General features: G+C 39.1%; 4 protein-coding genes across 7 annotated transcripts; all 4 read left to right on the forward strand.

The window, feature by feature from the left end:
- Nucleotides 1-25217: 25217 nt before the first annotated feature.
- On the forward strand, nucleotides 25218-41644 carry SH3BGR (SH3 domain binding glutamate rich protein). The gene is made up of 7 exons (XM_032219344.1): nucleotides 25218-25428; nucleotides 32578-32763; nucleotides 33350-33430; nucleotides 35338-35412; nucleotides 36419-36529; nucleotides 40138-40275; nucleotides 41613-41644. The coding sequence occupies exons 1-6, from the start codon at nucleotides 25384-25386 to the stop codon at nucleotides 40234-40236; spliced, it is 597 nt and encodes a 198-aa protein (XP_032075235.1). The 5' UTR covers nucleotides 25218-25383; the 3' UTR covers nucleotides 40237-40275; nucleotides 41613-41644.
- An 8684-nt stretch (nucleotides 41645-50328) lies between these two features.
- B3GALT5 (beta-1,3-galactosyltransferase 5) lies at nucleotides 50329-58292 on the forward strand. Its single transcript, XM_032220374.1, has 2 exons — nucleotides 50329-50425; nucleotides 57460-58292. Exons 1-2 carry the CDS (start codon nucleotides 50329-50331, stop codon nucleotides 58290-58292), a joined length of 930 nt encoding a protein of 309 aa, XP_032076265.1.
- Nucleotides 58293-65809: 7517 nt separating this feature from the next.
- On the forward strand, nucleotides 65810-69230 carry LOC116510724 (beta-1,3-galactosyltransferase 5-like). Its single transcript, XM_032220375.1, has 2 exons — nucleotides 65810-65839; nucleotides 68274-69230. Exons 1-2 carry the CDS (start codon nucleotides 65810-65812, stop codon nucleotides 69228-69230), a joined length of 987 nt encoding a protein of 328 aa, XP_032076266.1.
- A 9265-nt stretch (nucleotides 69231-78495) lies between these two features.
- IGSF5 (immunoglobulin superfamily member 5) lies at nucleotides 78496-100718 on the forward strand. Of its 4 annotated transcripts, none has more exons than XM_032219403.1 (8): nucleotides 78496-78762; nucleotides 83104-83183; nucleotides 84813-85136; nucleotides 89345-89467; nucleotides 90871-90895; nucleotides 94361-94455; nucleotides 97229-97302; nucleotides 99382-100718. In XM_032219403.1, the coding sequence occupies exons 2-8, from the start codon at nucleotides 83126-83128 to the stop codon at nucleotides 99475-99477; spliced, it is 795 nt and encodes a 264-aa protein (XP_032075294.1). In that variant the 5' UTR covers nucleotides 78496-78762; nucleotides 83104-83125; the 3' UTR covers nucleotides 99478-100718. The 4 variants fall into 4 exon arrangements, with proteins under 4 accessions (XP_032075294.1, XP_032075293.1, XP_032075292.1 ...); XM_032219402.1 differs by having other exon boundaries at nucleotides 78496-78759; nucleotides 83102-83183; nucleotides 89342-89467; XM_032219401.1 differs by having other exon boundaries at nucleotides 78497-78762; nucleotides 89342-89467.
- Nucleotides 100719-120391: the final 19673 nt, after the last annotated feature.

Genomic DNA, 120391 nt, shown 5'->3' on the forward strand with positions numbered 1-120391 from the left:
GAATAATTGACTGGACCCAGATGGAGTTGGACAATTTGGACAGAAAAACAAAGAAGCTTATGACAATGAATCCTGCTTTGCACCCTAAAAGTGATGTTGACTGATTATATCTACCAAGAGCAGAGGGTGGTCGAGGACTCCTACAAGTAAATACTGTGGAAGAAGAAAAACACAGCTTGAATGATTACATCCAGAAAAGTGAAGAACCAATGATTAAGGAAGTAAATAAAGGAAGCCTTTTAAAGACAACTAAGTCAAAAGCTGAATATAAGAAAGAAGTAATTGAGAAGTGAGCTGAAAATTGGAAAACAAAGCTATGCATAGCCAATACTTGAAAATATTGAAGGCAAAGCTGACCAAAAGCTAACTTGGAACTGGTTAAGATCAGGAGCACTGAAAAAAGAAACAGAAGGCTTTATTTTGGCAGCTCAAGAACAAGCCTTAGCCACAAACTGCATGAAGGCAAAAATCCAACATGTTACCACCAACAGCAAATGTCACCTCGGTAATGAAAAAGACGAAACAGTCAATCACTTGATCAGTGGGTGTAGCAAAATTTCACAAACTGACTACCTACAATGCCATGACTACGTTGTTAAGATCATTCACTGGAAATTGTGCCAAAAGTTTGGATTTGAGTAAAGCAAAAGCCACTGGGAACATCAGGTTCAGAAGGTTTTAGAGAATGAGAAAGTCAAGATCTTGTGGGACTTCAGAATTCAGACTGACAGGCACTTGGCCTACAACACACCTGATATAACAAAAGTTAAAAAGAAAAAAGTATGATTCATTGACATTGGAATACCTGGAGATGCACAAATTGAAGATAAACAGCAAGAACAAATCACAAAGTACTGGGACTTGCAAATTGAAGTTGAGCGACTGTGGAAAAAGAAATTCTCTGTTGTCCCAATTGTAATTGGAGCCCTTGGAGCAATACCTAAAGGGCTACCTCACTATTTGAAAAATTTAAATTTATCAGACTTGAACATTCTGATTCTACAAAAAGCCACCGTATTTGGAACAGCTTATATCCTCCGACGTTACCTTAACAGTTCCTAGGTCCTAAGTTAGGACTCGAGCTGTTGAGCTACCAACCAGCCTCAAAGGCTGTGAATCTTATCAAAGATTAACCACAAATAATAATAATAATAATAATAATAATAATAATAATAATAATAATAATAGCAACAACAACAACAACAAACTGGTGGGAACATCAGTCTGAAAAAGTCACCGAAAATCAGATGGTCAAGATCTTGTGGGATTTCCGTATACAAACGGACAAAATACTGACGCATAATACACCAGACATCACACTGGTTGAGAAAAATAAGGTCACAATCATAGACATTGCAATACCAGGTGATAGCAGGGTCGCCGAGAAGGAACATGAAAAAATCGCAAAATACCAGGACTTAAAAATTGAAATTCAACGACTATGGCACAAACCAGCAGTGGTAATTCCAGTGGTAATTGGCACACTGGAATCACACTGGAATTACATTTAAAACAGTTAAAAATTGACAAAATCACTATCAGTGAAATGCAAAAAGCCGCACTGCTTGGATCTGCACGCATATTACGAAAATACGTTACGACGTCCTAGGCCCCTGGGTGGGGCCCAACTAGTAACCAATGCCAAATCCGGCGAAGCAACTGGCCGCTGTGATACCATTGTATAATAATAATAATAACAACAACAACAACAACAACAACAACAACAACAAAGTTAGATACAACCAAAGTTTTGATTATTGGGGAGGAAATGTTATGATATAGGATATAGTCAAATAAAGGAGGGATAAGAATAACAACACATATATAGATATGGGTATAACGTAAGGAAACTAGATGTAAACTTTAAACAGTGATTTGGAAAGGAGGATTAGAAAACTTTGTTATTAAATATTATGGATGTTTAGCTAGAACAGGACATAAGGATTTAGTGTTAGTACAGGATTTTAGAAATAGTTATTTAAAGGCCAGTATGTGGTTATGTATTAAATTTTGGTATATTTTATGATGAAGGATGCTTAAACAATTATAGTCAAATGAAAATGGAGATATAATGATGGTGACATGTATAAATATTTGAGTTAAAATACTTAAGTTAATATGAATTATGTTTGTTGACGGTGGAAGAGATGCATGAAAGGTTTTTTTTGTTACCAACTGATACAATTTCTATAGCATGCAAAGAAGGATGCTGTATTTGTTTTAAATTAAAATTTTAAAATTTTTATTAAAAAAAAAAAACTTAGACCCTGAGGGCAGAATAGATGAAGATAATGACATCCACTCCTCAAAACTGCTGATGAAAAAACTGGATTGGTGATAAGACAACAACCCAAACTATCTGTGTGGGTTGTGCCAGGAATCATTCGCAGTCAGCCTGCAAGTTCAAAAATACTGCCTGCCAATGCTGTGGGAAGAAAGGGCATCTGGCCAAAGTTTGTCGGGCCATCCAGCCAACAACCATTCCCTCAGCAAGGGCCCCTTATGTAAAGACCTCCCTTCAAACCAACTAAAAGGGGAGAAGACTGTTTTACGATAAGAAAAGGCAGCTGCTCTGCAGAATCAGTCATCACCTAAGCCAATCTGGGAGTAAAAAAGAAAATTTACCTCATAATTAGGCTGGAGGGAAGCCCCTGCAAAATGGAACTGGATACAGGGTCAGCAATGTCCCTGGTCTCCTGGAGCACCATCAAAAGATTAGTACCTCAGCTAGCTAAGATGAAGCTTAAGCCCTGTCACCTCAAGCTTTGGGACTACCAAGGAAAGGGCATCCTGATCCTTGGTATGGGTACTTCACTCCTGGGAAAGACCTATCCTCTAAGACTGTCTATAATTGCCCCTGAGTGCACCAGTCTCGTAGAGGAGGCTAGAAGACATTTGTCCAGATTTTCAGAAAACCCATGGTCTCTTAGAACCTGAACAATGGTATGAAGGTCCCTTTCCACCTGCCGGCAGGACGATGCCTAAATCAGCAAGTCATCTATATAACACTTGATTCCTATGGGCAATGTACGAAGGTATGCAACCAGTGCTGCCAGAACTTTGGTGAAAGTCCTTGGGGCCGAATGGAAGGGCTGCGTATTGAAAATGTCAGGTGTTGTAATAGAATCTCAGAAACTATCTCTGACTTGGATGTATAGGGTTATGGAGGTAAGCCTCCATCAGGTCCACTGAAATCAAAAGGTCCCTGTGCCGGATTCCCATCAGAATGGACTGAAGTGAATGCATCTTGAACCTTCTGTAAACCAGATATCTATCTAGACCCCTGAGATTGAGAATTACCCTCCACCCCCACACCTCCCTGAGGCCTTTGGGATTATGAAAAGGATTGAATAGAACCCCCGCCCCCTCTGTTCCAGCAGAACCAGTTGAAGGCCAGAATATCCAACAAATGTTGGGTTGTTGATTCCATGAGACCCCTTCTTGTTGGGTCCCTGGAAACGAGACAGTGGGTGAAAATCCTCGGAGGAGGGGAACAAAATTCTAGGAAGAGCCCTGATTTGATGGCCTCCAGTATCCAGGTGTTGGTTGTGATCTCCCCCATCTGTTGGTGAAGAAGCCCAGCTGACCCCCTATGGGAAGAGTCCCCTCCAAGTCACTTCTGACATCTGTAGGGCTTATTGCCTCACCTTGTGACTGTTGCCTGCTTCTGGCTCTGCTCCCAAATCCAGATCTATTGGATTTGTAATTAGAATGGGCAAAAAAAGGGCCACTGCTGTCAGGGAAACCCAGATCCAGCCTCCCCCTGCTGAAAGGAGTATTGTCTGAAGCATGGTGAGGGACAAAAATCCACCCTCCTACCCTGAGAAGGCAGCACCTTTCTCTTGTCCTTGGTGTCAATCAGGAAGGGCGCTAGGGAGTCCCCAAACAGTTCTTCTCCCACAAAAGAAGAGGACGCCAGCTTCCACTTATTCTTGGCATCCATGTGCCAATGGCGCAACCAGAGCATATGATGGGCCATAACAGTGGAAGCCATGGCTGTAGCAGAAAATTTAGCTGCATCTGCGATGAACTCTGCTGCCACCATGATCTTGCAGAGATCCTGATGAGCATGGATATCCTCTGCCGGGATCCGGCTTTTCAGCTGCTGGAGCCAATGCAAAGATGGCCTGGTATAAAAATAAGCAGCAGTAGAGGCCCAAATGGCCCAGGAATCTGCCTGATGAGCTCTGCACAGAGCCATCTCCTCCTTTCTCTCCTCAGCCTTCAAGGTATCCTCAGCACCCGGAGATAGTACCGAAGAGGAAGTAAAAGCAGCCACCGGAGCATCAACCTTAGGTACATTCACTAGAGTTAAAAGGTCAGTCAACCAAATAGAGAGAATTTTCAGAACTACTGGACCGAGATAAAGTAGCTGAAGTAGTCCACTGCCTCTTAATCATATCCAGGAACATGGGAGTCGGAATAACTTCAGCTGCAGCAGTCTTTTCCATAAAAAGGAAGTCATCATCTGCAACCAAACCCTGGTGAGAGTCCTGAACAGCTGATTCTTTCCCCAGGCGTACTGTTGTCCTAGCCTTTGACAGCAGGGATTTAAACGCAGGATTAAACAGGCCCTTAAAGGACGGTTGTTCTCCTTCCCCCTCAGAAAACTAACCGTCCTCTGGAATTTCCCCTTTAGAAAGAGGGATTTGACTCTGAGCAGAGGGCCCAGGAGAAAATGGTTCAAGCCATTGTCCTTGGTAACCTGTGGGATACCCCCCAGGGTACCTGCTGTCCTGCTGCAAATTTCAGCTTGTCTGAGGCCCAGACACTTGGCTCTGTTGGAGCATGGCCATCTCTAATCTAATCGCCTGAGAAATCCACCTCCCGAAACAGGCTGGCATTTCCTGCTCTGTCAAGTCCACAGGACGGGTCCCCGCTGCAGTGGGAATAAAGGTCACCTCCAGTGTCTGTCTGAGTTGAGAATTCCTGTCAGACCCCCTATCAGAATTCAAAGGCCTAACAGAATCTCGGGAACCTATCTCCTCTCCCTGCTCACTAAAAGCCGCAGGTGACCAAGCTCTAGGTGGAGGTTGTGACCCTAAAGTTCCAGAAAGACCAGCATTGTCAGTCACTCTACGTAACAGAGGCTAATCTGATGGCTGAGGCTCAGGCCGCTTATGAGTGTCAGATTCTTTGCTGGCTCTGTTAAATTCTCGATCTAAGGCCTTTTGTCTCTGCTTGGCTGCTTTTTCCTCAGCTCTAGCAGCTCTCCTCAGAGCCCTGGCCTTGGCTTTAATGTTAGCCGCCGCCACTATGCTAGCTGACCTAGGCTTGGTAGGACTGCTGACATTAGGGTTGGACCCCAGAGGTGATGAGCCAGTCTGCCCTAAGCCAGAAACAGTACTGTTTTCAGCCATACTGTTGATAATCAGTTGGCCTAAGAAATTCAAAGATGTTGGAATTCAAAGTAACAGCGGTGCTCTCAATATAAATCAGTGATGTCACAATCACCAGTCAGTCTGAAGCATCGCACAGCTGCCACGCCTATCAAAGAGCACGGGGCAGGCCCAGCTGACAACAACTCCCCATAAGCTGCAATATTAGAGTCTCAAAAAAAGGATGGTACTTCTCTGTGAGATTAGGAGCCTTGATCAAGAGTCCAATGTCTGAGACCTGTACAAAATGGCCACTTCTGTAATAAAATGGCCACCACTGTTAAATGGGGCTCTGAGGAAAGCCTGCGTACCAAGAGCAAAAAAGGTGGGAAAAGTCATTGTAAAAGCACAGGAGAAATGGCAGTTTAGAGCCAATTAGCCGCCAGTGTCCCGAGGCATGTGAAGGAGACTCTGCAGCATGCTCCAATTATTGTCTTTATTAATAAGTCCTCAGCGCCAGCGATTCCCCAATAAAAGGGAACAATTTGAGGTGCAAGACAAATCAACCTCTGCCACTTGAAAGCTACCTAGCAAATGGCCAAAAATCCTCACCGGTTCTAATCTAAAACGCGTTGAGAGGTGACACACAGCAGGAAGTGCCCAATGCTTGCAACCGAGCTCTGAAAGCCTCTAGAAAAAGCCCCGCTGTTACTTGATGAGAATTAGGGCAAGAGCTGTCAATCAGTGTGGAACGGCCAGCGTTAGCCATACTAGGCTCTGAAAACCAATAGTCCTAGAAAAGACTTGCCGCTCCCAATGTAAATGGCAGCAAGAGCTGTCAAAACAGTGAGGAGTGGCCGGAGCATGCAGACAAGGCTCTGAAGCCCGTTTCAGGCACCCAAAGTGCAAAACACTCAGCTCTACCAGCTCCTTTTCTGGACTCCTAGAAGCACTTTCTAAAAACCTTTCCAGGAAGAAAAAAGGGGAAGTTTGAGATTAAATCACACTTATCTGAGCCTGGAGCTTAAGATACACAGTCCTGTGAGCTGAGACTGAATTGAAAGTCTGAGGACCATTACCAGGGAGACGTGTCTTCAGACTTTCAATTCAGTCAACGAGCTAGCAGTCTAAAATAACCCATCCTGGACTCTCCCATCGACACCATGGAGAATGCACCCCTGCTATTCACCTGAAAAGCCCTTGGGCTCCATTGCGAAGGTCCAGGCCTTCAACAAGGGAAACTTAATTTACACAAGAAACTACACAGGCCACCCTCTATGGTTGTTAGAAGATGGTCAAATGTGGTGACACCACATCTACCAATTAAGGGGACATTGGGACACAGGGTTTCTACAACGAGGCCTGGTCTACTATACCACCCCTTAAGTCACCAACCTCTGTTTTATGTATTCCCTGTAAAGGGACAAATGACTGAGACGAGTGATCACTGAAACACGAACTGCTTTAATCAACACAACTATGAGAACAGAACGGAGCCTGCCAGTTTGACAGCTATTTATACAGGTGGCTGTCAAACCGGCAACCAATTAGAACATGACCTTTTCCTGCCATAACCCTCCTTTAATTTCAACCAATGGCAATCATCCTCAACCCTGATTGACCCTGAAGATACACCACAACTCCCTGCCCCAGACTGCACATGCGTAGTCTGAGAGATAGGCCGGTCGTCGCCTGCTTCGTTGAGAACGTCAAAGGGGTTGGCCCGGTGTCTGCGAAGTAAGTGTTGGATTTGCTTCCTGTCCTTCGTGATGACGGACCACAGGACTTTCTGGAAACTCTACCCCTGCCTGGGAATGCTGTTTGCCAGGTGAGTTGGCCATCGAGATGTTGTCGGGCAGAAATGGCAGGCATGTGGGGTTTGGTGGGGCATTCGGCCGGCAGGTGGTGCTAGATGTCTCCAGGAGTTGTCTGTGTTCTGTGTCGGTTGGGGCCTCTGGGGTGTGCAAATCATCACTGTCTCTTGGATCGGAGGCCCAGGGCCGATCAGTGCGTGCTGGCTATTTAGTTGATCTATATGTCGTCTCCACAACCAACCATCGGTGAGTAGGACCCTGTAAGAGTAGGGTCCTGTTACTTAATTATCTCTCCGGGCACCCATTTTTGAGTGCCTGAAAAATTCTGTGCGAAAACCCAGTCCCCTTTAGCAAACCCTCAATTGCACAATCCCCTAATCGGGCTATGGGTATTGTTTGCATAATGAGGGTGTATTCTGTCTGGAGTTGTTCAGGCCATCTGCCCATCAGAAGCTCTGCTGGACTCTTATTATTTAATGGACAGGGGGTTGAGTGTTGTAACAATGAATAGTGTGATATTTTGTCCTGTAACTGCCCATTCCCCATTCTGCCCAGTGCCTGCTTGTTCCACTCTGCCATTACTGGCAGGATGGAATGGGGAAGTGAGGGCTTCACGCAACCCAAGGGAGGCCAAGAATTTTGGAAACTCTCAGCTGTCCATTGCGGACCATTGTCTGAGACCACTACATCAGGTACCCCATGACAGGTGAATAAACACCTAAACACCCTGATTTTCACCTCCGCTGTGGTGGAGCCCATGGGTACGATCTCGACCCTTTTGGGAAACGCATCCACCACTACCAAGATCATTGTTCCCTGAATTGGGCCAGCAAAAGCCACATGAAATTGGGATCATAGAGCTGGGGGCGTTTCCCATTCCCTGGCCTCTGCCATCGGAGGCACCGGCTGAGACAACTGGCAAATGTTGCATTGCTTTACCCATGCTTGGATTGCATCATCCATTTTAGGCCACCATAGGGCACTTCGGGCCAAAGCTTTCATGTGTACAATGCCCAGATGCCCCTCATGCAGCCGCTCTAACTTTTGGGAGCGTAGTGTCTCTGGAATGACAACAGGATTTCCCCAGAGGAGGCAGCTTTTTAGTTCGGAGAGTTCCATTCGCCTTTGGACGAACGGCAGGAACTCCTCCACCATCTGACCCAGAGGCCAGCCTCTATGGACTCACTCCAGGACCCTTAGAATTACCTTGTCTCTGCATGAGTGTGCTTCTATATCAGATGCAGTAATAAGCACTTTCAAATCGTCCAGGGTGAGGACCTGACACGCAGGAGCCTGGTCCTGCACTGGTATGGGTAAGGGGCAACGACTTAGGGCATCAGCGTGCCCTAGGAGTTTTCCAGGCCAATACTCTAACCAGTAAGAGTAGGCAATTAGGATTCGGACCACCATAACATCCGAGGTGATAAAATTAAAGGCGTCTGGCGGTCACCTGCCAGAATGCCCAGAAGGGTTTTATGGTTGGTGACAAGGAGGAAAAGGCGGCCATACAAATAGTCATGGAATCTATTGATTCCCACAACAGTTGCTAGCGCCTCCTTTTTGACCTGGCTGTTATTCCTTTCCATGGTCGATAAGGTGCAGGAGAAATAGGCAATAGGAGCCTCCTGACCATCCAGCAGCCTGTGGGCGAGAACTGCCCCAACACCATAGGGTGAGGCATCACATGTCAGAATCAATGGTAGCCTTTCTACTGTATGAGGACAGCTGCTGATGTCAACAGTGACTTCACGGCGGCAAACGCTTTGGCCTCTGTATGTCCCCAATGCCATTCTGTTGATTTATCCAGAAGCCTGTGGAGAGGCTCCACTACAGAGGCTTTATGCGGCAGGAATACCGCATAAAAGTTAAGCAAGCCTAAAAATGCCTGCAGTTCCTGTTTAGAGGTAGGGGTAGGAGCCTTATGAATAGCCTCCACTTTGGAAGGCGTGGGGTGTAGTCCCTTAGCATCAATTAAAAATCCTAAAAATTTGACTGATGGAACTCCCAATAGGCACTTACTTTCCTTCAGTCGAAGGCCAGCTTCCCTAAATCATGTTCAGACAGCCCGTATCTTGATGACAAAATCCACTGTATCCTTGGCAGCCAGCAGTATGTCATTAAAATACAGAACTACATCATCCAGCCCCTGCAGCAGATGTTCCATTAGTCCCTGAAATAACCCTGGAACCATGCAGACTCCAAACTGGAGTCTGCGACATTTGGAGGCCCCCTTATGGGTAACAATAGTCTGAGCCCTGGCCGTAGACTCATCAACAGGTAGCTGTTGATAAGCCTGGGCCATGTCTAGTTTAGCGAAAATCTGTCCCTGTCCCAATGAATGCAATAAATGTTGCACTACTGGAACAGGGTACAGGTTGGCCTGCAGCGCTTTATTCAAAATGGAACGGTAATCAGCACAGATCCGTATGGACCCATTGGCCTTTGCAGGGATGACAATAGGGGTCTCCCACTGCAAATGATCGACGGGTTCCAGGATACCTTGTCTGATTAATTTATTCAGTTCCGGCTCCACTTTAGCTCTAATAGCAAAAGGCACCCTTCGGGCTTTTAGCCAAATAGGTGTAACTGTGGGGTCTAAATTCAATGTAATAGGGGTGCCCTTATAGTTACCCAATGTCCCCTTGAACACATCAGCAAACTCATCATAAATCATCTGATACAGTCACAGCACATATCCCGGCAATAGTTAGCCCCAACAGTTCAAACCAGTCTATGTCCAAAAGGCTAGCCAGCAGATTGGCAACGACAATAAGTGGTAGGTGGCCCTTGAATTCTTGATGCTCCACCAACACTGACAATGTTCCAAGCACCAGAATTGCCTTTCCTTGGTAATCGCGGAGACGGCAGCTGCAATGCGTTAATGAGTCTTTCGTAACCACAGGCATCAGTTGTTTAAGTGTTGATCAGGAAACGATAGTTTTAGTGGAACTGGGGTCGATTTCCATTTTGCAAGGTGACCGTTCGATCTGTACTGTAAGAATTTTTTTTATTTCTGGGAGTGCTCTACCGCCAAGCGCACATCCCAAACCTCTTGGGATAACTCTTCGTCCACCGCAACGCAATAGGCCGCCTGATTGCCTGGCTGACTTTCTTCCTGAATAAACATCATTAGATTGACCAGAGTTAGGTAGCAGAGCTTGGCACATGCTTGCCAAATGCCCTGTTTTTCCGCATCGGTGGCATGTGGCTGTTTTGAAATGGCAATATGATCGGTTGTGGTTGTCCCCACAACTGAGGCAACCCTTCTGAGGTAACTTGGCGGGTCATCCACTTCCAGTTGCCCTAGTTCTCCGATTGGCAACCTCATTGCCCTCATTAAATAATTCCTCCTCAGGAATTTCTTGTTGGTTAACAGTCATTGATTTGAGCCCTAGGGGGGCGGCTGAGATATATCTCTGTATTTGGTTGGTGAAGTTCTCGGCCATCTCGCTGGCCCTGGCCTCATCAATCGCAATTTGGAGGGTAAGTTCTGATTTAGCCAACAGCCTCCGCTGCAATTTCAAGTCCCGAATACCACACACAAATTTCTTCACTAGCGCGTCATCAAATTCAGGAAACTGGCAGTTTATAGCTTCTCTGTGCAGCAAGACCACATATTGAATTATTGATTCACCCTCCCTCTGAAGGCACTGCCTAAACATGTGTCTTCTCGCAATCCAAGACTGGGTCGGAGCATAGTGATTTTTTAATTTACTCAGGAGCACCTCCCAAGGGACAGTATTCACAGATGCCAGGGTGGATAAGGCTCTGGCTATGCCAAACATTTCTGGCCCACAGGCACTAAGGAAGAATCCTTTCTTCCTTTCAGTCGTTACCTCAGTAAGATAGTTGGCTAGAATGAAGCAATCAAATCTCTCAATGAATGCTTCCCAGGATTCTTTCGCTGCGTTGAAAGGCGTGGAGCTCGGAATGGCTGCCATTATGAGGCTTATAATTAAAGCAGTAGCTCGGGTGGCTGAGGGAATTTAAAATCCCACCTTCATTGCCAGTTTTATGTATTCCCCGTGAAGGGACAAATGACTGAGGCGAGTGATCACTGAAAAATGAACTGCTTTAATCAACACAACTATGAGAACAGAATGGAGCCTGCCGGTTTGACAGGTGGCTGTCAAATCAGCAACCAATTAGAACACGACCTTTTCCTGCCACAACCCTTCCCTAATTTCAACCAATGGCAATCATCCTCAACCCTGATTGACACTGAAGATATAACACTCTGGCCATTTCAGGAGCTACAGCTAGCCATCCACCCACTCTGGCAGCCAGCACAGAACTGCACAGATCAGGGCGGACCCAGCACCACCCTGCCTACCTCCAGGACTATGCATGCACTGTCTAAGTGGGAAGGAGTGCTGTGATCCTGTCATCCCTCTGGTGGAAATGAAGAAATGTTTTGATTGGCTGCCTGTCTGACAGCCTAGTATAAAAGAGCTGTCAGTTGGGAGAAACTCAGCTTAGCTGAGCAGCCACCTGTTAGCTATATCTGTTAGCATTATTAAACTGTTAGCCTTACTCTAATCATCTCGCCTCAGTCTGTCTGCCTCTGTTCTCGGTACTGAACATAACCAGTCTTATGGGACAGTTACTGACAAAAAATGGCCATAAGTATGCATTGACTTGCTTAACAACCACAGTGTTTGCTTAATGATCTTTTTAATCTTAATAATCATTTGCTTTAAAACTGAAGCCTTCACTTAACAAAAAGAAAAGGTTGTAAAAAGACTGTTGACTTACCTAAATGGTCGTTCTCGGTGCGCTGTGTGAGAGTCCAAAGGAATGGGTTAATTTTGGTCTGCTTGCCTAGAGACTGAATTGAAGAAACTTGGCCACGCCTCCCTTTTCACTCAGTAGCTCAGTTTTTTCAATGGAAGGCATGGCTGTTTTGAGATGAAAGCACATAAGATGCCCTCCTAACCTCAAAACCTAACTTGCTGTCAGTGACCCTGGGCTGAGTCATGAATAGGCAGGGTTGGATTCTCATGTAGCGCACCGAGAATGACTGTTCAGGTAAGTCAACGGTCTTTCTCCAGTGTGCTGCTTAGAGAATCCAAAGGAATGGGATATGCCTAAACATACTGACCTAAGGGCGGGTAGTTGACCGGTCCAGGGAGCCAGAGTCCAAATGAAAAGCCTGCAATACCCGATATCCAAAAGAAGCCTTGGCCAAAGCATAAACGTCTAATTTATAATGTTTGATGAAGGGTGACGGAGATGACCATGTCACTGACGTACATATTTCTTTGACTGAAGCTTGAGTGGCCAGGATGTAGTTGTGGCTGCACTGCGCATAGAGTGGGCCGTGAAGTGCCAGGGCAAGCGACAGGCCTGCACTTCACATGCTTTAGCGATACAGGCTTTCTTTCTTTCTTTCTTTCTTTCTTTCTTTCTTTCTTTCTTTCTTTCTTTTTTATAAATTTTATTTTGTTTATACAAACTTCACATCTTTGCAACACATTACATTTTTTACCTATCTGTTGTGTCTGTTTTATCTATACCAATAAATCTTTTTAAACTATGACTTCATATATTTGTGCATTTACATTATTTCATACATTTTTTATTCTATATATAATATTCTATATGTTCTATATATAGCAGTTTTTACTACATTTATATCATTTTGTAAAGTATATAATATATTAAAATTTTTATAACTATGACTTTATATATTTGTGCATTTAAATTATTTCATACATTTTTTTCTCATTCTATATGTAATATTCTATGTGTAACAGTTTTTACTACATTTACGTCATTTTGTATAATATTTATTTGCTATAGTTTATCTCATATTTCATATTTTAATCCTTTTCTGGTTTTGTAGTTGTCTTTCTTTCCCATATTTGCCGTGGTTCTTGCCTTGAAAAGCAAGGATTTGAACAGAGTGGATCTAAAAAGACATCCTGGAGTAGGCACATCTTGGGGGCCACTCTCATCATCAGATAATTTCTGATCCCCCTATTCTTCATCACCCAAAAGTGAGTCCTCTGCTGTGGATAGATGGCAATAGTGAGGGGAGTCCCTCACAGGGCCTGGGGTGGGTCTAGGATTCACTCTCGGAGCCCTGGACCTCCTGTGAATTTTGGAGTCCACTCCCTGTGAGATGGCCGTAGAAATGAAGTCCCTGAATTCCCTAGGGAGGTTCAGGAGTTGTTCATCCCCCCGTGGAGCCCCACAGCTGTGGGTGTAAAAGTTGCCTCAGGCGAAGAACACCTGGCCTCAGGAGTAGAATGCCTGGCTTGGGAGGCCTGCTTAGGCCCGAAACACTTGGCATGGAACCAGGTCCTAGGCCCACATCCTTGGCAAAGAGGCCCTGCACCTTAATTTTATCTGGTGACCAATCCCTGGCCACTCCCAAGGGGGATCCCTGGATGAAAAGGGAAGGCAATCCCTCCAGTTGCAAGGAGGCTTAGAGCCGAGGTGGCGCAGTGGTTAAATGCAGCACTGCAGGCTACTTCAGCTGACTGCAGTTCAGCAGTTCAGCTGTTCAAATCCCACTAGGCTCAAGGTTGACTCAGCCTTCCATCCTTCCGAGGTAGGTAAAATGAAGACCCGGATTGTTGTTGGGGGCAATATGCTGACTCTGTAAACCGCTTAGAGAGGGCTTAAAGCCCTATGAAGCGGTATATAAGTCTAACTATTGCTATAACTATTGCTTTCTTGGCAGAAGCCTGATGCTTGTGTCAGGCATCCTTATCAACATCTGCTGATGAGGAAGCAGCCTTAGATCTGCTGGCCGTGCTCCTAGTGGCAGCCATCCCCACTCTGCTGGAAGGCGAGGCCCACAAGAATGAGCTCCCAGGGGAAACCGCTTCCCCAGAGCCTGAAACAGTGGCACATTCTGCCATATCCCCTTGGAATACTGCCGAGATTACTAAGTGGGGAACACACAGGGCAAACCTGCATGGGACACTGCAATCCTGGCTGCTCAAGAAGCAAAAACTCAGCCATTAATAATAAGGTGCTCAGAAAAGGCACAGAAGTGTTGCTTGCGGCGATAGCACAGTGAGAATGAAACCATGATGCTGATCCCTTAGCAACTCCACTCTCAATGAGACTTGTAGCAATCAAAATGGGCAGCACTGCTCAGCGGCTCAATTGGCACCAAAATAAACAGCTAGCAAAATTTGAAGGTGGCCAACAGGCGGCAGCTGCACGGCGGATCTTGGCACAGTCTGCACCCATGAAATTCAAATGGTGGCGAGGGCACCAAGCGAGGAACGGCAGTGACAAGAAGATGGTGGACCAAGCCTCCGAATGCACCAGGAGGGGACTCGAGAACGGCGCACCAAACTCACGGCCTTTACAGGAAGGCAACAGCGGCCACAGGCTAGCCTAAGCAATCAGGCAGGAGCTCCGATCAAGACACGACCTCCCATGAGGAATTTACCATGGCGGTTCTTGACGGCGGACCGGGAAAACCACCGCACACACTACTCAGTTAACACCAAAAAATAACTATTACAATTTGCACAGTACCTGTGTGCTGCAAGAAAATCCAAAGGAAAAAGTTAAAGGTAACGGAGAGGATTGTGATTGCGTCTCTGTAGGCAGACTGAATTGAAAAAAACTGAGCTACCGAGTGAAAAGGGAGGCGTGGCCAAGTTTCTTCAATTCAGTCTTTAGGCAAGCAGACCAAAATTAACCCATTCTTTTGGATACTCTAAGCAGCCGACTGGAGAATCAAGTTGTTCACGTGGGTGCCTTGATTTACGACTTATGATGGAAATTCTGAGCTCTAATGGAGTCATATTTTGAGGACTGTCTATATTGGATAGCAGCAGCATGATAGCAAGGTGTTAGATAATCCCTTTAGTGGCAATGACAGGGGGATTATTTCATCCTGCATGGGACCAGACAATAATAAACCACTCCTGTATTTTCTTCAAAAATACAGAAGTACACAAAGGGGTGAGATATACACTCTCATTGATTTAATCAATATTTTGAATGTGTATGATGGTTGCGGGACTGGAAAAATGTCTGTGGCTTTAAATTTGAAGAAAGAAACAGCAATAATATGATTTTGAGCTATATGTAAATAGTGAAAAGGGCAGCTAGGTTATATAAAATTGACAAATATATAAATAAATTTGTCTCATTAACACTTTTTGCTTCAAAATACATGATTTAACTCATTTGTAAAATGGTAGCATGGCATGAGGGAATAAAGCAATTTCAATTCCACAACCAGCCTTATATCCCAAATTAAAAGATGGCTATACTTCCATTTGCCACTTTTATGCCCAAGAGAGAGTCGTGGGAGGCGTTTATTCAGCGCTTCAAATGTTTCCTTATCGCCCATGACTTGACAGGGATTAGCACAGATAGGAAGAGGTTATTTTTTGAGTTTATGTGGCCCGGAGAAGTTCTCAATGGCCCAGGCATTGGCAGCCCCTGCCTCTGTGGAGACAGTGCCTTGGGAAGTCTTAGTAGCCAAGCTAAAAGGACACTATGCACCGGCACCATCCCGTTTTGCTAGACGTTTCACATTTTGCCGGTGTGTTCAAAAAGAAAATGAGACTTTCAGCCAATTCACGGTAGCTCTCAGACAAGCCGCGATTTACTGCGAGTTTCCAGATCTCAATGAGGCATTACTGGAGCAACTAATTTATGGCAGCAGGGATTTAAGGCTTCAGCGCCGCCTGCTAGCTAAACCAGAGTTAACTTTAGCCATTGCTTTAGATGAAGCTTGAACGGCTGAACAGGCAGCCCAGTCCGCTGCTGTAATTCAAAAATGTCAAGCCTCCCACATGCCATCCTCAGTAATAGCCATAGTTAATCAGCAGTCTACTGAGGAAGCAGAGGAAAAACAAACAATGGATGAAGTAGCACGTATCAAGTTGACAGCGGATGGCAGATGGAAGCCAGCAACGAATGCTTCTCAGGCAAGCTGCCTGAGTTGTAGAGGGGACCATCTGCGGTCCAATTGCTGGTTTAAGTCAGCTGTCTGCCGGCGTTGTGGGAAGATGGGTCACTTAGCCTATGTCTGCCGTGCCATCCTGCCTGCCACAGATGTTGGTCGTCCTGTGAATAGAGCGGCGCAAAGACGATCAGGCCATGCCAGGGAGACGTGCAACGCCCTCGACCGGGACAGCAAGGAAGAAGGAACTGTCAACACAGCCTCTGAAGAAAAACCCAGCTGTCAGAAGATGTTTACTATTGTTTTAATTGAGGGATCTCCTTGAAAAATGGAGATTGATACGGGGTCAGTGAGATCCATTATTTCCTGGGGCAGTCTTAAAAGAATCCTGCCCAAAATTTCTAGAGCAGAGTTAGTCCCAACCACTGTTCCCTCTAAGGTGCGCGCCTGCACGGCCGTGCACATGGAAAGAAATCCCCGCGCAGCAGTTTCTAACTGCCGTGCAGAGATTTCTACCAAAGCAAACGTGGGGAAGTCCTTTGCAGGCAGCTAGAACTGGCCGCCTGCAAAGGACCTCCCCAGACTTGTTTTGATGAGCCGCCAGTCCTCTTGCTTCTTCTCCTTCACCAGCCAAGCTCCCGCTGGCTTCCCCGCCAATGGCAGTGGCAGTGGCAGTGGTGCCTCTCCTTCCACGCGGAGCACCTGAGCTGGCTCCCGCGTTATCCCTCCCCCTTCCTCTTCTGCCGTGCTTTTGAGGCCGCGGGAGCTAGTAGGAAAGCGGCGGAGGTGGAGGCGGCGGCAGGGATAACCCAGAGCCCAGCTGCCGCCTCCACTTCCGCCGCTTTCCTACTAGCTCCCGCGGCCTCAAAAGCACGGCAGAGGAGGAAGGGGGAGGGATAACGCGGGAGCCAGCTCAGGTGCTCCGCGTGGAGGGAAAGGCACCACTGCCACTGCCATGGGCGGGGAAGCCAGCGGGAGCTTTGCCGGTGAAGGAGAAAAAGCAAGAGGACTGGCGGCTTTGAAATGCAACCCCCTGGTCCCGCCGGCCGCGGATTTGATTCGGCGTAGGTGGGGGCCGAACACATGCTGAGCCGACTTTGCGCAGTGAGGCGGAGTAATTCAACCCCCCCAAAGAACGTGTGTGTGTGTGTGAGAGAGAGAGAGAGAGAGAATTGGATCAAAATTGGTGGCCAAAGGAGTGGAGGGAGGGAGGGAAGGAAGGAAGGGAGGGAGGGAGGAAGGAAGCCCTGCCCCCTGTGAAAAAAACTGAAGATGGAGCAGTGAATGAATAAACCATAAAAACAACAAACAGTTAATGCGTAAGTAAGCTGAGGAGCAAGTTCTCAACTAAGGAAGAAATAAAAGAAATATAAAAAGCTCAATATGCCAAAACACTTATTTTAGTCTTCATTTAATTACTTGTATTGTAGTCTGATGTAACATCTTTTTAAAGTTAACGTTAGTTAGAAAAGATAGGGTACAAAACTTAAATAATAAAAAAATTGTACATTCATTTTGAAAAATAAATGTAATACTTGATTAATTTCATATCTTTATTTAAAATAGTTTTGGCATGGCATATGATTTTATTGACTCAGTTGGAAATCATGTGGATGTTGTATCTGATTCTGAGGTATATATATTCTTAAGTAACATAACATATAGCATATTGTCCAAACTTGCTAGACTATTTAATTGATCTTACTACTTTAAAAGGGGAGAGTTTCATGATAAATTATTTTATTACATTTATGTTGCATTTATATATTATATTTATTACATTTATATTCCACATTATATATTTGTATTGTTATTTTAGTGTATATTGTCAATTTCGATAGAAATTATATTGATATATCAATACTGATTTTAATCATACTAAATAACAATTACTGCTATTATTTATCAGCATTACATATTTACAGTTTTTAATATTGAGTTAGTCATATTTTAGAATAATAGCGTTATCTTTTAATAGGATAATTGGCAAGATCTAATTCACATGTGATGGGTTGCATTCCAAAGGAATGTGAGAGGACAGGTTGCCTGCAAAATGCCAGGACCCAGGACCCTGTTGGTGCCATGTCTCTCTCTAGCCAGTCTAACAATCTAAAAGCTGAGCAGAGAGCCTTTTTTTTCAGGGTGAGCGGAAAAGTATAGTGTTTGAGTGGCACTTTTCATGTCTGGCATTCATCGGGCTGAAACCTCGCTCGACATTGGCGCTTGACGCTTGGAAGGTTGCGCAAATGTCCAGCAGACGCGACAGCAGTTCAAACTGTGGCTCTCTTAGGTGCTCAGGCATGAAACTGTGCCGCTCACACACTATACTTTTCCGCTCACACTGAAAAAAAATTAGAGGGAACATTGGTCCCAACTAGCTGCATTTTAAAAGATTACTTAAAAAGAGCTGTTCCAATTGTAGGTAGTGGTTAATTTCAAGTTGAGCGTGGCAATTTTAAGGGCACACTACCATTAGTAGTTGTTGAGGGTCCGCTTGCTTCATTATTGGGATTAGATTGGTTTGAGGCATTGGGGTTCTCTATTTCAGGAATTCACACTACAGAAATTGCTGCCAGTTTTGAAGACCTGACACGGGAGTTCAAGGACATTTTTAACAATGAATTGGGTAAATATAATGGAACACCAATTTCTTTTAATTTAGAATCAAATGTAGCACCCATTAGGCTTAAAGCTAGGCGAGTTCCTTTTGCACTGCAGGAAAAAGTGGATGCAGAGCTAGATAAATTAATTAAGCAAGGAATATTAGAACCAGTAGATTATGCGAAGTGGGAGACCCCAATCGTAATACCAATTAAATCAGATGGATCCATAAGGATATGTGCTGACTATAAAACAACGATTAATAGAGGATTGCAAGCTCATCCCTACCCAGTACCTGTAGTGCAACACCTGTTGCACTCGTTAGGTCGTGGACGCCTCTTTGCTAAGCTTGACCTAGCTCAAGCTTATCAACAATTACCAGTCGATGATGCAACAGCAGATGCCCAAACGATCATCATGCAATAGGGGAGCATTTCGTTGCCATAGACTCCAATTTGGAGTCTGCGTGGCTCCCGGCATTTTCCAGAGCATCATGGAACGACTACTCCATGGGTTACCTGGAGTGTTACCATATTTTGATGATGTGCTCATCGCAGCATAGAGTAAGGGGGAGCTATTAAATAAACTTAGAACAGTTTTCCTCCGTTTCCGGAAGGCAGGTCTGAAATTGAAAAAAAATAAGTGTCAAATTGGTGTGCAGGTGGTAGATTTCCTCAGGTTTCATATTGATGCCCGAGGTATTCATCCAGCCCCTTCAAAAGTAGAAGCTATTAAGAAAGCTCCAACTCCAAACAATAATACAGAGTTACAAGCTTTCCTGGGGTTATTAAATTTTTATGCCATGTTTTTACCCCATAAGGCTTCTGTAGCGGAACCATTACATTGACAGACACATCAGCGAGTTGGAAATGGGCAGGTGAGGAACAAGCGTTTACAGCTGTCAAATCGCTCCTGACGTCGTCTGCTGTCCTCATTCAATACAATGAAGCACTACCTTTAATATTAGCTGCGGATGCTTCTCCATATGGCATAGGGGCTGTACTCAGCCATAGATGCCCAAATGGCAGTGAGGCTCCAATAGCGTATTTCTCGCGTTCTTTGTCCAAGGCAGAAAGAAATTACAGCCAGTTGGACAAAGAAGCGCTGGCAGCAGTGGCTGGAATCAAAAGGTTCCACCACTATCTATATGGTTATTCTTTTACATTACAAACCAACCATAAACCGTTGCTTGGCATAATTGCAGGAGACAAGCCAACTCCTACAAGTCTGTCACCTTGTATGTCTCGATGGACTGAATTCCTTGCAGCATACAGCTATCAGCTGGAATATAGACCAGGAAAACACATGGGGCATGCTGATGCCTTAAGTAGATGTCCGTTGCCTCAGAAGGCTCAAGACCCAGCTCCAGCTTCAGAAGTGTTTTTAATAGAGGACTTAGAATTACCACTCTCCGCTTCTGCTATAGCAAGCCGTTCTAAAACTGATCCTATTTTATCTCAAATAGTTGAATGGGTCAGTAGGGGTTGGCCTACAGGAGAGCGGTCTGAACAGTTTTTGCCATTTTGGAAGAGACACCTGGAACTGTCAGTAGTAAAGGGTTGCATTTTATGGGGAAACAGAGTAGTAGTTCCACAAAATTTAAGAGTACAAATTTTACACCGCCTACATGAGGGTCATCCCAGCATAGCTAGAATGAAAGCATTAGGCCATAGCTATGTCTCGTGGCCCAACTTGGATGCAGAAATAACAAATTGGATGGCCAATTGCTCTCCTTGTCAATCATCATGCCCTAATCCAGCAGCTGCTCATCCTAGAGTTTGGGAATTACCACAATCTCCGTGGGCAAGAATTCATATAGATTTCGCTGGGCAGGTAAAGGGGCATACCTTTTTAGTTGTGGTAGACGATTTTCAAGGTGGGTAGAAATTGCATCCATGAATACAACTACATCAGAGGCCACTATTAGAGAATTACAGAAACTATTTTCCACTCACGGACTACCGGATACCTTAGTGTCCGATAATGGCCCGCAATTCACATCAGCGGTGTTCCAAGCTTTTTTAGCAGGCTTGGGAATAAGACATGCATTTGTAGCGCCTTATCACCCAGCCAGTAATGGTAGAGCAGAACAGGCAGTCCGTTCAGCTAAAGACGCTTTGCAAAGTTTGGGGTCAGGTCTATGGGAACAGAAAATAAATAAGTATTTATTAGCACAGCATTCAACACCTTGCCCGACAACGGGTAAAAGTCCAGCAGAGTTATTAATGGGACGGCATCTTCACACCGTTAGACAGGTTACACCCACATTATCATGCATATGGGGCTCCAGAGTTGACAGAACACACTCGGAAGTTTAAGTTGGGGGAAAGAGTATATGCTAGAAATTGCATGGGGGATCCTAAATGGGTACCGGGTCGGGTAATTCAAATAACTGGCCCATGTTCTTATAGGGTCCATTTAGAGGGTGGCCGGTAATGGCGACGCCACATAGATCAACTTTGGCGCTGCAATGAACAGATAATTCAGCATGATATTACCCCACCGCAAAATTGTTCATCTTTGCCACCGCAATCAGAAGAAAACAGCCTGCTACCCATCCAGTTTCAACGTGTCTACATTTCCCATATCTTTGTCACATGAGCCATTACCTGTTGAACTATACCAGCCAGCAGGGAAGGGGCCGATAGAGAAGCCTGCGGAGGAGGCGGCAACATCAGCTGAGAGGCAAGAACAAACGTCTGCTTCTGCAGAACAGAATGAAGTACAGCGATCGGAAAGGATATCCCGGAAGCCCGCATACCTCAGGGACTATGTGTGTACCATCCGGGGGGAAGGAGTACTACGTCTGAGGTCTCAAGAAAGATTTGTCAATCAATGGGAAAAAAGGAAGCCGTTGACTCTGGCGCAAGTGCTGGGCGAGCTTCCTATTGGTTAACAGTTTGACAGCTCGCATATAAAAGGCTGTCAGTTAAGTCCGTTACTTTGTTCGTTGTCAGCTACGTTAGTAAAAGGTTAGTGTTACATTGTCTCCAGCGGTTTCTTGAGGAGAATACATTTCACCAGAAGTCATGAAAATAAAAGTTAGACTATGCCTAGGTATGATTGAACTACGATCTAAATAGCACACAGATATGCTAACATCCTGTAGCAAAGGACTTTGAGCTTTTTAAGTAAATACCCATAAAACTCTTCTCCCCTTATCTCTCACATCTAGAGAGAATGATGAGAATAATCGTTTAATCAGCACTGATGACTACTAATAATGAGCTTACAAAATGCAGTATTGCCCTTTTAAAAAAGAAAATAGAGCAAGGATTTTAAATACTTTTTGAGTAGCCAAAAAATTATCACATTTCTTACTTCACAACAAAATATGAAACAAATTCGGTGCTACCTTTTGGAGAAGAACATGAATCGGCTTTCTCTGGATGACTTTTACGAATCCGGTGTGCATAAATATTTCTGATGCCTACTTCTTGGTCTCTTTCCTAAAAAAATGCATTATTAAATTTATATTGATAATATAGTTTATTGTATTAATGTCAGTTTTTACACATTTCATTGTGCAACTCCCTTCAGTATCTCATTTTATTTATCTGTATTTTAAATATTTGCTTATAATTTGGCTAAATATTTCGCTTTCTAAATATTCTGAAGGATACGTATCCTTTTATCCTTTTTTTCTGGAACTGTGAAATTTGTGATCTTTATTTTTACAATTCATAAATGATTAAATAAATTTGACCTTAGAGGTCTTTCCAAAATGTTTTGATACAAAATAGTTGTGACATTAACAAATTATACATTATTAAATATGTACTATAATTACAATGTAAATATTAACTGGTTCTCAATTTTCTATCAATACAGGCCTTGATTAACATGTTTTAATGTTGGGACTCACTTTTCAAGTAGTATCTTTTTCTAGAAATGGTAATGTGTATATGGCCTAACATGAAATTAATATATTTCTGCAATTTAGATAGTTTCAGGCTGAAAGAAAGACCCACAGAACAAAATAGGCTTACCTCAAATGTGCATTTAGTGAATAGCATCTTGGATGCCTTCTATGGTAAGAGAAATGTAATTTAGGCTTCTAAATACCTTAAGTTTTAGCTTCAGTGACTGGATTTCTAATCGTAAATTTGCCGTGATTGACTGAGCTTCAATTATCTTTTTTTTCTCAACTGCTAAGGAAAAGAGTTCAATGAGAGCTGCTTTTCCTAATCCTAAACACATTAGAAATAAACTATCAATAAGATTATTGAATTTTTACAAACATACAATAGTAAATTAGAAACTAGAGGAAGACAACTGAAAGTTTAGCAAATGTTTCAAAAAAGATGAAAATCCTCAGTTACAATACTCACAATTTTTCAAACGGGAAACTGCCCACATTTTGAAAGAAAAACTGAAAGGAATGTGTGTAATCAAAAATAATGTCATATGATGCTCACAATCTGTTATGTGGATTAAAGAGAAAAGAAATAGATAGAGATCTAGTTGCAAGTTACAACGTATACTTTTAATTTCTATTTATTGGTGGAAGAAATAACCATCTCCAATCCTTAAATTAAGATCACTGTAGTCAAGAAATATAAATAAAAGAACATTAGATTTTATTCAACATAACAGTAAAGCAAAGGAGTATTTTTTATTTAATATACCAACATTACAAGTTTTACTACACCTTTCATATGATAAACATAATGCTGACATAAGAGACGTGGAGTAGGAGATGGAAGACAAGACAAGGGTAAAATTTTGTTCATTTCAATTCTAATAAAGGCATGATATGTTTTATTTTTTGCCTTGGTATGATGCTAAGTAAGGTAGGTTTAGCCATTATATAGTTTTCAATGTGCTGTCTAGGCTGATTTCACCAGAGACGGAGTATTTCATCTAACTAGTTAAAGCAACTCTTACCAAAATCTCATTAAAAAAAATAAACTGATTGTAATGTGCAAAAAAGAGTTGAAGTAGGTGTAGGAAGTTATCGCCCAGGCCTTGCCCAGAAAAATGAAAATTCCTAGGAAATATTGAAAAGGCAGAATATTTCTCTGGATGTGAAAAGAAAGAAACATGTTTTAAAAGACAGAATAGCTGTCTGTAGCTTCCTGCCCATCCCCACTTTTGTCAATGGGCTATTAAGAAGGCCAAGCTAGTCCACTTTACATAATAAAGGCTTCTCCACTGCAGCTGCAGGGGGATGGGATTAAAAGCATGATAATATTGGCCCCAACTGACCACACGGCATCTGAGAACTTAACCAAACCTGGATTCAAAACACAGCCCAGAGAGTTGCCCCTGCATGGCCCCATGGGAGTCTGACAACCAATCAGAATAAATTTGTTACACAGGAACAGGAAACAGAGAAGTGGGACTGAACAGGTTATAAAAAGCCTAGCAAGCCCCTCCCTCAGCCCTTCTGTTCTTCTCCACCAACATTGAAGCATGTGATCACCTTTTCTGTTCAGGGCTCAAGCCATGTGGTCTTGTCCAACAATAAACCATCTTTCCAAGCAGCCTCCATGTCTCCAGTGTCTTTTTCCCCACTTGGAGCCGAACCCAGAAGGACATTTCTTTCATCATGGGAAGAGCAAGAAGTTTTGCACAACATCCACTCAAAACACTCAGGTAATTTTTTCAACATTCATCTCTGATTGTATGCTGAAGATAAGATTCATAAGTAATTAGCTTAGGTATGCTGATTGTATCAATTTTAATACACTCCACATGTGTAATTATAATCTCCTGGTTCTACAGTCCTCTTTTCCAATAATGTCTTTTTTATATCTAGAGATTTTGATTTTATTGATTAGAAAATTTATCACTAAAATCTTTCTCACTGTACCGTTGTGCAGCTTGCCTTTGTGTTTCAGGACTCCTACAAGGTTTGTAAAATGCTGGCATTATACAGAAAGATCCTATTTATTTTCCCAGAGCTGGGCTGAAGCAAGAAGTTATTGGTAAAAAGTCATATGGCTCTCAGCTGCACAAACTAGATTGTGGCAGGACATTAAATGGTTTAAATTATTATCTCTTCCAGCAAATAACAAACTCTCAAAGTATGAAACAAAATGCAGCACATCTATGACTCTAATTGCTGGATAACAATTGAACAATCTGAGTATTAATGGATTTCCTTGTAAAATAAGAATTTTAAAGAAGTTCTTGCGTCCTAATTTTGTATGTGCAAAATTGATGTTCCTGCTTGAGGTGGTTTTCTGTTAATTTCAATAGCAAATGAATCTTGCTGATTTGAGGATGGTTCCTGTAGAAAATGCATGCTGAAGCAACTCAGCTTTCAAATCATATTTTCCTTTTTTTATTTTGTAAACCAATGTAGAATTTTCCTTGAATACCCTAACTGATTTCAGAAAAAACTGTCAAGACCATTACAAATCCTTAAACAGATTACTCCTCTTCCTCCTCCTCCTCTTGGGTGCCCCTTTCTCCTCCACCCTACGCCAGCAGTCTACAGTGATTGGTGCTTTGCAAGTCCCTGGCCTTTTAAGGGCTACCAACCGGTCAATCTAAAGTGACAAGCAAGTGAAGACCCTCGCAACAGATGCTGTCACAAACCAATCGTCTCTTGGTTCATCTCTTCTGGAAACACCCGAGAGCCAATGAACGGGTAGGGGAAGGACGAGGGACCAGCTGAACATAGGAGAAGTGGAGATGCCCTGGCGATTCTCTCTGCTTGCCAAACTGCTGCAGAGTCGCTAACACTCTGGTTTTTTGGGTGCACTGGACGCTGCAGCCACGCTGGGTCTGGCGTCAAGTCTCTAGTGCTGTTGCCAAAATGGTGATTAAAGTGTTTGTGGCAACGTCCTCAGGGTCGACGGCGGTAAGAATATCTATGTGATTTATGCTTCTCCGCAGAAGTCTTTCGGAAGCTAGTTTCTTGCTTTCTTGCTGTTTAAGAAAGAGGTGTGATGCTGCTCCGCGGTCTGAGCCCATGACAAAAAAAGCGCCCCCAACTCTATTCAACTCTACTCTTCTCTCTCTCCCTTCCCCCCCCCTCCCTGCCTGCCTGCCTGCCTGCCTGCCTGCCTGCTTAGAGTGCAGCCTTATTCGTCCGTTGTTGCAACTGAAGTTAATGCCCGCAGCCCTCAGCGAACATACACATTATTTATTTCATACAGATGGAAAATGCACAACATATTAGTTTTATTTTCAACAATCTTGGTAAGGACTGCTTAAAGTATGCTAATTATATGTTTGGAAGAGAATAACAGTCTATTGATTACATTAGTGCAGAAAATACTTTCTCGTAATAGAAATATGCAGTGGATATATTAAAGGGTTCCTTTCTACAGCTGTACACATATCTCCACTTTCTTTTAAGGTTATTTTAAGCTTTCCTATCTCAATATCCTGTATCTTAATGTTGGTATCTGTTTTCAGAACTATTATGTTTGCTGAAGTGAAGAAAGAGTAGGCAAAGGGAAGGTGGGAACTGGGAATGAACAGTTTCCTTTTATATCCAGTTCCCACATGAGCTCAAATTGCAGTCTTGGCTGAGCAATCAGTCACAGTGACAGATCTAAACAAACTGGCTGCAGTCATACAAAACTGATTTCATTGCTTGCTGGCTTTCATGAAGACAACCTCAAGAAGCTTCCAGAGAAGAATGGTTGGCAAGCCTCCATTAAAGAAGTTTGGCTGGGTTTTTTTTCTAGGCTGAGGTCAGCCAAATAAATAATGGCAGTAGCCTGTGAGAAAATTGTCTGTATTTCATGGTGTGCTCAAGGAGGGAGGGGGGGGTGAGTGTGTAAAGGAGAACCCCCTTTCCCCCTGTGTAGTAGGATCTTGTCCCTTTTGTGCTATTCTTAACTGCATCCAGCCTCTTACTAGCCCAAAAAGCTGTGACCAAGGGAATCTGGAAAGCAAGGACTTTGGGCAAAAATACAAGCACTACTGCAGGGAGAAAATAACATCTTTCCCAATAATATTTTTAAGCCTTGCACTTCCCAAATTTTGTCTGCAAACCATTCACCCCACCCCATTCAACTTCTCTGTCTCTTCTCCTGAGTTTCTGTTCTTCATCTCCTACCCAATTTCTCTACAAATTGCTATTGAGCTAAATGATAATAGAATCTGAATGGTTCCCACACAGTAGCTAAAGGAACAACTTTGCTGCAATTAAACTTGCATTTGAATTGGAAAAAAAAACAATTCTAAAAGAGTGGGAAAAACTTGTTGCAATGAAAAGACTAAACTCCTTCAATAACAAAGGACTGTCTTTCAAATTTATTTTCTGCATGCCCTAGGAGGGGAGAAGTTTGGGCATTTTCAGTTACTTTATAAGCCATCTTCCCTGTAAGGTGTTGAGCCTAATAAATTTGATCTCATAGGGTCTCTTTTGTGTTCTAAGCATTTGGGAGTAGAGGGCTTTCAATGTGCATTCTCCTGTGCTTGCTCATTTTTTCACCTGCAGATTATCCTAGAACTGAAGTAAGGATGCAAAAGGGATGAGAGAGTGGGGAAGGGGCTATAGATACACTCCCTCTTCTTCTTTTCCGGCCTCCTTGTTATGTTGAGTTCTGGAATGTGAGGCTGGTTGGGATCATATCCTCCTGATATTCTGTATGTTTGTAGGCAATTTCTTAATAATTTTTTGCTAAGGTATGTTTGATTTTTAAAAGAATATGCTTTGTTTATAGGAAAGATGATTGATAGCTATGTAAATGGGATATTGATAGGAAATGGACAGATTATATAGTGTGTGATGTGTATGTATTTCAAGATCTGAATGATTTCTCTCTTTTGCATTCTGGTTCTAGCCAAAGGATCAAATATATAAAGCTTGACATGTTTCTGCTTAATATAATTTAAGATCTAATAAAGCATGTGCATTTGGAACTCCTTGCTACTTACAAAAAGGAGTGATAAATTATTGTTAAGTGTGGGTAATGAATCTCTTGTCTTTTTCCTTGGAGCAAAGGAAAAGGAGGCAAAGGGTTTTTTGCTTGTTTATACAGAGCTAGTTTAGTGTAGTAGTTAAGCCACTGTGCTGGAAAGTAAAGGAGATTGTGAGTTTAGGTCCTGCCTTGTCTATGTGGCCAGGCTAGGTGACTTTGAGTCAGTCATTCTCTCTCACCCCAGGGAAGAGGCACTGGTAAGCCACTTCAGAAAGATTCATCATTAGATTCAGCAGGCCATCTACATTTAAAAGCCAGTATTTTGAAGACAGCAAAGTCTACATGTTGAACACAGAGGATCACTGGTTTGAAAGATGGGTCAAAGAGGCCATCTATGTCAAAATTGAACAGCCCTCTCTCAACAGCTCCTGAGAGTGAGAACAATTAATTCGTGGGCACATCAGTGAGAACAACACTGGAGGTTTTTAAGAAGAGATTGGACATGTCTGAAATGGTATAGGGTTTCCTACTTGAGTAAGGAGCTGGAGTAGAAGACTTCCAAGGTCTCTTCCAACTCTGTTATCCTGTTATATAGGGTCCAAGGTACAGACTGTGCAAGCAGCAAGCAGTAAGATGCAAACAGGAACAACGTATGCTGAACAGCCCAGCTAAGTAGCCAGCATTGCATACAGGAACATCTGCACAGTACATTCTCCCAGGTCCAGATGGGAGATTATACAAAAGGTTGTGGAGAATAAGAGGGTTAAGATCCTGTGGGACTTCCAGATCCAGATGGACAGACACATACTGACAACCAAATATTGTGGTAATAGACAAGGACCAGTGGTGGTGACAGATGTAGCAGTAAGACATGACAGCAACATTAGGAAGGACTATAAAAATGCTGAGAAATTTGTTTTTCTTAACTTGAAAAGGAATGATAGGATTAAAATAACAAATTCCCTTCCTTGCCATTTTTATAAGATTAGAGAGAATATAAAAAATGCACTAAAATGGAAGAATTGTCACCTCTAAGAGCCCTGGATCAAAATGGCTATAGACTCGGGTTTTTTTGCGCTGTGATTTAATCACATTTGCAGATACATTGTTTAAATAACATAGAAACTGATGTAGAAATCCTATGGGCACAATGCTTTCATCTGTGAAATAAAGATAATGAACATAAAAATAATTCCAACAAAAGAAATTAAAAATAAAACATTTTAGAACACAATCATGATTATAATGTTATTTATTCAGTGGAGTCCAACTCTTGTTAATTCTATGGGCCAGGCATCTCCACATCTTCCAGTCTTGCTCTATTTCTCTGAGTTTATCTATGATCTGACTGATGTGAGCTTTGATAATGTTCAGCCACCGTGTTCTTTGACAATCTGGTGTTCTTTTACTGCTGACTCTTTCAAACATAATTATTCTCTCCAGTGAATTGCCCCACATGACATCGCCAAAATAACTGAGGTGCAGTTTTGTGATTTTGCCTTCTAGTGACATGTCTGGTGTTATGTACTTGAGTACTTGCTTGTTAGTGATCTTTGCTGTTCAAGGAACTAGAACACGAATATGTAGTTTGCACATATAAATGAAGCAAGAAATAGAATTCTAGTATGGGTACAAGTATTGTGTCTTTTCCACAAAAATATTAACATTTCTCAACATTTTTGTTTGTTGATCAGAGAATATATTATTTTACAGCAGTCTGAAAGAAATCAGAAAGCCACGTGCTTTGCCAGTGTTTCTTTAGAGGTCCCTTCTCTTTCTAAATCTGTACTTTCTATTATCTGTACTGTAGTTTCAATTTAGCAGTTGAACCAAATGACTTATCAGGTTCCATTGTCCTGTTAAACTCTACTTTGCTTAAAGTTCTCAATTCACCTTATTTCCAATCTGAAGTTTGACTTTATTTTGATTGTTAGTCAATAGGAATTTGGTGATATAAGGTATATTCCACATTTTTTATTGTTTTTGTTAGAAAAACACTAGATTCCTTCAGACCAAGGTAAAACATAAAACTGGTTATTTTTGAATCTGAGCACATAATTCAAAAAGTAAAAAAAATAGTAATTTGCCTGAGGAGCTACAACTAAAGCCATATTATAATTACCATAAATCAATGTAAATTGTATATTTACATTCCAACAACAAATCTATTAAAAAATAGGAAAGTGACAGTATTAATGGTCCTGCTGGTACAAAACTTAATTCTAGATGCTTCAGTAATTGTACAATGAAGCAATTTATTGTGAAGATCAAATCTTCAGTCAAGGTAATTTGATGAGTAGTTTCATTGGAACAGATTCAATTATGGTATATGTTGTTGATTTTAAATTTTTATCTGATATTTTTCTTCCTGAAATCAACCAAGCAACAAGAAGTGAAATGTATATATAGAATACAGGTAATCTTAACTTATAGCCATTAGTGACCACTCGAAGTCACAATAGCATTGAAAAATGTGGTTTATCGTTTATGACTGTTTTTCACACTTGTATGGGTTGCAATTGTGGTTTAAATTTGTACACATTTTTGCTTTTCTTTTTAATTCAGTTTTATTTTGTTTGTCTCCAATGTGATTGGTCTACCTCTCCACAAAGGAAGAAGAAAAGTAAGGGCTAATTTCTATAGTCACACACTCCTCAAGACCACAAATCTACAAGATAGCCTAACAGAATTTCTTTTGTTTCTCTCCCTGATTCTTTTTTGTCCTTTGAAATTAAAGGACAAGTAATACAGGATGTGGAGCCCAGGAATTGGGGAGTGGGTGCCAAGGAAAAAAGAAATTTAAGACTTCCAATCTTTCATTCAATAAGCTCACCCATCCCACTAGAGATCTTGATTTCAGTACTGCTAAATCTCTGTGCTGAGGCTTCAAATTAATTTGTAACAAATAAAAGCTACTTAATTAAGATTTGGGCTTGTTGATTTTTTTTCTACTGGATGTACTCTTAGCATTTTGGTCTGATTTAAAATCTGCCTGATAGTTTCTGAACTAGACTTAAAAAAGGAAGTCATAAGAAATGTAAAGAAGGCTTAAATAAGTTTAAGGGCTGGATTTGAACGTTGTCCTGTGGTTAAATGCATATGTTTCTATTTGTAAATGCTTGGAAGTATGACACACTGAGTTTATTAGGATTAAGTTTTAAGTAGATATTGATAAGTTTGCACTACAATTTAGTGGTGGGTTGCCAATTTTTAAAATACTGGTTCGGGCATGCTCCCACGATGCTTCTGCGTCCAGGGGGGTAGACAGAGTTTCCCGATGCTGCTACTACTGATTCGCCAGATCCAGGCGACACCAGGAGCAACCCACCTTTGCTGCAAATGCAATGCTGCAGATATATTAATATTTTTCATTTACCTGGACATTTTCATATGGAGTTTGTTCATAGGCTAGGGTCATTTTATTTCCTTTCTGGTGATTTATTTATTCATTGCTACTTATCATTTCCAGTTGCTACTTCAACACTGCTTGCATCCAGTATCAGTGCAAGATTTGAGGTTAGAGAACAGGAGAAAGGTACTTTTAATCAATCTCCCTTTCTCAGGAGATTCATCTCTTCCTTATTCAGATTTAGTTGCTTACACCCATTGAGTCTAAATATACAAAAGCATTGAAGGAGACAGCACCAAACAAATAGAGAGTACTGCTTTATCCCTAGGGGTAATAGTGGAACACTTGCAAAAGTTCAGACTATGATGGATGCCCAATGATCCTCATTCCTGTTGTGTGCTCTGCTCTTGGATATCATCAGATAAAGTTCTTATCAAACTAAAACACTTCAAGCCCTGTAAATGTGAGACATTCCTCCAATTCCTTATAAATGAACATTGCTAAGTGGATGCTAACCAGGGTGGCTAAAAACAACTCTGTTACTGTTATGCTCACAAATTATTTTGTGACAGGAGTATTACATATATGCATTCCAAGAATGCATGACCTTGTCTTCCACCGGAACAACAATGTAGATAGACATTTTCTCTGTTCCTTTCACTTACCAATATTGTAAGATAAATTGCCTATCTCGTATAATCAAGTAATTCTATTTGCAAGACATAGCCTGCAATTAAACCTCCTATATTCTAGTAATCCTAGAAATCATCTAGACCAAAAGCTGAACTTTATTTCAGTGCTTGGCAAAGGAGAAGAATTCCCTTTCACACCTGAAGGTAGTATAGGACAGTTGATGTCATATAAGAACAAAGGGCTAGTTATGGGGGCTGGGTTGGGAAAGAGACAAGACATCTGATTTGTATCCGTGCTAGCAGTTCATCTTATCAACTGCCATCCTTTTCTCAGTCACATCCAGCGATGCATCTTTCTATTCCTCTATTTTCCTTGTGTAACAGTAAAGATATTGGCTGTTGCTTCCTTCCCATTTAGAGCTTGTTGTCCAATGATAGCAATCGTCAGTTAGCCTTTGCTATTTGGTGGTATAGTATTTTTTAAAAAAAGATCCATGCTCATTTTAAGCCCAGCTATGACTACATACAAATATCTTAATGATTAGAGACTAAAATACTTAAATTTAACATATTTTTTGTTATTTCACGGATAATTATTTAGATCTTGAGTTCCAAATTATTGTGGGAAGCCAATTAAGGCATTGACCCAATGTGTACTTACTCTACTTTGAAAGGCAAATTCCATGTTGAAGATCATTGGGAAAATAAACCATCAGTATAACAATATCAGCTTAGCCAGGATTCAGTCAGAACTTATCTTCATCCTGGCAACCTCTTTTACAAGAACTAATCATGACTAATCTTGCTTAGTTTTTTTGAGATCAGCCAAGATTGGCTAATGAAGCTACCTGCTTTGGACTTACAATGTAATAGTACAATTCTAAACACAAATTGGCAGTAAGTTGAAATCAGTAAGACTTAATTATATATAATTATGCTTGCTTTGCAAAAGAATCATCCATTATTAATAGTCACTCTTACTCTCTCACATTAGCATCTGTTCTGTCCTCAGCAAAAGTAGTCTTTCTTTTTGCGTTTCCCGTTTAAATATTCAACTGCAGCTATAATTTGAATAAAGTATTGTGCTGTTATGCCTTCATTAAATTGAAATATGAAATAATCAATTCATTTTCTCTCTCTTAATTGACAAGATTAAAAAGAAACAACAAGAAGTAGTAGGCTTTTTAGAGGCCAACAAAATTGACTTTAAGGAAATGGACATAGCCTGTGATGAAGACAATCGGAAATGGATGAGAGAAAATGTTCCAGGTGAAAAGAAGCCACAAAATGGGATTCCTCTCCCTCCCCAGATATTCAATGAGGAACAGTATTGTGGGGTAAGAAAAACAGTTTAATGTGGTTAAAGGGTAATGTGTTTAAGAAATGCATGTACTTGCTTTCTAAAGTTTGTGAAAAAGAGATTGGTTGATTTAAATTAATTTAGGCCCATCACTCCTACAATGCAGGAGAAGACTGTGCTAATATGTCAGTCAGATGGATAGTTAAACAAGTGACATTCCACAATCCTGTTTCCTAGTTATTTTTCTTTGCTGTATTAGATTGGTGTTTCAAGGGAAAGCCAAGGCAAATCATCAAAACCATAAAAAAACAAATGTTAGAATATTTTGGGCATGTGATGCAACACCTGGAAAAATGCAGCATGTTTCACTAATTCCTTCAGGGAAAAAGTGAAGGCAAACAAGGTCCAGGCAGAAAAAGAACATCATGGCTTCAAAATCCAAGGGACTGGTTTGGTCAAAACTCAGCTGCACTTTTTCATGTGGCTGTTGATAAAAATAATATCACCAACATGATTGCCAACATCCGATGACGGCTACGGCTATGGCACAAGAAGAAGAAGATTAGGTTGGCTTAATTTGAAAAGCTAAGAATCATGTTTACATGCTTTTGTTTCCTTTTTAGGATTTTGATTCATTTTTCTATGCAAAAGAAGAAAATTATATTTATTCATTCCTAGGCCTTGCTCCTCCACCAGGCTCAACGGTATGAATTTATCTTATGGATCTTATTTTTCTTTTGATTTGTCTTGTAAAATTGCTATGCTGTTTTTTTTTTTAAATGAAGCTGCAGTTTCAGATAGCTGGAAGCCACTTAGTTCCACTGCATAGTCCAGTGAGCCCTACATCTCCCAGCTCTCTCTCTTTTAAAATGTATGCATGAGACAAGGGCAGGCAACTCATAGGCCCTTCAGATATTATTAAACCCTAAACTGAATAATCAACAGATATCTGAGAGAATAAACTAAGATCAAGAAGCTAGAAAAATATCAAGAAATTTATGAAAAACCAAATAGTTATTCCTTTCCATAAGAGAACATCCCCTCTCCCTGGTACCTTACAGCGGGGGTGGGGAATGATGATTGTTTTATAACTTGTGGACTTCAGCTCCTAGAATTCCTGGGAGCCATCACTGGCTCAGGAATTCTGGGAGTTAAAGTCTACAAGTCAGAAAGAGGCCATAGTTGCTCACCTCGGCCTTAAAGGAAAGTAGCATTGACATGTTGTAAAATTATGAGGGGAAGCGAGGGGAAAAGACAGAGAAAAAGAGTTGGATGGAATATACTGTATTTCCTGATAATCTTTCACCACACTTGTGTGCTAAATTAAATTTCTGACCATTTTCTTTCCACCCTTATAATGCAATTAATGTAATTTGAAAAACACTGATTATATGGGACAGCTACATGTCCTTCAAGGATAGACTTTCACTTCTGCCAGTCAGAATCTTTTCTTAAGGACAATCAATGCATATTAATAGTAGATGCAATTCTACACTTCTATGTCATACGAACGGGATAATAAAGGGAAAAGAATATTACTTTTCTTTTAAACCAAACAGAGCAGGAATCCTAAAAAACAACTTAAAACCTTTAGCATTGAAAAGAAATATGTTATTTTTGAATAAATACCAATGTAGTTATAATAAAAAATTAAATTCTATGCAGGACAAACAATTCTCTTACATTTGAAAGAGTTTTTCATGCAGCTTGCCTCCCAAAACTTATTTGTGGCATCAATGTTTAGTTTGATTAATGCTCATTTACATTCCTTCTTAATTCTAATGAGTATAGCATTTCTGCACTAATCTGCATTTGTAATTTCTCTAAATAGTCAAAAGTAGAGCTACAGTATTGTAATATTGCATTGTTTTAAAAAATGATATGCCACTAGCAGAGATACTAGTAAATGATGATGACATTATAGAAATGTACATTCTGTAGAAACTGTTAAAATACTTTACATCTCATAGGGCAGATTGTCTACTGAGAATAGTTTAATTTAAGGGTAGCCTGCATCATACACTACTAAACAGTTCTATCTTTCAAAAAATAAGCAACTGGTCTTGACTACAACTTCCCTCCCCCCAAAATGCCATCCTTGGATTTCTGGCTAAATTCACATATTACACCAAGTAATAACATAGTTTGTTTGGTTTTGGATCAGAGTGATGTATAAACTTAATCATTGCCATTTGCAAACCATCATTCGTATCTTAGGTATAAATCCAGCCACTCTCTGTCTTTAGCATCTGTTGCCTGAGGCAATATCCTCATTCGGTCCAATGAAGTGTATATAAGGATTATCATAACCAAAGAAGTGCATTACCTATCAATCAAGGATGAGATAATGCTTCAGTGTTTTCTCTAAGTTATCCTATGCCTTCTATTTGTTTTGATGCTGTGTATTCCAGAAAATCAGGTAACAAACAGCAAAAGTTAGAGATCCAGTAATTGCTCTGGTTTTTGCTGCATTTTTAAGGCATAACAATGCAATTATATATGCTGAGTCTATCTATCACTGCAGTGGGTTCAGGCCACAAAACTGCCTGGCTGACTTACTTGTACCTAGTTTCAAGAAGATTTCAAATATTATTTATATCCTTTTGCACAGGAAGGAAGGATTACAGAGGAAGTACTGACTGTGCCAAATGGGGATATTTCTGGAGAAGAGAACAAAATTGCAGAGGCAACATTTTTTTTCTTTTCTATAGCAAAAAAATATTTAAACCTATGTGTATATGCATGCATGTCTGTGTTGAATTTAGTTTCAAAGAAAAAAAATCAGAATTCTTAAGTAATAGGTTTTATCTGCCTGTTATTTATAAAGGCTATTATGGTCGCAAAGATGTGAAAAACACCTGGTTGCCAGTGAAATTCTTCTACTTGCATGCAGGGGTATAGGATGCTTATGCATTATTGCAGAGCTGGGGTGGCGTTCTAATCTTCTCAGTTTAAACACAGAACTTTGAATAAGAACATAATACTTTATTGGCCAAATGTGATCAGACACAGAAGGAATTTGTCTTTAGTGCAAAAGCTCATTGTTTACATATAGATGTACTTATGAGCAGTTCTAAGGAGGCCAGATACCAGACCAGTAGATCCAAAGCACAATTACAATTTCATACTCAGGCTTCATGTTAAGTCTGGGAAGTCAGAAGACACAGCTAGCTCATGAGTGCAATATCAAGGGTGGATGGAAAACATGCTCCCAGATTTGCCAATATATCTGTGTGACCTACTCATTAGTAAGACATGAATAAGACTTCTGTTTGAGCCTGATAGCTCTCCAGGATGAGTCAGAATGCTGCTTCAAATATAACGTGCTCCCATTATGTGAACAGAAAAATATGAGTTTGCAGTCCTAACCATTTTAAACTTGAAATAGCATGCTTAACTGAATCACAAAAATAGCCATGTTAATCTATTAATGTCTGTGTCTAACCAATGTAACATGAAAGAGTATGCATAAAGAACATAAAGGTAGATATTACTTAATTATGCCTTTAAAAAATTCAAGTGACCAAATCAGATTATTTTAAATAATCATAATGAGTCAAGTGATTCATCACATTGAGTCATGTGATTCCAGTTCCATAAGGCTTATTAGATATAAGAATTGGGAAATTCATTCAAATTGCTTATTTAATCTTTTTTCTCTAAGTTTCTAATATTACTCATGTTGTTGCCAGGAGACTGAAAAATGTTCAGTTACTGAAGAAAATGAGATACAAGCAGAAGATGAGGTTGAGGCCATGCCTGAGGGTGAGGGTGAAGCTCAGGCTGAGACTACTGAAGCACAGGTTAGTTTCTTTCTCTTGTTAGTTTTATTCAAAACTTTTCTCATTCAATTTTATTCCTCTACATTTTGTGCAAGAAGGAGTCTTTGAATATTTATAAATGTGACCTGCAGCAAGATGGCTGCTGCAGAATTCAGTCTGTCCTCTTCCACTTTCTCTCCCTACTTGTTTGCCTTCCCCTCCCCCCAGCATTCCTATATTCATGCACCAGAAACTGATTTTGGTGGTTCAGCTCCCCTTTCTTTTAAAGAAATATTTTCTAAATGTTGCATTTCCCCTAAACCTTCTGATACCTGGCTGTTCTGCAGGGGTGGTGTTACTTGACTGCACAAGCTAATACAGAGGTAGTCTTCAGCTTGCAACCACAATTGGGATCAGAATTTTTGTTGCTAAGCAAGGCAGTTGTTAATTAGTGACACCCAATTTTACAACCATTTCTGCCATGGTTATTAAATGAATCACTGCCATTGTTAAGTGAATCATGCAGTTGTTAAGCGAACCTGGCTTCCTCCATTGACTTTACTTGTTGGAAACCTGGTGAGAAAGTCACAAATGGTGATTATATGATCCATGGATGCTGCAACTTTTGTAAATGCATGCTAATTGCCAAGCACCCAAATTTTGATCACGTGATGGTGAGGATGCTGCAATAGTCATAAGTGTGAGGACCAGTTTTAAGTCACTTTTTCAGTGCTGTCTTAACTTTGAACAATTGCTAAACAAACAATTGTAAGTTGAGGCTTACCTGGAGTAAGAGCCCAACCAGAGCTAATACATCTTCTTTTGCCCAATTTTTATTTCAACCAAGCACAGTTAGACAGCCTTGTTTGGATTCACCAGAATGCATAAGAATTTGAGGCAGCTCCAAGTTTTTTTGTGCACCAAATTCACATTTTTTGTGACCCTTGGAATATACTTTGAATATATTTCTTAAAAGCAGGAAGTACAATGTCCTGCAATTTTGAAGTTTAAACTCTAAAACAGATATAAAATTGTTAAAAAGAAATCTGCTTCACCCATAGATGTGATGGAGTTTCCTTCAGGATTCTCCAAAAATCAAGTGTTTTTCTGGACTCTACTCTTCATGACTTCAATGAATGCAGTTGGGAGATACAATATGAAACTGTACCTTACCATGCACTGTCCCATTCTTTACATAATTCTAAGTCTCCTATCTCCAGGCAAATGACTGATAAGGCTGATAAGTAATAATTCCTTCTAGAGAAACAAAAATAATTTGAAATTGGTTGCTGTGCAAGGAGCATGTTGCAATAAAAACAATAGTGTTCCCAGCATTGCTGCAGGCACAGCTTTTTAAAAAAAATACATACCCTCTGTTTCTTATTTCCTTATCTTTAAATTTATTTCCAGTTTAACTCAAATTAAGTATTACACGGCAAATACCAATACTGTTGCTGTTCCTCTTGCCTCTTCTACCTGCTAGTCCCCCATCAACCCAACCTATTTAAACCCTTATAGAAATCTGGATAAACAAGTAAGCAGAAGACCTATGGCCCTTGATCTCCTTCCCCAGAAATAGTAATGGGGAAGCTTAGAAGCAAAACAAAACAAGAAAAGAGAGATGGCTAAGATTTACAATATTTGGCACAGGCTTAACCAAAACTCTACCTAAATAAGCCAGATTTTGTGCCCTCTACATGTAGATGGAACAAATATTGAAATTTCATTCATACAGTATATCGGTGACTTTTAAGAAGAAGTGGAGAAAAATAAGGACCTGCCCTATACCTTCTGATTTCTTCTCCAATAGATGGTTGATTTTCAAACCAGTGTTTTCAACGAACTTTTTAAAAAAAAGAAATCTGATGTTCATCAAATGCTGAATTCTGTAGCCAGCAACAAATCCTATGCTATGCAATTGGGCAGTCAATTAATACAGGCATTGCTGATGGTTTTCACTGTGGTAATAAGAATAACATATGTATTTCCACGACAGTGTTGTTGTCGTTTTTTGGCTTTCTTTTTAAATCTCTTTTTAAAAATAGTCTTTCATGGTCTGTTTCAGGAACAAGATGAAGAGCAGCCAGAAACAGAAGTACAGTAACAAATTTGAATGCCTTATTTCACATGCATTTTTCCTCTGTGTTCCTTGCTTTTAAATATATTTAAAATACACCATGACAGCTATTTTTCTTCCAAATTAACTTTGGGGATATAAGGATTGAAATCTAACAAGCAACATTTGCATTCAAAATCTCATCATCCTTCACCACAAATAATTCATTCTCCAATCCTGTCCTAATGAAATTAAATAATTTCTCCAATCCTGTCCTAATATAATTATTTGCTTTTAAATTATGAACTAACCTTAATTGGCATGTTGAACTTAGGCATGTGCACAAACACAATAGCCTCTCCTGGCCAGAGGTAAGGAGTTCAGAAGATAGTGAATATTTGTGGTTGATTAGGGAACCAATCTTAAGATGAAGTTATTGTTTCAATTGAAGTTGTATTTTATACAACTATTTTAACTTATTTTTATACAACTATTGTATTATATTTATTTATTAAACAAATTTATATAGCCACCCAACTCATGTCTATGTACATAATATATGTAGATCGCTTGCTCTTATGTGTTCTAGAGGCATTCTCCCAATATAATCAGTATAACTGTATGCTGATAAGATTTCTTATGATTGCCTAGTTTAATAGTAAGGCATGAAAGTCAAAGGAGTTATTCTAAACAACTTTTTGTATTTAAGTGTATGCATAAATGTGTATAGACTACTGACAAAAAATAAGTATGTTGACTTTTTGTACTAAGAAAAAAATCCCTGTGTTCTCATTTAATCAGTAGGATTGATTAATTACCGTATTTTTCAGAGTATAAGATGCACCAGAGTATAAGACACACCAAGATTTTGAAGAGGCAAATTAAAAAAAAAAGTTTTTGCACTCTGCAGACCTCCCCAAAATGGCCTGTTTTTTGCAAAAATGGGCCTGCCCCCCCCAATGGCATGAATAGTCTTTAGGGGACTTGCAGAGTGCTCCTATGGGGTGCCCCCCAAAAAAAACAAGTTTAAAATGGCCCATTTTTCACTCATTTCTGCCCTCCTCAGCCCCCAGAAGCACTCTGGAAGCCTCCTAAAGGCTATGCACAGCCATTTTGGTGAAGGGGTGGGGTTTCAGAAGGGAAAAATGCTGTATTCAGTGTATAAGACGCACCCAGATTTTCAGCCTCTTTTTTGAGGGAAAAGGGTGCGTCTTATACTCCGAAAAATACGGTATGTCTTTATGTGTTTATGTAAAGAAACAATATTCATAAAAATGCACAAGCATTTTTCTTAAAGGTTACATTTTTATTTAACAAAATGAAATTTGCTGGCAATACATTATAATTGCATATGATATATGCTATGTTCAAATGAAGGAATTCCTTCTTGCTCACAATTTATGTCAGTATTAGAGACCAATTTAACAGTGGCATGTCAAGAGTACTGGACCGGATTTTTTAAATCAATATGAACTTTGCATTGTATCATAAGCCTCTTTTTTTGTTCCAAGAGAAAATATGCACTTTTGACATAACAGATGTTTCTTTTAGCTCCATTGTTTGACTATTCTTCCATTATTTTGTGTAACAAAAGGAAGTAGAAGCAGCAGAGGAAGAAGAAGAGGGAAAAATGGAAGAAGAAGGAAAAGAAGAAGAAGAGGAGGAGGAAGAAGAAGAGGAAGAGGAATCTTAGTAAATTTGTTTGATACTTTTTCTTCAGCAGATGTTTCAGGTAAATAGCAGAGTGGTGTGGTGGCCTCGAGGTGGAGCTTTCGCCTCACAATCAGGAGGCTGTGAGCTCGATCCTAGGTAAAGGCATGTATTTCTCTCTCTGGGCACACTGAGAATATACTTACTGAACAAATCTCTGCATTGGTGACAGGAAGGACATCCAGCCATTAAAACAATCTGCTAGCTCCATTTAGTTGCCCAAACTCCACCCCACAATGGATCGTGGGATAGATAAATTACGATGATGATGATGTTTCAGGTAAATATGGCAATAGCAATAGCACTTAGACTTATATACCACCCCATAGTGCTTTACAACATTCTCTGGGTGGTTTAAGTATACTGCCCCCAACAATCTGGGCCCACATTTTACCGACCTCAGAAGGCTGGAAGGCTGAGTTAACCTTCAGCCCTGTCAGAATCAAACTCCAGGCTGTGGATAGAGTTTGCCTGCAAAACTGTGTTCTAACTATTGTGCCACCAGGGCTCAAATCACAAATATGCTGCTAGCAAATGATTTCTGTTTCTGTGATACCCTAATTACCTCAATTTTCTTAATTGAAAAAGTAAACAAAAATACCTGTAAAATCTGAATAATTGCCATCATTCTTGTTCTAATAAAATCATATAAAGAAAAATAATTTTCCAATTAAAAATGAGGGGTATTTCTTGGCATTTCATCATCATCATTGCCTTCCTAGAGTTATTCCTGCAGTGGCAGGGTCTGCTTTTCATGTCTGCATTTATTGTTGCCATCTTTGCTTCGTTCTTCCCCATGGGCACTATTTTTTGGCATTTGACTTATTATTAAGTTATTATTAAGCCATACGTAATGCTTAGCTCACAAATGGTGCTATGATTGATGCTTAATGTGTATGAACCCACTTACTGTGATTTTTACATCAAGCGTTACAGTTTAGCTACGGTATATATGAAAACAGATCACAATTGTTTGTCAAGTAGTATTGAGGGTAATATTGAGAAAAATGCTGTTGAAAAGGAAAACTGGGAGTCTGGGGAAAAAACAGTTCAGTTTTGTTTGAGAAGGGCAGCCTTTTTGCAATTTTGCATCTCTGGTTTGCTAACAAGCTTAGGTAGAGCACAAAAAGAAACAAGGATAAACCAAGTTAACAAATCATAGTTTAAAAAGTCAGAATTGACACCATCAAACTATGGCTTGCAGTTGAAGATTGGTTGCTAACAAAAACATGTTTTGTTGCTTAACCTGGCATCAGCTATTGAAAAGAGCAAAGGAACAAATAGGCAAACTAATTCTAAATAATATTATCTGTGAACCATATTGTTTTGTGTAATCTTTTGAATATATTTTCACTATAGGAACTTGGAACTGACAAGTTAAGGTGCAGAGTGAAGACAACAATCACTTTCCCTCCACAAAAACATTACTGTTTTTCTATGCAACTCCAGATATCAGCACAGATATAATTTGAGACATTAAGCAGCTCCAAATGTGAACTTTCTACATAAATTTTGTTGCTGTGTTGTATATATACAGTTGTTTCTGCTATTCTGCCTTCGAGTCCAGTGGGGTTTCAGATCTTGACGATCAACAAGCATTATGAGATTGGCTTTAGGATATGTGGTTCCTCTGAGCAGGTATTAGTTCAGACTCCATATTGGTTTCCTGAAAGGTACATACTAGAATGGCCAGGCCATTCTCAACTGAAAAACCCCAAAGAATGTTTTCAATGTATGTTGCACAATTTGCTAATCTCTAAAATAGCCGTATAATATACAGCAATTGAAATAAACCCATTTCATGTCAATAGCCTGCTTGTGCTTGTACAAGCATTCATTTGTCAATGTCAGTCACAAATTTAGACTGCTAAAAATCATTATTTTTTTCTTCCCTTACAAAAAATATTATGTGGTAATCTCCATTCCCCCCTTCTACATTTTTTTTGCCAGTTTTACACTAACTTACATTTTCTTATTATAATTCCACTTTTAATAGAGGCAGGCCTTTTCAAAAGATAGTAATCACTGTATCAGTGTAAGTGAATAAGCTGGAATATTAGGCTTCCCTTCTGTTAATTACATATTATATATATAAGGTCAGAAATATCTGAAAATAATTGATGGAGAACAAAAATGTCTAACCCATTATCTTGCAATCCTTGATATGCTTTGTGGGAAGCTATGGACATTAATGGAAAATCCATTGGCATATAAACTAGTAATATCACCATAAAGAAATTAATTGCAACCCCCCCTCCCCAAGCACTATGTGATTACAATAAGGACAAGGCATAGGAAAAGTAATCAAATATTTGATTTTTGCAATTTAGTGACTTTAGTCACATCAGATGAGGCACCGGGAGGATCAGAATAGAAAGTATGTTGGACATCCATAGACTCTTGTTAATTTTAGTAATACACTATTAATTAGTATAGTGCTAAAGGGACCTTAAATTGAGCTTGTCTCCTGATGAACATATGTAGTTTTCTTGATAGTGTTATGGAAATAACTGTTTTTTTCTGGGATGGTTTTTCAACTTTCCAATCTAGCCTATCTGTGAAATACTCCGATGTAGCCAGCTATTCAGATGCTAGCTAGACTAACCCAACTTGCCTTCTAAGATCAGCCAAACTCTTGCTCCAGCAGGATAATGGTCAAAGTATTGGAATTAGACTAGGGAGACTCAAATTCCTGATTAGCCCATCTCTCAGGCTAGGAATTTCTCACAAAGTTTCTGTAAGGATGAATTTAGGATAGACTAGTTAAATCTTTAATACTCATCACAACAAATGGCTTGGGGTGCTCCTTTGGGTAAAGGTTAATTGGAAATGAGAAAGAAAAGGGTTAGAAATATTATTTTCCCATATAGTCATTATATTTGAATTACAATTAGGGGAGGGGGGGAAGGAAGTTGAAAATGAAACAGTAAAAAAGGGAAGAGGTAGTCCTCCCAAACCCATGTGCTGCATTACTTATCTTGATTTTGCTTACTGACTTGAGAATAAGTGAAAAGAAATAGAGCCGCAACATACTATAATTAACTCTACATGTAGTTTCTATTTTAGCCATTGGGAGTCATTGTAGTCATCAGGACACATCTAGAATGTATAATTTCCCTAGCAAAAGAATATTAGGTTGAAAGCAATCAGAACTGCTACTGTTTACATCAGGAACTAGATAAGCACAATTGTTCTAATATCTATACACTCTCTGTAATTAGCTTAATAAATTGTTGAAAAAATGTGAAGGAACATTCAAATTGCTGTAGGACTGCTTATATACATTGAGGGTGCAGGAACTGTGGTTGCCCCGATGTTGGTGAATTGCAGCTGCCATTAGCCATGCTGGCTGGGGCTGTTGGAGTCGTAGTTCATCAACATCTGGAGACCTATAGATTTCCATTCTGCTAGAGACACAGTGTTAGGGTTTTATCCATTAAACATCAAATCCACCATGTACCCACCAACCAACTTCTAAATTGGTCTCTTTCTGGAGGGATGTGCATTAGCCTGTTTTTGAGTGAAGGTTTAATTAGCAAGTCCATTACCTGCAAGGATTGCACCTTATGTTATTTATTTATCCCCCTCCCCTTTGTATCATGTAAAAGCTGCTAGAAATCTCAGTGTACTTAAAAATAACTTTTCTATCCAGCTGCCTCTGTTTTTGTTTATTTCATATGTCAAAGATTTGCGAAAGAAAAATATTAAGGGAACTTTTTCAATGGAAAGCACTAAATTTATTCACACTTGAAGGAAATGTAAAATGTAACCATTTGAAAACTATAATAAACTAAAATAGTTTGTTATTGCAGTGCCTATGCCTTTTAAAAGCTCTCTGGATTTTTTAAAATAGTAGAATGCCATGGAGAATGTTGCTGGAGTACATAAAAGAGCAAATGAAATATACTTATGTAAATATTCTTCATCATCCTCATGTCTTCAAAGAGTTCGGAATGAAGTTCCTAAAATTCCCAACTTCAGAATTCTGGAATTCTCATACCAAGTGATGAGGAGAGCACCAGATTGGGGAGAAATTGTTTTAGCAATAGAGTTATCCCTACAATTCACTTTTTTTTGGAAAGCTAAATATACCAAGGCTCTTTTATCCCCATATTCATCAGTGTTCTGTAACTTCAGGGAAATAAGTTTATTATGACATAATAAATGAAGAAGAGCAAAATAAATTTGCTGTGAGATTACCGTTACCATGCTTGCTATTAGAATCATTAAAGCCATGTTGCTAGATGCATGAACTAGCACTGGAGAATCGGAAATGCATAGCTTTCAAAGATATCAAGTAATATTGATACCTGGACAGGATCTAAAGAACTACTTTGGCCATGCCTTCTCAGAATCCCCTTGAACAGGAGCATTTATCAACGTGGTTTTAAAAATTCAATATTGTAGTCACTGTAGTTCCAATACAATAGCTCCTTGCGATTGTTTTTCCCCTTCTTTTGAAAATGATTCCATAAATTTGTATATTTGGTATGTGCAGTATCTGGAGGATGCAGTCTTACTTTATTCATTTGAAGGCAGCGGTTGGTACAGAGGAGAGGAGGTAAGCCACCATCACAACACACAATTCAGTAAAGAATTGTAACATTTATGCAATCACACTAGACAAATCTGAACCACACTTAAGGTACATTATTCTCCCAAATATTTAATACTTAGTATTTATATAACCCAGAATATTACTGAGATAATTCTTTGGGCTGACCTTAAGCAGAACCATTTTCCCTTAAGCAATTGCAAAACTGAAAGTGGTTATTTTTAAGAAAGACCTTGAAGAAATTCTGTTTGAAATTTGTGAGGACAATGTATTTTCTACATCTATGGATGATTCTTTCTTCACCAAAAATTTAAGGAAGTTTAGCTTCAGTAGCTTAACAGTTTTGATTCTTGCTGCCTGATCTAAATCCAACTGCATTAATTTTAACTTAAGTCATTTTGACTTTTTCCATTCTTGAGATGTTGGTATATGCTGGTATAAACACAGATACACCAATGTTGGCAGTACTGTTTTCCAGTAGTTTTTCTATTACTGTATGTCACATGAAGTTCATTATTTACAGTTGTTACACACTGAGTTAACATGTTTGCTGTGTTACCTGTAGATAGAGGTTTTTGGTCTCTCCCTCTTTCTCAAAAAATCTCCTACCTTTGATAAACACAAAAGGAATTCTTGCAGTGATACAAAAATTTCAAACAAAAATAATTATTATGAAAGGAGATGGGCTAAATCACTAAAATTTCTAGAACTAAACATTGTAGAAATGCTAAATAAAATAGATGGCGAATAAAATATTAGAGTTTGGAATGAGGCAGAAAACTTGTCTAAAACCCATAATACAAAATCATTTTTCAAAAACAAGGCATCATACAAATATAGTGCCTTTTACCAAATGAGCCCACTGGTCCATTTAGTTCAACATTATGGCCACAGATATGGATAAACTGGTGAGAATTTTCAAGGTTCTACATGAGACATGTTTTTAGTCCTTCTGGGAAAAGATGGAGCCCATCCCTTTTTTCATGCTATGGATGCACTTCCCTTAGCCTTTCCCTTGACAACCCAATAAACTTTCCATTTTTCCACAATTCTATTTATGGCTTTTATTATTTTAAAATGCTAAATCCTAAATGTATAGAATCACCAATGGAAAAAATCTAATTCTTTGTTTCTAAATTCAATTGTTATTTTTATGATGACCATTTATGACTCACCAGAACTCTCTACAATTATTCAGTGATTGTTGAACTTAAATTGTCCAGCAAGATTGTCCTAATAAATATTACCCAGTCATTGACTGTTTATTTTTCCACACATTCTTACGGATCTTCCATCTGTTCAAGCTATGCTTTAGGCAGTATTGCTTTCTAGGTATTGGTATGGAAATATGGCTTTTCTACTTCAATAGAGTCCACAGTCTACTATAAGGAGTCCCAGATAATGTTGCAAGATGTTCCAGTCACCATTTTAGACTCCATCCCTGAAGAGTTAAGACTTCAGCAAACATGACTTTATGAGCCTAATGGCCACAGATGTCTGAGGTAGGCCTTCTCATCCAAGTCCTCCTAACCAAGAGCAAGTCACCTTAAACATTACCACTGCATAGTCCATCAATGCACTATGGGTAAGAAATACAAGCAACTCCATACTCTTAATACTTTTTTCTTCTGTTCAAACTGCCTGGACAAGTCCCTGCAATTTTCTTGGCAAGGTTTTTCAAAAGTGGTTTGCCACTCTCCCCTTCCCAGGAGTGAATAAAAGAAACTGGCCGAAGTTTATCCAGCTGGCTTTGTGCCTAACAGGACTAGAATTCACAGTCTCTTGGTTTCTGATGTGATAGATCAGGGTTGTCAAACTTCTGTCCCGTGGGCCGAATGCCTCACATGCTGGCCAAGCCCACACCCAGTTTAGCGAAAGGGAAAAAAGTCCCAATATGTCAGGTGACACTGCCGTGACGAAGTGAGTTTCACACCCCTGTGATAAACATTACTTCAAAGTGACTTACTACACTACAGTGTAGGCTCAAACCTGAGGTCAAGTTCCCAGAGCAGATTCACTTGTTCTCTCATTGTGTATCTGTTTCAGACAATATTGTATCCAAAGACACTCCTTTCTTATCATTCCCAGTTTCAACTGCTTTTAACTGGGCTTTCAATTTGAACTATAAATAAAATTACACAGGAATTATGAACTGCTGCATTGATATATTTAGTGCTTTGGAATCCAGCTTGTCTATTTACCAAAGGTGAAACAAAAAAAGTGGACAGAAACCATTACAAATATCATAAGATTTCCTTTTATATATTTTGGTGAAATCAGCCCCATTCTTTTACATCAAGAGATATTGCAGAAATACTGCTAGACCTAAAGAAAATCCCTCCTGTCCTTCTCTATCTTCTCTGTCACCTGGGTGATGAGGTTCAGATCCATTCCTCCACTATCTATACATGGATTACAAGTATCCCAAGAGTTAAGAGTTTCCATAGTATTGGTCATACTTCAAATGTTAACATTCCCAAGTGAAAAATCCTAAATATGCACATAAACTAGCTTCACAGGAAGGATTACTAATGTGCTGGCTAATCCATAGCTGATGTGGAAAATCCATCAAGTTTATCTTGGCCTATTCCATTATCTACAATAGATGCTTTGGAGCACAGTGTGTTGTTTCACTATATAGGATTTGCCCTTTTGCACCCACATAAGCATACAACAGTTTATATATCTATTCCGTGCTATTTCAGCTAACATTGCATCTTAACAATGGAATCAGTTTGGCTAGGGCTAAACCTCTTTATTAGATCTTTGTGAATCCTCAAATCCCTCTGGCTCATTCATATCGTAATTATGGAAAAATATGCATTAGTTTGCTGAAAAAATTTGCAACTTTTTCATTAGTAGTGAAAATTTGTATGTTACTTAAGTTTGAAGCAAATTCTCTATGTAATTCCAACTGTGGTTCTCAGAAAAACAGAAAGCAGAAAAAGAGGGTATATTATTGTCTCCTGACCAATATAAGCCATGGGATATTGGGTTGTTTGCAAAAAATGAGGTCCTTTGGAGAAAATTTCTTCAAAGGTTTTATTAGCCTGACTTCAAGGAGACTCGTCCTCTGCTAATTTGATGCTTGAATTAGGAGTGGTTTGTCCCCGGACCTACAGTAGGTAAGCTAAAATAAAATTGATGTGGTAGCTGCTTCCAAGTTGCTGATGTGCAAAAGGTTACAAGGGCGAAAATCTCTAACTCCTCCAGGTAAACACAAAACACCGCATACAAAATCACCATCCTCATCGAGTAGAAATTTTCACTTGAATGCTTCCCTCACTCCTCCCCTGATCTTTGCTTTTCTATTATTCTCCTCCTTCCAAGCAGAATCTCTCTCTTGCTACGCGCCTTCAGACCACCACGTGTTTTCCCCTTTCTTCTTGCCTTATAGACCTTGTGGCTCCAGCTGACTTTCCTCGCATCTTAGACTTCTTTCTCTTTACTTCCCTCCGCTCTCCTCTTCTCGTGCTCCGCTGAGGGCGCAGGCGTTCCATTCACTTGCTTTGCCTTTGGAAAAAGCAAAACCAATATAATGTATAAAACAAAACAATGCACAGGAAAAGGAGTGAAATTTTAATCATCAAATACATACTTTCTCTCAAACAGGTCTCCCCTCCCCCAACGCCACCGGAAGGCCAGTATAAATCGACCAAACTAAAGTCTTGGTGGGCATTTCCTTTATGACAGGTCTTGCTCCTCTAATGTAGTTTATGACATCTCCAGGGCATCAGTTAATCTGCTAGCCCAGAATTCAGTTATAGTAACCAGGTATTACTCCACCCACCCCAAAGCACCTTCTATTCATCCGAGAACCTCCAAGAAGCGCTTGGTCTGTGAGCTGGTTCTGGGGGGAGGGAATTGCAATTCATCCGCTACTGAGAAAGCTTCAATGTTCAGGAGTTTTTTAAAAAAATGTCTCAGCCTCCTTTGAAATAAGCTACACTTGCTGCGATCGAGCGTTTTTCATTCTCGTCAGCGACCCGAATGTCTCTCTTACGGTTCTTGCCTAGACAACTGTCAACGGAACCTCTATTTTTCCTCCTTTTGTTTATGGCTCGGTTAGTCATAAATGATGACCTCACGGCTTGGGTTCTTTAAAAGGTGGTCGATGAGATTTTGATTTAGTACCGTATATTGCTCCGGGGACGTCTTTAAGACTGGAGGTGAGGCACGAATATGCACAGAAAGTGATTTACAGAGTAACCCGACTCCTGTTTCCTCAAGTCTCGACTTCTAGAGAAATGCAGGGCTACGAAGATGCTCTGGAGGAAAATCGTGGAATATTGCCTGGTAATAGCTAAAGGTGGGTCGTCTTAATCTCTTTTTCTCTTGAATATGAAGTGAGAATATTTACAGGCAGTTCCTAACTCCTCTTTTGCTGCCAGTCAGACGTCGCCGCGGCAGGAGCTGCTACCAGGGTCTACAGACAGTGCGGGTAATAGGCGCGATTTCATTGTCTGGACGGAGAGGATTTGTCTTCCGAATCCAATCAGTTTAAAGGGCTGTTCCAGATGGAATTGGCCCCGGGATGGCACCCGGAGCTCCAGGAACTGAATGTTAGAAATGTTTTTTCCCCCCTGGTTTTTCAGGGATTTTTTCCCCCTTCGGAGAAAAATTCGAGACTATTGATTTGATATTTTATACAGCATAGCTAAAAGAACCGGGAGGGGATTGGGGGCCGCGTTGGATAAAGGGAAGGAAAGAGAAGGAACCTCGGGATTTGTTTTGAGGGACGGTGGGATATTTCAAAGCCTGGTCTCTTCTGTTTTCATGTGTATAAAAAGCTGAATCATGCTTTGATTCAAAGGAAACCTGATTTACGCGGGCCTTTTTAAAAAAATGCTGCAAAAAATGAAAGGAATTAATATGCCAGCTTTCTTCAAAAGAACAGCTCAAATGCTCGGATAATGGGAAAACGACTAATGAATCAACCCCAGGAGAGGACAAAGGTCTTTTGTCCAAAAGTGTTGCAGTTTCTGGATGATTATTGGAGAATTCAGAAGCTGAACCCGGGAAACATTCTCTCCTGTAAATTATGCAAATGCACAAAACTTTGTCTTCCTGTCTGCCTAGGAAACACCTAAGTCCCCCAGCTTTTCACATTTTCTGATCAGAGTTGATCCTGTTTAAAGGGCATAATTATCAAGTAAGATAGGAGCAGAATCTCCACAATGCATTTAAGAAAGGCTAATGTTTTAATTTTCCAAGGTATATATTGATCCTACCTTCACAAAATGAAAAGTGGTTTTTGAGTGAACCAACTGAGGTTGCTTTTTTGCTCAGGAAGGACAGAGACTTAGAAATGATTCACTGAATTTCACTTGATTGTTCTAAATGATCAGAATAGAAATATCTAAGATATTTGCAAGCATTAAGGAAAAAAATGATGTGGATATGTTCTTTTGCTGAATAATCTTTATAATATTTTTGTTATCTGTGCCTATATCTGCTAAAGATACTGCTTAGCAAAATATAATCAAGAATTCAATCTTTTGCTCAGGACTATATGCATGCATGGACAATATAGTAGAGTTTGAGTCTGGAGAAGCACCTGGAAGTTCAGAGAACAGAATATTACCAGTATCCAGTAATCAAATTGAGCCTGTGCCAGGTGAAGTGCCTCTGATCAATAGAGGCATAAAATTTGATAAATATATATAAAGAAATGAATTTTGTTGGTATCAAGGTGCTGCTGCCTTTACTATCCTGGTGCCCATCTGATGTCTTTGTGCCCACATATGCCTTTATCAACAGAAGCAGGCTAGTTAGCAACCATTGGAATTTGACTCCAACCAACCAGGAAGAATGCAGTTTAGCTGGGGAGGAAAGTAAAAACATAGTCATGCTTGACCCTGGAGACTTAATAGACACAACCAGAATAAGTTAAAAGGACTTTGGGCATCTTCTAGTCTAAAATAGGAGACCCTCTACCATTTCAGACAAATAATTGTCCAATCTCTTCTTAAAGGGTTCCAAATAATAGATCCATGCAAGCAAAAACTCTGAGGCAGGTGGATTCCTCAAAGAATAACTTTATTGGAAATATCATATTGGCACATATCTGATGAAAACCAACTCGAGGGGCCCCTTGGTTTTTACCTAATTAAAAGTGAAAGTTTTTCCCTCAACCCCAAACAATCAGTTCCATGGCCCAATCAAGGCATCGTCCGCTGGTCTGGTGACATCACTCCTCCTTCCTCCAACCAGGTGAGAACATCCTTGGTTCCCAAGAGAAAGTATTTTATTTTGACTACACAACTCCAGTTATGTCTAATCCCCCCTCCCTATCCTTCGCTCCAGTGTGACAGCACTGAAGCTCCAAGATGGTTTGGCCAGATCAGCTTCAGGGTTGACACAGGTCTCTAATCAATATTTTCCATGAATTTTAAATCAGGCTACGGAAATTTCATATGATGTAGTGATTTAATAGATTAAATATTTTTAATATTTATTTTATGCCATCATGACTAATTTTTATACAGTGTAGGAATCTAAATTAAAGGATGCCTGGCTATATTGGCTTGAACACATATGCTGCCCAGAGTCACCTTGTGTGAGATGAGCAGCCATATAAATTCAATAAATTTATATTTGATAATGCAGTGAAGAGAAACCCACCACCTGGATAATTATTTCCATTATTAAATTGATCTTTAAAATTAGGATTTCCCCCTCTAACATTCAATTGAAATCTGCCTTCCTAAAACTTTAGTTGATTATTTTTACTTCCTGCAGTCAGGAACCGTCAGAAATAAATTTTGATATGCTATGGTATGTCAGGATGACCTAAGTAACTCATATAAAAGTTCCTATGTTAAATTGTGTGAACTTGGCATGCAGATGTCTGAGGAAGTGTCTGGTAGCCTTTAAAGGCCTCTGGCCTCTTCTGAAAGATACCTGGAAACACATTAGCTTTTTAAAATAAACTTGCTGAAATTGTTTATGTTCGCTAAAAAGAGGAAATGATAAGGGACATGACAAAAATATTTTAACCGTTTCTTTGGGATTAGGTCAAAGGGGTGGGGGAAATATCTCTGCCCCTGAAGTTCCATTGGGCCTAGCTTCCTCAGGCTTTCTAGATTGCTTTTTACACAGTAAAAATGTATCTAATTTGCCTTTGGGAAAGTATAATTTGCAATCTGGAGTGCAATTTAGTCTGTAGAATTATAATTACTTCTTTGTTCCTTAAATTGGAATGAGTGAATCTATCAATATCCATTTTGCTAAGCTTTTTTTCCTGTTTTTTTTTAATTATTTGGTATTGAGCTATTTTTTTACCAGTCTGATATTAAAAAGATCTGCATCAAAAGTTTTATTTAATGTGTGTGTATTTCTTCTAATATATTTTAGCAGATATTTTCCCCTAATAAATAAATAAATGTATCTTCCTGCTATACGTCTTTTTAGGCATTTTATTATATTAGGATTTTTTTGTATGCAGTTTTTTCTAACATATATTATTGAATATGTTTTTTGAACTTCAAACTGTATCACATGATTCAGAATATTGGGGGTTTTAGATCAAAGCTGTGTTCTGGTTTGTACAGAGTTTGGGAAAGCACAAATTAGGTAAGTTTATATTGCTGCATAGTATGAACCAAACACATTTCTCTTTTTCCCCTGTATCCAGCTGAAAACACTTGTCTAAATTGTAGGATGGGAAAGATTAGCAAACAAACCAAAAATATAAATGAAACAAAATGCCTCTCTAGCCAGGCTTGCATTATAGATTTTAAAAAAAGAAAACAAACAAAAAATGTAGGAAAAATAGAACATAAAAGGAAGTATGTCACTTCCACTTATGTGTTGGAAGAGTATGTAAACTCAAACAAAGAATGAATGCATTTTTTTCTCTTCTAAGGATAGAATTATATCTGGTGTTAATTCAAATATTTTCTTGGTTTCTTAGATGCTGAGCTGGGAGACAAACAGTCATACTCATCAGTACATTCAACAAGGTAACAGGAGTATGTAGGCAACAGGAGTATGTAGCACATATTTTAAGCGCTACGTTTGAACAACCAAGTACAAAATTGGGTGCCAGAATTGCTATAAGAGAGAAGAGAACTCCCATCCAGGAGATGAAATATGGCAAGCTGCTTTTTCACTTATCTTTATCTCCATATATTAGAAACCTTTTCATTCGCAAGAAGAAAAAAATCTTAAACGTAAAGTGAAATAAGTCTTAAATTTGGCCTAGAACAGGGATGTCAAACTCAAGGTGCTTAGATCTGACCCATATAGAAGAAACCAATATTGGTGGTAGCAAACGGACAGCGGCGATCTGTGGCATCGGTGAATGGGTGGTGCTAAGTGGTGGCAATCCCTGCCACCTAGAACAGCTGATTGGCAGAATGGCGCGAGGCCGATCCAACCACCAATCAGCAGCAAAGGCTCCAGCGTTCCCAACCCCCGTCTCTCCCACCACATTATTCGCGCTATAAGACACACAGACATTTCTACCCACTTTTTTGGGGGGAGGGGGAGTGTCTTATAGTGCAAAAAGTAAAGTGTATCACCCAATTACTGTATTTTTCTTGTCCACCTTGAAAGGCTATTGATTTTGTGTGACCATATGACACCAAAAGTAAACAGGACATTTAAAAATATGCAAATTTTAAAATATAATTTTAAAACATTCAAAGTATTTTAAAAAATGAATTTGAGCCAATGATGGAGCATTATAGCCTATTCTCAGATTGTTATAACACATGCAGAGATCTTATTTGTCATCTCCTCACTTAATTTTTTTCCCATTAGCAGTTAGGTTTTATGGCAACAGATCACTGACTGAAAGAATAATATGATTTTGTTCAAGAAAACTTTCATATTACGGAACCTTACCTGAAAGTAAAAACAAGAGCTTTAAGGTTCAGAAACAGCTGCAGATTCATCCAGTCTCACAATGGACATTGAACTGACAACGTCTGCTTTGGGAATGATGTTGCAAGTGCACAGGGCACATGGATGGACTGATTTCTCATTTGTGGGAACCCTTATTTTACACCATCTCTGGCTCCTGGGGTCTAACCATTCTTTCTTTTCCCACCAAATACAGAGCTTCATTATCTTGTTTCTGGTACTTATCTGTAAACGATGATTGAAATATATATGCCCTGCTTAATTACCCAGCCGTAGGGCAATAATGGCTAGAAGTATTAAGAAAACACCTAGTTCTAAATATGCAAATAAATTTCCAGCACAATTTGAAAATGCTTTTAAATGCAACAGAAAAATGAGGTCTTTGTAATCAGAAAATGTCATTTCATAAGTGTGTGTGTGTGTGTGTGTGTGTGTGTGTGTGTGTGTGTGAAATCAAATGACCAGCACTAGGGGAAGTGGGAGTAATATTATGAATTTATTTCATTTCTCTTTCATTCTGGAACTATGAATTTTTATTGTTCTAGAATCTTTAGGAGCTTATATCAGGGCCCTGATATGGATATTTTGCCCAATACATGTTCAGCTTTAGTTACCGTAATCATACTGAAACCAAATTTTTATTATCTTGAAGCTTGGGGCAAACTTATAATGTGAAACGATTGCTTGTTTTGTTACTGTAACAGCGACAAGAAAGCCCTTCAAATTTCATCTACATCATTCGGCTTCAGTTTGAATCATCAATTTATTGCCAAGTCAATACCTTTTTTATTTTTGTTCATACAGAACTAACTAAGCTTCAGCTTTCACATATACTTTATTTCATAACTGTTATCAAGTCTTATACATATGCATGCTAAGCTAGAAATATGCAGTCATATTCCTTTTAGGATTTTTTGCCTGCCACACACTCTCTTATTTTACTATGCTGTTTCATTAGTGGGGAATTGGGAGGGGGAATAATAAGGAGCAGAATATGTTGTTGTCAGAAAAAAAACACACATTCCTTTCTAAAAGCCCAAGATCATTCTTTGTCTCCGCACCTCTGCACCTGACCAGAACTAGATGGATGGAAATGCCAGTGTGGCAGTGGAAGATTAGACCATGTGATGGACTTGTGGGTGTGGGGCAAGATCATGAACTTTCAACTGGGTGAAACCCAGGAAGCTTTCAGATTTGGGTTTCCCACAGATGTACCAGCATGTCTCTCTTAATAAATTGGAATTTTGAGGAAAGCTCTGCCTTGAACTCTGATTTAATTTGGATGATATTTGGAACACTGACACTAAACATTTCTCTCATCTCTATCCTCCTATGCTGCCCGGCTTCCAGAGTATCCACCCAGGCTCCTATCTCCCTTTCAAAAGTATCTTCCTGCTTAGCCAATTCTATTTTTCAATCTCTCAAAGTACTTTCCCCTTGGTTTATTTCATCATCATTATTATCTTTATTATCTTCTCCTTTTCATCTTGTTGCTTTATTTCCTGTTTTTTCTGTTCTGTCTTTTCCTCTATTTGTTTTCTGTTGATATGTCTTATTTTAATAACTCCTTCTTTTACTCAATAGTCCAAATACAATATATTCAAGCCTAATATTGCTCCTCAGGAAGTACAATACTCAAAATTCTTTATATTCCAAACTTATTCATTCAGTGCCATTTAAATAGTCCAGGAAGCTTTCCAAACATCAAAAATCACTTTATTTAAGTGTCTTCCTTATTCCCACAGTTGAGTTTCCAGTAATCATAAAATAAATAATTATAGAATAGTAAGTATCACCACAATCCTTCAGATGGCTCTTGTTTATTTCTCTTATCACAAACTTTCCCAGGCTGTAGGGGTAAAATATATTTTCCATTCATCAGTAGATGGTGCTCTTAGGTTTCAGGGTTGTTTCATAAGTTATTTAATCCAATTTTAATTCAATTTATAGAAGCAAAGTCAGTTATTTAAGTAGATAGTTCCAGCATTTTAAAATGCCTTTCCAAAACAATGCCTACTCAGTTTGAAAGTCCAATTTTCTATGTTTTAAATAGTTTTTCTCCCCTTAGTTCCTTTCTTTCAGGTCTAGAGTTTTCTTCTGTATAATTGTTTGCTGCTTTAGCAAACAATTCAAAGAGTCTCTTTTTCTAGATTCGCTCTTTTTGTTCTTTTTAAGGTTAGGCTCTAAAGAAAAAGGGACTCTTCTCACCCAACTCCAATCACTGTCCATCAACACTGCTCCTGCACTTTTTTTTGTTGCCTCGGCTGTCCCAGCTTCATGGCAGCCATGATGGCTGCCTCTTCTCCTTGTTGTGGATAAGAGAGAAAAAGCCCTGAGTTGAGCGGAAGAGTTGTGGCTCTCTGCGACCTACAGTGAGACCCCTGTTTTCTTCACCACCCCTACAGGGTGGCTTTAGCTCCTTTCAGAGCCCTCCAATGGGGAGAATGTGGTGCAGGAGCACAGCGATCCTCTCCTCATGTCTGATCTCGCTGCAACATCAGCCAGAAGTCGTCTACCTTTATTTTCTAATAGCCAGGATGCTTTTGGATCTGCCAGATAAATGAGTGCTGGATATATGAAATAGTAATTTTCTAAAATTACTGCATGCCTAAAAACTATAAGCTGTATCTCTGAAGTGGTACCTTTTAATTTTTCTCTTGGCCATATTGATGAGAAATAGAATAAAATAAAATAAAATTGATATTCAAGGTCTAAATATTCAAACAATATATCAGCTTGTTCTTGTGTTTGAGAACTATTTGTCAGCATTCCAAATACCATGCAGAATTAAATCAGAGTCGAAGGCAAAACTATGCTTAAAGTTCCAATTTAATAAGACAGGCATGTTGGCATCGTGCTGTGGGATTCCAACTCTGGAAGTTACATCAGAATCCCATCCAGTTAAAAGTTCATGATCTTGTTCCCACAGTCCAATCTTCACATGGTCCAATCTTCTTCTTCCACGCTGGTGTCTCCACCCAGCTGCTTCCGGTCAGGTGTGAAAGTGTGGAGACAAAGGATGACCTTGACTTCTAGTAAAGAATGAAAATAATACATTCCACAATCTCACTCCTTCTATTCCACACTCCCATCAACTATACTTAAAGAAACAGCGTAATGAAATAAGAGAAAGTGTGGCAGGCCAAAATTCTAAAAGGAATATAAATGCAGGCCTGACACTATTATTATTTTTCTATAGGCATGTTGAAGAAATAAGAATTCCTGAAGAAGTACTTTGTCCGACAGGTACTGGGTTTTACATAATGCAGCATTCTTTTATTTCTTTTGCTTATGTAGCACTTTTTCTTCATAGGGTATGTTTGCTTTTCCTTCAATTTGCTTTTGTGTAAATTCCTTGCTGATTGCTCCTTATTTGCCAAAATCAGTCCTCAATTTGTTCTACACCCAAATCTGCAGGGAAAACACTTGGCTCAGATAAAAGGGATACACATTTTTATTAATTGAAGGACCTAATGCAGGGGAGAATCAGTGAGTGTCCAAATATTCCTAAGCATATATTCTCAGCATACTACATTGTTGGTTATTGTCTGATTATATACAGAATTGTAGTTCAGCATCAGCTTTGCTCATCCTTCTTTTTATATCAATGCAAGGAATTCATCTTTTCGATGTAGCCCTTTTTTTCCCTTTTTTCCCCTAGATGGCTTCCAAAAGACTCAAACAAATACTTTTGTTGACAATCATACTGGTCTTTGCTGGCTTATGTTTTTTGATCATGTGGACTTCAGTTGGAGTATGCAAGTTTTTCAGACTAAAACTGAGGACATGTTTTTAAAACAAGGCATGGGCATTTTTTGTTGGTACCTCATTCAGATTGTAGCCAGAACCCTCCATTTCTGGTCATTCTAGTAACTTCCTCTCCTACTGATTTAAAAGTTCGTGTAATAATCCGTGAGACCTGGGGCAAAAAAAAATTAATAGCAAATAAATTAATTGTAACCCATTTTCTTTTGGGAACTACATTGAATCCTGAAGAACAGGTTGCTGTGATTAACGAGAGTCTGAAATATGGGGACATCATCCAGAAGAATTTTATAGATGCTTATCATAATTTAACATTAAAAACTATGATGGGCATTGAATGGATTCACAAATTCTGCTCAGAGCCTAGCTTTGTAATGAAAACAGACTCAGATGTGTTTGTAAATACTTACTATCTGACCAAACTCCTCCTAAAAAGAAACCAGAATACCAGATTCTTCACTGGCTTTTTAAAACTAAATGAGCATCCAATACGGAAAATATCCAGTAAATGGTATGTGAGTAAATATGAATATCCAAGAAACGCATACCCTCCTTTTTGTTCAGGAACTGGCTATGTTTTCTCAGCAGATGTTGCCAGTCTGGTATATAGAATTTCTGGCAATATTCCCTTTATTAAGCTGGAGGATGTATTCATAGGCTTGTGCCTTGCTGAACTTGATATCAAATTGGAAAACCTCCATTCCAAGCAAACCTTCTTCCCTGAAAGGCTTGAATTTTCACCTTGCCACTTTAAGAAAATTGTGACGAGCCATTTTGTGCTACCTCATGAGCTGAAGATCTATTGGAATGCACTGGAGAGATCCATGGATGAAAAATGCCCTGATGGCTGAAACCCTTCTGAACTGGGGGTTGATGGTTTTGGTGAGGAAATATGTCAAAATTATCTTCAACTAGGCAACAGGCAAAAATCTATAATATTTTTTTTCTTAGAGATTTCATAGTTCATTTAGCCTGATGTTTCCCAGTCTCTGCACAGGTAGAATGTTTGGATATTAATTCCTAGAATGCTTAGCTATGGCTATGCTGGCTGGGGATTTCTGGGAGCTGAAGTCCACCATCTTAAAGTTGAGAAACATTGATTTAGCTAAAATGGTTTTGGCTACACTATTTTGCACACCAATCCTGGGTTCATTGGCTAAGAAACAAGTCTTATATTTAATTGTCTTATTTCCTAATTAAATTGCATAATATTTGCCTTTAAGGTTGAAGATCACATTTCCTCTAATAACATTACCCTTTTGAATGTATCAGTATTTTGTTGTTTTTATCAACAAACAATTTCCACCACTGTTACTAATAATGTTATGTAATGATATGTGGTAAAGATCCTGGGAGAGAGGGCAAAGAGATGCTGCCTAGAGAATGGTCAGATAAGAGACATCATAGTCTGCAGCGGTAAGGTGGGGTAAGAAGCTTAGAAGAGATCCTTCCTATTTCTAGGGGCTAAAGGAGGTGGGAGGAGAACTGTATTTTCAAACTTGCAAGTTTCTGTTAATGTAGTCTAGCAATAAAGTAGAATTAGTTGATCTGGTTGTGTTTTCTAGTCTATCTGATAAGGCTGATATATTAACACAAATCCAGGATGCTGTAACATTCCCATTTACTAATGTATGTTAACTGCATTTGTATACAGGTAGTCCTTGACTTACAATAGTTTGGTTAGAGTCCATTCCAAGTTACAGCAATACTGAAAAAGTGACTTATGACCGTTTTCCACACTTACAACCGTTGTAGCATCCCCATTGCCACGTGATCAAAATTCAGATGTTTGGCAACTGACTCATATTTATTGCAGTGTCCTGGGTCACATAATCACCTTTCACGATCTTCTCACAAGCAAAGTCAGTGTGGAAACCAGGTTCACTTAACAACCGTGTTGTTAACTTAAGAACTGCAGTGATTCATGTAACTGGGCCAGAAAGCTCATAAAATGGAGCAAAATTCACTTAACAACATAAATTGTCTAACTTAACAACATAAATTTGGGGATCAATTGTAGTCATAAGTCAAGGACTAGCTGTATTTATTTGATATACAGTAAATAATATTTGACCATTTACTGAATAATAATTCTAAGTCAAGGGTGAAATCCAAGGTTTTCCAGAAATGAAAGTTTCTATTAGCAGAATCAGGAATATTTCTTTCTCCTATAGCCTGCTTCCCCCCTCCCCTCGCCACATATCAGACTTCTCTGGAGGATGGGAAAAACTGTTCCAGTAGTGAAAGGTAACCTGGGGAGCTGTTGGGAGATAAGAAGAGAAGAATGGCCCATTCTTCCTCTAAGGGTTGGACAGGGTGAGGTTGGAGCCTGGGGACTGTATCATTGGATATAATGGAGAATGTGCTTTTTGGTTTAAAATCTGATAATGTTTTTATTACAATTGTTGTTGTTACTGTGAGTCATCCAGAGTTTGTTGGATGGTTATATAAATCTTTGGAATATATAAATGAATATGTAGAAATATAGGTAAAAGCAAAAAGGTGTAATTTTTTTAAAAAAATGTCCCAGTCATCTTGGACAATTGAAACAGTGCATTTAGAATTCAGATGTAAAGTTCTTCAGTCGTTGCACAGAAATGAATGATTCTATTAATTCCAATGACATGCTAAACAATTAGATTTTTAACTGGCAAATATTGAATATCTTTTCTATTTTCATCCAATGAAGTGCTGTAATATCTATTTTATTAAAACAAAAGAAAACGCATGGCTGAAAATTAAATGCTTATAACTTTCACCAAACTTACTTCCAAGTTGGCCCTTGGTTAGAATTAGATTACAGATATTTATAAAAAACCAAATGTACAAAATATTTCTTTTTTAAAATGGGCAAGTCTAATTACTGACAAGGAAGTTTATGTGAATCAGGAAAATATCTGTCCTTAACATTCTCAAACATGTAAGTGGTTGCTATTAATATGTTTCAACATTGGCTTTCAAGCTGATTTGACTTGAAATATTCAAAAGAATATGATGCCATTCAGAGTCGATGCTGATTTACAGGAACTAAAATCCAAAGTCTCTATGTTGGGGGAAAGTATAATAAATATTTTAAGAATCTATATATTTTTAAAGGTTTAATGTGGTTCTTGACCATGTCTAGTTGCAGCTATCTAGGGCAGGCCATATTTATAAGAATTCATGAAAAAGAGAGTTTAATTTAAAAAATAAGTCCAATAAGATTGGACAAGGATGGACTAGCCATGCATATTTTGGACATCTAAAGTAAACTAACAAACAATTTGAGTAGAAAGGATATTTTACACACATAAAAATTCCAAAAAATTATATCAGAAGCTATATTACATTGTTTGTAAGAAACGTACATTCTATTATGTAAACATGGAAACTGTAATGTTTAAAATATTATGTTAAATAAAATGCATTTTCTGTTCTTGGCTATTGCATTTTATTGCTTTGGGCTGCTTATATTTTCCTTGAGCATTTAGTTGCATATTTGCATTTTGCATTTTTTTCACATCCAATCTATATATTTTACATCATTCACAGCCTCACTATAAAATTCTTGAAAATGAAACCTCTAATGATGTGCCTGGGTTCAAAATGTGATTCCTAGAGCAAGAAATAACAGCAGTTACCCCAGATTAATTTAATTTTTCAGATTTATACAATTAAAAATAGAAATTATGCTTTACAACAAAAACTCTATTCTAGTGTGTTTTAAGGAAAAATATTTTTTTAATAAATGACTGAAATGACATTTTTATAATTCATACATCAAAAGTCTTGATGAGAAGGAATAGCAGTTCTTCCTCCTATCCTTCAAGGCCACTCCCTCTTCCTGCTACACCCAGGCATCTTTTCTTGTGTTTCATTTCCTACCCTTCCTCAGAAAACCAAGGCTCTTTCAGATTAGTGTTTGAGTAAGGACATTAACCAAAAGTAAGAGGATGGGTTCCATATTTAAACTGGCCCATTTCTTCGACAGAATATTTCTATTTATAGTATCAAAGCTGCAAGGACTGTAATGGACACGCATGCACCTTCTCCACCCAACAGCAACCCTTCGGTGTTTGCACTACTTGCATACCCACCCCATCCTGGCAGCAGCCACCCCTAGCCATGCCATGCTGGCCACTTGTGCATGGCTCCTTTAGTGCACCACTAAGCAGCAGCCACTAATCTGTCAACTGGTCTGTTTGCAAAACCTCTGGAACTTGCAACTTCCTATTGGTTTCCCCACTGACTTTGTTTATTGGAAGCCATCAGGAAGTTGTAAGTAGCTTCTTGCTTAATGATCTGCATTCAGTTAATAATGGCAATGGGGACTTTCGAGATTGTTGTTGCTAAACAATGCAGTCATATGATATTGTCCCTTACAACAGCATCCCTTAGAGATAGAAATTCCCGTTCCAATAACATTGTTAACTCATAATGTGATAATCAGAAACATCAGAAATTATTTGAAGGGAAGAATATCATGAAGTTAAGGAAAATGAAAACAACATCTCTGAATTCAATGGCAAACTACTATTACAATCCTCTCCCCACAATATACTACATGTATGTATCCTTCAGCGTATGGATTATCAGAAACTGAATTGAGTCAAAGCAATATTTATTGTATGTTGAAAGTATTTGTATTTATGAATTTTATTATGATGTTATGACCCGGAATTTTAGCTTTATTATTAGCCTTTTAATAAAGGTGATATCAGCATTTTAGCATGGCATCCGTGTCTCCTCTTGAAGTTCAGGAAACGATCTCTTCTTTATAGCCAAATACATTTTTTAATATGCAAAAACTAGTCAATTCAAAAACTAAACAATAGGGGGAAATATTATGAAATCCATGAGTGTTGCAAACGTTAAAGAAGCAAGCTTGGACAGGAAACATAATTTTAAGTGTCTGTCTTCTTTCATGTTTATTAATGTCTTTTATTATTTGATTTATTACTTTCTGACACATCACATATACCGAATGTATCATAATGATACTATCATTTGTTTCTGACTCTATATAAAAACTTGACCTCCCTTAATAAATAGGTTTTTTTTTGAAATTTTTTTTATTGGTTTTATTACAGAAAAAGGACCAAAAAAAAAAAAGAATCATCTTTCATTACATCTTGTATAAAGCGTATCCATTGGTCACAAGTACATTTCGTGCATTCTTTCCACAATCACATATATTCCATTCAGTTTGAATTGTATATGTTAAAATTTATATATTTTACTATCACCATACCACCATTTTCATTTAATTAAGATTTCAAGAACATAGCCACCTGCTGGCATTTTTTTCTTCCTCCAGTCTCAATCAATCTGCCATATCTTTACATCTTTATAACATATTCTAAAAAAAGTCAATTAATGGGACATCTAACATTTCCTCTCCCTAACATATGTTTATTATTATTATAGTTAACTAGAGGTTATTTACTATTTTTCTCACTTCTCCTCTCCACAGGCGCAAAAAAGCAACAATCTCTAAACAACAATCTATTAATATGTGTTAACAAAATGACTATTTAAAATCTAAAACAATCCAAAAAATATTGACATTTCTAGTTGATAATCACCAAAGTATACATTAACCTTCCCTTTTGTTTTTGAAGTTAAAAGAAGACAGGAAAAAAAACAATTGTTTGCTATTTATGTCACATCACCTCTCATTCTAATCCAAGTTATTTATACCTTCATAACAGGATCTAAACACAAATTTAAAAGACTTATAAGTCTTCTCACCAAATTTCAATTGCAATTTGCAGCCCGATTGTTTATCCTAATTAAGGTTATCATTTCATTGTTAATATCATGGCAAATTATATGTTAACGAATAAACATTCAATGATAATCTATAACAGTCTACAAAAATCCCTACTTAATAATCATCAAAAATTAGCTAATTTTTATCATCAACTGGCATTATCAACCAGTGCCTTTCCAGTAACAAAATGGTCCTTTCTCTCTCGCCAGCAGTTGTGTCAATTCTCTTATTGGCATCTTTTCAGAGTTTAAAACTTTTCTCTGCACCCTGTAGCTTAAAGGATCTCTCATGTAGTTTTGTTGCTCTTTAATTGTTATTGACCTAGGCTTAGCTTTGGTTATCAAACTTATTTCTGGATATATTTGTCTTCTAAATTCCATCCTTTTCACTCTTTTTTTTCCTCCTGCATCTTGAAGTTGGAGGAAAGGCTCCAAGTTGTCAAAAACACTTTTCCAGCTTCCCTTCTTTTCGTTTTCACTCGTATTTACTCCATTAATGGGTTCATCTGACGTCTTATCTTTGTTTTCTATATTTCCATTCTCTTCTTTGGTCTCTGGGACTCCAACCCCCTCCTCTTTTACTGTAGTACCCCATAAACAGAGCTGAGCCTCTTGCTGCTGCAGGCCTGGCTTGCGGAGCACAAAAAGGGGAGGGGGCCTCTTGGAACACCCCCCCCCCACCCCTCTTGGCCTTTCGCCTCTGCGGCTTTCGCTCCCGCCTCATCTGGGTTCCTCCTCGGCAAGCCTGCCGGAGCTGTGGCAGAAAGCAGCGGGAGTCGAGGCTGGCCACTCAGGGCTTGGAAGGGGGAGCGGAACGCGGGTCATCCGCTCCCGGAAAGTTCCCATTTCCTCCCGGGGCTGCTTGGAGACGGAACCGGGGCTGTGGAGACTCGCCAGCGGCCGGCTTCTCTGTAGCAGGTGGGGGGGATAGAAGGGGAGAAGGGGAGCTGAGCCTCTTGCCGCTGTGGGCCTGGCTTGCGGAGTGAAAAAAGGGGAGGGGGCCTCTTGGAACACTCCCCCACTCTTCTCCTTTTGCCTCTGCGGCTCTCGCTCCAGCTTGGGCAGGAACTGGTGTTCTTCTGCTGCGGGTGGGAGTTATTCCTGCTGGCCTGTGGTTCCGGCGCCTGCAAGGTGGAAGTGCTTGCCCTGCAGGGTGGGCAGAAGCCGAAAGAAAGCGCCCTGCTGCTTCTGTCTGACATAGAGGCGTCCTGCGCCCCGCAGCTGGGTCGGACATAGCTGCGGGGTGCGGGACGCCTCTATTTCAGACATAGCTGCTGCAGGGCGGGCAAAAGCCGCTTTCTTTCTTTTTGCCTCACCAGCCATAAGCTTCACCGCATGTCACTGGTATCATTTGTTTCTGACTCTATATAAAAACTTGACCTCCCTTAATAAATAGTTTTTGTTTTGCCTGAAGAAGATTCTTATGAGCTCCATGCCAACCTCAGGGTACCTCAGTTTTTAGATAACAGTGTTGGAGCTATAATCCTATTTAGGGGTCTCCTTGATGGAATGGGGGAGGGTCAGAAAAGTTAAGATGATGGCAATGACATTGTGATTGGTGAGCCAGCCAATCAGTGAGCAGCGGGCGGGGCAAGCGTGGTGTGGGTGGGCGGGGGGGGGCGGGAGCTGGAATTGGTTCTAAACAGCTCGGTAGATTTGTGGAACCTCTTCTATAGAAGAGGTTAGAACTAGCAGGAACCCACCCCTGGTATGTATGTATGTATGTATGTATGTATGTATGTATGTATGTATGTATGTATGTATAAACAGATGCTTTAATATATGTGTGGATAGATAGATAGATAGATAGATAGATAGATAGATAGATAGATAGATAGATAGATAGGGATAGAGAGAGAGAGAGAGAGAGAGAGAGCTGGTGTGTGTGTGTGTGTGTGTGTTCTGGTATAATTGCCAAGTAATAATAATAGAAAATACCAATAGGTATGGTGGAAGGCAACAGGCTAGAAAAGGCTGTAGCTCAAAAGAATTTTTTTTCATTTAAATTATTCAACAATCTTGTAAATCCCAAATATTTTGTGTGAAATTAGATCCTGTGTAAAGCCTGCATAGTATAGGTTTGCCATATTTTAAATAGTTCTATGGATGAAAACTGAGATAATTACAAAGATTTCTTTTTCTTTGTCATTTATTAATCTTTGTCCACTCACCATATTTGACCCTCTTTTTTCCTTCTGATTCTGTTAACTCTTTAAAAAACCAAGAATATTATCCTGTCCTGAGTCTGGGGAAATTGTTTTGTGCTGACATAAATTTCTATCTGCTACTTTAGGCTGCAAGGCCCAGATTTGCCATCAGGAGGCTTTTCTCTTCCTCGGAGAGAAGAAAGATGGTTTCCCCTGTCATGAAGAGGCTTCAAGCGGCTACAAAGAAAGTAGGTCTTTCACTGTCTAAAAGGCAATGAGCAAAACATTAAAGTGTAGGACCGGGTTATGAGAAGCAAGGGTGAGCCGGGGTAGAAGTGAAGGGCTTGGTGGGTTCAGAGATGGGGCCTACTGTAACTAGGTCTGAAGAGAAAGATTTATGGAGCTAATCTCCATGGAAAATTTTACTTAGAATTTCTCTGTAGAGAATCATAGGAGGAGGAGGAGTGCAAATGTGGCCAACATCTCCTGTAAAAGAGATGGTAAAACTATACAAATATTCTGTTCGGTTTTAATGTTCAGGAGTACAAGTAATTCTTGACTTATACTAAACTGTTCATTTAGTGACAGTTCAAAGTTACAACGGCACTGAAAAAAGTGACTTATGACCATTTTTCACAATTACAACCTTTGTAGCATTCCTATGATCACATGAACAAAATTCAGATGCTTGGCAACTGGTTCATGCTTACGACCATTTGCAATTTTTTGACAAGCAAAGCCAATGGGGAAGCCAGATTCACTTAACAACCGGCTTACTAACTTATCAACTGCAATGATTCACTTTGCAACTTTGGTAAGAAAGTTTGTAAAATGGAGCAAAATTCACTTAATAAACGTCTCACTTAACAGAAATTTTGGGCTAAATTATGGTCATAAGTCAAATACTACCTTTGTATTCCTTTCTGATTTTTTTTCCCTTTGGTGGCTTCTTGACTTCATTTTAAAGCCAGTTGTATCTTGCCAATCACTGAAAACTACTAAAACTAAATCTTACATTTTGTTCAGTGCAGCTTTAAAGCTATTCATTGAGGAGGATGAAAAATTCATGTTTGCATTTAAGGTGCAAGTTTTAAATATGCAGATAGTTTCAGGGTGGGAAGGACAACATTCATATACAGACAAGAGATTCTTTTTTTTTTTTTGCATAATATTTTTATTTCCGTTTCATTCTATACAATCACATGTTTACTGTGCATAACCAGGGCATATAACATTGAGTAATAACCACAACCCTCACTTATATAGAAAGTGTCCCCTACAATACAAACCGAATATACCACCTTGACCCACCACACACCCTCTTTCAACCCCCTCCAACTTTCATTCTTCCTTCTCACATACCCCTCTACACCTACTTCCTCTCCCCCTCTATCTAACCCTGACCCTATCACTCCCTCTCTTAATCCATTCCCTCCCTTCCTTCTCCTCCTCCTCTCTCTCACTCTCTCCACCCTCCTTCTTCTTTCACTCAGCTCCTCCCTTCGGTATACTTCTATTACCTTCCAATATATTCGGTTTGTTCTGTTTTAACACTAACATTAAAAAGCCACAGTATACAAGTGCAATCATGTACCTTAAAGTTTAACACATATTATGTTTCCCCCCTCCCCCCCTCCCCCTAGATCCCCACCTCCATTCCCTCCCCCCGAATTCCCAGAGACCATACATGGTATAACTTTTTGACAATCACCGTCTAGAATATCTCTACATTGATCTCAGCTTCTCAAGAGATTCTTATAATTACATTTTTCTCCCTGGTAGATATGAAAATATATGTTATGTGTAGAGTACACACATTTAAGTAAGAGATCCAGCTTAAAAGCCCTTTTATTTCAATCTGCTTACTGTAAACTTGAAGGAATCAATTTTAAATATAGCTCCCACTATTGGGATAAGCAATTCTTTGAGCTCAATAAAACAATAAAACTTAATGAATGTATTGATTTATGTATGTATGTATGTATGTATGTATGTATGTAGCTTGAATCTAGCAAGACTCAAGAGTAGCTTAATTTTTTTGCTTACAGGTAAAAATGTTAAAACAAATATAAAATAATAAGGTAACAAATTGTGGTATAAAATAAAAGCAATAAACTTTAATAAGAAGGAAACTAAGGCCATTGAAACAAAAGTATTAATCATAGAATATCTTTTAGAGCTTTCTTTAAAAGCCAGGTTTTAACAAGTCTCCTAAAACATAACATGGTGGAAACCAGTCTGATCTTGGTTGTAAGCGATTACAAAAAAAGAAGTTCTGTTCTGTCCTTGTAGATGGCAGCACCTAAGAGAAGGGACCTGGAATGAGTCTATTCTGTTTGATTTACATGAAGGGCAGAAGACATATTTAAAGCTATATAAAGCTTTAAAGACAACCACCAGCACCTTGAATTGTACTTGGAAGCTGGCTAATAATGATGGCCCCGCATGTGCGGTGGAGCTGGAGGACGGGGATGGGTCACGGTTCCCACGATAGCCAACCTGACCCCAGGCGAACCGGTTGTTAAATTATTTGAAACCCCACCAATGGGGATGCTCTAACTGTTGTAGATATAATTATAGGTTGTAAGCCACTTTGTTGATATACATATCCTGTTCTCTGACATTTCCTTAATAATGTGATTCTAGCAGCATATTTTGTTATTATTTTTTTTTACCAGGAAATATATTTATATTCTCATAACCCTGTTAATGTATTGCTTTGTTTGGATTTCAAATTTCCATACTGAAATATAATTTTTTAATATATTTTTAAAATTTTAATCAATCTGTATCTACCATCCATGTTTTTATTGTTAATCTTTACATTTTACTGACCATTTCATTTCAAGAGTGGCAATTAAAATGGTTTTAATTAATTAATAACAGAATATATGTATGAATATATGTGAATATATTAATTTTCTTCTTTTTCAGATTTCTTTCAAGAGACAGTTTCTTATTTATCTTCTTTTGTTGGTCCTGGCTTGTTTGATCACAATCATCCTCTTGAATTGTGTTATCACATTTATTACAAAGGAAAGTTTTTTGGAATTGCCTGATATAAATTGCCATAAGAATCCTCCATTCCTAGTAATATTGGTATCAACAGAACTTGGTGAGAGAAAGGCCCGGATGGTAATTCGTAAAACATGGGGAAAGAAAAGAGTATTAGCTGACAAACTGATTGTAACTTTTTTTCTCTTGGGAAATCATTTCTGGCAGTATAAACCATTTAATGTGACTATGGAAAGCTTACGTTATAAAGATATAATCCAAAAAAATTTTATAGATTCATACAGTAATTTAACATTAAAGTCTTTAATGGGCTTTGAATGGATTCATAAATTCTGTCCACAAGCTACTTTTGTAATGAAAACTGATTCTGATATGTTTGTGAATGTCTATTATCTGATAGAACTTCTTCGGAAACGAAAGAGTACTACCCAGTTATATACAGGTTCTATAAAAATTAATGAAAAGCCAATAAGAAATCCAGACATAAAATGGTATATAAGTGAAGAGGAATATCCAGAAAACATGTATCCTCCCTTTTGTTCAGGAACAGCTTATGTTCTCTCCTCTGATGTTGCTAGTCAAGTTTATATAGTTTCAAAACATATCACTGTTCTTAAGTTGGAAGATGTTTTTATAGGTATATGTGTTGCAAAACTTAAAATCCAACCAGAAAAACTTCATTCAGAACCTATCTTTTTTCCAGAAAAAGTTGTTTTTTCTCCTTGTCACTACATGAAAATTGTTACAAGCCATTTTACTACTCCTAGTCAAAACCTTATTTATTGGAATGCACTGGAAAGACATATGGATGAAAAATGTTCAAATGATCAAAAACCTTTCCAATTAGTGTATGGGAGTTATGACAGGCATACTTGATTAGAAGCATATTGTAATTCACTTGCACTATGGTTCTATTGGGGTCTGTTTAGAAATCAATCCCATTGAGTTCATTTGGATTGCCACCTGCTTAAATGTCTATAGTTTTGTAACTTTTCTGCATGTTACATAGGTTCACTTACTATAAAGATTATAAATTGTGTACTATATTTATTTAAATATTGCCATTGCTGTGTACACAGAAAAGTTTTCTATTTTAAGCATTTTGCAAATTTTCCAATAGAAAGATAATTTAAAGGGTTTTTTCCCACTGAAACTTGTGAAGAAAAATGTCAGGCATTGTTAATTCAAGGGGATCAGCAAATGTAGAGATTAGCAACATTTTAGTAGAAAAAAATAGATGCTGAAGTTGTATAAGATGATACAGAAAATGAAAAATTTGTATTTTGCATGAAACCAATTTCAGAATTTTGACTTAACAATGGGCAAGAAATTGTGTTCAAAAAATTATAACCAAGATTTCATAAAAGCCCTGTTGTCCCATATTTGTCAAGTTCTAAATTTTGTGTTATTATAATATGCTTCTGTAGAACTTACAAATAAAACAAATAAACCAATAAATATTTATTTATAAACAGAAATTTATTCTTTGCTTTATATACAAAAATGTGTAGCTTTTTTATATGTTGCTCTTTATTTTTGAAACTATGTTTCTTCAAAATTAAAATTAACATAGCTAACCTTTTATCTGTTTGTCAATAAGAGGTTTTGGATAGCAGATGTTCACCACACTGAGATCTCATTTTTTCAAGAAAAAACAATGCTGAAAAATAAATCTTCCACTGACTGTGAGTAAAGCTTCTATACAGTTTCTTCATATCCTTTGGAAGCAAACAGTTTGATACAGGTATTCACACTTAAATCATAAGAGCTCAAGTAAGGAGTGTGTTAGCACACTTATTTCTCTCACCCAACTCACTTTGTGTCCTAGACTGAGATCTAGCAATTAACCCAGTACCCAGGAACACTTTTCTGAGTTTCTGGTAACCTAAGCTTATTAGCTGTTCCACCTTAGAATGATGTCTCTAGCAAATCTAAGATATGATTAGGATATTGATCTAAACAGCCGCGCGAGCGATTGTGGGTGCACCTCGGTTCACCCACGTAACACCTATCCTCCGCGAGCTGCACTGGCTGCCTATTGGTCTCTGGATACGCTTCAAGGCGCTAGTCGTCACTTATGAAGCCCTTCATGGTATTGGACCTGGGTACTTGAGAGACCGTCTACTGCCAATTACCTCCACTAGCCCAATTAGATCCCACAGACTAGGCCTCCTCCGAATTCCATCCGCCGGCCAGTGTCGACTGGCGACTACCCGGAGGAGAGCCTTCTCTGTGGCTGCTCCGACCCTCTGGAACGAACTCCCCGTGGAGATTCGTACCCTCACCACTCTCCAGGCCTTCCGCATAGCCCTTAAAACCTGGCTGTTCCGACAGGCCTGGGGCTAAAGATTCGCTGCCCCTATCTCAAATGGTATGATTGTTGTGCTTTTTAACTATGTATTGTTTTGTGTTCTTGTTAAACTGTTTGTATCCCCCCTTCCCTTTTTGAGTTGTGAGTCGCCCTGAGTCCCCTTAGGGAAAAGTGCGGCATACAAATGAAATAAAACTCTAAACACTCTAAACTCTAAACTATTTTAGAAATTTTCCAGAAATCCCTACAGACACTGTTTAACTCAGAATATTTCTGCTAAAACCAGCCCCAAGGTGTCATGAAATAATTTTACTTCAAGATACCTAAGTTGATTTTTACAGAAGTATCACTATCTTGGAGGTTTGCTCCAAGATATCTTAAAATTATTATACTTTGCTCAACTTGATATGATTAGCCAGAAGATTCAAGTAGTTCTCCTTTAAGTTTGGCAAGCTGTTGACCTATTCTTCCCTAATCCTATGTGATGTTAGGTATAGTAAATGTTTGCTACCACATTCTATGCATGAAGAAAAACTAGACAAGGATTGCTATTTGCAGTATTATAATGTTGATAGATGATTTGTAAAATAAACAATATAAAATCTTGTTGCTTGTTAGAATCTGTCTTAGAATTGGTTACAAATGTGGAGTTGATAAGTGATTAAAGGGTTAAACATGAACTGTTTGACAAGCTATTACCACTTAAGGAAAGGAAAAGAGGAAGTGTATTTGAATATTTCTCTTATATTTGAGCTTGTCATACCATCCATTGTAGAATTCTTCAATATTTTATCAATCTCACAGAGAGTGGACCAGGTAAAAGAAGGATGCTCAGGAAAACAGAAAACACCAGATACCCTGACCAACTGATGAACAGGATCTTTTTTCTTCAATATCCTATTGGCTCATCTCTCCCCTTGATTATTTTACACTATTTTTCTGTGAATGCAAAGGTCTTGTCCTCTTTTCCCAATGTCTTCATTTGCATTACATCAGCTTCTTCAGCATTTTATATCAACTCAACAGCAAAATCTGAAAGAGAATGGGACAAATAGAAAGTATCATAGGTCCTTACATGTCCAGGACAAAACAAAGGTTTGTCTTTTTGATATGGCTTCATGGTCAAGTAGAACTTTATAGCATAGCAACAACAGAAGTATTATCTAGCAAAAAAGACTTTAAGAACTGTAAAGCCTGAATTCATCTGCTGTGCATAAGTTTCCACAACTATTATTCCCAAATTTCAACACAGAGGCATATGATGCTACTGCTTCATGTAATAAATAAATAAGAGAGATAAAAATCAATGACATCCCCAAGTTTTTTTTTCTCTCTCTTTTATATAGCTACACATCTCCTCCAAAAGGGGACTCTGGGCAACGCACAACGTATGATATATGCAAAGAATACTTTGCTCCACCAGTCAGTTAAAAATCACATAGTCCGCATCCTTAGAATACCAAAACCAAATCATTTTTTCCTAAAATTTCTTTTCCCCAGATGCAACAAAACTCCCCTTCATAAGAAGTACACATTCACTTATGTTGTGTGATGCTGTCCAAATATTAAACAGTTGTTTTCCTTCTAATTCTTTAGTTCCCAGAATTTTATTAACTTAATAATTCTTAACAACTAATGTAATTCATTCCAGAAGAATCTCTATAATCATTAATTAAAGTGATGTCTAATTTATTCACACTTTCCCTTCCATGTATGAGCAGCCTTTTCCTTTGATATTAGTTATTTGTTTCTTCACAAAGAATATTGATTATTCACAAGTTGCATATTAAATAAATATTGTGATTCTTTATTCAAACCTGTACATAGATACACAAACAAAAGGCATGGTTAAAAAAATAAAATCTTCTTTGGATAAAACTCAGCTCCTAGTGATGTTATGAGTATGTCAATACTGTTTTCTTGACAACAGAACAGGAGTGGCTAGACATTGTCTTCTGGAATATTTTTTAACTTCCCCGTCTTGCATACAACTCTGGTACTTTTTGGTGGTTTCTCATCCAAATGCCAACCAGGTTCATCATGCTTAGTTTTCAAGATCAGCCAATTAACAAAACATTTCCAAAATAGGATCTATATATAGATCAATGAGCAATTCATATGATGCTTTGCTTATTTTAGAAAACGAATAATGCATTAATTTCAAAATGCCACTATTAGTTTATATAAAATGTCTATCCTGCTTTACCATTAAAATAATTCCAAAGCATGGAATTAAATTATTTAAATATCATTAAAGTTGCATTATATGAAGACTGTAGAGTACTATTTTCCACTTAATACAAACATGCATTTCAGCTACATGTTGCACTATTAATCCTGTATGCATCACTGAAACTTTGGGGCTTCATTACAGATAACTAGTTTCCATTAAAGATCTTAGTTTGACTGTAGAAAGAAAAACACTCCGTTTCTTAAGAGGCAAATAAAATGTGTGCCTAGGTTGTAATTTTGGAAGGAAAAAAGAGGATCTGATACTCAGACTAGCAAATTAAAGTATAGCAGATTTTAAAAAATCACAAGATTCAGGAAACTTGTTGCATGATAATCCTTTGTTTAAATATTCAGTTATGTTTGCAGAATTCATACCAAGCCAACTGCGGTACCACACTTAAGTTACTACACAGTAGGTTGGACCATGTAGATGACAGACTTACTCATAATTTTAAGTATATTTTTATAGTGTTGCTGGCAACTGCCATAGCCACAGGCAATTAAGTAGTCATAACTTCAATTACAGTAACTTCATCCTAAAGCATTTATATTGTCTGTTCTGTCAAAATAATTTTCCATAAAGCAATGTCATTATTATGATAGACTAAACTGGTTAATATGTTTTTCAATAAACAAGACTAGATTATTACTAATGCAGAGAAATATGCAATTTAAGACAGCACAAACCAAACTAACCATAGTCAATGCTCCAAGAAAACCATCTCCCTTAGCCTCGATCCCCAGGTTGCGCCAATTCGGCTTAAGGCCCGCAGGGTGCCTTTTGCCTTAAGGGCCAAGGTTGACGCCGAGCTTGACAAACTCCTGGCACAGGGAGTCATCGAGCCCGTAGACCACTCTCGCTGGGAGACTCCCATAGTCCTCCCAGTCAAGCCGGACGGGTCGGTGAGGTTCTGCGCCGACTACAAGTCGACGATCAACCTGGCCCTTCAGGCAAACCCCTATCCAGTCCCTGTAGTGCAACACCTGCTCCATTCCCTGGGGCAGGGTTGCACATTCGCCAAACTGGATATGGCGCAGGCCTACCAACAGCTCCCGGTGGATGACGATGCGGCGGCTGCCCAAACCATCGTCACCCATCGTGGGGCTTTTTGTTGCGGCCGCCTGCAATTCGGCGTTTCCGTGGCCCCGGGGATCTTCCAAAGCCTCATGGAGCGCTTGCTCCATGGGCTTCCTGGCGTTGTTCCGTATTTCGATGATGTTCTGATCGCTGCTTCCAGCCGCTCAGAACTCATTGAGATACTACGGAAGGTCCTCCAACGTTTCAGGGGCGCGGGTTTAAAACTTAAGCGCAGCAAATGTTCGTTTGCTGTTCCTAAGGTGGAATTCTTGGGCTTCCTGATTGACGCCCAAGGCATCCACCCCACGCCTTCTAAGGTCGCAGCCATTAGGAACGCCCCTGCACCCACTTCCAAGGCGGAGCTGCAGGCGTTCCTAGGGCTATTAAACTTCTATGCGCCATTCATTCCGCATAAGGCGTCACTAGTCGAGCCGCTGCATTGGTTGCTCGACCGATCCACGGCCTGGCGCTGGGAGAGCCGCGAAGCGCATGCGTTCGCGGCTGTCAAAGAGACGCTGACGTCATCGGCCGTCCTGATTCAATATAATGACAGGATGCCTCTGACGTTAGCATGTGACGCCTCCCCTTACGGTCTAGGGGCGGTCCTGAGCCATGTCCTCCCAAATGGCTTGGAGGCCCCTGTGGCCTTTTACTCTCGGACACTCTCCTCGGCGGAGCGCAACTACAGCCAGATAGACAAGGAGGCTCTGGCTGCAGTGTCCGGGATTAAGAGGTTCCACGACTACCTCTACGGTCGGCATTTTACCCTTGTCACTGACCATAAGCCTCTCCTTGGGCTTTTGGCAGGTGACAAGCCGACCCCTCCCATTCTTTCCCCCCGCATGACACGTTGGACGGAATTCCTTGCGGCGTATTCCTATATGCTGCAATACCGTCCGGGCAAGCAGCTAGGGCATGCAGATGCCCTTAGCCGTTGCCCCCTGCCGGAGACTGACACCGCCCCCGTCCCAGCCCTCTCTGTTCTTTCCATAGCGTCTTCTGGCCTACCAATTTCAGCCGCAGATGTCGCGGCCTACACTAAGGCCGATCCAATCCTTGCCCAGGTCTGCTCCTGGGTCTTGAGGGGATGGCCTGCAGACAAGGTGGCGGAGGGCTTTCGGCCCTTCAAAGCTCGGCAAGCGGAGCTCTCGCTCCACGGGGGGTGTCTCGTTTGGGGGGATTGGGTCGTGATCCCTGCTGCACTTCGGCCACAAGTTCTGCCTCTGCTCCACAAGGATTATCCAGGCATAGCGCGGATGAAGGCTTTAGCCCGCAGCTATGTCTGGTGGCCATTGCTGGACACAGAGATAGTGGCCTACGTAGGCCGCTGCTCCACCTGCCAACTCTCTAGGCCTAACCCCCCAGCCGGGCCTGCTCGTGAGTGGGAGGCTCCGAGAGGCCCGTGGTCGCGCCTCCACGTAGATTTCGCTGGTCCCTTCCACGGCCAGAATTTCCTAATTGTGGTGGACACCTACTCTAAGTGGGTGGAACTGGTGCTAATGACCTCCACCATGGCAGAGAGTATGGTCCGGGCCCTACGTAAATTATTCGCAACCCACGGGTTGCCGGACATAGTCGTTTCGGATAATGGGCCGCAGTTTACAGCCACCACGTTTCAGGAATTCCTGGCCGAGCAAGGAATCTGGCATGCGCCCATAGCCCCGTATTACCCGGCCAGTAATGGCCGGGCAGAGCGGGCGGTCCGCTCAGCCAAGGAGGCACTGGGCCGCATGGACCGGGGCGACTGGCAGTCGAGGGTGGCCCATAAGATCTCACAGATTAGGCCTCCTCCGAGTGCCATCTGCCAGCCAGTGCCGGCTGGCAACTACGCGGAGGAGAGCCTTTTCAGTAGCAGCTCCGACCCTCTGGAACGATCTCCCCGTGGAGATTCGTACCCTCACCACCCTTCAGACCTTCCGCACAGCCCTCAAGATCTGGCTATCCCGTCAGGCCTGGGGGTAAAGAGTATAATCCGCCCCCACCCGAATGTTGAATGAATGTTGCTCGATTTTAATTATACATTGTGTCTATATGTTATTGTATGTTTTCCCCCTCCCATACAAGTTGTTAGCCGCCCTGAGTCCCCTCAGGGAAAAGGGCGGCCTATAAATAAACTCAACTACAACTACTACAACTACAGTGGCGGCTTACTTGCTAAGCCAACATTCCACCCCCTGCCCAATGACCAACAAAAGCCCCGCAGAGCTCTTGATGGGCCGGCGCCTGCGGACCCCCCTGGATAGACTCCATCCGCTCTATTTGGGGGACCAGCCATGCAACCTGGGGGTCCTCCCGTCCCGTTCCTTTAGACAGGGGGATTTGGTGTGGGCCCGGTCTTTCTCTGGGGAGCCCAGGTGGGTCCCAGCTGTTGTAACTGCCCTGACCGGCCCCTATTCTTTCAGGGTCGGACTGGCCAATGGATCCGAGTGGAGGCGCCACTTGGATCAATTGAGGATGCGCCTCCCTACAGAGCTCGGCATCCCAGACTCCTCAGGACAACACAACACTGCACAACCGGGGTTGCAATCAGAGGCCTTTACACATCCAGGCCTCGCCTATCCACCGTCAGACAGTAACAACGCTCAATCCGATGAGTGGCGACAACGGGCCTTCTCTTCACCAGGCCCGGCCTACCCAAGCGCCTCCTATCGAGGAGCGCAACAGACTGCTCAAGCCGCCATTGCAGAGTCACCGCCTTACACTCCTACCCCCCGAGACTCTCCTCCAATGAACTATTCTACAGCTGGGGATGCACCAACCCGGCCAGGCCTACCTGCGTTGTTGAGCCCGCCTTCTGGGCCGTACCAAGATGGCGTCCCTCGGAGCTGCACTCCCTTCGGGGAGAAGCTACTACGAGCAGGTCCGCCTCCGCCAACAACTGCTGTAGAACTGAGGAGATCTGGGCGGGTCCAGCGCCGCCCCGCCTATTTAAGCGACTACGCATGCTCCACTAGGGAGCATGCGCAGATCTGGGGGGAAGGGGTGTTAAATATTCATTAGTTGGAAATAGTTACATATGTATGAGTTGGGGAATGAATGCTTCCATAGAAGCTAGTAACAGCCCTGCTGCTCCCTGATTGGTTGGGACGCAGTAGAGGCTGTTGCTGGCCTCCGATACTACTTGATTGGCCGGGGTACTGACGTCAGCGGTTGCTGCTCAGTCCCCGGCCACTGATTGGTTAAATAGTTAATATAAATACCTTGGCGCGATCGGCTCCCTTTTGAATCGCTGTCACTTCGTTCTGCTGTTTAATAAACTGTTCTCGTTGCAACCTTGGCATCTGCGTCGTTCCTGCCTCGAACCTCAAAAGTTGCAATTCAAGGACTACCTATCTACCAGTTTTTGGCTTTGCTGCTGAAATAAACAGTGAAACTGGTATAAAGCTATAGGGACTTGAGAAGAATGTATTAATGTAAAGTAACCCTAGGAACATGAAGCAAAAAAACAAAGCAAAAACCCTGAACTAGAATAATTTGATGGCAAATGTTTTAAATATATTACAGCTCCAGGAGTGGGTTCCTGTCAGTTCTAACCTCTTGTATAGAAGAGGTTCCACAAATCTACAGTGCCGTTTAGAACCAGTTCCAGCTCACTCCCCCGACCCATCCATACATCATCAAGATGAAGAGCAAGAGGAGGAATTCTGGGAGTTGAACTCCACAAATCTTAAACCTGTCAAGTTTGAACACCCCTGGGTTTTTTTTTCTAAAGTGTTAGGGATGCAAGGGTCTTGTAACTTGACAGTTTTAAGACTTGCTCGCTTCAAATGCCAGTGTTTCTGAGCCAACATTTTGGTTGCTAAGCCAGAGCGTTGTTAAGTGAGTTCCACCACATTTTACAAGTTGGCCACGCCCACCCAGTCACATGGCTGGCAAGCCACTCCCACCAGGTCACATGGCCGGCAAGCCACTTCCACAAAGCAGACCACACCTACAGAAGAGATTCTAAAAAATTTTGAAACCCACCACTGAACAGCTCCCAAATTTATGCTGCAAAACTGATGACAATGGGAGCAACCAGATGCAAAAAAGAATATTTAAAAATGAAACTTTTACTTGCCACTTGGTGGTATCTGGATTTTAGAAACTCAGATCTTATAGCCATGAATGCAGAAATACAATTTTAGACCTATACTATATTATTGCTCGTTTGCATCACATAACACAGGATTCTCAAACTGTGGAAAGCAAAACTAATGAAAGCTAGTTTAGTTTCCCACTAAATTTTTTGTTTTTTGTTCCTACCAACAATTCTTCTATTCTCTAGAGTAGAAAACAATTTAACAGTAGGCACATGTTTTCATGTAGAAATACTATAAAAGAAGTGTTCTACATTTTATGGCAATCGAGAAAATGCTATTGGTTTTCATTTTCTACTTACTAAAAGGAGCAATATATTACATAGTTTTGACAGCAGGTGTCTCTGTTGCTTTAACTGCTTAAGAGATTTCATTAAAAATATTTTCATTGCTGCATTTTACCTCATGCTTTTGCAATACTTGTTAATTATTAAAAAACCAAGTGACACACATTGGTTGTAGATCCAGGCCTTATCTAATGAGATAAAAAGTGACTGTAACAATCATACACGACAAAATCAGAAACCAGAAGCTGAAATATTTTATTACGACCTTCCTGTTAAACTATGAAGAGACTGAGAGATGTCCAGAATATCTGATTGTGTGTCTGCTGCAGCAACTATTTGTACGGAAAAGATTTCAAACATCATGTTCGTTTTCCTACAGAGACAGTCAAACTTTTCTAAACTATGATCTTCAGCTAAAAAGGTAAGGTAATTCTTTGTATCGATATAGTTAAGGCCTCAAAATATATTTCCTGGCAGGGGAATCTATACTTACCAATTATATGTTTAGGCCATAGAAATTACAAAATCAAAATTACAAAAAGTAAGAAGTCTAGTGTGATAGATTTTTTTTTCTTTTACAAGCCAATCTGCATGCTACAGGGGCCTCCCAGAATTCCTCAGCCAACCATGCTGAGTTCTGAATTCTGGAAGTTGAAGTCCTCAAGTCTTAAAGTTGCAGTGTTTGGAGACCCCTGTGCTTCAAATATTATGCGCATTTGCTCAAAGAAAATATTTTAAGAGTTCAGTAGGGTTGACTTGCCTCCTAATTCAATAAACAAAATTATTTAGAGTAATTGTTCTACAATTATTTTACTAGCCTCTATTAGATTTCCTCTAATATGCTGGGAATGAGACATAGCAATTCTATACACAGTACTGTACAGTAAGGTGACCAAATTTTTTACAATGAAAAGGAGGACAAATACATTGAAAAAAATATCATAAATAAAAGATATTTTATTCATTGCAACAATAATACACTATAATATGATATTTGCATAATAAAAACATTTGTAACATTTTATATTGTAATTATGCTTACATACCTGTTAATTATTATTTAAATGAGTACGTTTCCATTGAATTAATATTTTTTGTCAATGTATCATCTTCTAACAATATATTGGAAATATCTGAACAAGAAATATCCTTCATATTGAATTTTACGGCAAGTGCTGCAGCTAGAGTATAAACATTCAATCTCGATTTCTCACTTGTCCAAAAATCATTGGCAATTGAAAAAACTCTTTCAACTGCTGCATTAGTTCCAGGGCAGCACAACGTAAATTGAAGAAGTATAAATAAATTTTCACATGGAATATGTTCATTTTTGAAATGGCTGAAAATATCCACCCAACTTTTATCAATTTCAATATGTTGATTTTCCCATTGTATTAATTTTTCAGAATTTAAATATACATTCAGTCTTCTAATTTCTTCAAAGAGACAATTGTTGTCTATTTTAATGTCTCGCATTTCTTTAGATAAAAACTCAACACAAGATTCAATATCTGTCCAATATACTTGTGATGAAGTAAAAAAACACCATTGAAAACTATTATTTCCCATGATGTTTGTTTCAGACCATTCTTCGATATATTGAAAACATGTTTGGTAAAAATTCTGCTTCTTTGATAAACTTTTCTGTTATGCCCGGATTTGATTCCTCTAAGTCTGACAATTTGCTTTTTATAATTAAAGGAAGAAATTTATCTTCAATTCAAGATTTATATTGAAGGATAAAGTCATTCAAAATAAGACTAACTTCTGTAGCTGAAATGTGTTTACCTTCAATCTTTTGAATCGTTTTGTGAAAAATAGATGCTTGATTATGTACCAAATACATTAATATCTCAGATATTTCATTATTGAAAAATGATTCCAGGATTTTAGGACATTTGTCTAAACTTAAAAAATATGAATGGAGAGGCTCAAATAATTGTAGAACACGCTCTACAGCAGTTGTTAGAGCAAGCCATCTAACTTTTGAATATCCTAAAAGTTTTTTGTATTCAACATTCGCTTCTTCACAAAATTGTTTTAAAGTAGCCACACGAACGGTAAAATGACTAAAATACAAATAAATTGCAGTTATTATTATTTCTATATCAATTGGCATGGCACATGATGCCGTGTTGATTGCATTTGACAAAATATGTGCATTACAACCTATTCCTAGTATTTTCTTTTGGAGTAAATCTTGTAATTTTACATACACATTATTTACACCTTTGCGTCTTCGCCCACCAAAATTTGTGTTTGTATTATCAGCTGTTAGTGCAACAACTTTGGGTTTCAAATTGTTTTCATTTATTACTCTGTATAGATGGTTTGACAAAATTTCAGCAGTTTCACCCTCAATGGATTCTAAATTTAAAATTTTTAGTTGAATCCCCTTGGTAACATTAAAATATCTTACTAGTATTGGATACAATTTGGTTTCATTATGATTTGATGCATCAGATAAAACCGTTACAAATGCTGCAATTTTCAAGTTTGCTGTAAGTATTTTATCACAGTAATTTTTAAATACTGATTTAATAATAGCCTCACATTTTGTCCTGGTGTATGAAAATTTAGCATTGTGAAACTTTTTCAATAATTTAGTTGTACAATCCATACTACGAAAACTTTTATTGTGAATTATGGTATGAAATGCAAATGTTCCCTCCATTGCAGCTAACTGTTTTTCATCTTCAGAATTATTTAAAGTTTTTTAAAAAACCTGTTACTTTACGACTGGAAGCTGACGCATCTAATGATTGCTTATGTTTGTTGGTGGACAAGTGTTTCATTATAGCTGCTCTACCCCCAACTGCAATACAAAATTCTCCTCTGCAAATATTGCAGAAAACAATGGCATCTTTCTTTGATATGAGGAATGAAAATTCCTTTTTCAATTGATCGTTTAAATGGCATTTCCTCTTTTTTTATTTTTCCATCCCTTAAATGAAATTTAAAATTAAAAATAAAATATAAAGCTACACGAATGATGCAAGCACATTATGAATAAATAAAATTAATTATTACAACTGAAACTTTAATAACATAAGCGAATAAACTTCACTCAAATTTAAATTTAAATTATTTTACACATCTGTTGACAACAGGGTTGTATAAACTTGTAAATAAAATTATATATATTTGGAAATTATTAAATAGATAATGAATTAATAAAACGTGAATTGTACTTACCTCTGTATAATTGAATATTCACTGAGAAAGAATTAATTATTGTGAGTCATTCAATTGCCGACATGCCATGAGTCTACTGCGTGCGTATGTGCCGTGTCATGTTTCGGTAAGAAGTAAACAAAGCCACTTGCGCATGGCACTCTCTCTCAAGGTCTCCCATGCGGAGCGCATGAGTCTCATAATCGCGTCTTATACCGCACTATACCGAGCCTTGACAAATCATTATGTCAAATACAAATACGTCACATAACATGTAACAAATTAGTCTTCAAATATCGAAAAGGAGGACATGTAGGAGGACACTTTTCGAGGGAGGACAGAACTTACAAAAGAAGGACTGTCCTCCCTAAAGGAGGATGATTGGTCACCTTATGTATAGGGTTACAGATATAGAGTAGGACCAGAATACACCATCTCTCATCTGCAAGTTATGTTTTACCTGTATACAATTATTGGTTGCCAACAGTTATCTAAGTAGTTTTTAAAGATCTTGGAAGATCCTTCAATCATCATACTCAGTGTTTCACTAATCACCTCTGTCACAGTTTGTCAAAAATACTAATAATCTGAATGCTATTTTCAGGTTGTAATAGTTACTTACGACTACAACCCTAAACAGCATTTAGGTAATCAATATTTCTGATATTACTAATGAGACAGGTATATAATTGATTATGTTGTCGGCTTCTTGTACTGTTATGGCAATCTTTTAAATTTTTTTTTTGGAGTTAAGACTTGTATGATGCTAATTATCAGCTAGGCTATACAAATCCAGAATCTCTAGTTTCTCAATGATATCAAAGACATTATAGGTTGATCCTCCTGAACAGTCTCTTCTTTATCATGTGAGAATATGAATGAGTTTCTGTCCTGTTTATAATTTTCTTTTGTGAATGTAGAGGGCCACTGAAAGAACTGAAGCTCTGTAGCATGGGCACAGTATTGGACTGATCTTGCACAGGAGCAGGCATGCAACTTGTCAGAAGAATAATTTGGGGTCAGGACTGTGTGCAAGAATAAGTAAAAATGAGATCCAGACAATTATGAGGAGATAAGACATATTTTTTCCTAAAACCAAAACAGTTTGCCTTTAGGGATAGGCTGCAGAGAAATGGGGTTCAGCAACAGATTTTTATAGAGGGAGCTTCTCTGGGGTGTGAAAGTGCATGCTACTTCTAGAGTGACATTTGAGGTGTGTGTGTGTGTAAATATGTATTCTTGTGGACGTGCAGTTCTGCTGGGAGACCTAACTTAATTAACTTTGTTTGTAGATCTTATGCTTTGATATGTGGATTAGGTCTGAGCAACTTATTTGGGGGGTTGAGGAAGTTTGTTAATTTTAGCTGACTAATTTAGTTTCTGTTTGACTGTAAATTGTTTAGTGCAGACACTGTTTCTCATACCATTGTGGATTCTGTAAATATTTTAAAGCTTACTGTTTTTCTGTTTACATGCGCCACGTTCAGAATATTGGAAAGGTCATTGCTTTTTTTTAAAAAAATGTATCAGCTTCAAGTGGTTACTAAAATATAATTTATAATAGACTGTTTTATATGTCATTTTTCAGATTCAAGGAAACAGCTTGCTCAATGGACAAACTTCAGGGATGGACTGGGCTGATTATTACTCTGATGCTATACCTAACAGGTACGATCCTTTGTGTATTTATTCATTAGATTTATATGGCTGCCTATCTCAAATATATGACACTAGACAACAATATTAAAAATTATAAACACATGTACAAAAAGAAAATATATTTAAAAAACACATGGCAGCTCAGAAAAATTACAAAAACACATTCAACAACTCAACAAAACCAAGAAATGGGCTCTCTTAGGTACTTGGCATCTCAAGCACAGAACCAAATCTTCAAGCCTGCCAGTATTTATTGGCTGTTTCTGGATGCGCAGATATTTTGCATTACACTTGCAAAGAGTTGAATGCAAGTTGAGAAGAGAGCATTGAGTGTTGAAGATGTTTTTCTTAATGTTTTCTTGCTCTGAATGGTCGGTTGGAATAAGAATTCTGTAGGCTAAGGCAGTGTTTCTCAACCTCGGCAGTTTAAAGTTGGTGGACTTCAACTCCCAGAATTCCCCAGCCAGCAACTTGGGTGGATTTCAACTCCCAGAATTCTGGGAGTTGAAGTCCACCCAGTTGCCAGAATTGAACTCTTGACAAGGAAGTGATGACAGTCTATGAAGTGATGGTAGGCTATGAGAGTGCTATGTCCCCAGTCTTAAACCACCATATTACCTTTCTAGGACACTGTTACCTTCAACAGAGTATTTGGGTGTGACACCACCAGGCAATCCTAGAATTATACTCTTGACTAGGAAGTGAGGTAGGCTAGGCTGTGAGAGTGCCCATGTCACCAGTCTAAATGGTATGTTATTGTTATTTAAAGGAGAATGCACTCTTAAATAACAATTAACAGAACTGTGTTATCTGTTCTGGAAGGAAGTTTATTATTGGGTGATTATTCAGAGATAATAGTGGCTTGTTTAAGAATTGGTCACGCTAATTGCACTTTGGTTTGTAAATGGGACCAAACAAGAAAGTGGGTAGGGAGCATCCAATCTCCTCGTTAATAAACTAAGAATATGAAGAAGAATAGCCTGGGAGCAGCCATCAAAATGCTTTCATGATATGAAAACCTTACCAGATAAGTCTGTATGCTTTGAAGTAAACTTTTGCCAATAATTTCTCTAAAATTAAGCTGTTCTCAAATGATACGTGTGTGTGTGTGTGTGTGTGTGTGTGTCTGTGTGTGTGTGTGTGTGTAAAAAGAAATAACATCAGGACTTTCAAATCCAACCAACTTTGCCTTTTTTTATGAAAGTGACAACAGATCACTGTGGGACATATTTCCTTGTGATATGCACTTTGCCCTGTAAATGTTCAGCCTTAGTTAATCATACTGCAACTAGATTTTTATTATCCTGAAGCACAGGTCTAATTGGTAGTGTGAAATGATTGTTTGTTTTTATTACTAACATAGACAAGAAAATGTTTCACATTCCATGTACATCATCTGTCTTCACTCTATATTATCACTGTATTACCAAGTCAATGTCTCTTCCATCTCCTTTGTTGAAATAGAACTGTAACTACCGGTATTTTTCAGTTTTCACACATACTTTAGATATTATAACTTGACCCTATAACTGTTATAAAGTCCTATCTTTCTTATTCAAGTCTAGCAATATAAGCAGAAAATAGTTTTACTGATAATGGGGTTGGTATAGTTTTAATTCCTGTTTGTTTGCTTTACAGATCCTGGCTTTGGCTATGCCATCGTAGAAGGCCCTCAAAATGTAACAGCTGTTGTAGGTTCAGTGGCTCGATTTAGCTGCACAGTATCAGATGGGTGGAAAATTTTGATATGGCTTTTCAATGGAAATCCTAAGCTGTCTGTGTTGAGTTCTGGAGAAACTATTGTAACAGATGAGCGATATACTCAGAATGGTTCTAAGACAAATGGTAGCATGTTTACTTCAGAGCTGATGATCCATAATGTTCAGCTGACAGATTCTGGACAAATCAAATGTAGCCTCCAGAACAATAATAACAATAGATATGCATTTCTTTCTGTATATAGTAAGTATGTATTTCCACAATTATTCGTTTAGCTTGTTTTTTTAAAAAAAAATTAGGCTTACTGCAAAAATTGTTCATTAATCATTTTAATTTTTTTTTTTTTTTTGTACTGTCCTACACTCCCTTTCCTTTTTGATTGTAAGCCGCCCTGAGTCCCCTCAGGGAAAAGGGCAGCCTATAAATGTCCAATAAATACAATTAAAAAAAAATAAATTGGATTTCCCCCTATTTTTTCTGTATTTTCTTCTGTAAAATCAGAAAATGATTTTTATTAGTGTATTTTTCAAACTACAGTAAGGTATCAAATGGCTTATACAATGAAGAGAGTATCTTAATTCTGACCCCATGAGTCAATATGCATTCTATAAATCTCAGTCTGCAACAATGATTGTGACTGTGTGTGAACTTTACCAAGTAAATGAATAACTTATCAGTGCAGTTCATGTTTGTTGAAATGTTTAATGCACTCTTAATATATACCCATAAAATGTATAGAATTTGGTTTACCCAGTGCTGTCAGGTTCATGGATTATGAGCCTCATCAGATGTGCATCAATTTGTCTATGTAAGATGTGAGATTAACCCTTGAATTGTCTTCTCCACTCTGTTGCCTCACAAATTTGTGAGACAATAATTCTCATCATCTCCAATTACCATAGAAACAACTGTGGACAATTTTATCTAGCATTTGGAGGGGACTAGTTTGATAAAGATTGATCTTGAAGATGCTCCTATTACCATTTTGGCAATATATAGTAATAAGAGGTTTGGGTCAGTGTGGTAAAATGCCACCATGCAAAAAGGATAAAGGAAGAGATAACTCTATTTTTGGGGGCTTACCAATGACAACCTCCACGTTCTTTTCTACCACAGTGTAGGGGCATCTTTTGAATAAGATATGAAAAAGATTTTTCCACTATTCTATCTCGAAGTATAATTAACACATTTTTATCTCAGTCATGAGGAAATGTTCTCATGAAAAGTAAAAGACAACTACAACTTCTCTGCTAATTTTATTGATTCGCTGTAATCTGCTGATATAACCTTACTTGCTTTAATACAGAGCAATAGATGGACTATTGTACTCTTTCATCTTCAACAAGATAATTCCACAAGTATTCCATCTCTTCTCTCCTTCAAAGTGATCAGCATATTAAGAACTGCTGAAATTTCTCCCAGTACTTTTAATTCCACTTTTCATTTCTTCTAGTTCAGCATTTCTCATAATATAAGTTAAGTAAATAAAGTGATGGCATACAGCCTCAGCACACTGCCAATTTTGAACCAGTTATTTCATATCCCTAATTCTTATTTCTTAGCAGCCAAATTCATCAGCAAGCAGACCAATTGGGCTAGTAGACTCACATTTTAAGTACTTTTCACAATTTGTTGAGAGTTGGGTTATTTAGAGTAAAAAGTCAGTCCAATGGATTGCTTTACAGATAGTCCTTGACTTACAACCATTTATTTAGTGACCATTTGAAGTTACAACTGCACTGAAAAAAGTGAGTTAGGACCAGTTTTTACACTTATAACCGTTGCAGTATCCCCATGGTCACATGATCAAAATTAGGGCATTTAGCAACTGGCATGTATTTATGACAATTGCACTGTCCTGGAGTCATATGATCACCATTTATAACCTTCCCAGCTGGCTTCAAACAAGCAAAGTCAATAGGAAAGCCAGATTTGCTTAAAGACTGCATGCTTCACTTAACAACAGTGGCAAAAAGGTCATAAAATGAGGTGCAACTAACTTAACAACTGCCTCATTTAGCAAGGGAAATTTTGGTCATTCAATTGTTGTTTTAGTCAAGAACACCTGTACAATTAGTCCTTGACTTTCAACCTTTCATTTAATAACTTTGAAATTACAATGGCACTGAAAAAAGTGACTAATGACCCTTTTTCATACTTATGACCATTGAAGCATCCCTATGGTCACATGATCAAAATTTGGATGCGTGGCAACTGGTTCATATTTATGACGGTTGTAGTGTCCCATGATCATGTGACTTTCTTTTGTGACCTTCTGTCAAGTAAAATCAATGAGGAAGTCAGATTCACTTAACAACTGTGGTAATTCGTTTAACAAGAAAGGCAGTAAAATGGGGCAAATTCACTTAACAACTTTCTTGCTCAGCAATAGAAATTCCGGGCTCAATTATGGCTGTAAGTTGCGGACTACCTGTACTTACATTTTGTCTTTTAATTATGGGGTTAAAATACCAAGTTTCTTCATCATGAAATTTAAAAAAAGTGTCTTTTTTTGAAGGAACATGTATTGCTGCAACCATATTCCCTTTAAATAAAGAAAGTCTCTGGAGATAGATGACAACAAAGGCTCTTTTATTGGCATGTGATCACTAGTCTCCTGGCCAAAAGAATGCCAAACAGTCCTAAATTTAACCAAGGTTATAGTTCTCAATCCTTGGAAATGTTACGTAGAAATGATTTTTAAAAAGCAACACAGTGCTTTCAGCCCAAATGTGCCAATTAATAACAACATTCAGTGACTAGAGGTGGGTTCCTACTGGTTCGGCCTGAACCAGTAGTGGATTTCCTGCCTGGGTCACTGGAACCAGCAACGACCAAGGCCTGCCATGCCCCTGAACCAGTTCCCCGGTTTCTTCTCCTGTTGCTGGCATGTTTCTGCACATGCGCAAAACAGTTTTCAGTAAATTGCTCATGTGCAGCAATGTGTGGCGAGTGCGTTCAAGTGAAGCAAGCAAAACACCCCCTCTCAGTAAACCGGTTAGGAACCCACCACTGGCAGTGCCTTAGTATGGTCTGTTCCAGTTTCTTCAAATTTTAATTTGTAAAAAGCTCAAAGCCCATCCTCTTCTGCTGATAGTAGCACCCTCTGACATAAGCAATGTCTTTTATGATACCCATATAGGATTTCTTTTTCACACTAGGGAGAAAAGGCAGCAATTGGTTTCTGTTATTTCTCTCCTTCCCTTCCAGAGTCATCAAGCTTTTTCAGTTTGTTTGCTCTGTCTAATACATTCTTCAGAAATCATAAGGAACAGGTAGAATATTACTTTTCTCCCACATTTGGTTGGCATGTTTGCTAAATATTTAGTATAATACTAAATAAACATTATTACAGTGGTTTTGGGGACAGTAATAAATTGTTCTGTATATACATATTCTTCAATTTACAATAGTTTGCATGACACATCTCAGAATCAGAAATGACAACAGTGTGTGTGTGTGTATTTGTGAGAGAGGAAAGTCAATATGACTAATATAACTGAAGCTCCACACATGTCACATACATGGTACACATATAAAAAGGAAATGGCTTTGACTGTGGAGCTGCCATATTGACTTTTTTGATTCACTCTGGATCCTGCAGCTCAGAATGGAAGAAAACCAAATGCCATTAAGTGTAAGAATGACATACTTATCTGATTATGGAGGAACATCATTCAATTATGGAGGAACATCATTCTTCAATAACAGGCCAATTTTGCTCCGAAGATGAATATATACTGAAGGCTGGAGAATATACAGTCTTTCTAATGATTAAGTTGAAGTGGAGACATGTCAGTTCCAATGTAGAAAATGCACATGCTGTCAGTATTTATTTATCAAATTGATATGGCTGCTATCAACACTTTCTGGGTGATTTGCCAAGCCCAAGCAAACAAATGAAATACTACAGTACAGTAATTAAACCCAGAAAACAATATAGATGCAGCGGATTTTTTTAAATAGACAAAGGTGAATTAGCTCACATGAAAATGCATGCTCCCTAAAAAAGGACAAAAGGTCAAGGTTCAAACAAAACCTATAATTCATGATTAAAAAATACCACTGTAAAAAGCATAAAAAGATTTCAAAGAAGCTTTTTAGGCAAAGTATTTCAGGTTACTCAAATCAAGGTGCATTCATGGGCAGCCCCATTAACCTTTGTTACATTATGCAGTTCTGTTTCTTAAGATGTCCAAAACTAGGAATTAGCAATGATTAATTTGTTCACTACAAATCATAATTGGAAACTTGTATAAGAAAAATAAAAGTAACGTAAGAGAAAATAAATTGGTAAATAATCCAAAAATCTCCACTAAGAAGCATTACTAATTAAAAATTGAGATAAATTAAGAATGATTCATTGAACTCATTAAAATAATTAGGAACATTTTAAAATGTTCATGCTAATTAATTGTACTGTTTAACATTGCTTAATTTTTATTTAGTAGGATGTGATAATGAAGATTGGCGAATCCGAACTATAATTTTAGCTGTTGTGTTGTCAGTTGCTCTTTTACTCCTTCTGATCCTTATTATTCTCCTTATTATATGTTGCTGCAAAAGAAAGAAAGGTATGTGGGCCTTCTGGAACTAGCTTGGCATCTTAAACTTTAATTTTAAATAGACAAATCTAAATCTGTTAATTTTATGCCAGAAACATTCCTTGCTTGTTTATATGAAAAAAAATATGTTTCCCTGCTTTTATTTTTTTCTGCAGGCTACAGATACCTTATAAAGGGGAAAAAATTAATTAGCATTTGCAAACTAATGCACTTAAATGCATATTATTGTTTACACATCAAACCTTCAATAAATTGGAATAAGTTACTTCAGATGTGTTATTTCTTTGCTTGTTTATTTGATATAAAGCCCATTATTCCAACAGTTCAAGGCAATCTGAATAAATTGTAAGTAACAGCCCTGTGAAATAGGTTGAGTTAAGATATACCAAGCTTCCATAATTGAAGATAGAAAGGAAACCAAATCTTTTCAGTTCTAGTTCAGATTCTAGTCCAGGGGTCCCCAATCCCCAGGCTGTGGTCCAGCGACCGGCAAATACATGAGCACAAAGCTCCCCCCACGTGAACGGAGGACCCTCCTTTCGCACATATATGCTTGCCCATCACTCATGTGAGTGGAGCTTCATACCTGCGTTTGCCCATCTTTCCCGCAACCCATTTTGAACAGGATGCAACCGGATAGTCCACCACAGCCTGAGGGTTGGGGACCTCAGTTCTAGTCAGTATATTACACTGGGATAGCAGCAACATCTGAAGGAAAAAAACCCCTGATCTTTAATAACTAGTTATCCCGTAATGTGGCTATTGTATTCATTTCAAACAGAGGTTCTTCTGCAATGCTGAATTTGAGGTTTTCAGGGAATTGCCCCTTCACACAATTTCATGTTTTGTGCCTTCTTAATTTTGCTAAAGGCATCATTATGGCTTGGCAGCAAGGAAGAGTGAGCTTCCAGGTAGTCAAAGTTGAGGAGTGGACTTGAAGTGCAAGAGGCAGTTTGTACTACAGTCTGGCATCTACAACGGTGATTGGATTATAACAATATGGGAGGAAGGAAGTAGATACGTATACTAGGGTACTGAATCCACCAACCTGGTACTCCATGCATAGGTGAATCAGATTGCAATTCATATTTGCAATTTCATTAGAGAGTAGGTTTTTTGTCAATAATAGACAGAACATATACTTTGAGGCTAGATGCATGATTTATGAATGGAAAGTTCTTGGTTCCTGCACAATGATAATTCACTTTCATTTCAGTGAAAGTATAGGTCCACAACCACCTCCCCCAATTATGTCTGTTCAAATAATTAAGAATACTTGTGCCTGCAAGTCATTTTATTAAAATCAATCTTTTTTAAAGAGATCAGCATTATGAAAACATTAGATTTTTCTTTCCTAGTAAGTTGCCATACTTGTTTGCTATATTCTAAAATTTGTCCTTTTACTTTTCCAGAGTCCAACTATCAAAGTGAGCTAAGGTAATAAGACAATTATCATTTTTAATTCCCTTATTGATGTTAAAACATGTATTGTATTTACTTAATATCACAACTAACATTAATACAAACAACCAAAAACCAACATAGAAAATGATAATACCAGTAAACTGCTATGAGGTAAAATCTGTATGATTTCTCAATGTATGATGGCCTAAATCTTTTGAGCCTGTGAGCCTCTTTTCACTACAGGACAAATGTGCCCCAGCAATCTTTTTCATGCTTTGACCTCATGATGTTGCAGTCAGCCTCTGTTTTGCTGCTTGCTTTTTGGCTGCCATTGAAACGGGGAGGGAGGGCATGGTATTTGGGTGAGCGAAATAATCTGTGCAAGAGGACTGTTAATTGGGAGTTGTTCTCACCATTCGTTTGCGCATGTGGAAGGAGGGGAGTTTTCCGCCAAGGCCAACTGTCCAGCATTCCAACCTGATGATGATTTTTGAGGATGTCTCCCACCTGACAGTTGTGGCGATTTATGATTGGACTATGGACTGGGGTACCAAGGGGTGGGGAATGAATCATGCATTGATATCTATTGCTTTCGCGCTCTTTTGCTCAGATCCAGCTTTGCTTTGCTTCTCATCATTTATAATCAGTAAAAGTACACTTAATTCTGAAACATGGAGTTGAGTGGTTTCTTTCTTGATTATTAAGTGAAGGAGCCGTGACAGTTCCCTTCATCTAGTTGCCAACTAAACTGAGACAGTTGTCCTTAGCTGTTCCAGTTTTAAATTTTATCCTGAACACAATTTTTGCCGTGAAATAAACTTACATGCTTCAGTGGCTATTGAAAAACATATTGACTAGAGGACAGATGCCATAATCCATGTTATAGCAGTATTATTAGTCTAATTAAAAGTTACTCAGTAGTGAGCATGCTTTTGAGGTCTTAAAAGTTCATCCTAGGCAAAGAAGATGGGAAACAAAAGAGAAAAAAGGAGAAATTGCAAAGAATGGTACATAGAGAAAAAAAAGGCTAATGTTTGATCTAGGTACCATATTTAAATCAGCAACAGATATAAAATAAATTGAAAACAGGAGTTTTATCTGATTTTGGATAATTTCAGCCCATGCTATAAACCAATTTTATTGCATACCCCTCTCATCTTCCCTGATTGAACTAAATACAGATTCTTGATTGTACAATAATAATTTTTTTCATCCTCAAATGTCCGAAACAGGCTGTTTTATTTTATTATTTTGTGGGGGTCTGATTTGACAGTTTTTACATATTTCCAATCTTAAAGCAGATGCTGAGACCACATAAAATGGCTCCATGAAGCAAGTAGCTTGTTTAATAGGACAATTCATAACATGGCATGCATCTTGTGGTTCTCATTCCCAACCCAAAATGTAAATATAACTTATGATCACTGAAGAATAACCACTCCTTATTTGGCTGATTATGAAGTATTTGATGATAGCTATGTTTTCTTACATAATCACAGTTAAAACAAGGTTTCACACTCTTCAAAAATGGTGAAAAAGAATATAATTTTCAGAAATGCTCTAAATGGACATTTCAATGCAGGGGTTCAGAAAACATCTGGTTTGTAGCCAGCTCCTTTTTTGAAAAGCCTTCATTTTTAATATGCAATACATATACCACAAGAGGTCACTGTGTACCAAAGTAGCTCACTGCAGTGATGTTTCTATTCCATGGGCTTTTAGTATAGAATGTCTGTTACAGAAAGAGATCTGAAACTGAGACAGGTGGAAGTGGTGCACTGAGCGCAACTGCCAAGCAAATTAGGTTACATCCTGTGCTTTTCTAAGAACTTTGAAAACAATCTCTTGAAAGGCAACGCTTGATAACAAATTGTTTCCAAATTAGCAAAATGAGTTTTAATCACTTGCAGAGATGAAAGCTAAATGATATGTTGGAATGCCCTCGGGTTTTCAACTTTAAAAATGAAAGAAATGTTCATTCTTATTAATTAAGACACCACAATTAAGAATCCTGGATGTGGAAGATTTCCAACTGTTTTGGTTTTGAAGGCATGTGCATTGAAACCTTTCTCTTTTTTTTCCTCAAAGGAAGGAAGAAAGCTTATCTCAGAATTGTGGTTAATAATACAATTTCCTTCATTTTCTTTTTTCTTTTACTGAGATAAACACTTGAAAATACAAATTTTTAAACCACTAAGAAAGAGAAAAACCAAATCAACCTGTGTTTTTATGGATTATTGTAATGGAAGAATTTAAGTAATACACAGAGACTCCAGCCCAACTGTACTTCATGAATAAATTGCTAAGATTGCTGATAAAACTCCATCTAAAGCTTTTTCAGAACTAAATGAGTTGCACCCAGCATACATAACATCCCTCCTCTCTTAGTCCACCTTGTTAGGGAGAGCCTTTAGGTTGAACTGATAGACATTCAAGGTCACAAAGAATGATCAGTCATTCTGTTGGCTCTAAATCCTTCAGTAAATTTAGCTGGCTGCATTTGAATAAAACTCTTTAGACAATTTACTCTAAAAATTGTCTCTTGGTTGGTATTAATTCCAGAATTGTCAGAATGGTGCAGAACCTCCTGAAGTTTAGCAACTAAACTTTCTCCATTATTGATCCAATAATCAAGCAACATTAAAGGGGTATTGACTGTAGGCATTGGATTTAAATACTGTTTAAATGCCCTATCCATAATTCTGGCAAAATATAAATGTTATAGTATACATCACTGTTTTTCAGATGGCAGATTCCAACATGGTTCTATTTTGTAACATTTGCCTTTTACAGATATGAATATTGGACTTTAGGTGGAAGTTCACAGTAACAGCTCCACCTAATGTGTTGATATGGATTGATTCCCCATCAGATTTCTAGAGGGAGGGACACATTAACTTCCCATAAAGTTATACAGTTAAAATTAGGTAGAAGTTCATAATAGTAACTCCAACCAATGTTTCAAAGTGAATTCCAGATTTCTAGAGGAAGGAACACAATGGTTTCTCTAAAGTTATGCAACTCATATTCAGCTAAGCCTTTCCTTAAAACTCTGCCAACTTCTTACAAATACATATCCTGACAAAGAAATACATTTCCTATACCAGCATTGGTTGTTCCCTTAGGTTTCAGTAAAACTAGTTTTTTCCAAAAAGGAAAATGTTTTTATTTAGCAAAGCTAGATATGATTAGCAGTCTAGTGACCAATATTTGTTTTGTACAAACCTCAATCACAAGAGCAGAGAATCGCTACACCTGAAGTGTTCTCTTCCAAATTAGAGCAATTGCTTAAGTCTAAGGGCTTTAGCTGAATATTCCAGGAAAAACATTTTTGGGGTGGGGATGGGGGGGAGAACCATTCTTGCTGTAGAACCCTTGTTCTACAGTATCAACCTTGTTTGATAAACTGCAAGGTTCACAGCCTGAGGAGACTATCTTCTATTCATTCACATATCATAAATGATTTGCTTGCCAATATCAGATATTTTTATTTTCTAGAAAGATTTCAGGGAAGAAAAAAAAAGGTGGAAATTTGGAAACTGTGAGTCCCAGTGGAAAGGAAAACTATGGCTACAGTGCAGAGCAAATGCCACGTAAGTAACCTTTAAATGAAAAAAAAAGTTCTATATAGAATTATATATATATGCATTTTAAATTCAGTCCTCCTATAACTTGGTGGCCAGAAAGTAGGCAAATATTAGCTTTCCTTTAAAAAAGTATTAGGCTACTATTTCTGGCCTGAAAAAATTCTGGCAATTGTCAGATGGTAGCAAAGAGATAAAGTAGCTAGTCGCCTTTAACCTGATTTGGAAGCCAACCAGAAATGAACTTATATAAGTTAATAAAGCTTGGCTGCAAAAATCCAGATAGCCACTAGTTTTGCTGCCATCAGGGCATCCATGTGTGTGTGTATTTGTGTGTGTATGTGTGTTAGGAAAATGATATCAAGATTGCAGGCATGAAGGTAATTGAAGTCACATCTCTTTAATGTGCATTGTACATATATCATATATACAGTACAAAAAGGCCTGAAGCTTCAATTGTGCAGCTGTCGTATTACTGAGTGGGCATGTGTTTTTAAAACTCAGATATATCGATCCTGGAACAGTGAAACCTTTAACTGAATGACTTGAGAAGTTAAAATAAAATGAAGAAATGGATCTTGGTTTTTTACAATATATTCTAGTAAGTAGCAAAAAAGTGAGCTGTCTGAATTACTTCCTAAAGAAATGAAGTAAAGAAATTTCATTTAAAAATATTGGCTAGATGGGTTAAAACTGACAGTTAATGTTGGGGCATCCAGTGAATGAAGAAGATGTTGGATAGGCATTTGTCTGAAACGGTATAGGGTTTCCTGCCTAGGCAGGGGGTTGGACTAGAAGACCTCCAAGGTCCCTTCCTACTCTGGTATTGTATTGTATTATTGCTCTCTTTAAAAGGATATTTCCAGACAAATTGTCACAAAGGAAACTAATTGAAAATGTATATCAATTAGATATAGGCCCAAGAACCCTTATGCAGAGAGAAGCACAGAAGCCAGCTTCAAGTTTGCATTTGCTTCCCCATTTAGAATATAATCTGGACTGCTAAACTCATAGCACATCTCAGTATCTTGAAAAAGGAATGGATGATGGGTTGTATGATCGAAGCACATGTAGAAATAACTATCATGTATAAGTGTTATTTTTATACATTTTGCTCTATATGTGATGGGAGTTGGAGGCAAGTTGAGTAATTTCTATTGCTAGATTGCACAGTTTTTTCTGAAATCATATAACACTAAGTCAAGATTTGTTGTGTACAATTTGTGGAAAAATCATTGGTTTTGAAGCAACAAATCTGTCATTTGAAACTATAGTTCAAATTTAGTGTATGAATCCTGAGTTATTTTCCAGTTGTGATTTATATCTATGTAGCGCTACCCCTGAAAGAGCTGTTGAAGTCCTTGTCATTTTGGTATGGCCACTGGTCCACACTGATCCCTCACTCAGGCACCTCTACTGGCCTGCGTCATGTAGTGTCATGGTGGTCGGTCTTCTCTCAGCAGGCAGGTCATGTGGTGGGTGATGGTCAGTCTTTTTCCCAGCCAATGGATCATGTGATGAGATGGTATTCATGTGGCTGGTCAGGTAGCCCTTCTTCCTTTCTCTCTCTCTCCTCTCTCCCTCTCCTGAATTGCCTGCTGAGCTCTCCTTCCACTGCCTCTGCTCCTTTGTGGATTCCTCTGCTTGCCCCATAGAAGCCTTTCCTCTCCTATCCCCTTCTCTCCCTCAGGCTTGCCCCACAGAAGCCTCTCCTATCCTCCCTATTACCTTCACTCCATCTCTCTTTCCCCAGGCTTCTTTCTCCATTTCCTATCCTCTTGGGCCTCCTTTTTCCTCAGCCTCGAAAAACGCTCCTCCCTTCTCTCACACTACATTTGTCTCCCCTTCTTCTTGCCAAAATTTAGGTGTAGTCTCCCCCCCCCCCGGCTACATCTAAATTTGGGCTTTTGTTTTATTTTTGTTTACTTTCGGGTTCCATGTAGACTTCTTGTTATCTCTTTTCATTTGATGGGGATGAAAGGGAAGAGTAATTGAAAAAGATATTGTTCCTTAAGCTAAACTGCTTTCCACACAGTTTCTAAGTTTTTTTGGTTTTTTTTAGAAATAGTGATCTTTTCACACCCAGTTGGCTTGCACAGAAACCAAATAAGATGGCTTCCAGATATGTTACGACCTTTTGATCTTTTCTCTCCTAAGGATAATAAAATACAAAATGTTATCCTCCTTATTGATTCACAGAAAGCATTGTGATGTTAACACTTGAACACTTTTTTCAGTTTAAAAAAATATCAATAATCTATGTATTTTGTTCCATGACAAGCTATCTGCTTATTTTCAGGAAATTCTCAATTATTTTTCTTTCTGAAACAAAGTATAGATAGTCCTACAACCATAATTGAGCCCAAAATTTCTGTTGTTAAGTGAGACATTTGTTAAGATTTTAGACCTTTCTGGCCACAGTTGTTAAGTGAATGACTGCGGTCATGAAAATAGTAACACAAGTTATTAAGTGACTCTGGCTTTCCCACTAATTTTGCTTGTCAAAGTTTGCAAAAGATGATCCCAGGACATTGTGACTTTATAAACATGAGATAATTGCCAAATTTCTGGATTTTGATCACATAACCATAAGAATACTGCAATGGTTGTAAGTGTAAAAAATGGTCATAAGTCACTTTTTTCAGTGCTATTGTAACTTTAAATAGTCACTAAATGAACTGCTGTAAGTCAAGGACTACATGTATAGTTCCTGCCATTTTAGGTGGACTACCATTTTAGTTCTTTGCCACTTTTATTGTATATGTTCTCTTCTGTTTTGCAGATCACTCTTCCTTCCCAGTTGCAGAAATTGTTTATGATACCAAGAAAGATCTGAATGTGAGCTCTTCATCAGAGGTAAGTGGAACAATCTTTTTGAGATTGTAACATAGTTCATAAAGATGACTTCTTCTTCTTGGCCAATATTCTGATACTTGCAAGTAAAAGTATAAATTGGCATTTCATACCTACTGGTATTTATCTTAAAAATCAGAAAACTACATGTAAAGAGACCTATAACCTCCCCAAGATATTGCCTACAATCTCAATTTACTCATATCCAGTCCCTGGAGGGGGTGTGTGTCTATGACAATTTGCCACAACCAACTCGCCACGGCCCAATCACCATGACCAACTCCGCCACAGCCAACTCGTCACAACCAGCTTGCCATAGCCAACTCGCCATGGGACAACTTGCTGCAGAGTAAGAGTTACACTAAAATAAAATAAAAATGGTGGAATTGAATCATTAAAGAAAGGATGCAAAAGGAGGGACAGAATGAAATGTGAATGACAAAAATTAAAATATTTTTTTATTTATTTTAAATAATTAAATTACATTTCTAATTTGTTTCATGGTGAGTTGGCCCTGACAAGTTGTCCCATAGCAGTTGGCTGTGGCGAATTGGCCCATTTTGTCCCTGGGCTGCGTAAGTGCCACCCTGTCTTTTTCAACTAAAGAAAATGCTTTTCCTTTTATTCCTGCTGATCTTCCTGCTAGCCCACCAACCACCTCAGTTGCCCCAAGTGTCTGGCATCCTGACCTTTGCTGTGTGATGATGAAAAGAAGTCAAGGATAGAGGGCACATGTGTTTTAGTTAATAAATCATTTTCTATATCAAGTATTACAACAAAGCATACAAAAAACAATTATGATGGGCTTTGTAATAACATTTTCAGGTCACCAATCTATGAATCCATTTAGGAAGCATTTTATTTCATATACAGATGGAATTAAATGCATTAAATAAAAATGTGGCACCACAATATAGTTATCCACTATCAGCTGATTAATATAATGTATATGAAGAAAATAGAGTAATACAAAAATAGCATTAAGATAGGATGAGAGAAAGTACAGTTCTTAACTAAATTTTCCACTGTGATTTTTGGCTATTTTCCAAGGACTGATATTTATTTCCATTGGTATTTTCTTTTAATACTTCTTGCCAGTGGTGGGATTCAAATAATTTAACAACCTGTCCTCTGCCCTAAAGACCAGCTGGGTAGGCGTGGCTCGGTAGTCATGTGACCATGTGGGCATGGCCAACTCAACATCATTCACATCAATGGGCGCTTCGGCTTAGCTGTTACAATGTAATAAGGGTTAACTGGAGAGGCAGTTTCTGTAATCAGGGCAATAAAGATTAGGCTAGAAACAACACCAGAATGTTTCCTTCCTGCCTTCCTTACAGGATTAGCCCTGTAATGTGAGAAAAAACAAAATGAGATTTCTTCCAACAACCAGTTCTCTGAACTGCTTAGAAAGTTAACAGCTGGTTCTCTCGAATAGGTGCAAACTGGCTGAATCCCGCCACTGCTTCTTGCACTAGCAATAATATAAGATCCCACAATTCTGCATGGAGAAGAGTCTACTTGTCTCTGACATGATCCCCTTATTATAGAATGTAGTACTACTTTTGAAAATTATTTGGCAAGAGTTCCGGTGTTAAATGTCAACTCATGAATATAGAACAGTGTTTTATGTGGCAAGCAAATCAACTGAAGAATGAAAAGTCTATTATCACCTTTCAGGAGTCATATTTCTGAAAGAAAAAAATGATCGCTTAATTTATTGGACTCTGATCAAGGTACAATTAGTCATGGCTAAGTCAGTCATAAAACACTTTTTTATTTAGTTTCCAGTAAGATAAGGATATAGTCAGTCTTTAGTGTCTAGATTTGGGGATTAATTTCTCTGAATTTGTTAGATTTATTGGCCTGGTTCATATATAATATTAAGCAAAAATAGGTGGGTTCAAACTTTAAGTCAAGCTAAATTCAAGTATTGTAGGGCCCAAACTCTTAAGTAAATAGGCACAGTTTTTATAAATGTACTGGCTCAAGCTTCTGATTTTTAAAACTGTGTCACTTACAATGAATAGATAATATTTACTAATATCTTATTAACCTAATGTATTCTATTTAATCTACTAGGTGTTAAACAACAAATTTCAAGCAGAAGAAATTCCTTCAAGAACTAATGTTTATCCAATTAATCCAGTCAAAATCAGAAATGTGACACTAATATAGGAAAGCAGTTACCATAAATAGCTATATCATGTCTTAAAATTTCTTCATTTATTTGAAAATCAAAATCAATTTAATAATCTCTGAGGAATTTTAATGAAGAATCTACTGTGTTTCCCCATAAAACAGAATGTATTCCTCTTTAAATATTTATTTTCTGTCTACTTTAAAATTTATTGTGAACTAGTAGAAGTTTCACTATCACCTTTGACCTGTTAATTCAAAATAAGGTTTTGTTTAGTTATCATCTCTTTTTGTGAAATTGTCATATTTTAAAGCATACGATTCATGATGTTAATTTTTAAAATGCAAGCACTTATGATTTAAGATTAACAATATGGTTTCCTATTCATATATTTCTGGTTGCATACATCATACAGTGATGACATGACAACAGAAACTCCTGCAAGGATATGTACAATTCATATTTAAAATAAATCCAACATGGATTTCCATGACAGCAGGTATAAAAGCTTAAATAAAATGGAATCCATTGGGACATGGCATTGAATAGATTTAATGCTATTGATCCTACTTCAGTCAAAAAATGCACATATAACATGATTTGTTTGCAAATATTATGTAAAATAGCATATACTTGAAATTTGCATTAAAAAGTATAATGTATGGTGACTTGCATTTTAAAAATTCTCTAGTTAGATAATTAAAAAAAGAGATTATATCCCAATATTAAATTAGAATACATATGCAGGAAAATACACATAACAATATATTTCCAATATATTTGGGAAAACTTGTGTTAAATACATACTGTATGTTGGAAAGTTTTGTTACAAATACAAGCATGTATTTTATCAGGGGATATTGCATATAGAAGCTCCATATTAAGTAAAGTTTAAATGACAAATCAAAACAGATGTATTTATTTTGTTAAACAAGCATTAAAACTGTTAATATTTCTGATATTACTGTGCTAAGCAACTGAACTTCATTGAGCTTTACTTACTACTGGCATGTTATCACTTTAATTACATTTTTTATTATTTCATTTACTTATTAAACTAGCTGTTTTTTTCCCCTGTGTTATACACCTGTCATTTAAGAACATAGTTAGAAATAGGAGTTATTAAAATTGATTGGACTTGTCTCCGTTAATAAGTTGAAGTTCTCAAACCACTTTTTCCTTCAATCATTTTTTGAAAATCTTTGTATAAAGTAATCTGTGATATTACAAGTGCATTTTACATAATTGAATTGCCAAATAAAAGGTACCTAATTTTCAACTTTTTCTTTCTAATTAAACTTCTAAGATAGAAAGAACTGGGTCATCTTAAAGAATAACAAATTTATTCTGGCACTTTTGTACATTGGAATCTTCTTCATTAAAGCAGTAAAATGTCTAAGTTGCACTCAATTCCTGATGCCTTAGGAATTGATGACAATAATGTTTTCTTCGTAACTATATAGTAACATTCTACATTTAGGGAAGGAAAACAAAATGCACAGGTACAGTATATGTGGTACCTTGCTCAGTAGTGGTCACTGTGAGAGGGATCTTGGAATCCTAGTGGACAATCACTTAAATATGAGCCAGCAGTTTGCAGCAGCTGCCAAAAAGCCAACACAGTTCTAGGTTGCATAAACAGAGGGATAGAATCAAGATCACATGAAGTGTTAATACCACTTTATAATGCCTTGGTAAGGTCACACTTGGAATACTGCATACTGGTTGCCACGATGTAAAAAAGATGTTGAGACTCTAGGAAGAGTGCAGAGAAAAGCAACAAAGATGATTAGGGGATTGGAGGCTAAAACATATAAAGAATGGTTACTGGAACTGGGTATGTCTAGTTTGGTGAAAAGAAGGACTAGGTGTTCCAATATCTCAGGGGCCGCCACAAAGAAGAGGGAGTCAACCTATTCTCTAAAGCACCTGAGGGTAGGACAAGAAGCAATGGGTGGAAACTAATCAAGGAGAAACAACTTAGAACTAAGGAGAAATTTCCTGACAGAACCATTAATCAGTGGAACAATGTGCCTCCAGAGATTGTGAATGCTCCAATACTGAAAGTTTTAAAGAAGAGATTGGATAACCATATGTCTGAAGTTGTGTAGCGTTTCCTGCCTCCTTTCCTTCCTCCTGATTAGAAGACCTCCAAGATCCTTTCCAACTCTGTTGTTCTATTCTATATGGAAATGGTATCCATGGCTGCTGCCTTGTTCTAGAATCCCTCATCCCCAACCAGGTTCCCAGTTTTTCTATAGCTTTTCTATTTCCTGATAATATATTATCATATACTAAATAAAACCGATTGCAGGTTTACCTACGAAATCTAACAAAGGTTACATTTGAGAGATAATGAAAAAATACATTTTGCCAAGACTTAGAAGAGACTTCTAGAGCTAGAGAAAAAAAGAATAGTATGCTTCCTGGGATAAGCATTATTGTTCTTTAAACAAATAAATAGATTTATTTCAAAAATGAAATGAACCCATCATTTTTATATTTTCAGCTTTGGTGTACCTTACAAATGTTGTTTATAACCTGTTTTTCTGTTATTTAAGATGAGTTGTTTGTAGTCTAATGAACTCCAATCAGCAGATAAACCACAAATCATGCAGTTTTGGCACTATTTTTTAAATTTTCTTTGTTCGAAATAGTATTGTTACAAATACTGAAAAAACAGTGGTATTCTAAGCTTAACTTATGGCTTGGGTTTCTAAAGACAAATGTCACACAAACATATAGGATTTCAGAGCAGTATAAACTTTCTTCAAGTTTTCCTTTTCAGTTTTGAATTTCACATAGAATACGTTACATGAATCCGCTGAGTCACACATACTTAAAAATAGTTTATAGCTAACTTTCCACTGAGTTTTTTTCTTGATTGCTGAAAGCATCTTGAATTTGAGTGGGTCACTAAGCTAACTAATGTATAATTTTAAACTTGCTAGGGATTGCTATTCACAATATTGATAGCATAAATATAATGATATATTATACAAGAAATTTTGAACAAAAACAAAATGTGCAGTTTCAGAATCAATATACATGCAGTTTGTATATTAGTTACCACCAATTCTGTATCTAAAGAGTTTCACGTGATCAATCTCATTCCAAAAATTGAAAATTCATGACTGTGAAGTGAAAGCCATGAGGGAAAGTAACACATATCCAAGCAGGATAAATTGTGTTTACAATTTCACCTCTCTAAAGGAAATTGCAGTGAAGTTAGAGGAATTAAACAGAACAAAACTCATTGTGCAAAGTTCAATAAATCAATATCTCAGTGAATATCTGCTTTATAATTATTCTAAATTAAGAATTGGCCGCAGTCATAAACTTTTGAGAGATAAACTGTCAGCTGATGATCATAGATCTATTCACAAGATTTTAGTTAAATATAATTCTCAGCAAAATCTTTTCAAGAAGCAAAATTTTACCAATCAAATCTTCATGTCAGAAGAAGTTGATTTGACTCTATCCTTGAAAACATGATATCTTGATGTGGCCCCAAATAATTATGGATGAAGGTGTTTAATGTAATGCTTAGTAACTCAACCTAATGGTGAAAATTTCTAAAAATGTTATTTAAATTACATGGCTCTGATAATTTCTATAATATATATTTATTATTATATGAATTCTGTGCTATCAAACCAAATAGGATGAAGGAGAGAGAAGATAGTGCAAGCTCTTGAAATGCAGCTCATATTTTAGAACTAATCTTTAAAGCAGTGAAAGTTGTAGTTGAATAAAATTATTGTAGAGCTTTTGCAGAAGATTTGAGGAAATCCTAGGTGCTATGGTGACATGCTGAATTAAGTGCACAAAGGATGAAAATGAAATGGAAGACACTTCAAAGCTGTGGAGATAGATGCTGGGGGAAAAAACGCCCTGAAAAAAAAGTTATTAAACCTACTCAGGGCACCATTTAAAAAAAGTATTTTCCAGAAGGCAAGCAAATGAAAGCTTTATTAATACAGGTAATCCTCATCTTACAACCACAACTGAGACCAAAATTTCTGTTGCTAAGTGAAACATTTGTTAAGTGTATTTGCCCCATTTTATGACCTCCCCCCACAGTTATTAAGTGAATCACTGCAGTTGTTAAATTAAGTGAAGTGAAGTGATTAAGTGAAGCTGGCTTCTCCATTGACTTTGCTCGTCAGAAGGACACAAAAAGAGGTCACATGACCCTGGGACACAGCAAATGTCATAAATATGCATCAGTTGCCAAGCATTTGAATTTTGATCATGTGACCATGGTGATACTGCAATGGTTAGAAGTGTGAAAAACGATCATAAGTCACTTTTTTCAGTGCCATTGTAACTTTAAATGGTCACTAAATGAGCTATTGTAAGTCAAGGACTCCTGCTGTTCCTCACATTTAGAAATTAGGTATGACCCTTCCTTAGGGAGTTTTTTCATGTGGTAGTCAACCTGGTCCCTACCGCCAGTGGTGGGTTTCAAAAATTGTTGGAACCTACTCTGTGGGTATGGCATCCTTTGTGGTAGTGGCTTGCCACCCATGTGACCGGATGGGAGTGGTTTGCTGCCCATGTGACCGGATGGGAGTGGCCTGCCGCCCATGTGACCGGATATGAAATTATGAATTAGTACTTAGGTCGGTCCAAGTTCAGAAGTTAGTGGTTAGAAGCAATCGTAAAGCAAAATATGGAATTAAAACCAGAAATATTTTGTTGGCTATTTGAAAGGGAGTATAATATATATTTAATTTAATGTGCAGAAATAAATAAATTGACAATTAAAATCAAGAAGGCTTTGAATACTTTTTCACGTGGGATTGGTTTTAGCAATTGCCAACTAATGGAAACAGAAATTAGAAATCCAAAAGTATGAAAGAAAACACCAATTAAGGGTATGGAAAGGTTCCTAAAATATATAAGAAAATATTACTAGATCATTATTAATGCGTAGATAACTGCAGGACATTACACACCCACACACAAACTATGACAGTGCCAGGAAAACACCAAAAAATAAGAATCCCCCCCCCCAAAAGACTGCCAATGAAGCCAGTTTTTTTTTCCTAAGCCTAAGGACAGGAAAGACAAAGTCATTGGAATAAAAACCATCAAGGCATTGCGGGAAATTATAAAGGACAGGCGCTCACAGAACCATCAACCACCTCAGAATTACCTAAACAACGAGGGTGAAACACTAAATTTGGCAAAGCTGCCTTGCACCAACCTGGCCTGCCCATAGAAAAGCAGCCACTTTGAGACACATAAATCTGGTCTGAACACTTAAAAGCAACATATTGCATCACAAAGAAAACATTTGCAAAAAGGCACAACATTTCTTGTAGTAAATATATTTTATAAACAATTAAAAAATAACATTCCCCCCAAAATAATTAAAAAAAAGATATTCTATAAATAAAAGAAATACTTAAAAACCATTGTTAAGTATTCCACCAGCAATAATTTATACTGTAACTATTTTAAGGTATTGTACCAGCCATAGTATACTGTAACCATTATTCCAAACCACCAGCAATAATTTATACTGTAACTATTTTAAGGTATTGTACCAGCCATAGTATACTGTAACCATTATTCCAATCCACAAGCAATAATTTATACTGTAACTATTTCAAACTATCCCACACACAATAAATTGAAGTAAACCATTTTAAAATATTCTACACTCAACACTTTTAAGTAAAACTATTTTAAAAAATTCTATGAACAATACATTTCAAAGTATTGAGTATAGAATTTTTTAAAATGGTTTGTTTTAATTTATTTTGGATAGAATCTTTTTTTAAATAGTTTAAGACAATTTAAAAAAAGAATCCACACAGAATAAATTGAAGTAAAACATTTTAAAATATTCTATACTCAATACTTTTAAGTAAAACTATTTAAAAAAATTCTATCCACAATAAATAAAATATTATTTTAAAATACATTAAAAAAATAAAAGAAAAAAACCCGGGTCACTTACCAGCAGGCAGAATCAGCAGAACTCCGATGCAATGGATCCTCATCGCGGTGGATGGAAGCAACAGGGAGCAGGCAGGCAGAGAGGCAGCAGGAACAGGTAAGACCACCTTCTAGGAAACACAGAAAGAGAAGAGGACGAGGTGGATAGGCTCAACAACAGAGGCATGAGTGCACTGTTAGGAGGTTAGGAGGTGTGAAAGAAAGTTTAGGTTTTGTTGTCTTTGGGAGCCTTTCTTTACAATCTTTTGTAAGCAGAACCTCTTTAGTTTTCCTGATGTATTTTGAATTCTGAATTCTGCGCATACACGAGTTCCGGATGGCTGCCGGCGTTCTTAGGTCCAGCTGGCAGACAGAACGAAACCACCAGAAAATACTACATGCTTAACGATTACCTTGGCGCTGACCCCAGCAGCAGGAAGACGATGTTACAAGGGGTCCAGCCTGATGATCGGCTTGAATGGGGGTGCCTTTGGCCGGTTTTTAGCTCATATGATTGCAGCCATCCTGGAGACCTCTTTCGAGCTGGGGGCGAAGATGGCGACAGCGTGCTGCCGCTGCCGCTCCGGACAGCTTTTTGCAGCGGCGGCGTTCTTTGCCTGTGCTTTGGAGTCCTCAGAGACCTTGGGGACTTGGGAGGCCTGAAAGATCTGGCGTCTTTGGAGAACATAAGATCTTTTTGGGCTGCTTTTTGGTCTGCTTTGTCAGCGTGGACCTGGTGAGGGGGTGGTCTACCTGGATGGTGCCTAGGGTGATCGAGCGGCTAGCTTGCAGCCGCCATTACGGCCCACCTGAACTCTTCCCCCCCCTCAGTGCTTCTCAAACTGTAATGGCCGTTTTTCCACCTCACTGGGTTTGTGAGAGCCTTTGAGACTTGCGGAATTAGATCAGCTGGTCCTCCGTTTTTAAGGAGGGGGGTTATGGGGGTGTGTGGTGCCGGACAGAGGTGGGCAACTGTTATTACTTGTTATCCCTGCTGCCCCTTTGGGCGCCCCCTCCCCCATCTGACTGGACTTTCCGCTGAGGCAGTTTGCCCTTTTCCGTGGCTGGGGGGTCCTTCTCTGTTTACCACCTTTATTATCTACGTTAGCTGGCTCCCCCAGTTCATCTTTATGGACCTGGCCTGTTGGACTCTTAGTTTTATATCTCTGTTCCCGGACTATGACCACTATAAAGACCATCACCGTCCATTACCATCTCAGGAACTTTATCTTAGCCACCTGGACTATTACTTCTCTTACATTAAACTATCAGAGAAAGAGGTCACCCTATCTCCCTTATACCTCATCGGCCTTGACCGGCCTACTGTGCTTTCGTTCCATGAACTTACGTTTTTACGTACGGATTTACTCGCCCAGCTTTAACATCTTTTTAACACCTGCACAATTTCTCTTGTATGCAGTGTGTATGTGTGTGGTTGTGAGTGAATGATCCCACCTTTTTAACTTAGTGTAATCCCTTTTTCTTATTATATTGTTGTAATTTTTAAAATTTCTTGTGGGGGCTTGAGTGAGTGAGCGCTTGGGTGTGTATGTGAGGATTGGGATTAAAACCTGGTTCCCCCACACTGAGTGCTCTGCAGAAGTGTTGGGGGAATCTGGGCCTATTCCCAACCCCAGAATGATTGATTCGAAGGGCCTGCCAGGGAACGCGGGGGCTATGGGGGTGGGTGGAGGGACCACAGACATGGGAGTGGGCTGGAACATTACGGTCTTAACAGGGAGGGGCAGATATGGCGGGGACTTTAGGACTAGGCATTACCGGGGAAGGAGGGTTCGCTACGTCACAGAGATCCCTCCTTCCGGCCCTATTAGTCCCACTCCAAGGCCAGATGGCGTGAGTAATCAGGACCCTGGTCACAGGCTGCTGTCGCTAAATGCCAGGTCTGTAGTTCTCAAGTCTCCCCTCATCCAGGACCTAATTTTAGACGAGAGGGCAGACCTGGCATGTATTACTGAAACCTGGCTGGGCCCGGAGGGAGGAGTGCCCCTCACTGAGATGTGCCCAGAGGGTTTTCAGGTGCTTCATCAGCCGTGACCCCAGAAAAGGGGTGGGGGTGTGGCTATTGTTATCTGAGAGTCTCTAGCTCCTCGTAGGATCCCTGCTCCGGAGCTTGTCGGGTGTGAGTCCTTGCTGGTGAAGTTGGACCTCAAGGGTCAAGTGGGCTTGCTGTTAATGTACCTGCCTCCCAACAGCATTGCAACAGCCCTCCCCTCGCTCCTCGAGTCAGTAGCTGAGCTGGCAATTGAGTTCCCCAGGCTTATGGTGCTGGGGGACTTCAATTTGCCTTCGCTTGGCGAGCACTCTGATGGAGTGCAGGAGTTCATGGCTTCCATGACAGCCATGGGCTTGGCCCAAATAATCCAGGGCCCGACTCACTCAGCAGGTCACACGCTCGACCTCGTATTCCTCTCAGAGCAGTGGAGTTGTGATCTTGGTTTGAAGGGTAGTAAGACCTTACCCCTGTCATGGTCGGACCACTACCTATTGAGGCTTGACTTTTGGAGGCCAAACCCCCACTGTAGGGAGGAGGAACCGATTAGGTGGTTCCACCCCAGGCGCCTTATGGACCCTTTGGGCTTTCAGACGGCGCTTGGCGTTGTTCCTGATACCCTCGCCCGCAGTCCGGCGGAGACCCTGGTTGCTGCTTGGAACTCAGCAGCGTCAGAGGCTCTCAACCGGATTGCACCTTTACGGCCGATCCGAGGCAGTGAATCCAGGAGGGCTCCTTGGTTTACTGAGGAACTCCGGGAGATGAAGCGCCAAAAGAGACGCCTAGAACACCGCTGGAGATCCAGTAAGTCTGAGTCAGACCGAGCACTATTAAAATCCTGCATCAGAGTTTATCTCTGGGCAATTAGGACGTCAAAAAGAACTCATATTGCCACTCTGATAGCTTCTGCTGAGTCGCGCCCAGCCGCCTTTTTTAGGATAACCCATTCCCTCCTGAATAGGAGGGATACGAGTGATCCTTTGCGAGGTAGAGCTGAGGAATACGTCCAATTCCTCATGGATAAAGTTCCTCGGCTTCGGGCGGACCTGGACTCCAATTGCGCAGAGCCAGCCGAGGCACCAGAGGAGAATCTGGAGCGACATCTCTGGATTGATTTTCAACTCGTTACCCCTGAGGAAGTGGACAAGGCCATGGGAGCTGTGAGTGCCTCCACATGTGTGCTGGACCCGTGCCCCTCCTGGCTGGTTGCGAACAGCAGGGAGGTGACACGGGGCTGGATCCAGGCGGTAGTTATCGCCTCCCTTCGGGAGGGGTTCTTTCCCCCTGCTTTAAAGGCGGCAGTGGTGAGACCCCTCCTGAAGAAGCCATCTTTGGATCCAGCCATCTTAAATAACTATCATCCAGTCTCCAACTTCCCCTTTGTGGGGAAGGTTGTTGAGAAAGTGGTGGCCTCTCAGCTCCGGCGGTCCTTGGATGAAACCGATTATCTAGATCCCTTTCAGTCGGGATTCAGGCCTGGCTACAGCATGGAAACTGCTTTGGTCGCACTGACCGATGATCTCTGGAGAGCCAGGGACGGGGGTCATGCCTCCGTCCTAGTGCTCCTTGACCTCTCAGCGGCCTTCGATACCATCGACCATGATATCCTTCTGCGATGACTGCAGGAGGTGGGGGTGGGAGGCACCGTCCTTCAGTGGTTCTCCTCTTACCTCTCGGACAGGTCACAGTCAGTGTTGGTTGGAGGGCAGAGATCGATCCCTAGGCCCCTGAATTATGGGGTGTCGCAGGGTTTGGTCCTGTCCCCCCTCCTGTTTAACATCTACATGAAGCCGCTGGGTGAGATCATTCGACGGCATGGGATAAAATATCACCAGTATGCGGATGATACACAGTTGTATCTGTCCGCCCCGTGCCAACTCAGTGAAGCGGTTGACGTGATGTGTCAGTGCCTCGAGGCTGTTAGGGTCTGGATGGGGGTTAACAAGCTTGCACTCAATCTGGATAAGACCGAGTGGCTGGTGTGTTTCCCTCTTACCAATTGGCCAAGTTTTCCATCTCTCAGGCTGGGGGGTCAAACAGTACGCCCCTCAGACAGGGTTCGCAATTTGGGAGTCCTCCTGGATCCACAGCTGACTTTTGAACACCATTTGTCGGCTGTGACCAGGGGGGCATTTGCCCAGGTTCGCCTGGTGCACCAATTGCGTCCCTACCTGAACCGGGAGGCCCTCGCAGCAGTCACTCGTGCCCTTGTGACCTCAAGACTGGACTACTGCAACATGCTCTACATGGGGCAGCCCTTGAAGAGCATTCGGAGACTTCAGCTTGTCCAGAATGCAGCCGCGCGAGCGATCGTGGGTGCACCTTGGTACACCCACGTTACACCTATCCTCCGCAAGCTGCACTTGCTGCCTATTGGTCTTCGGATACGCTTCAAGGTGCTAGTCGTCACTTATAAAGCCCTTCATGGTATTGGACCAGGGTACCTGAGAGACTGCCTGCTGCCAATTAACTCCAACAGACCGATTAGATCCCACAGATTAGGCCCCCTCCGAATTCCATCCACTGGCCAATGCCGATTGGCTACCACCCGGAGGAGGGCCTTCTCTGTGGCTGCTCCAGCCCTCTGGAACGAGCGCCCCATGGAGATTCGGACCCTCACCACTCTCCAGGCTTTCCGCAAAGCCTTAAAAACGTGGCTGTTCCGACAGGCCTGGGGCTGATGAGTTCCTGTCCCCGCTCGAATAGTGTGGCTGTTGATTGTTTTTAAAATTGTGATGTTGTGTTGTCCGTTGTCTTTCTTTTTTTTCCTGTTTGTACCCCCCCCCCCCGACATGGTTTGTGAGCCGCCCTGAGTCCCTCTGGGAATAGGGCGGCATAGAAATACAATAAAATCGAAAATCAAAATCGAAAGACACTAAGCAGATCACCTGGCAGGCTTAGCCAGCCAGGCGAGGCTAGAGAGGGGGGGCGGGGGGAAAGCTAGGCCTCCGCGGCTACCGCCAGCCCACAGCTTTCGCTAGGGAAGACCTGAAGGCCTTCCCTTGCAAAAGCTAGACCGTGTGGCATACGCCAGCCTGCGGTTTTCACTAGGGAAGGCCTGAAGGCCTTCCCTTGTGAAAATTGGGCTGCTGCCATCCAGCTGAAGCCTCCTGACTCCCGCCACCGGGGCTTAGTTGCTTACCTGAGGGGGAAGCAGCAAGCTCCTGGAAGGCGAAGGGAATTTTCAAGCGCGAAGCTTTTAAATGCTTCGCCTCCAGCCCGCTCACTGATTGGCTGGACTCCAGGCTGGGCTGGCTTAGTGCAGACAGGCGGAGGAGCGAGCGAGTGAGCTGCAACGCGCCGGCAAGGGCGCTTTGCAGTGACCAGGGCCAGGACCGATACCAGCGTTCCCGGAAGTTAATTACTTCCGGGTTCACCGACCAACCGGTCTGCAAGGACTGGCAAGGACCAGTAGGAACCCACCCCTGCCTACCGCCCACTAGTGGGCATTCCAGCTTTCATGGTGGGTGGTAGGGGTTTGCTGTAACTCTGTTTTAAAAATTGAAAACTTTATAAATCACCATTACTGTTGAACCGGTGGGCAGTTAGAAAATTTTACTACTAACAGAGATACAAAAGTGGGTGGTAGGTATAAAAAGATGGACTACCCCTGATGTAGATGATGTACAAATTGGAGGAGAGGAAACTTTCTAGAGCCATAGCAAATCACTAGTATAGAAAGGCTTTCATGTCATCCCATTATCAAAAACAGCTATAGAAATTTATGAGAACCTATGTGGACAAAAATAATATTTTTAAAAAATTCACAGCAGTTATAATAAAATGTTAAAATGCAGTCATGTATTATTTTGTATTAATCCCACTCAACTTAGCTGTACACAGAGGAGTATGCTGTTTAGCATTCTGCAACACTGTTTTGAAAAATTCATTTCTTTTAAAAATGTGCTGGGTTCATTTGCATTATGAAGTAGAAAAATAAAAATTAATAATGAAATTTATACCACTCACTTTCTACAATAAATCTGCTGAATGCTTTTGGCTTCTGTATTATATGTTAACTTATTATTTCCTTGTGAATATAAAAGTCATATGGTATCTTCACATCAGTTCAATGTCAAGGTTCCAAGTAACACCCCCAACGAAAGAAGACTCCGAGGCTTGAAGTTCCTCAAAGTTCCACTTTATTAGAGATGTCATGTTGGCACATCTGGGAAAAGCCAAATCTGAAAGCTTCCAGGTTTTCCCACCCAGTTGAAAGTTCAAAACCTTGCCCCAATACCACAAGTCTGTCACATGGTCCAACCCATCATTGCCACAAAAAAAGATTCCTCCCATCAACATCCATCCAGGTGCAGGGACAAGGCGACCTTGACTTTCTGAGAAGGAATGTTATTATGGCTACATATCACCCACACTCTGTAGAATCCCCCCTCCCATTTTCCCACAGTAGAAAATGTGGCAGGCCTGAAATCCAAAAGGTAAAAGATGGCTTCCAGGCCTGATAGTCAGAATATACCATGTTTCCCTAAAAATAAGACAGGGTCTTATTTTCTTTTGATCACTAAATAAGCTTGGCCTTATTTTCAGGGAGATTTTATTATTTTTGAGGTGCAGGATACGGCGAGCGTGGTCACCTCATGGCTGCTGCTGTGTTGCAATATTTTCTGGGAGGGCTTATTTTGGGGGGAGGGCTTATTTTAGCACATGCGCTCAAAAGCCTGATTGGCCTTATTATCTGGGGAGCTCTCATTTTCGAGGAAACGGGGTAGTTAGAAACTAGGTTCCTAAATTCTAGCATTCCAGGATTAGGATAATTGTTACTGCTTTCTGTTCAGCATTATCTCAGTTACAAATATTTGAAGATGCACCTTTCAGTATGATACAGTTTGATTGGCATCATGAGCAGACAAATTCATGCATAAATACTGCTTTAATTTGAAACACAGCAACCCTGTATTTATATAGCACAAAATGTAAAATCAAAGTATGTGGTGTAATCTAAATGAACAAATGATACACACACAGAAAACAAACAAATCATCATAGCTTGGAACTATTTTTAAAACGTTTCTAGCTATCACATCTGCAGCACGTTGCTTGCATTTTCTGTCCTTGACTCATGATCGCAATTGACCCAGGGATTTATATTGCTAAGTGAAAAATTTGTTAAGTGAGTTTTGTCCCATTTTACAACTTTTTTTGCCACATTTGTTAAGTGAATCACTGCAGTTGTTAAACTAGTAACACTGATGTTAAGTGAATCTGGCTTTCCTCATTGACTTTGCTTGTCAGAAGGTCACATAATCCCAGGACACTGCAACCATTACAAATATGGACCAGTTGTCAAGTTTTGATTGTAAATCATGTGACCATGGAGATGCTACAGTGGTCATAAGTTTTTAAAATGGTTATAAGTCACTTTTTTCAGTGCCATTGTAACTTTGAATGGTCATTAAATGAACTGTTGTAAGTCAAGGACTACCTGTATATGGAACAGGTATGGTAATCTATGCTTGTTCTGTGTCATCTCACCATTTCACAGTGTTTGTCATTTGAGTCACAAGGGCCAGTTGCAAATTCTGAGTCCAGTTCAAATGTTACTTTGCCATCAACCTGCATCCCATTATCAGTATCAGAAAGCTATCTCATTGAAATTGTATATAGTAATTAGATATGGACATGTGGGAGCAGTGTACACATACCGTAGATTGTACCTTAAAGATTATCAGATAAAAAATTATCTTTTCCCAAAGCCTGTTTTTAATAATGTGGAAGAGAGTGCTTATTCTTGTTAAAAGAAGCTTTATTTTAGAATTCTACAATGCTAATTAAACAAGACATAGAGAAAGAGACATTAAATGAAACTTGTTTTCTGCCTTGACCTCTCCAAGTATCAATTGCAAATAATTGGAGAAAAGATGTACTTTTAGCTTCAGGCTTTTGAAATTTAGAGAAGTGTGTGTGTGTGTTCTCTTGTACGTTCTCTTGTCTGCATGGAAATTGAAAATAGTTAACTGATCATTAATATGTCTCATTCCCTTTTAATTAAAAGTCAACTGTCATGGGTAAGTGCTGAGGCATTGCTTTCTGTCATCCTCCCCGCCACCCCAAGAAGTGCATCCTCTGCTCTAACCAAGATCCAAAGAACTTTTAATTACTTGCATCAAACACAAGGCACTCTTGGATTTGACTTTTTCAGCTTCATACTATAAATCTTGATGTGGTGTGCTTTAGTGATGAAGGTGTTAGTCATGAAGGTGTGCTACAGTGATGAAAGCAGGTTGAAGTCTGCTTTCATCTATGGAAGCTCAATAGGTAACTTTAAGCCAGTCAGGCTCTCAGAATTATTGTACTGGGGAAAACTGGAGGAGACTCTGCTAGGCAAGCTTCCTCAAGCAATAAGAGGGGAGGAAATCCACTCTGATCAATAATGTGCTAATTGCATTGTGTTTGAAAGTTATAATCCTTTTCCCCCCCAGTGAATTGCAGCTCAGCATCTTCCATCAGGCATGACATTTTCCCCTTTCTCAGGACCTATAGCAACCTAAACATCAGAAAGGCACAGAACTGCAGCTGTAGTCACTCTAAGTGGGATTTGGAAAGGGCTAGTGTCTTCCAGCAGCCATTCTTCCTTATTTCAAGTGATTCTTTAGTATAAACAACATGCAGGCCTAGTTCTTGCATAATGTAAGACATTATATAGATGTTTGATTTCAGTTTAGCATGTTATTTGAATGCAGTCAGTGTGGGGCTATTTAGCTTCTCCACTCAGCTGACTTCTTCGTTTTAATGGTACAGAAACTAGAAAGTTAATTTGTTCCAGTGTTAGTGGGAAAGGGGGCCAAATGGACAAATGGTTGGTTTCCAGCTGCAACTGGTAAAAGCAGTGGAATAAGACTAGATTCATCTATGAAATGCTGGTGGACAAACACCCAGACCTAGTATATATACTAAGCGGGGAAACTGTGAGGATGTAGTCTGCTCCACATGTTTTCCACTGTCTCACATGTTTTCAGATCTTGCAGATGAACTGATCAGAAGTGCTTATCTTGGGTGTCTGGTTAATTTATTGTCAATTTATGTTTGTTCTTGCTTTGCTGTACATTGCTTGGAGTCTTAGCCATTAGAGCAAGAACTGTAAAAAAAATCTAAATCACCATCTATATGAAAATACTTACTGGCTCAAGGTTGACTCAGACTTCTATCCTTCTGAGTTCTGTAACATGAGGACCCAGATTGTTGAGGGCAATATGCTGACTCTGTAAACCATTTGAGAGGGCTATAAAACACTATGAAGTGGTATATAAGTCTAAGTGCTACTGCCATTGCTACTGTATAATCAACTACTAGTGAATTTTATATGTCTTCAATCATCTCCTGCTAAAGGAAACTAAGCCCATATAACTAGGCTTACACATGGGCTTCTGGATCTCCTCAAAGCTTGGAGAAGTGGGTCATGCTGTAAAACTTGTAGAGCTTTTCAGACTGCAAAAATAATTGTGCTCCCTGCCAGTCTCAAACTGGCTTGAGTATATAAATAGCAGAATTCAATTTTATGAATATGAATATAAGTATGCATACATGAATGAATGAATAAATAAAAATATTAAGAGGACTTTAGGGATACAAATGAGCAGAGATTATAATAAATGCGACCTGCTCTATTATGCCAATCTTTATTGTTTGCTGTTATTATGTTGAACTCCTCAGCAAAGCCTAATAGGCAAACTTGTCCTCTAAGGAAAGGAGAGGAATGGAGCAAATGCAATCTCAAGCCTGGTATAAACCATGATGTGGCTGCCTTGATTTTGTCTAAATGAAGTGAGCCCAACTATTATACTTTCTATATGACAGTTTATCACACAGTGTATAGTGCAAATCAACTCATCTAGCTAGCAAATCATAATTAAACCAGTAGTATCTTATTGTGACATGTTAGTACAACCCGCCAAGGGGTAAGAAACGGAGAATTTGAATTTGAAGTCTGTTCTGCTTTTGAAGTTTGATTTTAATTTTTGAACTATTCAGAGTTTATAAAAAAAATTACTGACTAAATAATTGGACACCCATATTTATCATATAGTATTTGTTGATTCCTTTCTTTTCTAGGAATAAATTAGCCTGTAATTACAACATACTGTGTGTGTGTGTGTGTGTGTGTGTGTATGTGTGTGTTTCATTGTATCCCCCATCCCACTCCTTTCTTTCTCTAAAGGTTGATTCCCCCCCCCCAAAAAGTAAAATCCTGACATTCACTCTGAAGTTAGTCTCCCACTCAATTTAAAACAGAGGAACTGAACAGATTTGTTTTGATTAAGCAGTAAAAATGCATAATAGTTCTGTTAGCTTATCCAGTCAAATATAACAGATATAACAATTATTATTTTTCTCCATCTTGAAAAAATGGCTTTATAAAACTGATATGTATCTATTGGGAGAATGATTGGCTATTGTTAAATCATCTGGTCTTAGTTGTGTAAGTCTCCAAATGTTATAGCTAAAAGTGGAGATTCAGAGATATCAAGCAAAGAAGAGACTAATTCTTGCATGTTTCTTGGTGTACATCTTCCTGCACAAATAAAATGCTTATATCAAGCTTTTTCTCATCAGCTGCTGCTGCTGTTTTTCCACAAACTAGATGCTTGTATAAACAGGAGCTGCAAATGACACCATGCGTCTCTCAAGATGTAAAAAAGTTCTTTCTTTCTTTCTTTCTTTCTTTCTTTCTTTACTTCCTCCCTCCCTCCCTTCCTTCATTTATTTTTTCTGAAAGCTACAGTATGTGCCTCTGTATGTTTTCCTTCAAACATAATTATATCTGTATTTAGTAGGTCATTGCCAAGTGGTGGTGAAGAAAGAGAACCTTAGTGTCCTTGGTGAATTAAATTCCATACCCAAATAGAACTTAATTCACATTGTTTAGGTTGATAAGTACAGTTTCTTTAACCACATTTATTAAATAAATATCAATTGTTCACAGATTAGCCTAAAGCTAAGTTTATTAACCATGGTAGATTGAATGTAATGCAGTTCACTGAGTCCACACAACATGCTATTCTACAAGCCAAGATTTGTAGACTGGTTTCATACAATAAATTATAGCAAAATCAAACCAACCATTCTTTTCATATAGTATATGAACAAGGTTATTCAAATAGTCAAGGACACTGTCACTGAAGAAACAGAATATCAATTCTCTTGCTTTTCATGTCATGAACAATTTAGTCCAACATTTTCCAGATCCAACACCACATAATTTACATGCTTGTTTATCCCTCAAATGTCTGGAAGATGTTCAGTATTTGTATAGAAGGCACCAGGAAATAGCAAGACGGTAGGCTGGATTGAGACATAAGAGAAGGCCATGTCAGGCAATTGAAATTCCAGCCCTTTTTTATACATAGCATACATGGCACATATGCTGTAAAGAGGGCAGACTTTGATTATGTTGGTACAGCCACAATGTTACCTTTTTGGAACATTCTTGCCGAAGACCCTCGGCCAGAATATTGTGGCCAGAAGACCACCCAGATGAAGTAGTATGAAGCATGAGGCTTGTCTATGGAATCATCAGGAACTGAGCTTGACTCAAAGAAGACATTACCTAGATTCTCTCCGAGCATGTATAATTTATACTTATAGTAAAGTTGGAATTAATATTTTATTAATGCTTAATTTAATATTGTGACTCTGGAGAGTTAATCAGGATGTACTGATGTAAAAGTCTAGCCTTTAGAAATATATGTGGTTAGTTGTACATTTCTCCCAGTAATGTTTTCTAACAAATTTAGGTTTTGCCCATCTACTTCTTTGTCACAGCCTACTCTTGGTTTATGGCAAAAACATTCATGATCATAATACATCCCCGTGGCATTAACGAGCGACCCCTTCTGCTCCAATAAATGCATGCATGATTTTAGCTTAAAGTATTAGAATTGTAGACATGAATACCTTCTAGCTATATGAGATTTTTTATTGTGCCAACAGAACGCCAAGCCCACATATCATGTTGTTATTTTTTCCTGTTTGGGAATTAGGGAATTAACTGACCTGAATATGCTTTTAAAACAGGGACTATAACAGAGGCTGGCATTTTATTCAAGTCCTGGCAGGCCCAGGCTATTATCCTGCAAACTAGTAACAAGTTAAGAATGCCATGTAAAACTATTAGGGGCTGCTTTCAAAAATTTCCTAGGCTTCTTCTGGTAGCTACAGTAACTGGCTATCTAGGAGGAATACAAGATATAGAAAGAATCCAAAAATTAAAAATTAAAATTCCAAGAAAAAATACATTGCCTCTATCTCTTCCAGTAAAACAGTGGTTCCCAAACTTGGCAACTTTAAGACTTGTGGACTTCAACTCAGTAGCAGTAAAAGATCAGTTAATAATGGAAGTGCAGATATATTGTATTCTTCCTTTCTTCTGGCTGAGCTTTTACAGGGGTGTGAAACTGGGGGTCTGCGGGCCAGATGCGTCACACACAGGCCCCGCCCACCCTGGCTCCACAAAGGCAGAAAATGTCGCAATACATCGCAATACGTCACATGACGTGATCGAGTTTGACACCTGTGCTCTATCAAGTTCAGAAGGCGCCATCACTGAAAATATTTCCTTCACTTTTAAAATATTAAGAGATATCTGAGGTGACTTTAGGCCAGCCACTCTTGCTCAGCCTGAGATTGATTAGTCAGAAAATGCCCATCTTCCAGCACACATTAAACCAACAGGGATCTATGCAATGTACTCATCATGGCACAATACTATTCTTGTAATAAACTGATCATGGCTAGCTTCTCCTGATATTTCCCTAAACCCATTTCACAATTAAGGTTGAATGTTATGAATACTTGTACATAGTTGAAAGGCATAAGTAATATTGAGCAAGGCAATGACAGGTCAAAAGTGAACAGATCAAGTAAAAATGCAATTATAGAAGCAATCAAGCAGGTCTGCCCTTAAAGAGAGAAATGCTTGTCATTTTTTGCAACTATTTTAATCCTTAATTGCAGGGCTGCTGCCCTGAATCTGCACATTTAATATATTGTGCTAAGATTTATAAATGTCTTTAATTTAAAAAGTATCAAGGAAAAAACAAGCTGTTTTTTAAAAAAAAAAACATTTCACCCAATGGTGGCCACATCCAATCATGTTTATGAAACTGAAGCTCAGAATTGTATTCCCAGCTGAAGGGTATTTCTCCTTATAAGGTTTTGCTATTGAGACAACTGAGCTCTGGAGAAAGAAAAATGCTTATATTGGAAATGAAATATTAAGTAAGATATGGAATCGAGTACACATTAATGAAGATGGAGTATACATAGAATGGAGAAATACATTAGATACACATTGATTTTACTATTACTATTAGCCAAGACAAAACTATATAGTTGGATCTGTACATTGCTCTAAGTACTGCTTCACTTAATTGTGGTTTATTGGATAAACAACAATTTATTCAATATGCTAATCAAAAACCAAACAAGCAACATTATGGCTTAGTACAGTGGTGAAATTCAATTTTTTTTATCACCGGTTCTGTGGACGTGGCTTGGTGGGCATGGCAGGGAATGGATATTGCAAAATCTCCATTCCCACCCCACTCTGGGTCCAACCAGAGATGGTATTTGTCGGTTCTCTGAACTACTGTATTTTTCGGAGTATAAAACCTTCCCCCCTAAAAGAGGGTGAAAATTTGGGTGCGTTTTATACACTGAATGTAGCCCCACCCACTTATCTTCCCCTATCTTTGGCCTCTGCCTCCCAGCAATTTACCTCCTTGCAGCAAACAGGGAAAATGGGGCTTGCGGAGGCTGCAATAGGCTATAGCAATCCCTGCAGCCTGAAACAGCTGATGATCGGGAGGTGCGCTTAAACTGAAAGTTGTTTGCTCCACGAGGCAAATTGATGGGAGGCAGAAGCAGATTTTTTGTTGTTGTGCTAATCAAGCTGTTTGCTGTTTGCTGCAAGAAGGTAAGTTAATAACTATAAATGCCTATAGAATGTTCAAATTATTAAACTTATTTTTTAAAGACTGCTTTATTATTGTTCTAGACAGCTTAACAAAATGAAGAAGCTTTTTAAAATAAATGTTTGATCTGAAGAAGCCCAGTGCTATTGTATCTTCTTTTAAATAGCAGAGAATAACTATGCTTCCCAAAAGCACATCAATTTTAACAGCATCTGTACAAGTATAGTCTGAAATGTAACACTACAAACAGTATATATTGTCTGTACTGTTTGCTGTTTGTTGCAAGGAGTAAAATTGCTGGGAGGCAAAAGCAGATTTTTTTCCCCTTGTTTTCTTCCCCAAAAGCTAGGTGCGTCTTATATTTGGAGCGTCTTATACTCTGAAAAAATATGGTACTCAGAATTTCCACTACCGTTTCTCCAGAACCTGTCAGAACCTACTGAATTATACTCCTGGCTTAGTGTTATGGCAAGCTTTGCTAGTGCCTAAAGTTTAGGGAATTGGAATACAGCTAGATACCTAAAATAAGTAGGAAAAAAGGTGGGTGGGAAAATTTTAACCACTCCTCTCTGCAAGTTCCCTTATGAGTGGTGTGAGATTTTCCCATAGTCAAGCATGGTGGTAGAATGCAGGAAGAGGAAGAATTGTAGAAAATCATGTCAACTGAGGAAAAAAAGACATGTTTCCATGATCCATAAAGTTATCACATATGCCAGGATGAGAAATATTGGGCTGAAGTCTACAAAAAGGATCTATGCACAAGTCCCTGGGGATTCAAGATGTTGCAAGATATAGTGTAGAACTATATTGAAACAATATCTCAAAATATAATTATTTACAGTTGTTTTACAAGTATTTCAGTTCTCAATTTGAAAAGTTATAGAAGAAATCTTTTGGTGACAAATATTCAACTTTTCCAAACTCTGTTTGGGATTATTGTTTTCCTAATCTGGTGCTAACCTTATGATTTATTCCAATCAATCAGAGAACCGAAAGCAGGAATCCAGAAAATTTAAGTGGATAACCCAGCTGCTGGAGACTTGACAATTGCTCAAGCATGTG

This window comes from Thamnophis elegans, chromosome 6 (genome assembly GCF_009769535.1).
Source record: "Thamnophis elegans isolate rThaEle1 chromosome 6, rThaEle1.pri, whole genome shotgun sequence".
Classification (NCBI taxonomy): Eukaryota; Metazoa; Chordata; class Lepidosauria; order Squamata; family Colubridae; genus Thamnophis; species Thamnophis elegans.

Bases quoted from the DNA above. Each gene is read 5' to 3' on its own strand.
- SH3BGR (XM_032219344.1), top strand. From the start codon at position 25,384: ATGGTGATTAAAGTGTTTGTGGCAACGTCCTCAGGGTCGACGGCG. The intron at 25,429-32,577 runs GTAAGAATATCT...TTAATTGACAAG, and splicing joins CGTCCTCAGGGTCGACGGCG to ATTAAAAAGAAACAACAAGA. The intron at 32,764-33,349 runs GTAAGAAAAACA...TTTCCTTTTTAG, and splicing joins ATGAGGAACAGTATTGTGGG to GATTTTGATTCATTTTTCTA.
- B3GALT5 (XM_032220374.1), top strand. From the start codon at position 50,329: ATGGACAATATAGTAGAGTTTGAGTCTGGAGAAGCACCTGGAAGTTCA. The intron at 50,426-57,459 runs GTGAAGTGCCTC...ACTAAAACTGAG, and splicing joins TCAAATTGAGCCTGTGCCAG to GACATGTTTTTAAAACAAGG.
- LOC116510724 (XM_032220375.1), top strand. From the start codon at position 65,810: ATGTGGCCAACATCTCCTGTAAAAGAGATG. The intron at 65,840-68,273 runs GTAAAACTATAC...CTTCTTTTTCAG, and splicing joins CATCTCCTGTAAAAGAGATG to ATTTCTTTCAAGAGACAGTT.
- IGSF5 (XM_032219402.1), top strand. From the start codon at position 83,126: ATGGACAAACTTCAGGGATGGACTGGGCTGATTATTACTCTGATGCTA. The intron at 85,137-89,341 runs GTAAGTATGTAT...ATTTTTATTTAG, and splicing joins TGCATTTCTTTCTGTATATA to TAGGATGTGATAATGAAGAT. The intron at 94,456-97,228 runs GTAAGTAACCTT...TCTGTTTTGCAG, and splicing joins CAGTGCAGAGCAAATGCCAC to ATCACTCTTCCTTCCCAGTT.